General features: G+C 42.4%; 1 protein-coding gene across 3 annotated transcripts; it reads left to right on the forward strand.

The window, feature by feature from the left end:
• Positions 1-981: 981 nt before the first annotated feature.
• Positions 982-117,915, forward strand: SERTAD2 (SERTA domain containing 2). 3 transcript variants are annotated; one of them, XM_007189743.3, is made up of 2 exons: positions 982-1,573; positions 113,307-117,915. In XM_007189743.3, exon 2 carries the CDS (start codon positions 113,311-113,313, stop codon positions 114,244-114,246), a length of 936 nt encoding a protein of 311 aa, XP_007189805.1. In that variant the 5' UTR covers positions 982-1,573; positions 113,307-113,310; the 3' UTR covers positions 114,247-117,915. The 3 variants fall into 3 exon arrangements, with proteins under 3 accessions (XP_007189805.1, XP_057414500.1, XP_007189804.1); XM_057558517.1 differs by lacking the exon at positions 982-1,573 and adding an exon at positions 1,702-2,144; XM_007189742.2 differs by lacking the exon at positions 982-1,573 and adding an exon at positions 96,030-96,356.
• The last annotated feature ends 26,264 nt before the right edge of the window (positions 117,916-144,179 follow it).

Consider the following 144,179-nt stretch of genomic DNA (forward strand, 5'->3'; position numbering starts at 1 on the left):
GCCAAGCCTCCGGTCTCTGGCGTCCAGCTCCCTCAGCTCCGAGAGCACAGCCCCACAGGACGTCACACCGAGCTGTCTCCAAGAGTGGGCACTGCACCGACCTGAGGCAAAGTTTTGATCTGATTCCTCCAAATCTGCCTGCCACTCGAGAGTGGGGTTTGGCCGCAGGGGCTCCCCGGCAGCACCAGGCAGAGGCTGAGCAGCAGCAGCAGCAGCAGCAGCAATAGCCTGCAGGCTGAGTAAGGAGCCAGCCTCCGCCGCCTCCTCCTCCTGCCGGCGCGGAGTCGGCAGCACAGCCAGTCCCTATCGCTGTCACGCCGCCAGCAGCGCGGCCCCTCCGCCGCCCCCCCACCCCCCAGCCCGCACAGCCCCAGCCCTCTCACTGTTATTTGCTTGACTGACCCGAAATGGGCAGGAGAGAGGACCTGGGTTGGCCCGCCCACTCCTTCCCCTCTGGCTCCCTGAGGCAGCTTCTCCTCCTCATTGGTCATACCCTTGCGTCCATCACCCCCACGCGGCCCCGGGATTGGCAGAAGGCGCACTTCGGAGCGAGGAGGGCAGAGTGACTCCGCCGGTCTCTGGCGCCTCATCTTTCCCTCCACCCCCCCTTTTCAACGTCCACCCACCTCTCCCCAGCCCCCACTCCACTCCCCCCCCACCTCCTCCAGTTCGCGGCAGTGTCCTTAGAAGACTCATTGGGCCAGGGGCGAAGCCAGCCGCCTATCGAGCCCCGCCGTCATTGGCCGACGCCCACGCCCGTCGGAGCGGCAGGCTTCGCCACTGGGTGGCTTCGCTCCGCTCCCCGCCCCCCCCCAACGCCTCGCCTTCTCAGTCGCCTCCTCCCCTCCCGGCTCTTCCAAGGCCCCCTTTCCCCTCCCGTCCCCGCCGCGTCTCCCCTGTCCAGCTGGGCGGGGACTGCTGTACGACTCTGTAAAGTCTGTGAGTCACTGCACAACCTATCAATCCAATTAAATGTCTTGAGCGAGCCGAGCAGGCGGTGCTGCCGCCGCCGCCGCTCGCCCAGCCGCGGCCGCCCCTTCTCGCAGCGCCCCTCTGATCCATGGCTGTCTGTACTTGTTACGGTGTAACCTCCTCCTCCGCCTCCTCCGCCTCCTCCTCAGGAGCCGCTGCAACTTCCCCTCAGCCAGCCTCCTCCTCTGCTTGGGGACTGCAAAGGCATGGGATAGACCTAGAGCCACTTCTGTCTCCCCTCCAGCCCTCGCTCAATCTCACCCCTTTAAATTAAAGTCTGTTCCTCGCTCCTCGTCGTTTTAGGGATTTATTTGTCAGTCTTTTATTTCCCCTGATTTTATTTTCCCTCCCTTGGGCAAGGGGGTCGCAGGGGCCGGTGGGTTTATTTTAGGGAAGGGGCTCTCCCCCCTCCCCCCGTTTCTCCTTGTCCCTTTGCGGCCGTGACTTGATTTTCCTGCCCCTCTCCGCTCCCACCCCTCGAACTCAGCGTCCTGCACTCGAGTGACGCAGCGACACCCTCCGCCCACAGCCCAGACGTCCCCTCCCTCGCTGCCACCCCGACCCGTCTCGGGGCTGGACCCGGTGCCGACTTCAGAGAAGGGTGAGTACCGTGTTGGGTTGGCGGAGGGGTGGGGGAGAATCTAGAAAAATGTTGTAGCCGGTCCACTCTGGGGAGGGCAGGGATCACGTTGTGGGCTGGAGGTTCCCGGTCAGGCGTGGATTTGAGGTGGCGACTGCCTCCCCCTCACTCCCTCTTCCCCCGCCCCTCGACTCCTTATTCACCAGCCTTGCTGTATTTCTAGGTATTGCCAGACTTCCACCATCGGGGCATTATAACGCTTATAAAATGAGCTGTAATGGCATGCTTTCTTAGTGAGTGGTCATAGTCAGCGATGTGATCTGATAGACTGTATGACCTGCAAAAAGTGCAAAACGGCTAATGGGTAGGTTTTCCTCCAAATCAAAGTTAAACTTTTATTCAATAAAGGCAAAGTAAAAGGTATTTCTAATTTGAATGTGTGGAGATAGACCAAGAGAAGACAGGTTGCCTTGTGGCATGGCTTACTATTTTTATTTTAAAATAGTTCTATAGGTTCCCTTTTGAAAAAAAACGTGAATTCAATATTAACGTAAAGGTTATGAAGTCGTTGAACCTGTTGGAGGAAAGCAAGGTAAGATGGAAATCCAGCTTGACACTTCATCTTTAGCTCACCTCTATTCTAGCAAGAAATTAAAACACAGAATTTTTTATTTCTCCGTCACTGGGCACAGTGGGGTGTGCTAAGGACAAAAAGGGCTTTTTTTTTCTTTTGATATCCCTCTTTTGTATACTTGATTGCTCTTGAACAAAATTTTAATTTGGTCTCTTGGTTGTTGGCTGTTCAAAAGTACACATACTTGGCCATATATGCTTTATGAGAATCTTGCCCTATGCATCTTTAATATTTAATTTGAGATAAAACTAAAAATTATGAGAAATAGGTACTCTGAATCACCTTCTGAGGTCGCTTTTGAGAATTCAGCCTATTTAAAATAGTATTCCTCTTTTTGAATCAAGTTCTGGTCTAGTTGTCCACAAGATTCAAATTAGGCCAAACCAAACATGTTTTGAAATATTAAAGTACAGGAAAGGCCTCTTAGTAGTTCATTCTCTCCTTCTCTTTCAGACTAACCAGAATAAGTTGTTGATAAATTTAATTGTAGAGAATAGACTGTTCCTGTACTGAAATCTGCCAAGTTTCTACAGAAAGATTTCTTTTTAAAGAGGAGAAATGTGTTTATGATCAGCCCAAAGTAGTAAAGTTGACTCAAATGTAAGTGCTGTCATAAGGAAATGCTTATCATAAGCCCCAAAACCTTGCAGAGTGTTTCAGGAAGACTTATACAAAGTCTTTTTGAATTGTTTAATAAATTTCATCATGTGGTCTTTTTCTTGAGTGTAAGACTGAATTATTGAGAGGCCTCAGAGCAGAGGGGAGCCATGCTGCCTGAGTTTGAATCTAGCCACTATCCCTGTATGGCTGACTGACCTTAGGCAGGTTTCAAACCTGGCCTGTGAGGGTTTTCTCCTGTAAATGGGAGGGATGACTTTTCCTCTAAGGGTTGCCTTAAGGATAATTGAGAGGGCACAAGGCACAGAGTACTTGCTGTTAGCTGCCCCATCATCATCGTCACCATCATCATCATCCACGGAGAGTATGTGTGGTGTAGTGGTTAAGGGGACCTCCACAACCAGACTGTAGGTTCAAGTGCCAGCATTTCCTCTTGCTATCCTTGTGATCTTGGCCGAGGTAACCTCAGATTCCCCATCTATAAAGCAGGGATAATAGAAAAATGTACTTCATAGGGTTACTGTGAGGTCAGAATGAGTTTGACTAGTATTTGGTACATCTTTTCAAGTTTAATTCTGTTTTGTTCCTGGTATGTCTTGAAACAATGGGTGACTATATTTTTTAGAACTATACTTTTTGTAAAGATAAAGAATTATTTCTGTCAATGAAATAAGCGGAGTTCTTATCCATATGCATGATGATTTATGGGATTTATACTTTTCAATAAAGTTTATATGAGTTTTTATGAAAGTGAGTTATTGGATGAGTTGAGTTGATCACTCTTTCATTTAAACTTGCATAACCAAATATATATACCACTATTATAATGATAACCTATCACATACTTGCTGTTATATGTGATTTTCTCCTCTACTAAACAGAAAGCTCTTTGAGGGTAAGAATAGTGTTTCATTCATAATTTAATCCCAGGTGCCCAGCAGAGTACCTGGTACATAGATAGGCTTAATGAATGCTGTAGAATGAATTAAACAATGTTATTCTCAATTTGTTTATGAGTAGTTGAATGACATTGTAAGTGATATTATGGAGCATACTATTACTTGTGGTGTTGAGTTGAATTTTTATGTTCTCAATTACTATTTTTGGAAATAGAGAGGGAATTATAACATGTTTTATTAGGAAAATATTTTTCATTTTGAAGATTGAACTTAAAATATTCTGAAAAGTACATATCAAATATCTTCTTTTAATACCTGACATGGCCATTTTTTTACGGAAAGACTTTCTGACTCCCAGACTTCCTGTAACTAAGTTGGATGTTATTATAATTAATACAAATTATACAAATTAGATTTTGAATGTCCCAAATGATAATGTGATGTTATTATCGGCTTCAGAATTAATAATAATAAAGAGAATTTATCAAACCAACACTGCGGAAATAAAACGATATCATTTCCTTAAGGACCTAAGCTTTATTTCTCTTTCCATTCAAGAGTGAAATTCTTTCTCTTGAGCAGTCTTAATAAATAATTAGCTTTTCAAATAAGCGTAGTAAATAGTGTAATAGGAATCATAAAGAAGGTATATGTAATTAGTAAATAAAGCACTTTAACTTCACCACACACTTAATAGGCATTACACAATTGGGTAATTTATCTTTTTAAATAAGCAAAATTGATCGTGCCTGTGCCACCCGCTTCATTTTTAGAATCATTCTGCTTTACTTGTCAATAAAACCAGTTTAATTACTGTGCCCTCTGAAATTATAAAAATGCAAGAAATATCTTTCATGAAAGAGATATCCTCAGTAACAAAATCTGAAAACTAATCTACTCAGAAGTGTTACAGAGTTCCATAACATTGTTAAAACTTTTCAAATATGTGAACTATCTAGTACAATGTGGGTAATTTTATATATATAATCCTTTGTCTAACCAAATCATCAGTTATCCAATTTAGTTGAATATATTGTATTTTCACTGGCTAAAACAATTAATTTTTAAAAAGTCGCCCTTTTTTGTTCATACACTTTTAAAGCAGCTAATCTAAAATGAAACTTTAAAAAATTAATTTATAGGCACTTAGAAACTACACTTAAGTGTCTGGTCTGTAAGATGGAAGGTCTGAGTTTTTGCTTAACACATTTCAGCATGACATTATTTCTGTAGCTCATATCTCTTTCATTTAACATTTTTCGTTTTGGTGAAGACATTTGAGTATTTATTGGTATTTTACAGATGTAGATAATGTCTTCAACTTTTAAAAAAGTGAAGTTTCTGATGAAGAATTGTCTGGAAGGAAGAGGAAGAGGAATAGAAATAACCTTTAGGGCCTGTGATTTCTATCCTTGTCTTTTAACATTAGGAAAATGGATAATAATATACTCTGTCAGTGATCAAAAGGAGAGGAAAATTATTTTTGTGTTATCTATTGACATAAACTTAGAATTAAAGTCCCTGGAGTTCTAGACTGAACCATGCTACCGACTGGCACATGACCTTGAGCATTACACTTAACCTCCAGGACTCTCCCTGTTCTTATCCTTTTTTTTTTTTTCCATCGTTATTAGATTATAATTGCTTTACAATGTTGTGTTAGTGTCTGCTGTACAACAAAATGAATCAGCTGTATGTAACCTATATCCCCTCCCTCTTGGGCCTCCCTCCCACCCTCCCCATCCCACCCCTGTGGTCCTCACAAAGCACCAAGCTGATCTCCCTGTGCTATATAGCAGCTTCCCACTAGCTATCTGTTTTACACACGGTAATGTATATATGTCAATGCTACTCTCTCAATTCGTCCCACCCTCCCCTTCCCCCTACGCCCCCGCCGTGTCCACAAGTCTGTTCTCTATGTACTGCCCTGCCACTAGGTTCATCACTACCATTTTTCTAGATGCCATATATATGTATTAGCATACAGTATTTGTTTTTCTCTTTCTGACTTACTTCACTCTGTATGACAGACTCTAGATACATCCACATCACTACAGATGACTCAATTTCGTTCCTTTTTATGGCTGAGTAGTGTTCTTATCCTTTCAGTGGGAAGAGGGAAGGCAGTTACCCTGCCCTCACTCACAGAGGACATTGTAGGGGTAAGTTGTAAGTGCTTTTTTTTTTTTTTTTCACTTTATTTATTTATTTTTTATTTTTTTGACTGTGTTGGGTCTTCGCTTCTGTGCAAGGGCTTCCTCCAGTTGCGGCAAGCGGGGGTCACTCTTCATCGCGGTGCGTGGGCCTCTCACTGTCGCGGCCTCTCTTGTTGGGAGCACAGGCTCCAGACGCGCAGGCTCAGTAGTTGTGGCTCACGGGCCCAGTTGCTCCGCAGCATGTGGGATCTTCCCAGACCAGGGCTCGAACCCGCGTCCCCTGCATTGGCAGGCGGATTCTCAACCACTGCGCCACCAGGGAAGCCCTGTAAGTGCTTTTTAAAAGCATTGGAGAAGGACAGGGTGCAAGCAAATACAAAGTAAACATTTGCATTTAGAAATGGACATTTGTTTGTCATTAAAAAATTGTGACTTTAGATCTTTTGTCTGAAGGGCATTTTTCCTTTTAACTTTATATTTGTAGAGACTTCTTACTGGTATGTTCACAAGAAAGTATAAGGTACCTAAAGAGCCAAGAAACTTTGAAAGGGATTTTAAATGTTAACATTGAGTTTTGGTATATCCTGGATTATAGCAGATGTTGATATTATAAGAACAAACTTTATGTATCTAGGAGATAATACATTTTATTAACTTAAAGCTTGTAAAACTTTCACGTGTGTTGCAGGAAAAAATGTTTAGATGTATCAGTTTCGTCAGCAGTATATTCAAAGAGAAAAATTAGATTATTTACTTTTAAATTTCAAAAGGCTTACTTGGCTAGAGGACCCCTCCTTACCCTCAGTTATTTTTGTACCTTGAATACAGTGAAATGTGCACATTTCAGAATATAGTGGCTTGAAGGATTTTATTTACTCCAGCGAATCTTTTATTTAGGAAGGTGAGTGAAGACAGGTATGTAAAGGCTGTATTTTAAGAAACTAGTTTTTTTTTCCTCTTGTCCCTAAAAATGAGTTCTGAGTCTTTAAAAGTCAAAAAGCCCAGAGTTAGCACATTATGTCAGTTTCTTTGAATTCAGCTTTCCCTCTCTCTGGTTTTTAACAGAAGAGTTGTCACAACCTTTTGATATTATCACTTTTTAAAGTGGAAATGAAATTCTAGTGTACTCAGAGTAAGACCTATTAAAACAAGTGGGACATACAAAGAAATATTTTTTGTTCCAACTAATATTAAGTATAGTGAACAGTCATCCTCAAATGCAGGGTTGCTAAGCAGAAAGCAACTTTTAAAAGTGTATTGTCCTTTTGTCCTTATTGTTCAACATCCAATTGATGAAAACTCAGAACGATCAGATTTCTTTTCTACTTTTGAATGTAAGTCCACACTGATGTTTATAAAGTTTTGTGTGATGTTACGTACAACTCTGTAGTATTGAATGTTTACTTTTAACATATTAAATAAAATGACCAAAACAGTCCACCTTTTATTTAAATTTTATCTGATTTTCACAACCTTCTTCCCTTTATTCTACCATTGTTTTTCAGTTTTCTTAATATTACCACTTGAATTTGTATTTCTTTTAATGTGGCATCTTTCTCATTTTGCTCTTCTTTTCACATTGGTCTTTTTCCTTGATTATGACAGGTTTTTTTCTTTGCCTCTCTTTTGCGTTTGCCTCTGTTTAAGGCATGAAATAGGGGTTTTCATCTATTTCAGTCTGCTTTTATGAGATTGGGGCAAAGGCCTTCCATATAGAAAATTTGCTTTGCCTTATTTCAGAAGATGAGCTCTCTGATCATCTTATCTACACAAAACTTAAGGGGCCATTTTGTAAACCTAAAACCAAGTTTTAACTCATGTGAGGTGGTAAAAAGGGACGATAACGATGTGTTTATTATTTACTGCTTTTCTATTAATCTCTTATTTTGGGGGGTTAACCACAGAATTTTTTCTGTCCACATTACCTTGAAACAGCTCAAACATCCAGGCTTTGTGTTGCTCGGCGCCCAGTGCTGGGCGAGCCCTGGCGGCAGTCTGAACTATGACCATGGCCACCTGACCACGTGGGGGGCGAGTGGGCCTGAGAACAGCACATTAGACATGAAGAGCAGGTCCTTTGTTTTGTTTTTAACTCCGTAAAACCAGACAGAACCTCAGACTCTGTCCACTGTGAGGTTTTCCAGGGTTCGCCATTGTTGAATGACTAATGTTCCTGGTGAAGTAACCATTAGCTTTATTGTCTTCCAGTGGCCTCAGCTCAAATGAAATGTATCCCTTTGAGTTAATTTTGTTTTGATTTTAAGGCTTCTTTTCACTGAGAAGATCAAAGGGTATGAAAATGAATATGTATTTTTAAACAAAAAAGATTTACATAAAAATCCTTTGAGTAAAAAGATTTTCTAAGGACTCAAATCCATTGATTTGGAGAGAATGTTTAGTAGTTTCTTTCTTATTTTTTTAACATCTTTATTGGAGTATAATTGCTTTACAATGGTGTGTTAGTTTCTGCTTTATAACAAAGTGAATCAGTTATATGTTTAATAGTTTCTTAAAATACTTGACATTATTCAGACATTGGTAGTAGAAAACCTTTCAATTTGATTAAATGAAATGAATCCCCTTTTTGATTTACAAAACAAGCAGTCCATTGTTACTTTTTATTTAAACAATTCAAATATAGGGTTAGATAAACTTCATTTTGGAGTTGATTAAATAAGAGACTTTCCAGAAATTGTACTTTGTAAAATCTATGCCTCCTGGAAGAAGCTTGGTCTTTCTTTTTTTCTTTTGTAAACCTATATCCCATTCCTGACTTCATTCATTTATTCATTTCATTCAACAGATTTATTGAGCACTTACTATGTGCCAGCTACTCTTACGAGGCATATACATTATAGCAGTGAAGAAAAGAAACAAATATTATTGTCCTTGTAGAAATTACATTCTAAACTATTCTGATGTGTTTAGAGCTTGTTATCTACTATTTTGAGTAGTGATAACTAAACACTGTGTAATAATGGTTTGAAAAAAAAGTCAAGATTTCTTCATATGGATTTTATACCTTTTAAGTTGGTACAAAAGTCTAAAACTGAATCCTGACACAAAACTGCATTCAAATGGACAATTTCTATTTGAGTTTGAGTTGAAATATTAAAAACCCTATAATGTTGTCGATGTTCCCACCAGAAATCATGAAATCATCCTCGTTTATGAACCCTGGGAAACCTTACATTGGACATGGTCTGAAATTTCTCCTAGCTTTTCTCCTAGCTTTTCTTTACACCTTTGAAGTTGTTTTCTCACTTTGCTTTGTTTTCTTTGTGACAGAGCCTGAAAAAAATGTGTATCACTGAAAATTGCACAATGGAAATGTAGTCATCTCAGCTATATGGCACAATTAACAAGAAAATCTTAAGTTTCCTTTGTCTAGTGTATATAAAGAACTAATCTTTTGTTTCTGTGATTGTAAAAACTATGTAATTTCCTAAACAAATAAAACTCTTAGTGTACATTTCCACCTCAAATATTTAAGAAGATATATGTGTTTTTGCGGTACAAATAGTACGAGTATGATATAATAGAATGATTTTCATTAATTATTTTATTTTTGTTCATAAATATTTAACACATGTCCCAAGTGCTTGGGGGTATCAGAGACTAATAGACATGGCACCTGTCCATAATGGTTTTCACAGTCCAGTTGGGGAGACAAAAGATCCCCACATGAAAATTGTCTCTTGTGTTGGGCAATATGAGATTTAACTTGATGGAAAGTCTGGTGTAGGCCACTACAGTAAGCAAGGTCAAATGGACTTGCCTTCTGGAAGTCCTGAATGGCCTTCATGGGAATCCATCCTTCCTTTTATTGTTTTTGTTTTTAATCCTTTTAAGTTTGGGAAAGATGGCCATCTTTGTGCCTTAGGCACCTAAGGGTAGAACAGTCCCTTTTCTAGCTACTGCAACTGCTCAGCAAGAAGGAAAGGAAATGGAGTACACACCCTAGCCATTTATTATCAATACATTCGCTAGCTATCCCCGAGGGAAGCAGGGACTCTGAACCAAAAATAGAATACAAATGCCCCAACTTACCGTGGTTCAACTTCCAATGGTTCAACTTTACCATGGTGTGAAAGTTCTATACATTCAGTAGAAAATGGAGCTGGAATTTTGAGTTTGGATCTTTTCCTGGGCTGACAGTATGCTACACGATCCTCTCGTGATGATAGTCACGAGGTAAATAACTAATACACTTACAACTATTCTGTACTCGCACAACCATTCTGTTTTTCACTTTCAGTACAATATTCAATAACTTACATGAGATATTCAATACTTTAGTATAAAGTAGCCTTTGTGTTAGATAATTTTGCCTGATTGTAGGCTAATGGAAGTGTTCTGAGCGTGTTTAAGGTAGGCTAGGCTAAGCTATGATGTTTGGTAGGTTAGGTGTATTAAATGCATTTTTGACTTACAGTATTTTCAGTTTACATGGGTTTATCAGGATGTAACCCTGTTGTAAGTTGAGGAAGATCTGTATATGGGCACACAATGGATATGGTTTGGGTTCTTGAGAACAAAAAGTTTTCCAGAGATTTGGGAAGGCTGGTACATCAATGAGGGCCCTGTACACAAGGGGAGTTCCCTGAAAAATGGAAGAAACACTGAAAGGGGAGGAAAGAAGTGGAGATGGAGACTTTTGATAGTTACTGAAGACACACTCTTTTTCCCTGGAGCAGTTTTGCCTGGAGCAGTCCTGCCTGTGAGATGGGCATGCCCTGGGCCTAATATGCCAAACTTAGGAAGTCTATATATTGCTGTAATATGTAGGTACGATCTTTCTAAATTGTTTTGCTTTTCAGTTAGCTGAGATTCCTGATGTGTGTGTGTTTAAATTCTAAAATATAATGCCATGTGACTATGGCTTTTGTTTTCCATTTTCCTGCACGTTTAAAAATATTAAGAATTTCTTTGTTTTTTGAGTATATTTGTTTATTTGGACCTAAATCTAAGGTAGAATAACACAATATATGCTTGTCTGTTAGATTTAAATTAGGGGGAAAAATCTAAAGCCTTAATGTTTATTTTAGCTGTTGATGAAAGTATTTGGACACTTGTATGGAGACAGTTTTTTTTTTTAATTGTTTCTTTTCCAAGAAACTGTATCTGTGCTAGAACCATCACATATCTATTTGATTTAAAGGCCACCTGGGATAGTTATGTTCATTATCTTGATTGCTGATGATTTCAAGGGTATATAGATATGTCATGACTTATCAAATTATATATTTTAAATATATGCATTTATTGGATATCAATGAAACTTTAAGAAAAAGCCACCTAGGTTGTAAGGTATATTTTTCAAGATAAAATCTCTATTGTAAGATTATATTTTTAAAGTTTGTCATTTATTTTTTATTTCTTTTTAAATTTTATCTACTGTTTATTTACCTCTATCCCATACCCCGATCACATAGATTTTAAGAAAGACAAATGGAACTGCAGAGACTCATGTGCCAGCTGAAGTTTAGATATAGGACCTTAGAGAGCTTTCTACTGTATGTAATGCTCACTAGAGTATTTTTAAGTAATTTGCACAAATTTGAATTTGGAGAATTGGAGTTGTGTATTTTTCAAGGAATTCTTCTTTCCTTATAGTTTAACGGATTGTGACTCATCTTTGGCGTGGAGTAAAGAGCATGATTTTAGTAGGACTTTTTTTTTTAAAGAGATTAAATGGCTTAATGCTTCTCCTTAAATATTGTTCCTTTTTTTAAATTGCATTTTTATAAATTAAATTTTGGCATGTTGGACCATAGAGTCTATGGATAGATTTGTTTAGGGAATAACCGAGGCTGCTCCATTCTTCTTGCCCTCGTGGTCTTGAGCACAGCACAGAAGGCTTCGTTATCGATCTGTTAGAGTCCTGGTCTCATTTTAATTGAGTATTCCTTATGTCACCCAATGTGTGTTTCAGAGAAATTTCTACATTGTTGGAATTAATGCTTATGTTAACTTTAAAACGGCAATTGTGTGTGTGTGTGTGTGTGTGTGTGTGTGGCCGCGCTACATAGCTTGCAGTATCTTAATTCCCTGACCAGGGATCAAACCCCCCGCCCCCTGCAGTGGAAGCGTGGAGTCTTAACCACTGGACCGCAGGGAAGTCCCTAAAACGGCAATCTTTTATGAATAAAAAACATTCCAGAAAAAAATTTGAGTTGTGTTTTTGGGATTGGGGCTGTCAGGGTATTAATGAGTTTTGCCTTGCAAGCTCAGGCTCCTTCTACCATACAAGAGGGCCACATTACAATCACCCATCTCCAGGCCACAACCCAGGGAGAGGCCCTGGTTTCAGTATTTTTGAAAGTCCTCAACTTATTCCAATGTACAGCCACACTGTGCTCTGCAGGGCTGTATCTCACACCATATTCCCCCACACCCAAACTTTCTGTTGTAAAACTTTTCAACTATGTAGAAACCTTGAAAGAATAATTCAGTAAAGACCCATATGTCCTCCACCTAGATTCAGTAATTATTAACTTTTTGCTTTATTTTGCTTTATGACTCTCTGTCTCCCTTTCTTTATATGTATAATTTTTTGTACCTGTGAAAGTAAGTTTTAGATATCATGACTCTTTACCATTAAATATTTCAATATGCATCTCCTAAGAATAAGGATATCTTCCTACATAACCACAGTACCATTATCACACCTAAGAATATTAATAATAACTTGGAATGCTTTTCAAGAGCTCAATTCCATTTATTAAAGATGTATGAATTCACATTCTGCTAAAAGTTAAATGCATATGAAGTGAGAAGTTCTGCAGAATATGGAATTCTGGGAATTTTTGCTAAAGATATGTTTCTTATCTGTGTTTGCAAGTAAGGCCACTACTTCAAACATTTTTATAAGGTAAATGCCTTTTCTTATGTATGCCGAGGTAAGATCCTTTCTAGATCTAACGTCGCATGATTGTATCATGAGAAAAAGAATTTATCAAAGTTCATGCCACAGTGTGGTTTAGTGGAAAAAGCCCCATTTTGAGCCAGAACGATGTTGGTTCAAATTCTTGCTCTGCCACTTACTGCAGGTGACCTCGGAGAAGTTGAATTCATGTATCAGGATGCTTTTAGAAACCACCCTCAAGCTTGCTGGAATCATCAGGAAATTTATTATTTCACAACAAATCCAGAGCTACGGCGGGCTCCAGGGTTGGTCAGTTCTGTAGCTCAGGTTCTTAGCGTCTTTTGGCTTTCAGCTGGATTCCTTGCTGGCTCCCACGTCTGTTTTGGCTCCTTCCTCAAGCTGGTTCACATGCTTATGTTATGGCATTCAGAAGAAGTCAGAAACCTCCACAGGTGTGGACTGTCCGTCTTTCTGTCTGATTGGGCATCTCTGCCCACATCTGGACCAGAGGGCTGGGGTTCTCTTAGGGAGAGGAAGGGAGGAATGGATGTCGGGTGTACCACTAACAGTGTTCATTACTCCTCTCCAAGTCTCCGTTTCCTCGCTATAGAATAGGAACAGTGATATCTACCTCTATGATTATTAATTGGTATACAACAGGTAAAGCAACAATACACAGCTGATTTTAATAAATGCTAATTCCTATTTTTTTCTTGTCTCTTTTTTATCTTACGGAAAATTCTCTCTTCCTTTGACACTGCTACACTCCATTCTAGTAAGTATATGTAAGTGATTCTCTCAACTGGTCTTTTACCTGTCCTCTAACCTCAGTATCTAGGGCATAGCATTTTTTTTTAAATAAATTTATTCATTTTATTTATTTATTTTTGGCTGCACCGGGTCCTCACCACTGCGCGTGGGCCCTCTCCAGCCGCGGTGAGCAGGGGCCGCTGCTCGCCGTGGCACGCGGGCCTCTCACTGTGGTGGCCTTTCCCACTGCGGAGCGCGGGCTCCAGGCACGTGGTCCTCAGCAGTTGGGGTGCCCAGGCCCAGCAGTCGTGGCGCATGGACTCAGTAGTTGTGGCACACGGGCCCAGCGGCTCTGCGGCATGTGGGATCATCCCGGACCAGGGCTCGAACCCATGTCCCCTGTATTGGCAGGCGGACTCTGAACCACTGCGCCACCAGGGAAGCTCTAGGGCATAGCATTTTATGTGAATTTTGCACTTTGGTCAGGTACCTTCCATTAATCTATCTTGGCCCTTCTTATTTTTTCTTATGTATTTCAACTTTATATTATTCCAAAGCCAGGGAAGGGAAACTGTCAACAGTGTGCATGTATTCATCAAGAGACAGATCAAATGGGAACAGAAATCTCTTTAATTTCGCTATTCGTAAAACAACAGAGTTGAAATAGACTTTTTTCCTTTATTTAAAAGAAATGCACCATGACCTGTGGAAAAGTCAGCAAAATAAAGCACTGTATTTGAAATACAGTACCTTATTTGTCCAGGATAGACCGGGTCTTTGATATTTTGGGAATATCTAGGCTTATCATGGTAGGTTAGCCAGGTTTATCAAGGCAGTTTAGCCACTCTAGTTTCTCTAGAACGCACTTTCTAAATAGAATTGTGTCTGATTTACAAGTCAGTCTTTTCTGGATTGTTTGATCTTGAGCCCTCTCTCACCCACTGTGAGAAAGTAGTCTTTTAAAGATGCGTTTTCCAGTATGTGTGCACACTGGTGGGTCTTTGTTCACGCATGCCCTTCTCAAAGTATGTAGAGAAGGATTGTCATATTTTCCCCCATTGGAATTTCTAAAGCACTCCTGAATCACCTGCGAAGCCTGCAACATTGTCACAAGCCAATCACGTGGGAAGATCTTCACCTTTTTAAAAAATTTTCTTCCTAAATGATGGGATCACTCTTGAAGGAGAGCTACTGATTCTTCTTGACCCCTCAAGTAGACTATTTGATTCCTGCCAACCTCCATGGAAAGAACAGAAGAAGGGTGAAAGTCTTGTGTCTCTCTTGACTTGGAAGATGCTAAGTCTTGGGTTGTCCCTAAATTTTCAGTTACAGTTTTTTTACTTTGTCTTTCATTTTTAGGTTTAGTGTTGATGAGGTACCTATTGCTCTAGTAAGCTCTGTGAATACTGAAAATACTCAGATTTTGAATGGTTCCATCCATAATTCAAAGCGTCTGCTGGCATGAATTGTTTCGAGCCAGAGGGATACTTTTTAAAAGAACTATTTAAGGGCTTCCCTGGTGGTGCAGTGGTTAAGAATCCGCCTGCCAATGCAGAAGACACGGGTAGCTACTGAAGCCCGTGCGCCTAGAGCCTGTGCTCCCCAACAAGAGAAGCCACCACAATGAGAAGCCCGCGCACCGCAACGAAGAGTAGCCCCCGCTCGCCACAACTAGAGAAAGCCTGCACGCAGCAATGAAGACCCAACGCAGCCAAAAATAAAATAAATAAATTTAAAATAAAAAACTATTTAAGTATGTTTTGATGTTTCTTATACATCTCAAATGAAAGTTCTGTAAACTTTAAATTACGAAGCAGCACAATGAAAGCAGAATTCTGAAATAAATTGTATTTTATTAAAGAAACTAGAGAAGGGACACTGTGGCTATAATTTTAGTTAAAAGTGCTAGAATTTGGGGGGGAAAAAGTTAGAACTTTGTATTGCATTTCCTCAAAGTGCTGTTGGTTACTTTTAAAAAGGGAGACATAAGACTGTAACTTGTGAAGCTTGGTTTTGTTTGGGCAAATTTTAAATTTTAGTACCTTGCAGAAAAGTTTAGTGGACAAGATTCCCTTTGCTGTGTAACAAATGTGTTGCCTTGGGAGCTTCTCATGGGCGGGGTCTAAAGTTGTGTGGAATGGATTCTAAGGGCAAACTGCTTTTGTCCCAGGTCATTTATTGTTTTCATTTTCTGTAAGAAGTTCTTATTTTGGCTGAAAAATTGCAGCATGACCAACAAAAAATTGTTGATCAGCTAAGAAAAGTATATTTACAGTAGCTTTGAAAAACCTATTTGGAAAAGAGATTATACTTAAAGATTATTATTTCTGAAAGACCCATATACCATGGAGAAATGTTCCGGCCATGAATCCATTTTGCTGTATTAACCATTCGTGCCATTCAGTCTGTGCATCTTTAATATATGCTATATATTTGAGCATGAGGCATTTGGGGACACTTACTGGTCAACTTTGAGTTTTGAGAAATTTTTTTTTTAAGTTGCAGCCGGACAAAAACAAACGGTAGTTTGAGGGTATTATTGGAATTGTATTATGGTTGAAAATTTTGATTGTTAGGAAATTTGTCTGTAATTAGCCATAAATTTAGTTTTATTGTGGACCAAGTCATGGACTCTGCTGGAGATGCAGAGTCCTAACTTAGTGTGAAAACGTTCTGGTACAGGGGCCCTCCTGTCTTCTCAGCACCGTTGTCATGTTCCACTTCAACCCATTTCACATGTTGTGGCTAATGTAGTGACTGCTGAGTGGTAAGTGCACTAGATCAACAGGGGTCGTAAGTTTTTGGTTTTGTTTTTTGCAGTACTTATGCATCATAAGAACAACATGGTGAAAACTGAAGCGTTTTCTATTTGGGTTAATTTAGGATCACCAATAGAGATATAAAGCATTTGACCTTTTTTTTTTTTTTCTGTTTTGCTCTCACCTGATTACTGGATGGGGAGATGGGCAAAGAATCGATGTTGAGGGGAGGTGATGGAAGAGAGGTGCTTGTTGCTACCACTTTTTGTCCATCTGTGTAATCTACTAATCATTTCATATGGTCTCTGGCAACTGTTCTGGTGACAAGTTTTACTTCTTTTGGAGAAACTGTGATTTTTATTTTTGAGTAATTGTATGAATAAGAAAATGGGTTTTTAGGGCTTCCCTGGTGGCGCAGTGGTTAAGAATCCACCTGCCAATGCAGGGGACATGGGTTCGAGCTCTGGTCCAGGAAGATCCCACATGCTGTGGCGCAACTAAGCTCGTGCGCCACAACCACTGAGCCTGTGCTCTAGGGCCCACAAGCCACAACTACTGAGCCCGCGTGCCACAACTACTGAAGCCCACGCACCTAGAGCCCGTGCTCCGCAACAAGAGAAGCCACCACAATGCGAAGCCAGCTCACTGCAATGAAGAGTAGCCCCCGCTCGCCACAGCTAGAGAAAGCCTGCGCACAGCAATAAAGACCCAATGCAGTCAAAAATAAATAAATAAATAAATTAATTAATTAATTAAAAAAAAAAAGAAAATGGGTTTTTAAAAACAGATTTCCTATTTCCTAAAATAAAGTGGGAAAGGACTGCTGTGAGGCTGAGAAATCTGGAGGCCAGGAGACAAACAGTGGGTGCTCAAAAAATGCAGCTCTGCGCCCTTGGGGAAAGAAATAAAATGTGGAAGCCTTTTCTTTTGTTCTTCTGCTTCATCTTATATTAGCCATTTGTATGCTTATAAACATTTTTGGTGTGAGAATTCCTGTTTTGAAAGCTTTCAAGTTGTTTTTCGGTCCAAGTTGTTGGCATTCTACCTGGCAGTATCCGTACTTCTTATTTGAGGAATACAAAAGGAGATGCACTTTAGACTACTTATCCTTTAACTTTTGAATACTGGATGCGCAGGTATTAGTGCAAATTCAGTATGCCATTATGTGATGAGGAAAAAAAAAAAGACATGTTTATGACTAGGAAACAGTTCTTGGCAAAGAGAAGTTCTGTTCAGTTACTGAAATAGAGCTGAGTTTTCTTTTATTATGTATGTCTTTGAAGTTGAAATGATTCAGTAGTCATCTGTGAGCACTAGAGTAGTGAGTTCTTGGGAACGTTTGTACTCCCAAGGAGGCAGTTTGTGAAGCAAATGTATAGCGAGTAAGTATATTGTGACTTTTCTGACTAGCGTGCTATAGAGCAGGTGATGTTTTTGGTATCCTGGAGCACAGCAGTTAACACGAGGTGTCAAGTGGAAACTCAGGCACTTGGTCAATCCAGTTATCAGTTTCTACTCTTCATATGCTCTCATTTTCTTGGTGTGTATTTGTAATTGCTTTAAAGTGATCCTGTCAATTTGACAACCAGAAAGGGTGACAGAAATAAAGTCCAAATAGTTGATTTTAGAATTTTAAGTAAGTTGTAATAGGGGAACATATTAAGTGTGAGGATGACCATCAATTTGATTTTTCTTACTGTTCCTCTTGCTTATCTCCTTGACTGACAAGTTGACCGCTTCTCTTTATGTAAAGTTTTATTTCTTTTAAATTAAAAATAAAAGTTCATGAACTTTGTACTGACTCAGGATGTGTGATGCTGTGTTTTAATCACTGCTCTGTTCAGTCAGTAAAATTCCTATACTTTTAAAACATCCCTGACTGTCAGGTTAGCACTGCTACTACGTGCCGCCATTTTGTTATCATTGTTTTGCATCATCATTGACTTGTGTGATCAGGTGTCTTTCACCACATGAAGGAATGAAACTGGCAACAGTCATTTTATAACGGTGTATGTTAATGTATAATGTTTAATCTACTCCACATCTTTCTGCAAGGTTTTCTGGCATCCTTTTTTAGCATTCATGTTAAAGGAGGCGCCCAGGATGGCCCTTCAGGTTTTCTGATGTGTTTAAGAATATGCGGTCAATGTTACTTGCTGGAACCAGCCCTGGAAAAGTTGAACTAGTGCCATATATTTCTTGCTACTGTTATGTCTAACTATAAAATGAAGGAAGTGCTAATAACACTTCCTACTTGTTTAGCACGTTTTCCTCCCCAGCTCTCCAAGGAGTTGGCCAATATCAGGCAAGATTCCCAGCCCATGTTTCTATTATTTTATAATTCTTGTAACAGTGTTGCATAAGGCTTCCACTCAGTATCTTTTTTTCTTAGGTTCTCCTAAAATTTGGAAAGTAATACTTGCTAGTATCATCCCCATTTCTCAGATACTAAGAACAAGGCATATCTTGGCTAAGTATTTGACCTAGGATTATACTATAATCAGCCGCAGTGCCGAAAACAGAACACGGGATTCTTCCTCGACTTCATTTTATTCCTGAGCAATAGTTTCTCTCCTTTACAGATAAATGTACTTACAACAGGACCAAAGAAAATACATTTCCGGGTTCCAAAAATATTTCCCACATCTCTTCTTCAGTGTTCCAGTGTTAGGATTTATATTAGATTTATTGTCTGAAGTAAAGTTTCAGTGCTGGTTATAAACACGATCTGTTCCCATATTATTCCTGATTTGACTACTATCCCAGAAGGTGATGGATAGCTGAAGAAAGAGTATAATGAATGTATCCCATATTTTCTTTTTGCCCTTCTAAATTTGACTTAATATAAGGTTGCTTTCTGCCAGGAAATTTCATGAATGGGCATATGTTAATAAGCCAGACTTTTTTTTCTTTTATAGTAATAAACTTAACAAAATAGCTCCCCAAAGTGGATTCAGTTAGAGTGTGTTAAACTTGAGCGAGTACTTCCTGAACTTACAGGGGGAAGCAACGCCAGCCACTCTGAAAATGAAGTTGTTCCTATAAAACTTAGTTACTGCAGTCTGAATATATTTTGTGCTTTGATGTAGATCTTCAATAATTCTTTTTGTTAGTGAATGTTTGTATAACTTGAGGAGGAGTCTGTAAAAACTAGAAGAATTGATCGTTCTGCTTTAAAAATACTTAAAAAAAACTGAGGATAAAGTTTCTGAGAGTGGCAGGTTTTGTTTTTTTTTTTTTCCTTCAGAGTAACAGAAGTGAAAGCTGCATTTTGATCAGTTTTGCTCAGCCTTCTTAGTGACAACTTCAGGCGCAAAGCGTGTGCTGGTGTGCACACACAAAGCAGTCTTCTTGTTTTGGTGCCCCGCACGTGAACCACTGCATGTCCACACATGCCTCACATAAAGAGTCCATTCTTGCTCACACGCAGCCAAGGAGGCTGGCCGCTGCAGTCTTCTGCTCAGGGGAAATTGGCAGCCTTTCTTCTCCTGTAAACAACAGCCTGACGTCACCCCATGCAGCAGTGATAGCGGACCCACTTTAGAGATTCTCAACTGGCAGATCTGCTGAAGGCCTGTCACTGGCTTTGATCATCTTCACTCACACTTGAATAAATGCAGTAGGGGGAAATTCGTTAATGTCAGGAATACTGGTGTAGCCCTTTAAAATGGTTTGTGAAGTACTTGACCTTGAATTTTCACATATAATCCTAATGAGAAACCTGTGTGACCAGCAGGAGAATTGTAGTTATTTCTATTTTAGAAATGAGGTAACTCGGAGAGATTAACCAAGATGGCGGAGTAGAAGGACGTGCTCTCACTCCCTCTTGCGAGAGCACCAGAATCACAACTGGCTGCTGGACAATCATTGACAGGAAGACCCTGGACTTCACCAAGGAGGACACCCCACGTCCAAGGAAAGAGGAGAAGCCACAGTGAGACGGTAGGAGGGGCGCAATCAGAGTAAAATCAAATCCCATAACTGCTGGGTGGGTGACTCACAGACTGGCGAACACTTATACCACAGAAGTCCACCCACTGGAGTGAAGGTTCTGAGCCCCACCTCAGGCTTCCCAACCTGGGGGTCCGGCAAAGGGAGGAGGAATTCCTAGAGAATCAGACTTTGAAGTCTAGTGGGAATTGATTGCAGGACTGTGACAGGACTGGGGGAAACAGAGACCCCACTCTTGGAGGGCACACACAAAGTAATGTGTGCATCGGGACCCAGGGGAAGGAGCAGTGACCCTGGGGGAGACTGAACCAGACGTACCTGCTGGTGTTGGGGGGGTCTCCTGCAGAGGTGAGTGGTGGCTCTGTTTCACCGTGGGGATAAGGACACTGGCAGCAGAGGTCCTGGGAAGTTCTCCTTGGCGTGAGCCCTCCCAGAGTCTGCCATTAACCCCACCAAAGAGCACGGGTAGGCTCCAGTGTTGGGTTGCCTCAGGCAAAACAACCAACAGGGAGGGAACCCAGCCCCACCCATCAACAGTCAAGTGGATTAAGGTTTTACTGAGCTCTGACCACCACAGCAACAGTCAGCTCTACCCACCACCAGAGCCTCCCATCAAGCCTCTTAGATAGCCTCAACCACCAGAGGGCAGACAACAGAAGCAAGAAAAACTACAATCCTGCAGCCTGTGGACCAAAAACCACAGTTACAGAAAGACAGAGAAGATGAAAAGGCAGAGGGCTATGTACCAGATGAAGGAACAAGAAAAAACCCCAGAAAAACAACTAAATGAAGTGGAGATAGGCAACCTTCCAGAAAAAGAATTCAGAATAATGATGGTGAAGATGATCCAGGACCTCGGAATAAGAATGGAGGCAAAGATTGAGAAGATGCAAGAAATGATTAACAAAGACCTAGAAGAATTAAAGAACAAACAAACAGAGATGACCAATACAATAACTGAAATGAAAACTACACTAGAAGGAATCAATAGCAGAATAACTGAGGCAGAAGAACGGATAAGTGACCTGGAAGACAGAATGGTGGAATTCACTGCTGCGGAACAGACTAAAGAAAAAAGAATAAAAAGAAATGAAGACAGCCTAAGAGACCTCTGGGACAACATTAAACGCAACAACATTCGCATTATAGGGGTCCCAGAAGGAGAAGAGAGAGAGAAAGGACCAGAGAAAATATTTGAAGAGATTATAATCGAAAACTTCCCTAACATGGGAAAGGAAATAGCCACCCAAGTCCAGGAAGCGCAGAGAGTCCCATACAGAATAAACCCAAGGAGAAACACGCCGAGACACATAGTAATCAAAGTGGCAAAAATTAAAGACAAAGAAAAATTATTGAAAGCAGCAAGGGAAAAACGACAAATAACATACAAGGGAACCCCCATAAGGTTAACAGCTGATTTCTCAGCAGAAACTCTGCAAGCCAGAAGGGAGTGGCATGAAATACTTAAAGTGATGAAAGGGAAGAACCTACAACCAAGATTACTCTACCCAGCAAGGATCTCATTTAGATTTGATGGAGAAATCAAAAGCTTTACAGACAAGCAAAAGCTAAGAGAATTCAGCACCACCAAACCAGCTCTACAACAAATGCTAAAGGAACTTCTCTAAGTGGGAAACACAAGAGAAGAAAAGGACCTACAAAAACAAACCCAAAACAATTAAGAAAATGGTCATAGGAACATACATATCGATAATTACCTTAAACGTGAATGGATTAAATGCCCCAACCAAAAGACATAGACTGGCTGAATGGATACAAAAACAAGACCCATATATATGCTGTCTACAAGAGACCCACTTCAGACCTAGGGACACATACAGACTGAAAGTGAGGGGATGGAAAAAGATATTCCATGCAAATGGAAATCAAAAGAAATGAGGTAACTCAAGTCCAGAGAATTAAAAAGTTAGCCAGTGGTGGAATGACTGAAATTCAGGCCTCCTAAACACTGTTTTGTCTCTTTTTACTATGTTAAATAACTTCTTTAGTAATTGTTAATTGTTCTGTTACTTCCTCTCCCATCTAAAATGTGTGGGATGATGATTTATGAGTTTTTTCCCAGTCAAGACATCTGTGCGTTAAAATCAGATACAGTCTTGTTGCATTCGGAAACTCCCAGACAATACATTAACCCACTTCCTTGCCTCGGAGAGAGCCTTTTGAAAAATCTAGCATAAGTCTACACTCACCAGCCTAATTGGAAAGATTTATTAACAAGATCCTGTTCTTCATTTGGCCTCTGAAAGCTACATAAAATCGAGAGGATGGAAAATCGTAATTCTTTTGTGTTGTTAACAGGAAGAGACAAAGCTAACATGAAGGGGCTGTTCTATTAGTTAGAAATCAGAATTTTATTGGGAAGGAGGGGAGAGTTGAGCTACTGGTTAAAATATAACTTATTTGTTGTATAAGTAGTTGTCTTTCTCACATACCCACTTCTAGTTTATTTTCAGGCAGTTACAAAAAGTGAAAAAGAACAATGACCTTTCATGATTTATAGTTGTGTATGTGGTTTGGGAATACTTCAGGTTGTAGATAACTCTTGGTTTTCTCTTTTTGACTCTGAGTCGGTTTTTCAGTGTGACGTTGAAGAATAGGTAGAAGGGTGTTTAGGTGTGTGTGGACTACACACAGTAAATTAGTCGGACCTTAACTTCTCTGCTGAATGCCGCAACTTGAGCCAGCTCCCCTGATTTTGAAGTGTATGTTTAGAGAATGCAAATTAATGTTGATTTTAGCTTACCCCTGACAAAAAAATGTATTATGTTTTAATACATAATCCTATGTATTAAAAAGGCAAATATAATTTAAAAAAAAGAAACTGCTTTCTAAAACTGCACTTTGGTATACAGTAGGCACTCAAAAAGGAATTTTAAATGAAACTGTGATAATCAGAAATTAACTATGTTAGCAACCTCAATAAGCTAGCATCTATTATAGTAGTTGACTAAAGGTATACCCAAGGAAAAAAAGTGCGTTTGGGGTGGAAGAAACATATTTTATTGCATAACTTAAAATGAACCAAAAGAGCTGTTTATTTTGCTTTTTATTTCACTGAATGGAAAAAAAGTAGCTTTGCCTTTAAAAGACAGTACTGCTGGTTTTAAAAATTATAGCAGGTTGAAGGAATAGAAGGGTATTACATCAAATCTACTTTAACAAAGAAAACAAGTCACTGCCTTCTCACCATCTTTTGCTTTCTGTCTGTGGCAAAGAATAAGGAGCAAGTAACAGCTGCCAGTCAGAGCCCCTCATTTCTGTTGGGCAGTGAAGTCTCAAAGTCTGGGTGTGCTGGGGGAGTGGAGTGGCCAGTGCAGTGAGCCGCCCCAGCAGTGGGGGCAGTGCCACCGGTGCAGTGTGCGCACCAGTGCGGGGCTTCCCCAGCGCTGCCCTTGGGGGAAGCCCATGCCCACTTGTTACAGGAAAGGCTGCAGGGGGTCTCCCCAACCCAGCTTTAAGTTAAAAAACTGATGCTTCAAGTGTCCCAGTCTGTCACTTAACAGCGTGGAGTTTCTCATCACTGCAAGCGGCTGTTTGTAATTGTAAGCACATAGTAGTAAGGGCAGAGGACAGATGTTAGATAAGTGAAGTCAGTGGGAGAGCAGTGGGAGAGCCCAGCTGGCCTTAGATTTTAACTTTTAAGTAATTATCTGGCTATGTGTTCCACAGTGGGTAAAATATGAGCAGAAAACAAGGTGGAATTTGAATTTTAGCCTTCCATAAAAGCATTAGCTTTTTATTTTAGCATTTCAGAGTTGGAAAATACCATTTTGGCAGATTTGGTACGAATGATGATACCACCTGGATTTGTATGGTGCCTTGCAGTTCATAATCACTCTCATGAGCATTATTTTATTTAACACCTGCAGCTGTAACCACCTCGTGAGGTACTGCCCTTCGCCTTTATAAGTGAGAAAACACAGTTCTGAGAGGTTATGACTGGTCGAAGGGCACCCAGCTAGTAGGCAGTACTAGGGCTTCGACTGGAATCCCTGTCCTTTGACTCCAGCGTTCCTGTCACCGAGCCGGGAACAAGCACCTTGATAACACCCAGCTTCATGGTCTTCCCACCTCTCGCTCTCGCATCTGCGCAGAAAACCACAGGCAGCAAATCGAGCTTAGTGACCGGTTCCTGTTGCTCCCAGTAAACTGTATCATCAAAGGGCAGCTTCTTGATTGACTTTGAAGTTAATAATCCAATAAAAAAAGAGAAGACTTGTTATTTCTTACGCAGAATTAGAAGAGTAGTGCACAATGAACCATAGGGACCATTTGGTTTTAATACACATTGTTTTACCCAGAGTAAAGCCCTTCATAAGGAAAGTGAAACTCCAGTTAATTGCAGAGGACTAGAGCCCATTTCCCCAGCCTCAGACCAGGTGGCGTTTTCTTTTAAAAAGGACACCTCCTTAAACAGAGGCTAGAGTCCTCATCCCAGGAGCTAATTTGACTTGAGCTTCCAGCAGAAGCAGTTACCCTTTGCGAAGCCTTGTGCTGGAACCAGGCTTGTGGGAGTTTAGGATCTAGTGGGGGAGACTTACTCCAGGGTGAAATGCCCCAGTGCTAAGTGTTCAGTCATTTAAGAGACTAAGAAGGTCACGGATAGATTCATGGATAACTCAGATTTGGTCTCAGTCTTCTGGAAAACATTTATGAAAAAGCCCTTTCTTATATGACCTTCTATTTGTAAGAAAAATGACAACTGTGGCCACTTGGGAGTGTTTCAGAAGAACGAACGCTGCCTATCCCTAAGAAGCTGAAGTATGAAGATTAAAAGCAAATCAAATTTTGATTGTTAGCCCTGGATTTCTCTTTAGGCATTGTCCCTAGAAGTTTTGACTGAGAAAATCGTGTATCACTTGTGCCTTGTTATAAAAGCTCTGCTAATACCTTTTAACTCCTTGGCATACATTTTCAAAGAACTGATGGTGAGCGAGAGCTTGGAGAGCCTTTTTGAACCTCCTGGTAATTTGGGCAGTCTCCAAGTCAGGCTGAGTTGATAGGGGATGCAGAATTGATCAGAATAATTACAAGTTCCATTATATAAAACTTGGCCAACAAAAATGCTCAGGGAATGCCTTTATAGGACCTAACTTGCACCAGAATTAAACTTGTCTTTCTCAGTAGTTACTTCCAAAGCTGAACAAACTTCATTGTGTAAACGGGTCAGTTTGTGCAGTATTCTGCATGACATGTTCAGGTATACACAAAGGCAGTTGGATTATAAATTTCAAGGCCAAACTAGCTTCCAGTAAAGCAGATATATGAGGAAGCTATATTATATTATATTCTTAGAGGAAGAGAAAATTCTCTTTAATTTAAAAGCTGCGTTCAATTTCCCAGTCTCTTGGCTTGGATCGTGCTCACCTCTGTCTGCTCCAGGTTTGGCTCCTCCGTTTATTCTCTCACGTTCCTGCCTCTAGGTCCTTGAATCACACTCGGCAGTACTTGCTTATAATCAGGTGGTCCTGTCCTCACTCCGTTCTCCAGGGCCTAAGAAGTGGATAGAATGATTTGGGGTTAGCTTTAAAAAAATAACCAGATACCCCATTGATTACAGTCTGTGTAGTACCTTTCTACCATGATGTGTCTCACTGGCTTCAAATCAGGCCAAAGACAGAGGTAAAATACTGTAAATGGTACATATGTAAACTTTGCTGAAGAGGCTGTGAGGGTCCTACCTTCACTTACCATGTTTACCCAAAAGTGTCCCTCATTTCATTTTGGTAGTGAAGACCAAAGTTGAATTTCATTAAAAATCTATGTATATTTATAGCTTTTTGTGGGTTTTGCCAGTTTTCCCTCTTAGGTGATAAATGGTGGTGGTGAAGGGGAGTTCCATAAATTTTAGGGCAAGAACCCAACTCATTATTCATTCAATTCATTATTCATTATTTAAATTTTCAGTTCATCACTTCAGCCCCCAAGACTTTAGGAGAAAAACAGGCATTGCCTGTCTATTTGTTTGACGGAAAGTGTCAGAAACCTATCAAACTAACTTAGAAAATGGAGACTTACCGACTTATAGAATTTAAGAAAGGCCTGGGCCACCAGACTGTGGGAGGAGCAGTACCGTAGTCGGCTTGAACGTGGCCAGGACTCTCTCCGTCTTTCATCTCTGTCTCTTTCTGCATTTTTGTTTCATTCCTTCTCATGGCTGGCAACATGGCCACCAACAGTTTTTATTATAGCTTCTGTCACTGAAAAGTTCTCTGAATGCCAAGTTAAGAAAAAATCATAGGCAAGAAACTCAGATCAGTGTGTGTCATGTGTCCATCCCTGGGTCATTCAGCAGGGTTAGGGAGATGGGGGTCATGTAGAAACATGGCGACACGTGTGTGTTTACCCATAGGACTAAAAGTGAGTAGGTGGGTATTGCCCAGGATAAGACATGCTTGTTGGGAAGAAAATTCCCCAGCATGTATGCTCACTACAACATGTCAGACCAGTGCCTTTCAAATGTTTTGACAGAAAACCATAGTAAAAAATACGTTTTACATTTAAGCACACACACACACACACACACACACACACACACATTTAATTGAAAAAAAAAATTGTGAAACAGTATTTACCCTCACTATGTACAAGGCATTCTGATACTTTCTATTACATTCTATTGTGGTTCATTTTAAAGAAATATTGATTATAATTTACCTAGCTGATTTCATGACATTAAGATCGGTAGTTTGAAAAATACTATGCTAGATGTTAAAAGTAGCAGGTAGACAACTTCACATGCAAACAGATACTTGCACGTGGATATTTATTCAGTCTTGTTGAATAATTTATGTTCTAGAAAGATGCTGGGGTCTCATAGGGTGACAAATATGTGACATGAATGCCTTTCCAGTTTCCATGGTGGATGATATGATTGTGCTTTTCCTACCGAGGAATATTGTGGAGGCTTTCCCAGCCCTTTGTAAAGTAAAGTAAGCAAGACAAGTGCCATATGCAATCAGCTGCACTCCACTCTGTTATGGACTTACCTCTTGCTGAGAAATACTGAAATCCTCTGGACCTAGAAAATTTCCCGAAGTGCTTTCACTTCTCTCTTAAAACAAAACATCAGCACCACTTTCTTGAAAACTTTGTTGTGGCAGCATGAAGGACAGCTTTCCTGATCATTGTAATACTGTAAAAGGATGGATGAAATCTTTGCTTATCCAAGAGTCAGCTGAAGAACTAAGGCCTCTTGTTTTTTATTTTCTACTGAAACATTTGAATCCCCAGCCTTCTACCTTTTAAGTTGAATTGAGAAGTTCAGATGGAAACTTAACAGCAGTAGAGCAGAGTGACTCCTGAACGAGACATACGAAAATGCAGAGAAGAGTAGTAGAATTCCTTCCTGCAAAAGCCCATGGAGATCCTAAATAACAACTGATTAGCATATAGTGCCATGAATCTTACTGTGAAATGCACAGCCATAAAATGTTTAGAAGAATATATTGGAGAATATAGAATTAGGAATACAGAGAGATTTCACAGAACAAGATACAAAAAGTACTGACCATCAAGGAAAAGATTGATAAATTTGACTACTGTTGATGAACTTTTAGTCATTAAAAAGATTGGAAAAAGTAGATTGAGAAAAGTATTTAGAACACATATAATAGACAAAGGACTGATATTCAAAATATATAAAGAACTGTTGATGGGAGTGTAAACTGGTATAACCATGTTAGGAAAAAGTTTGGCAGTATCTAGTAAAGCTGAAGATAAGATACCCTGTGATTCAGCAGTTTCACTCCTACTAGATTTATAACCTAGAGCAATAGTTCCTCAAACCTTTTGATCTCACTGTACAGTTTTGAAAATTATTGAGGACCTCAAAGAACTTTTGTTTATATGGATTATATCTGTTGATAGCTACCATATTAGAAAATAAAGAAAAATTTAAAATATTTATGTATTCATAAAAAAACCATTATGTGTTAACACAACTTATTTTTTATGAAAAATAACTAAATTTTTCCAAAGCAAAAAAAATTAGTGGGAAGACTGGCACTGTTTTACAGTTGTGCAGACCTATCTAATGTCTAGCTTAATAGAAGAGAGCTGGATTCTCCTATCTGCTTTTGCATTTATCTGTTGTGGTATGTTGTTTTGGTTGAAGTAGACAAAGAAAATGTAGCCTTCCACAGATACGTAGTTGGAAAAAAGAGGAATATTTTAATAACCTTTTCAAATAATTGTGGATATTCTTTTTTGTAAAATCTGAAACCATATCAATATACTTTAATTTACTTAAAATCTTTTAGTTTACCTTGCATGTTGTTGAGTAGATTTTTCACTCATGCCTGATTTTGTAACATCATACACTGATTGTTTGGAAAATATTGTTTCACTGAGTTATGCAGATATTTTCATTGTTGACACATTTCATTATACAATATTAAAATGTCACATTCTTTAACTTTACTACTGATACCATCAGAAAAGTGTTTAAGTATTGGGAAGCTGTCAAGCACGTAGTGGCAGATAGCAAGTTTTCCAAAATTCTAATTTTCACTTGAAAGCCCGAATTTTATCACTGGCACCAAAACTCTGTTGTTTTTCTCGAACTGATTGGCTCACTTGTCTGCTAGATACTCAAGTCTGAATAACCACAGTTTGTCTGACTGTCATTCCTTCAGTAAGAATGGTGTCCCATGAAGCAAGCAGCTACCGTCAGCTCAAAGGCAAACAATTGCCCAAGCCCTTTCTCCAGGCAACCTTCGTCCCTTGGTATGTGGCAGAAGTGCTTTATGTGTACTCTCCCATTTCGTCACACAGAGCATTAAAAAGACATGTACTTGAGGGTTGAGATTTAATTAAATTAATATTTTTTTCTGCTTTAGTGGGTGAAGGTCAGGAAAACGATGACTGCTAGTACCGTTTGGTGCTACTGCCTTTGTTCGTGTCATCCTGAATCCATCTAAGCGTTTCACTGTTTTTCAACGGTGAAAAATGCAAATAATATCTTAGAATTATTATGAAAATAGTTTTGACTTTGTGGACCCTCTGAAGGGGCCTGGAGATCCCCAGGGGTCCTAGAATCCCCTCGCTGTCCAGGAATTGGACCACACTTGAGAACTGTGCCCTAGAGAAAGCACAACTCTTGTGCACCAGGATACACAGGATCCATCAGGGATACATGAATGTGAGTGCGGGGGGTGGGGGGGGCATATGATCAAGGAGAGGTATATGGTGAGGAGGATGCTTCTGGGATGCTGACAGTGTTCTATTTCTTAGCCTGAGTGGGGGTGTTTGTTCTATGATATGTGTATCTATACATCTTTTATTTACAAGTCTGATTCTCTGACTTTCACTAGCATTGTTAGTGTTAGTCTCTGGTTTAGCAAAATAAAGGGTGTTGAGAAGGGAGGAACCACCCTCCAGTGCTCCCCTCTTTGTATTGTGTATGGGATGTATTTATCCAGCCTTTTCTGCATTTTGGGCTGTGGTTCTTTTGGTTATATTACAGTTGAGGTAGGAATTCAAGTACTTCTAGTGTGTTTTCCCCCTCATAGTTTCTGACGTGGCTAATGCAGTGAAAATTATGAGGAAGCTTTTTTTCTTTTAATTGAAAACTTTATATAGTGCTTAGTTATTTGAGACTTAGGAACCTTACCATAGAAGCTATTCCCATATTCTTATTTTCTGGAAGGGGAACAAAATTAAAAGTAACTCGAGTAAGGACACAAATGCAGAGTAAAACCATTTCTTCTTTTGCTGTTATTAAATCATAAAACTACGGTGACCATACATGAAATATGAAGTCGTAATAAGATTTTGGCATTACTGGATTATCTTACTTATGGTCATGCTTTGAGAACACTTTCACTTTAGTTGTCTAATTTTATCTCCATAACACTGAATTAAGCACAGCAAGTACTGATACTTCCATTTCATAGATAAGAAAACTGAGGCACAGAAAAGATCTGTGAATTAATTCAGTAGCAAAGCCAGGACTACTCTAGATTTCATGACTCCTAAGGAATTCAAGATAGTCATCAAAACCTGGGCATTTTTGTCTTTGCCTCGTTAGCCCTCCTAACAAGCCGAGCTCCTCCACTCTTGGTCAGGAACGTCAGTCAGTGCTCTGCATGTACGTCAGCACCACCTACCATGCTTCCTTATGCTCTGACACTTGGAATGAGAACATTTAGAAAACCACAGTTTTGTCTGTTAGAAACTGAGTCCATTGAGGTGTGTGTCCTGTGCTACTAATCACGGCCTTCAACCTGAACCCTCATGCCGTAAGTGAGAGGAGTGTTTATGCTCCTTTTGTTAGCTGTCAGGGTGACTGGAAGGTGGTGGAGCTGGACTGCAGATAAAACCAGTTCCCCTTCAGATGTACCTGATCTCCCAGCAGTGCTGTCTTCTTGCTCCTTGGCCGAGGTCCACACACGTGGGATTTGTGTGTGCAAGAGTGTATGCACTAACAGAAAAGAATGATCCCAGCTTGGCTGCAACAGACTAGGCAGAGAGCCTAGGCAAAGAGCTCCTGGGCTCTGGAGGATATGGGGAATGGCCCATAGAACCAACTCTGACTTAAATGGACATGTGAAGTCTTCCCGCAAGTGGCAGCAGAATCTCTGGCAACAGAGTGAGGCAATTAGAAAAAAATTAAGTCTCTTTTTATGGTTTGTCCAGGTTAATCTTTTTTCTTTTTTGAAAGTAATGTTTACGTTTGTTTAATGTTAGAGTCCCAGGATAAATAGATATTATATATAAATGGATATTATGGGCCCTGTATTTCACAACCAGGACCTACATTTAGTAAATATTTTTCTCATTAGCTCCTACCAGGATGTTATTTTTGAGATATAGGTCTTAATCGAGTCTTTCACAAGTGAAATATAACAGAAATCTTAGAAATGAATCTACTAACTGCATTTTTCCGGATGCATTTCAAATACGGTAGTCTAATTATAAGCAACCCCTACACACAAATGGCTGCTGCTCTTGCCCCACGGTTCCCCTTCTGACCAGGCCCAGGTGCGGCTGCCACGGAAGGCGCTGTCAGTGCTCAGAGGATCTGTGGGTCGGAGTGGAGGAAGGAGGGACAGTTAAAGAAACAGTGCCGGGGGAGCAGACCCCAGGAACAGAGCCTGTGCCGTCATACTGTGGCAGTTTCCTGTCCCCTTGTCCACAACCAGACTTCTTTGTTTTACTTATGCTCATCAAGTGCCATTGGACAGAGTAACAAGTGTGGATTAGCAGGAGTCTTCTTTTTTTTTAAATTAATTAATTACTCTATTTATTTTTGGCTACGTTGGGTCTTTTGCTGTGCGCGGGCTTTCTCTAGTTGCAGCGAGCGGGGGCTACTCTTTGTTGCATGGGCTTCTCACTGCGGTGGCTTCTCGTTGCCGAGGATGGGCTCTAGGCACGCGGGCTTCAGTAGTTGTGGCACATGGGCTCAGTAGTTGTGGCTCGCGGGCTCTAGAGTGCAGGTTCAATAGTTGTGGCACACGGGCTTAGTTGCTCTGCGACATGTGGGATCTTCCCGGACCAGGGCTCGAACCCGTGTCCCCTGCATTGGCAGGCGGATTCTTTTTTTTTCATTTTTTTAAAGTTATTTATTTATTTATTTTTTGGCAGGCGGATTCTTAACCGCTGCGCCACCAGTGAAGTCCAGCAGCAGTCTTCTTTAACCTATAGCAAGGAGAATAAGAGCATGAGTCTGGAGTCTGACACTGTAGACTTGAAATTGGCTGTTATCACCTCCCAGCTGTGTGACCTTTGAGCAGGTTGCTTTACCCCACCTAGTGAGTCTGTTTTGTCTTCTGTGAATGGGGATAATTGTACCTACCTCCCAGGGTTACTCTAGGATTATATTATGACCTGTATGCATATGGTATACATGACCCCATGCCTAAGCTGTATTGATAGTAAGCACTCAGTAGATGGTAGCTCTTTTCATATATGCAGACAATTAAAAGGTTCATTCATGATCCCTACAGTATAAATTATTTTTAAGACAAGGCTTTATTCCACATATCTATCTGAACTCTACTCCCCGGAGGAGCTGACTTTTTTGTTTTTTTTTAATGAAATAATTTTTAAATTTAATTCATCATTTTCAAGGTATATTTATTTTTCACACTGGACTTATAACCACACATCCACTAAATGTGGATCTTTTTTTTTTAATTTTTGAATTTTATTTAATTTATTTTTTTTATACAGCATGTCCTTATTAGTCATCCATTTTACACACATCAGTGTATACATGTCAATCCCAGTCTGCCAATTCATCACACCATCACCCCTACCTCCCACTGCTTTCCCCCCTTGGTGTCCCTACGTTTTTTCTCTACTTCTGTGTCTCAATTTCTGCCCTGCAAACCTGTTCATCTGTACCATTTTTCTAGGTTCCACATATATGTGTTAATATATGATATTTGTTTTTCTCTTTCTGACTTACTTCACTCTGTATGACAGTCTCTAGATCCATTCACATCTCTACAAATGACCCAATTTCGTTCCTTTTTATGGCTGAGTAATATTCCATTGTGGATATGTACCACATCTTCTTTATCCATTCGTCTGTCGATGGGCATTTAGGTTGCTTCCATGACCTGGCTAAATAGTGCTGCAGTGAACATTGGGGTGCATGTGTCTTTTTGAATTACGGTTTTCTCTGGATATATGCCCAGTAGTGGGATTGCTGGATCATATGGTAATTCTATTTTTATTTTTTTAAGGAACCTCCATACTGTTCTCCACAGTGGCTGTATCAATTTACATTCCCACCAACAGTGCAAGAGGGTTCCCTTTTCTCCACACCCTCTTCAGCATCTGTTGTTTGTAGATTTTCTGATGATGCCCATTCTAACTGGTGTGGGTTGATACCTCACTGTAGTTTTGATTTGCATTTCTCTAATAATTAGTGATGTTGAGCAGCTTTTCATGTGCCTCTTGGCCATCTGTATGTCTTCTTTGGAGAAATGTCTATTTAGGTCTTATGCCCATTTTTTGATTGGGTTGTTTGTTTTTTTAATATTGAGCTGCATGAGCTGTTTATTTATTTTGCAGATTAATCCTTTGTCCGTTGATTCATTTGCAAATATTTTCTCCTATTCTGAGGGTTGTCTTTTTGTCTTGTTTATGGTTTCCTTTGCTGCAAAAGCTTTGAAGTTTCATTAGGTCCCATTTGTTTATTTTTGTTTTTATTTCTATTACTCCAAGAGGTGGATCAAAAAAGATCTTGCTGTGATTTATGTCAAAGAGTGTTCTTCCCATGTTTTCCTCTAAGAGTTTTATAGTGTCCTGTCTTACATTTAGGTCTCTAATCCATTTTGAGTTTATTTTTGTGTATGGTGTTAGGGAGTGTTCTAATTTCATTCTTTTACATGTAGCTGTCCGGAGCTGACATTTTGAGAGGGGTAGGACAGTAGGGCACTGTTAGCGTGGAGATGCTAGGGAAAAGGGCAGGCCAAGGTGAGAAAGTCAGGAGATGTGGAACATCATAAGGCCCTGGGAAGTGGGGAAAGGAAGACTAAAAGGTGAGACTGGGTACATTGTTCCCCCAGAAAAGGGGTGAATTCTTCCTCTTCTTCCTTCCTATTGAACCTCATACACATTGCTGCTAGGACCCCAAACTCAGGCTGAGACTGTTAATACTGTATCTGCCCTCTGGCTGTACATTCAGTCACCTGCAGAGCTTATAAAAAAGGACCCATGCTTGGGCCCTGCCCCAGTCCCTCAAATCTGAATTTCTTAGGGGGTGAGACCCAGCAGCACCTCAGGTAACCAGTGTGCATCCAGCGTGGGGAAGCATTTTAGCTACGTATGGGTTAAGTATACTTGTGAAGGCTAGCCTGGAAACCTGCCCATTCCAAGTTCTAAACAAGTGGGAACATTCCACACACACAAACACGTGCACACATACATACACACCCACACACACAAATGTACATATGCAGTCTTAACTTCAGCAAAAAAACTTTGTCCTTCATTGATTCAACAATCATAAGGAGTGTAGAAGAGATGCTGTTGTCAATACTTTTAAGTGGAGAAATAAGCTTTATTCATGAATAACTATAAAAATTCCAAGATATCATGAATGCTGTAACAGAGGCCTAAATTAGGATGACAGTCCAGAGGAAGGACAGAGTATCTCATTAGTGCTAACAGGGACAATCTGGAGCATTGAGGATAAAAAGGGGAACAGCATTTCAGAGAGAGGGAATGTTGTGAGCAAAGACTTGGAGATGGAAAAGCCCAAGGTATATAGAGGAACAATAGGTGGACCAGCTGGGGAGAAAGTTGAAGCTTGTGCTAAGGAATTTGCCAAGTTAGTGCAGGTTTTGAAGAGGAGGGTGGTGTGGATGGAGCTGTCTGTAGGAAGCTGGATCTGATGGTGATGGTACCCTGAGGGGAGAGGACTGGAAGTGGATGTATTTTCAAAGACCTATAGAATTGAACACAGACATAGAGTTGAACAGTGAGCAGTAGGGGAGGGGTGACACGGAGAGAATGGGAAAGGGGAGGGGAGGGTCGGCAGCTGGAATGAGAGAGGAAACTCATTCTTTCACCTTGCCCTGCTGTTGCCCAACGTCTGTCTATTATTCTGCGAGATCTATGTCAGTCCATCTCTAACCACTCTTTGGATTTTACCTAGGGATACAAAGGCACAGAAAAAAGCTGGAAAAAAATTTTTTGAAAGCTACCCTTTTTTGCAGAGATGTTTTTTTTTTTTTAAATTGAATGTAGAATATTGGAGAAATTGTTTAAACTAAGGTGTTTCTGTTTCAACCTGCTCATAACTGCTGATTCTTCCCAAATTATTTCTAAAAACCTGGCAGTAGAAAGACTTTTCTGAAAAACCATCTGCAGCTCTCACTTCCCTGAATCCCATTCTCCCTTTGTCAGGCATTCTTTATCTAATGGCCCAGATAAAATGAACTCTTTGGGAGAATCTGAGTGCATTTCCACTTATGAGCACAGAGAAATACTTTATTTAGAAATAGGAAGGATTCTGTTGCAAGCCTGTTGCAAGGCTGCAGAGAGCTCCTATCCAAAAATTAAGGAAGGAGTGTGGGTGTGGGAGCACCTGCCCTGTATTTGCCTGGATTAGCCCTGGACTCAGAATCCTGAGAAGGGACAGTGATTTATGTTATTTCCAGTTAATATAAATATTAAGAATGAGAAGAAAGGCTATTGTTCTGCCTTAGAAATCAGATTAATTAGGCAAAACCATACATGAGAGAAGTTTTAATCAGTGAGATTGCGGGTGGGAGGTGGCTTCTCTTATGAAGTTTACTTCACTATAAAGAAACTGAAAAATTGATACAGATATAAAGACGATAAAAAGACAAAAGAATAATATGAGAAGTTTTTATTTTAAGAAAGACACCTAATCGCAAACATTGAACTACAGTTTTGACTTTTGACATTTTCCTTATTCCATGTATGTGTGCTTTATATATAGGTATATATAAATAATATCTATGCAATGATGTGGTCGGGAATATGTACTTAAAATATAACAATCATTTTCTTGTATTTCTGTAGCATTTTTATCATTGAAATTTACTTAGTATTATAAATATTCTATTATGTTTATAAATCATAATTTATCAAGCAGTTCTCTAATGCTGGATCATTAGATTGTTTCTTGTTTTTAGGTACTAGAGAAACACTGTGTTGTGTAGCTCCTTTTTGCTCTTATTCAATTATTTCCCTACAATCAGAGTCCTAAGAGTAGATTTATTTAGTCAAAGAGTATATCTTGATGGTGCTTGTCTCAGTTCCTTTCTGAAAATGAGTACTTTCTATATCTGCTTAACACTCTAATGATAATAAACCTAGAAACTATAAAACCTTCTTTATTACCACAATTTTGATTTCAGTTTTTAAATCTCAAATTGAAAAAAACTATTATTCCTTTAAATTTAGCATCTCGGGCTTCCCTGGTGGCGCAGTGGTTGAGAATCTGCCTGCTAATGCAGGGGACACGGGTTCGAGCCCTGGTCTGGGAAGATCCCACATGCCACGGAGCAACTGGGCCCGTGAGCCACAGCTACTGAGCCTGCGCGTCTGGAGCCTGTGCCCCCAACGGGAGGGGCCGCGATAGTGAAAGGCCCGCGCACCGCGATGAAGAGCGGTCCCCGCACCGCGATGAAGAGTGGCCCCCACTTGCCGTAACCAGAGAAAGCCCTCGCACGAACCGAAGACCCAACACAGCCAAAAATAAATAAATAAATAAATAAAGTAGCTATAAATTTAGCATCTCATAAATACATTTACATCTGTAATATAAATTAAAAACAAATGCAGTTCATGAATTTATAATTATCTAAATAAGCTATATCCTTTATTATATAAAATAAATCCCACATACTATCTTCTCTTTCCTTCAGTATTTCCAGAAAGTTTATATCACTGGTTTTTTAAAACTATAAATCCCTATAAAATCCTAATTTTTCTTTTTTTCATAATATGCTAGGTCAGTTCAATCATATTTATACACCTAGTAGGTACCAGAGTTTGCTTTAAAAAAATCGATGTTTGTGTATGCACACGTTTCTTTTGTTAATTTTAAAAAAGAAAAACCCAATTTTTGAGTTATTAGATATCAGTCTGGAATATTAAAATATCTTTCTCTGCAAGCTGCAAGTCATCTGCGTTCAGGTAGGTCTTTTTCCAAGGACTTGTTTTCTGTGTGCTGATATATAGCTGTGTTAAGACTAAAATAAGCTTTGTGGCTTAGAATAGTCTCCTTGCCAGTCGGTCCCTGCCACACTTTTTTTTTCCCCTTCAGTCCATCCTATTCATTACTCCTGGATTAATTTTCCTAAAACACTGCTTACTGAAAAACCTCACTGGAAAACCTTAATTGACTCCCCATTTCTAGATGAATTGAGTATAAACTTTTCACCTTGGCATTTAAGACCCATGACAAAACGTGCCTTTGCAGGTTCATGAGAACCACTGGCCAGATTAGTGTGCTGCCGCGGTTCCCCACCCAAGATTTACCTCATCAGAAACTTCTAGGAGTGGGACTTTCCGAAATCTCTCTCTCTTTTCAAAGCCCCCCAGTTGAATGAAGCACCACTGGGCAGGGGGGGATGCACTCTGGCACCAGCAAAGGGCAGACACAGGCTTACATCGTGGCTCTGCCACTTAGCAGCCCAGGGATTTCCAGCATGGGTGCCGGCCTCTACACCTAGGCTTTCTTCTTTTTTTTCTGTAAAGTGGGGTCAAATAGTATTTTGTGAGAATAATCACAATTATGCATACCACGATTGGTATAGAGTAAGTACTAAAGAAATACTGGCCACTACTGTTTTATAGTGACAGTAGTAGTAATAAAAATCGTAAGCTTTGTGTTCAGGCAGATGTGGGCTCAACTTACAACTCTGTTCTTCCTCTCTCTAGATCTTATCCAAATTACCTAATTCTCTGACCCTCAGTTTCCTCATCTACAAATACGGCTAATAATGCCTCCCTTATTTAATATGAGATATAAAATATCAGCACATTGCTACATAGTAGGCACAAAATGATAGCAAATGTTTTATTATATGCCAGTTACTGTTCTAAGCTCTTTATGTTTTGTTTGTTTGTTTGTTTTTAGCATACCTCAGTTTTTATTTTCAAAACAGGGACACATATTCTTGAAGAAACTTAACAATCATGAATCAACTGAACCATTTGACAAGAAGTTCACAAGCCAATGTGAAGAAAGGGAGAGAGTATGAGAGCATGTAAGCTCTTTATGTTTTAACTACTCTTCCTATGAACCTTATGAGGTGATACCAGTATTGTCATTATTTCACAGATGAAGAAACTAAGACACAGAGAAGTTAAGTAATTTGCTCAAGGTCACACAGCTAGGAAGCTATGGATTTGGACTCACTCCCCTGACTCCAGAGCCCACTCTCACCCACTATGCAGTGTTTCTTCTCATTATTATATTGCATTGTTATTGACTTATTTTATTTTTCCTCCACCCCCTCCTCTATCTACACTAGCTCCCTTAGGACGGTGAGTAATTTTTCTTTATATCCCCTACAGCACCTAGCAAGTACCTCATCTGTAGAAGATATTTAACAAACATGTGTTCAATTGAGCATAATAAACATTTCTCACATCTGGTCACAAGTAAACTGCTCTTGGTTTTAGGCGGTTGTCTTCTGGCAGACCGTCTTCCAGCCACAAGTCAGAGGACTCTAATTTGTCCACTTAGCTGCTTTCCCAGCTTCTTCCCTCTTCAAAAGTTTGTGTTCTGAGGAGGGGAGGATGTGTCATGGGTCATGGGATTTTGGTAGGGACTCTCCGGAAGGACTAGGCACCTGGAAGGCAGCCTCGTCAGGGTGCTGGGAGGTAAGAGGCCAGGCTCGAAACAGCTATCTCAGGGGAAGGCAGGTTCAGCTGCCCCCCATGACTCCCCTCCCCGGAGACTGCGCCAAGGGAGAAGCTCCCTCCTGCAGTTAACCCTACACCTCATCGGTTTCTGAGAGATGTTGCATTCATTTCCCCAAAGTATGACCCTGTTTTCACTTGCTGTTTCAAAGGGGACATTTCTGAGGTGACTGTCTCCTCTGACCTCTTTCCCATTGTATGACATAATGAGAGTATCAATTACGTTCTCTTTTCATGCTGCTACACTTACTTCTATGGATCTCACACTTACTCCTTAGGACCCTTTTTTTTCGCTTTCTCCAAAGGAGAAGTTTAGGTGTACATCTTCCTTTATTTTGTTACGTTTATTCTGATTGGAGATTTAATCAGAATTGCTATTTCTTGAGTAATCTGAAATCCTGTATTACAGTTGTGATTGTTTTTCTTTGATATTAAAATTTTATCAGGATCTTTGATTTCTGTTTTTCATAACACCTCCTGTTGTATTTTTCTTATTACAAAATCAGTAAGTATTCATTGTAGAAAACTGTAAAAGTGCAGAAAAGAATAAGTTAAAACATACAAATGATGTTGCATTCTGGTATTGAGTGATATTTACTTTTAACAGTTTGGCACATGTTCTTCATAAAATTAGCATGTGGCTCTACATACTATATCTTAATTTTCTTTTATTGTATGATTTAGAAGTATCATTCTTTGACTTGTTTAGGAAAATAATGGCAATGAATGAAAGGCAGACTTTGTGTACATTGCTGACAATCAGCATTAGGCATTTTTTACTAATGCATTTCTTGGGATCTAGGCAGCCTTTTGTCCGAGCTCCATTTGGAAGTCTGTCTCCGTAGTACGAGTGGCTAACAGAAAATGAGCTCGATAGGGAATTTTGAGTTGGTTCCCTCTGTGGATCGCAGGCACCGGCCTTCACCCTGCCGTTTGAGCCCCATTACTGAAAACAAAGCTGGCTTTGGACTGTGCACTACTGTATGTGGTACTCGATTCTGTATGCCTTGGTTTTCCACGTGCCTTGCCAAATTGGTTTCCTGACCATGACCTTGTAGTTCAGCATTTCCCTTTCCCTCCACCCGTTTCCTGCCTTTACTTTTGATCATCAGGATTCTTTTTCACATGAATCCCACGGTAGTAATGTAGTAGTCAGACCCACAGTCAGGAGACCCCACCCCTTGGTCTCCTGAAATTCTTTCTGGAAAAGTACATTTTCCAGGTCTATACTCAATAATTGTAATATCAAAGTACCACACAATTTTTTTTTTTTTTTTTTTTTTTTTTTTTTTTTAAGGATTTTCTTATTTATTTATTTATTTATTTATTTATTTTTGGCTGTGTTGGGTCTTCGGTTCGTGCGAGGGCTTTCTCCAGTTGCGGCAAGCGGGGGCCACTCTTCATCGCGGTGCGGGGACCGCTCTTCATCGCGGTGCGCGGGCCTTTCTCTATCGCGGCCCCTCCCGTCGCGGGGCACAGGCTCCAGACGCGCAGGCTCAGCAATTGTGGCTCACGGGCCCAGCTGCTCCGTGGCATGTGGGATCTTCCCAGACCAGGGCTCGAACCCGTGTCCCCTGCATTAGCAGGCAGATTCTCAACCACTGCGCCACCAGGGAAGCCCACCACACAATTTTTAAAATGTCTTTTTTTTTGTTTTTAGTAGCAAATTTTGGAATAGACAAACCTTTTTTTTTCTTCATCAACCCTGACATTGACATTGCTCTTAAGGAGCATTTTCAACTCTTACCTGTATGCACGTGTTGACTTCTACAGCTTGTTCAGTCCTCATGTCTTCCCACTGCTCCAGTCCTGTATTTCTGTATGCTTTTATTAGGACATCTCCAGTTAAGTATAACATTGTCACTTTAAGATCAACCTGTCTCATTTGGACCTCATTATCTTGCATACAAACCTGCTTCAACTACCTTTTTTCTTTCCTGTGGAACCTAATATTCATTTGCTCTCCCAGAGTACTAACTATTAGAACTAGCAAGAGAAAACAATAAGGTGGCCAGATGCAAAGTGAAGTACACAGAATTGAGTAGCTCTCCTATACATCATCAATGATCACGATGAAATAAGGTAAATATAATGATGAAAAAACATATATATTTGAAAATATAATGAAATAAAGTCCCAATCACCATAGCAATTAAAACTATAAAATACCTTAGGAACAATTTGTTTTAAATAATTTTTTTTATAGATTTATTTATTTTTGGCTGCGTTGGGTCTTTGTTGCTGCGCGCGGGCCTTCTCTAGTTGCAGCGAGCTGGGGCTACTCCTTGTTGCGGTGCATGTGCTTCTCATTGCAGTGGCTTCTCTTGTCGTGGAGCATGGGCTCTAGGTGCGTGGGCTTCAGTAGTTGTGGCACACGGGCTCAATGGTTGTGGCTCGCAGGCTCTAGGCTCAGTAGTTGTGGCGCGCGGGCTTAGTTGCTCTGCAGCATGTGGGATCCTCCTGGACCAGGGCTCGAACCTATGTCCCCTGCATTGACAGGCGGATTCCCAACCACTGTGCCACCAGGGAAGTCCCTAGGAACAGTTTTTAATAATAATTCTGTAAGACTTTAAAATTTTTCTTTTGCTGAAGGACTAAATATGTAGAGAAACATATTCCTAGGTGAGAAGATGCCAGTTCTCCCCAAGGCGATCTATAGATTCAGTGCAGTTACAACCAAAGTCCTAATGGAATTTTTAATAGAATTTGATAAGCTAATTCCAGCGTTTCTCAAAATTTGAATAAAGAATGAAAAGCATAATCCTACCAGATACAGACATCTACCTCAAATCTAGAGTAATTAAAACATTATGACCATAATTCAAAAAGAGTCATGTACCACAATGTTCATTGCAGCTCTGTTTACAATAGCCAGGACGTGGAAGCAACCTAAGTGTCCATCGACAGATGAATGGATAAAGAAGATGTGGCACATATATACAATGGAATATTACTCAGCCATAAAAAGAAACGAAATTGAGTTATTTGTAGTGAGGTGGATGGACGTAGAGTCTGTCATACAGAGTGAAGGAAGTCAGAAAGAGAAATACAAATACCGTATGCTAACACATATATGGAATCTAAAAAAAAAAAAGGTTATGAAGAACCTAGGGGCAGGACAGAAATAAAGACGCAGACGTAGAGAATGGACTTGAGGACACGGGGAGGGGGAAGGGTAAGCTGGGACGAAGTGAGAGAGTGGCATGGACACATATACACTACCAAATGTAAAATAGATAGCTAGTGGGAAGCAGCTGCATAGCACAGGGAGATCAGCTCAGTGCCTTGTGGCCACCTAGAGGGGTGGGGTAGGGAGGACGGGAGGGAGACGCAAGAGGGAGGAGATATGGGGATATATGTATATGTATAGCTGATTCACTTTGTTATAAAGCAGAAACTAACACACCATTTTAAAGCAATTATACCCCAATAAAGATGTTAAAAAAAAAAACTTTATGGCATTGGCATAGGAAAAGATCAACAGATCAATAGAACAGAATAGAATCCAGAAAAAAGACATAGAACCAAACTGAGTATATGATAAATACAGCTTTTATAATCAAAGGGAAGAGGATGGACTGTTCAGTAAATTAGAGAGAGAGAACAAAGAACACAGCAGAGGCCCTCAGATGAGAGACATGTATGGTGCATCTTTTCCAGCAAGAGATGCCCTTTACTGGAGAGGAGTAACAGGGGCAGTAGAGAGAAATGATGTTAAGGAGGTAAGCAAGGGTCCTCATATATCCTTCTAAAGAATTTAGACCTTTTATTCAAGTACCTTATTCATCCCCAGATTACTACAAATTTTCTCATATATTCTACGTTCTTTTATGGTTTATTTTATTACATTTAGATCTTTATCTCAAATTTATACCCATTCATTACATGAGGTAAGGATACCATTTTCATTTTTCCTAACTAAATAGCCAGTTATCCCAGTTCCATTAATTGAATCTTCTTCCAGTGTTTTAAGTGCTGCTTTAAATGTCATCATATATAAAATTATTTTTCTGGGTTTGTTTCTGAACTCTATTTCAGCCCATAAATCTGTTTGTCTATTCCCTTGCTTATATAAAATGCACCACCTTGAATAGTCTTAAGCAGCAGAATGACATGATCAGATTTGTAAAGAGGTCACGCTGGCCAGTTAGGATTCTGTTCCAGTAAAATTCAAGCAAGAGATAGTCTCAGCCTGAACTGAACTGAAACAGTTGGGGTGGAATGGGCAGAACTTGGTACTTGCTGGAATGTGGTAGGTTTACAAAGAGGAGGAGGTAAGGAAGATGCCCAGGTTTCTTGCTTGGGAAACTGGATGGATAATGATGATGCCTTTCACCAAGAAAAAGAAAGAGCAGCAGGTTTGAGGAGAGGCATGAGAAGAGGGTGAGTTCAGTTTTGGACATGTTGTATTTAAAAAACCCATAAGACTTCTCAGAGAGGAAGTAGAGTTAGGCATTTGAATTTTTAAATCTGAATCTCATGAAAGATCTGGGTGGAGAAATACTTGTGAGGCAGATAGCCCACAATTGATGTTTGGGAGTAGATGAGAGTGTACAGGGAGAGTATATAAGAGAGCAAATGAGGACACATCCTCAGGAATAGCTTGAGGGAGAGAATCCTCCAAAGAGACAGATTGAGTGGCCAGAGAAGTAGGAGGAGATTGACAGTGAAGTGTTTTGGAAGCCAGGGGAAAAGAGCATTTAAAAAGGAGAGAACGGTTAGTAGTGTACAGTACTGCAAAGAGATCAGGAAAGCTAAGTTCTGAAAGGTTTCCGTGGACTTAGTAACAAGGAGCCCCTTGCTGACTATGACAAGTACCGATTGAATGGAGTGGTAGTGTGGAAGCTTGTTGTAGTGAGTTGAGCGGCAAATGGGAAGGAGAAAAGGTGAATGTAGACAACTGGTTAAGAATTTTGACTGCAAAGAGGAGAGAAGTGGTGGTACCTAAGAGACTATGAAGCTGAATAGTTTTCTGAGTTCCTTTTTTGAAAATGGGCAAGACTTCATCTAAGTGAAGATGCTTACTTAGATGCTGATGAGAAGGATCCAGAAGAGGGAAAAGGAAATAATTGATAAGTCCTGGTCTCCAGGGTGCCTGAGAACAAGAGACCCGGAGGGGTTGGAGTGCAGAGAAAGAGTGCATATGTAGGTGACTTTGTCAGATCAGGGTCAAGTTAAGAGATTGTGAAGGCTTCTATTTTCTCTGTGAAGTAGGAGCAAGCTTTTCTGCTATGAATAAGGAGAGATGTGGTGGAATGACAGGTTTGAGAAAAATGCAGAAAGTTTGAAACAGCTACTATGTGGAATGGAGAGCAAGGCAACTAAAACTGTAGGATTTTGGCCACGTGGAGTCTGAATTCAGAGGGACGGTTTCTGTGTGAGGCGAGGGTCTGGAGCTGAGGCTTGAGTTCAAGATTAGATATGGAGATTTGAGATTTGGGATTGTTAGAAACTTTAAATTAAGGGTTGAGAGGAAAAGGGACAGTTGGCAGAGCAAATGCAATCAGAGAAAGAGACTCCAGACAAGGATATTGAAGAACATTAGGAGCAAGTAGAAATACCCAGTGAGTATGATATTGTGGCAACCAAGAGTTTCAAATAGAAGGGGTGAGTTAATGAATGGAGTCAATGCTGTAGATGTGTGGTTCTTAACCCTGTAGAATCACCTGGGGAGCTTTAAGCAAGTACCCAGCCCTCTGCCAACCCCAGACCAATTAAATTGGAATCTGTGGGTGGGGCTCTGGCATCAGTATTTTCTTTGTACTTCTGATTTGTAGCCAGGTTGAGAATCACTGCTATAGAGAGAGTATATGATGAGGACTGAGACGTGACTGGACTTGGCAACCAAGTCATCAGTGGCTTTTGAGAGAGCAGTTTCAGTAAAATGACGAGACTAAATTCCAAATTGTAGCAGGAGGGGCTGGATGAGGATACAGAGTTTTGTGGTAAAAGTAAAGTAAATGGAGGGAATTGATGCTGCATGGCCTCCATCTTCTTATAAAGTAAGTGTTGTTGTCAGCTACTAACTATGAGTGGGGTGTGGATCTATTTGAGATTTTGTGCAGAGTAGGGAAAAAAACTGAACAGATGCTCTGAGGAATATAAGAGACTGCAAAGCCACAGTAATGGCCTAGATGAGCGTGAATTGCATTCTGTAATTATCTGGCCTCTATTACTCACGGTTATTGAAGTAACACATGCAGCAAAAATTGCATTTGGTCAAAATGGGTCTTGTAAATCCCTTAGGAAGGTGCACAGTGGGGACTGACATTCCATCTCCCCAGAGAGCCAGTTTTCCCTAGGATCAGTGGAATAATCACTGTTTCTTCCACTGAGCACCAGATGAAATAGTTGACTTGTATATAACTAACGGTATATAAAAAAAATGTCTCTTTACTCTAAAACCACCCTCAGCTTAATTAAATATTCTCATTAAGGAGAAGTCCTTGGGTCATTAAGGAGGAGTAACTTAAGGGACTTCCCTGTCGTCCAGTGGTAAAGAATCCGCCTTCCAATGCAGGGGACGCAGGTTTGATCCCTGGTCGGGGAACTAAGATCCCACGTGCTGTGGGGAAACTAAACCCGTGTGCCACAACTACTGAGCTTGCATGCCTCAACGAGAGAGCCTGCATGCCGCAAACTACAGAGCCCACGTGCCCTGGAGCCTGCGCGCCACAACTAGAGAGAAGCCCGCGCCACAATGAAAGATCCTGCGTGCTGCAACTAAGACCCGATGCAGCCAAAATAAAATAAAATAAAATAAATATTTTAAAAAAGTAGAAAAGAAACATAAAAATTTAAAAATAAAACAGGAAAATTAAAAAAAAAGAAAAGAAAAAAAAAAGAAAAGAAAAGAAAAGGAGGAGTACTTAAGTACTAAAAGGGACTAAAGGTACAAAACAATTAGCTTTCCATCTCTGTCCTGGGCATACAATGAGTAGAATAGGTGGAATTGCCTATACTACCTAAATTGTTATTTTCCAGTTTTCTTTTTTTAATTGAGCACATATAGTTGATTTTGTATAAATTAAATATGATGATGCAACTCACATCACTATTTTTACTTCTCGCTTGTCCAAAATCATCTTGAGGGAGTATAATACAGTGGTTAAGAACGTGGACCCTGGTTCAGACCATGTCAAACCATGGGTTCAAACCATGTCACTGTCACTCACAACGTGTGTGACTTTGGTCATGTTGCTTAATCTTTCTTCTCAGATTTCTCATTCATAAAGTCAGCATGAAAATAATATCTACCTCATAGGTTTATTGTGAGGACTGATAAGTAAGTCGATCCATGGAAAGCACCCAGTACTGTTAGAAATTATTATTGTGAGTCATAATAACAATGGCGTATGCTGATTCATAAGTGTGATTTGGACTACAACTTACATCACAAGGTCAGACTTTTACTAGACCTTAGACTGTGGCCCAGGAGATGATCTTTGCCTTTCAAGTCAAGGACCAGGTGAAAAAGCTGCTGGCAAAGTTCAGATGTCTACTACCAAGAAAGGGGGCTGTATTTATGACTTTTAAATAATCAGACCTGCTACAAACGGGTCTCTCTCAAATCTCACAGTTAAAGAAATACAGGGCTTCCCTGGTGGCGCAGTGGTTGAGAATCTGCCTGCCAATGCAGGGGACACGGGTTCGAGCCCTGGTCTGGGAAGATCCCACATGCCACGGAGCGACTAGGCCCGTGAGCCACAATTACTGAGCCTGCGCATCTGGAGTCTGTGCTCCGCAACAAGAGAGGCCACGATAATAAGAGGCCCGCGCACCGCAATGAAGAGTGGCCCCCACTTGCCGCAACTAGAGAAAGCCCTCGCACAGAAATGAAGATCCAACACAGCCATAAGTAAATAAATAAATAAATAAAATTAAAAAAAAAAAAAAAAGAAATACAGATCTTCCTCGACTTACAATGGGGTTACATCCTGATAAACCCATTGTAAGTTGAAAATATCGGAAGTCAAATTTGCATTTAATACGCCTAACCTACCAAACATCATAGCTTAGCCTAGCCTGCCTTATATGTGCTCAGAGCACTTCCATTAGCCTACCATTGGGCAGAATCATCTAACACAAAGCCCCTTTTATAATGAAGTGTTGAGTATGTCCTGTAATTTATTGAATACTGTACTGAAATACACAAAATGGTTACAGGGTCCTGGGGTGGTTGTAACTGTATTGGTTGTTTCCCCTTGTGATCACGTGGCTGTCTGGGAGCTGCGGCTACCCCTGCCCAGCATCACGAGAGAGCATTGTGCAGCATATCATTAGCCCAGGAAAAGGTGCAAATTCAAAATTCGAAGTCCAGTTTTCTACTGAATGTATATTACTTTCGCACCATCATAAGATTGATGAACCATTAATTCGTTAAGCTGAACCATTAGAAGTCAGAGACGGTCTGTACGCTGATGAACACACAAAATCTTGGTCTTTGCACTAAGATAAGTGGCAACTATGTTGGGATGGAGTAGATTTCTAGAAATGTAAATTTTATAGATCATCTCTGTCAAAACCAACAGTGCTATGTGTTAAAAGGCAGACTCTTTTACATGAAATAATATGATGAGTTGGCCAAATTTTAGCCTTATGATTTTTTGCAAAGTTGGAGAAACATTTATTTTAAAAGAGCATCCCTGTTGAAAAGAGACAATGAAATGAAGTCTGATGATGTGTTAATGAAATTAAAGAATGGCTAAAAGTGGAATGATAAAGAAGTAAAAAGAAAGAAGCATCATTTTGATAGAATGGAGGGGCGAAATGTACATCTAAGATTAGAGCATTTCTTAGTACTAGGTTTTTCCTGTAGTTGGATTTTGCAATGATCCCTTTCAAATTTGTGGTAATTACTGGCATAAAACTCCTCATTACCACTTCTTTGAAGTATATGTGTCATGTTTGCAGAGATTTTTTTTTCAGAATAAGACCTGCAACTCATAAACATAACCACTTTCAGAAATCGTTTATTTGAAAAAAATAATACCATATTTTGGCTTAAAATAAATAACTAGATTAAGCCTCTGAGCTCTTTTAAACAATTGTAATACTATATAACCTTATAAATAACATTTAGTTAATGCAGAGTGTTAAAGCACCTCAAAGAATTTAATTATTCACCACTTTTTAAAAAAGAACCATAATAAGTTGAATTATAAATGCCTTAGAACTTAAATTTACCTTGGATAGTTCCATGGCTACCCCACAATATTAGAGTACTAGAATCATTTATGCCTCAGTCATATAATAGCTATTATTTACTGAGCATTCTCTGTGTCAGGAACTGCTCTAAGTGCTTTATATGTTATAAGTGCTCAGTTAATCCTTACAGCTTTAAAACAGGTCTCATTTTGCCCAAGTTTCACAGCTAGTATGTGGCAAAGCCGAGACTTGTACTCATACTATCCACCTCTGGGACCTTAACCACTATGCTAGACTGCCTATATTTGAATAAACAAATTCTGAGAGGGAGTTTAACATGCTTGAATTCCCCATGTATCTTCATTTTTAAAGAAGTGGAGAGAGTTCACAATATTAACTTGAATTTATTGTACAAGTTATGGTACCTGTAGAGAGCTTTCTGTTTCAAAGGGGGAATTCTTGAGAATTTAAGTACTTCAGAATATTACAGAAACAAAAATATTATTAAAAAAAGACTTTCAGATACGCTGGTTGTACTGTTTACTGTACTAGACTGACAGTTTGTATTACATTACCTCTTCCTGGTATCAATCTTGCCTTCCATATTACATGCCAGGCATTTGCCTTAACTACTTTTAAAATTGATTATATGTCTGAGGAGTTGGAGATAAGTAGTGGGTGAATATCTTTGAATTTGCAGCAAAATAAGAGACATTCTGGTGGTGCTGAACAAAGGAATTCCATTGCATTTTGGACGTGTTTTCTAGTGTAGGTTTTCTGACTGGTCAGAACTGATGGAGTGCCATCTGGACAACTGATGGCCTTGTTTCCTTCCCTCATAGTTCCTCAGTTTCCTTGCTTTTTGTGTTAATTCAGAAGAGCATCATTTACAAGATAAAACAAATTCTTTTCTTGGGATGCTTTACCTGGGTAACTGCTCTAGCCTCTGTCTTTCCCTTGGATTTTACACCTCTAGAATGAAAAGGGGGGATTTTATTCCCTATGAGGCTAGTTTGGTATATTTTTAAGTTTACATTGCCATAATGAAAAAATTAAGATTCTCTCATGTCTTATCTGACTACATATTAAATTTAATTCCTTTGGAAATTATACTAATTCTGTATATGTACATGTATATGTTGTTTTTATTATTTTGTATGTTTATAAAGAGAATAGATGTTTGTTCAAGCGATCCAAACCGTAAAAATATAACCACCCCCCAATCCCTCTACTCAGAATCCACTGACATCATTTTTTTAAAATAAATTTGTTTATTTATTTATTTGTTTGTTTATTTATTTATTTATTTTTGGCTGCGTTGGGTCTTTGTCGCTGTGCGTGGGCTTTCTCTAGTTGCGGCGAGCGGGGGCTACTCTTCCGTTGCGGTGTGCAGGCTTCTCATTGTGGTGGCTTCTCTTGTTGCGGAGCACGGGCTGTAGGCGCGTGGGCTTAGTAATTGTGGCTCACGGGCTCTAGAGTGCAGGCTTAGTAGTTGTGGCTCACGGGCTTAGTTGCTCCACGGCATGCGGGATCTTCCTGGACCAGGGCTTGAACCCAAGTCCCCTGCATTGGCAGGTGGATTCTTAGCCACTGTGCCACCGGGGAAGCCCCACTGACATCATTTTAATGAACAAGCTTTTAATCCCTCCCCCAGGAAATAAATAGAAATAAATAACTTTATTAGATAAAGCCATACTATAGATGCTGTTTTGCTTTTTGTTATTTTCAGTCATGGAACTCTTTCCATGTCAATATAGATTATATTTTTAAATAGCAGCATAGTATTCCAATGTGAATGGATATGTAATAATTTATTCAGTAAACCACCATTGCCAGACATTTGTATTGTTTTTCTTTTGTTCTCTTGGAAGCAATGTACTCCTGGGAACATCACTTATACTTACATCTTTGCACACTTTTGCATTTTTCTCAATAAGATAAATTCGTAGGTATGGGTTTGCTGAGTCTAGCAGCACATTAAAACATTTGATAATATTGCCGATTTGCTCTCCAATGTTTGTGCCGGTGTGTGCTCCTACTAACAGGGCAATGAGAAGGTCTGTTTTGTTATACCCATTTGCTTCTTTCCTAACTGATTCATTTATTTAATAAAATCTGAGTGCTTACTACATGCCAAGGTATACTAAAGTTTCAATAATAAACAATACAGGGGCTTCCCTGGTGCCGCAGTGGTTAAGAATCCACCTGCCAGTGCAGGGGACAAGGGTTCAAGCCCTGGTCCGAGAAGTTCCCACATGCCGCGGAGCAACTAAGCCCGTGCACCACAACTACTGAGCCTGCGCGCCACAACTACTGAGCCTGCGTGCCTAGAGCCCATGCCCCGCAACAAGAAAAGTCAACGCAATGAGAAGCCCACGCACCGCAACGAAGAGTAGCCCCCGCTTGCCGCAACTAGAGAAAGCACGCACGCAGCAAGGAAGACCCAACGCAGCCAAAAATAAATAAATAAAATTTTAAAAAAATTTAAAAAGTAAAAAAACAATACAGAAACGGTACAGGGTTTGTTTGGGGATACTAGCATCTGTTTTTTTTTTTTTTTTTTTTTTTAAAGGATTTTCTTATTTATTTATTTATTTATTTATTTATTATTTTTGTCTGTATTGGGTCTTCGGTTCGTGCGAGGGCTTTCTCCAGTTGCGGCAAGCGGGGGCCACTCTTCATCGCGGTGCGGGGACCGCTCTTCATCGCGGTGCGCGGGCCTTTCTCTATCGCGGCCCCTCCCGTTGCGGGGCACAGGCTCCAGACGCGCAGGCTCAGCAATTGTGGCTCACGGGCCCAGCTGCTCCGCGGCATGTGGGATCCTCCCAGACCAGGGCTCGAACCCGTGTCCCCTGCATTAGCAGGCAGACTCCCAACCACTGCGCCACCAGGGAAGCCCTAGCATCTGTTTTGTTTTTGCTTTTTTTTAATCTTCATTTCTTTTCTTCTCATTAATTTGAATATTTAAAATAAATATTGACTAGTATTCTTTCTTTGTGAATTGCATATTTACAAACTTATTTTTTCTGTAAATTTTTCTTATTTTATTACTATTTTTAGATTGTTATGTAGTCAGATCTATCTTTCTAGGCAGGCCTTCTCTACCCTAAGGTCATAAAATTGTTTGCTCATTGGACTAGCTAGGGTTCTTGGTTGCAAAAACAGAAACTGACTCTGTTTTACTTAAGCCAAAAATGGTATCAGGTGCTCACGGAATTGCCAGGAAAGCTGGAAACAAGGAGTCAAGAGGAGGTGGGTGGCCTGCAGCAGAGTAAGGCCACATGACAAGGATAGATTGGTAAGACCAACCTTCTCATCCTGAACCTGCTACTGCTAAAATAATAGCGTCAGGAATATGTAATCTTTTCTTACTTTTCTTCATTCCTCATTCCCCCCCACCTCCCGCCTGTGGTGGCTTCATTCGTAGGTATATTGTCCCCAGTGGTAGTAAAGACAGCCAGAAGTGACAGTCTTACCTTTTTAACATCCTTAGCAGAAAGAGGGCACTTCTTTTTTTTTTTTTAATAGATTTTATTTATTTATTTATTTATTTATGGCTGCATTGGGTCTTCGTTGCTGTACGCAGGCTTTCTCTAGTTGCAGCAAGTGGGAGCTACTCTAACTTACGGTGCGCGGGCTTCTCATTACGGTGGCTTCTCTTGTTGCGGAGCACAGGCTCTAGGCGCGCAGGCTTCAGTCGTTGTGGCATGCGGGCTTCAGTCGTGGCTCGCGGGCTCTAGAGCGCAGGCTCAGTAGTTGTGGCGTATGGGCTTAGTTGCTCCACGGTGTATGGGATCTTCCTGGACCAGGGCTTGAACCCGTGTCCCCTGCGTTGGCAGGCGGATTCTTAACCACTGTGCCACCAGGGAAGCCCAAGGGCACTTCTTTACCAGTTGTTTGTGCAGAAGTCTTGGCATTGAATCTCATTGGCCTGTCTTGGGACACATATGTATCTGTGAACCAGTCACTGTGGCAAGAGGGGTGGAATGTTTTGATTGGCCAGGCATAGGTCAGGTGCCTGTCCCTGGTACTGATAGTAGAATCAGCTGGATTGAGAAAAAAGAGAGGGGTGGTTCGCAAAGAAAAGCGGGGTGCTGTTACGGAAAAAGAGGAACAGATGCAACAAAGCAAACAGATGTCCTCCGTAATCATGGTATTTGACATTTTCAATAATACTGCATTCTGCATTCTTTCAGTAGAGCAAAATTCCACTTGGTAACTTATTGTTTCAGAAAATTAAAATGTTTTTTATTAAATTAGTTATTTCTCATTGTACATCAGTCACTAGGAAGAGGAAATATTAAAATCCTAATAAGGAAAGTAACGTGTATCCTTCATTTTTGAGTCAATTATATTGAATAAAAGACAGCTGTATAGGGCTTCCCTGGTGGCACAGTGGTTAAGAATCCGCCTGCCAATGCAGGGGACATGGGTTCGAGCCCTGGTCCAGGAAGATCCCATACGCTGCAGAGCAACTAAGCCCGTGTACCACAACTATTGAGCCTGCGCTCTAGAGCCCACGAGCCACAACTACTGAGCCCGCATACCACAACTACTGAAGCCCACACGCCTAGAGCCCGTGCTCGGCAACAAGAGAAGCCACCGCAATGAGAAGCCCGCACACCGCAACGAAGAGTAGCCCCCACTTGCCACAACTAGAGAAAGCCCACGCACAGCAACGAAGACCCAACACAGCCAAAAATAAATAAATAAAATAAATAAATTTATTAAAAAGAAAAAGACAGCTGTACAGAGGAGTAAAGAATTGCTCCTTTTTTATTGTATACATAGAACATGGATTCTTAAAGATGCAAGATTCATACATGGTGGAGATGTACATTTTAATAAAAATCCATGTTACTGAAATCTGATATAGTGTTATAAATATGTTTAGAGGTCCAGATAGTAGCATATACAAGGAAAGCCAAAAATATAAAACAGAAAAGAAAAATACATATACAGTACCCTCAATCACATTGCATGAAAAGTCACTGCTGTGTGTTACAAGACATTTTTGCAGTCATTCAAAACTGTTTCCCCATTTGAGTCAGTACTTGCTTAATGTATTGTCTCCCATGAGTGCCAGTAACAAACAGAAAAATATCAAAAAACAGTGAAGGGTAGTGAAGCAAAGAAGGGTTTTGGAGTCAGCCGAACTTGAGTTTCAATCTCATCTTAAATGATGTGACTTTAAGCGTGCCTCCCCATCTGAAAAATGATGTAAGATGTATCTCATGAATTTAAAGATTAAATGACACAGTTTATATAACAAGAGTAACTATTACCATTATTATTGCAATTTAGAATTATTTTGTAGGGAAAAGGTAACATTCTTTTGGAAAATCCATTGTGTCAGTTAGCAAATTCAGAGACAGTTGTGTATATGAAAGAAATATGATGCATTTCCACATGTGTACTGGGGTTTTCTTTTGATACCTACAGTTTAGGTATAGTTGTGGTAAGCCTTTGGGGTGAAAAGATCGGTTTGTCAAAGGTAGGCTGTGATGTGCCTACTTGGCTTTTTCTAGTGTTCCGAGATCTGTGGGAAACGTCCTGTGCATTTTCAGGTCTAGGGACCAACAGCAGCAGCTCCAAGTGCCTGGTTACTGCACTGTGGTCCAGCGCCCTCGGAATTGAATGAGTTGTCTGTGGAGTTAGCCCAGTCTGGCCCAGCAGCATTTGAAGTCCGGGCCATATTTTAATTTGATTAACACTTTCACTTAATGATGACCTTGTTGTTTCGGCACTTTGCAATTGAATGATTTATGCAAAGCCTTTATCCTTTATTTGCTGTCTTAACTACAGAGTTTAGCATCAAATAATTTCATGACGGACCACATTTGGCATGCCTAGTTATTCAGGGAATTTTCAAAGAACTGTAGTGGGACTTTTTAGTCACACATCCTCTCTGTTCTTAGTCATCCACTCCTTTTATGGTAGTCATTAGCAAATATCTCCCAACCACTTCTATAATGGTTAGCAGTGTAAGCTCTCTGTAGTGTTGGCTGTTTTGAGCTCTGTGTACTTAATTATGAGACAGTCAGCATATACTTGTGAAAACATAAACTAAATGTTGGTATATTCTCCACATGGTTTCTTTTTACAGAACAACAGTTGTTAATACACACATTAAACTGTTTCAAAATCATTAATTGAAAGATTTTTGTCATATATACTTTTTTGGGTATTATCTTTTCTCTCCTTCAGTTGTACCACTTATTAAAGTGTGATTAATTATTTTTAGAATTAAGGAAAAAGAGAACTGAAAATCAGGGTGATTAGAAGTTTTGTTTTAATGACTAGGAAAACAGACATTTTGATGTTCCAGGCAATCAGAAGCACCTTTTACATTTAACTACTTGACCCTAATGGCCTGGTCAAATTCCAGTGTTGCACAATTGCGTTCTACCTTCCCTAATACCTAGTAAATCTAATTGTTTGGCTGCTACCTATTTCCTTAACTTTAAAAACTGTTTATAGGCTGTGTTCTTATTGTAAGAGTACACCAGAAGGTGAACTTGGCACCTTTTCTAAAAATTTGATAATTTTCACTCCAACTCCTTCTTCTAACCCTTCTACTTTCTCCCCAAACTCACAGACACATTTCTCCAAACATACTCAATAATGTTCTTTTTCGTACATCCAAAAGACATTGGACGTGTGGTCTGAAAACAGCACCAAGGATAATTAATTAAGGTGAGAAAAGGAGATAATGGGTAGGACCTTGCTCCTGATCTCCATAACGTGTTACAAAGTGCTCTTCTAGATGTCTTGCAGGCCCCTGATTCAGCATACCCTGAGTCAAACTTGTTATCTCTCCCCAGCCTCTAGCTTACCCTCTTAAATTCTGTCTCCTATTATGGCATCTGTCTCCATCCTTTTATCATCTTAACTGCACCCCAGCTCTTCCTCACACTCCATGTCCAATGCCCTCAGCTCTTGGCGGTGTGGGCGTGGCCCGAAGCCCCAGTCCCCAGTGAACTCATCCAGCAACCAGCAGGGGCATCCCTTCATGTATATTTGCTCTACACATATTTTCTTTGTGTGCATGATTTGAAAAAGTTTGGAAAGTATTGCTCTACAGGATAAAATATGCACTCCCATAAAGACTGTGCCAAAGATGACCCCAACTGACTTCTGGCTTCAGCTCCTCTCATTCCCCACAAGTGCATTTTATGTTATAATCTCATCAAACAAGTCTCAGTACTCTAAATACACTTAGCTGTTTCATTCCCCTGTCAAAATTGGCTCATTTTGTGGTTGCTTTTCCCTGTTTCTGCCAGGTGAAATTGTGTTCATCCTTTAAGCACAACCCAAATGTTATCTCTTCCTTGGCCCCACTAGGCAGAATTAATAGTGCTTCTTTCTGTGACTCCAGAGCTTATGCTTTTAACCACTGGCTGTGGTGAGCCAATAAATCTCTATTGCTTGGAGTTAGACTACCTGAGTTCAGATCCCAGCTGCATAGCAGCTGAGTGACCTTGGGTTATTACATAAACCTTCAAGTACTTGGTTTTCTTCTTTGTAAAGGTACATAATAATAATCTGTAACTCATGGAGTTGCTATGAGGATTAAGTGATAGAAAAAGCTATTTAGTGCTCAGTAAATGTTTTCTTACAATGATTATTTGAACTCCTGACATATTATTGCATTGCTTCTTGTTGTGTGCCCTTTGCTGGGTTTAAACTCCTTGGAGGAAAGGGGAGGTACGTCTTACTCACTTCTGTCCAACATCTGCGCTAACGCTTGGCACTATGAGTAGTAGCAGTGGTGCTGGTGGTAGTAAGGGCTCTATCGATCTTCCTTTGTGTCAGGCACTATTCTAAGAAGTTTTGACAGTATCTCCTTCAGAGGGTTGTTGAGAAGGTCAAATGCCCTCATAACAACCCTATGAGGGAAATACTATTGTATCTGTTTAACTGATGAGGAAACTGAGGAACAGAGAATTTAAGCACCTTGTCTAAGGTTACAAAGCTAGTAAGAATAACAACCAGAATTTGGACTCAGGCAACCTGGTTACAGATCCTCTGCTCTTAACCATTATACTAGGCTCCCTAAGAGTAGGTGCTTAATACATATCTGTTGAAACAAGTAAATGAATGAGATTCCAATAAACAGGCATGTGGGACAGAGTGGCTAGGAGATGGTCTTATTCAATGAGATATGGGTAAAAAGCCAAAAAAATTATCAAGAGATAGACTAAATGAATAAAAGAAAGCATTGGTAAATAATGGTAACACAAGGGGATAATCAGTATTAGTGACCATGGATAGCTGGTCCTTTGCAGATACATAACTATTCAACAGGCAGATCAACTTGATCCTTTCTAGGCTTGTTTTTAAGTTGTTAGATGGGTCTAGAGCCGGGTTTCTCAACCTTTGCACTACTGACATTTTGGGCCATAGAATTCATGGTTGTAGGGGGGCTGTTCTGTGGATTGCAGGGTGCCTAGTGGCATTCCTGGCTGTTACCTGTTAGATGCCAGTAGCATCTCCCATCTTTAAGATGCTGAAGGAAAAAGGAGCCAATATAAAATTATGTACAAGGTGAAAAATCCTTCAGAAGTGAAGACAAAATAAAGACCTTTTAAACCAACAAAAGGTAACTGAATTTATGGCCAGCAGACCTGCACACCAAGAAATGTAATGGAAAAATTTTCAGGCTGAATGAAAAAGATCCCAGATGGAAACTTAGATGTTCATAAAAGAATAAAGAGCAGTGAAAGTGGTAAATGTGTGGGTAAAGAGGAAAGACATTTCTCCATTAACATTAAAAAAAAACCTCTTTAAGTGACAATTGACTATTTAAAACAAATAGATTGTATTTTGGGGCTTATAACTTACGTAGATGTAAAATGAATGACATCAATAGTACCAAGAATAGTTCTTACAATGTATGTGAAGTTGTATAATATTAGTTGAAGGTATAATGTGTAAAGTTTAAAATGCATATTGCAAATGCTAATAAAGAAATTAAGTGAAGAGGAATAGCTAATACACAAATGGAAGAGATAAAATGAAATACCAAAAAATAGCCAGCCCAAAAGAAGAGAGGAAAAGAGGAAAAATGTAACAAAGAACAAATGACATAAATAGAAAACAAATAATGAGATGCTAGACTTAGAGCCCACCTATTTCAGTAATTACATTAAGTGTAAATGGTAAACAATCCAATGTAAAGGAGTCAGACTGGATTAAAAGACTCAACTCTGTATATGCTATCTACAAACAAGGCCCAACTATATGCCATATACAATTATATATTATCTATACACTTAGAATATAAAGACAGAGATTCAAAGTAAAAGAATAGAGAAAAATAAACTATACAAACACTAATTAAAAGAAAACTGTAGTGGTTGTATCATCAGACAGGTAGACTTAAGACTAAGAAATAGTACTAGGGATAAAATCATTTCATAAAGATTGTAGTAGTTTTAAAATGTGTCCTCAAATTGTTTAACCCTCCTTTCTTTAAGAAGTGGAGCCTAATTCTTCTCCCTTTGAATGGGGGTTGGACTTTGTGACTCATGAATAGAATATGGTGGAAGCAGTAAAAGACAGTATGGCTTTCAGCTTGGTTGCACTCTATTTAATCACTCGCTGTGGGAAGTCAGCTGCCACATCATGAAGAGAAGTCCATATGGTTGGTTGGCCTCCAACCAAGAGCTACGTGAGGAATCATCTTGAAAGCAGATCCTACAGCTGCAGTCAAGCCTTCAGGTGACTGCAGCCCCAGCTAACATCTTAGCTGCCGCCTCCTAAGGGACCCTGAGCCAGAACCACCCAGCTAAGCTGCCTCTGGATTTCTGATCCTCAGAACCTGTATGAGAATCAAAAATAAATGTTTGTTGTTTTAAGCTGCTGTTTTAAAGTAATTTGTTACACAGTAATAGAGCTAATAGAATGATAAAAGGGGTTGACTTATCAAGGAGATATTCAGATCTTAATCTGTATGTACTTAATAATAGAGCTTCAAAATATATAATGTAAAACCTGTCAGAACTAAAAGCAGAAATAGGCAAATCCATAATAATTTCCTTCAGCTGGAGATTTCAACACTCCAAGCTTATTTTTTGTTTTATTTTTTTATTTGTTTGTTTTTGGATGCGTTGGATCTTCATTGCTGTGCACGGGCTTTCTCTAGTTGCGAGCAAGGTCTACTCTTCATTGCAGTGCACGGGCTTCTCATTGCAGTGGCTTCTCTTGTTGTGGGTCACGGGCTCTAGGCGCGTGGGCTTCAGTAGTTGTGGCGCACAGATTAGTTGCTCCGCAGCATGTGGGATCTTCCCGGACCGGGGCTCGAGCCTGTGTCCCCTGCATTGGCAGGCAGATTCTTAGCCACTGCACCACCAGGGAAGCCCTCAACACTCCACACTTATTAATTGATAGAATAAATACACACGCACACAAAATCAGAGAGGAATTGGAAAACTTGAAAAGCACCATCAACCAACCTAACTTAATTGATTTTTATAGAATACTCCACCTAGGAGTAGCAGAATGCACATTCTTTTCAAGTGCACATAGAACATTCACCAAGATAGACTATGTTCATGGCTATAAAAAAAAAGTCTCGGGCTTCCCTGGTGGCGCAGTGGTTGAGAATCTGCCTGCCAATGCAGGGGACACGGGTTCGAGCCCTGGTCTGGGAAGATCCCACATGCCGCGGAGCAGCTGGGCCCGTGAGCCACAACTACTGAGCGTGCGCATATGGAGCCTGTGCTCCGCAACAAGAGAGGCCGCGATAGTGAGAGGCCACGCACTGCGATGAAGAGTGGCCCTCACTTGCCGCAACTAGAGAAAGCCCTCGCACAGAAACGAAGACCCAACACAGCCAAAAAAAAAAAGTCTCAGTAAATTTTAAAAGACTGAAATCATGGAGAATATGTTCTCTGACCACAATGGAATCAAACTAGAAATCAATAACAGAAATATATCTGGGAAATCTCCCAAATATTTGGAAATTAAACTTCACACTTTAAAAATAACACATGGCTTAAAGAAGAAATCAGAAGGGAAAACAGAAAATATTTTGAACTGAATGAAAATGAAATCACAACATATCAAAATTTGTGAGATGCAGTTAAAGCAGTGCTTGAGGGAAATTTATAGTTTTAAATGCTTATGCTAGAAAAGAAGAAAGGTGCAAAATCATTGACTTAACATTTCTACCTGGATAAAGTAGAAAAAGAGCAAATTAGACCCAAAGTAAGTAGAAGGAAAGTAATAACAAAGAGAAATCAATCAACAAAACAGAAAAAGGGCAAAGACTATTAAAAATCTATGAAACAAAAATTGGTTCTTTGCAAAGAACAATTAAATTTATTATTAAATATATTATGAGTGATTCCTTTTTGCAGTCTTAAAACATGATATAGTACACTGTTAAAATGAATTTTTAAAAACTAAAAAGCTGTCTCCTTAATTGTTTTTTATTTGAGATACATGGCCTTTTTTTGAGATCTCTAGGTATTGAGCTATAATAAAACATATTTGTCAGTTACAAGTTTAGTTATGATTGATTGTATTTATTTCAGAAAGATTTCTTTGAAAGATAATTAGTTATACTCAGGGAGAAATAGTATTTTGGGGGGAACCTCCACAATTTCTTTGTTAAATTCTGTATTTTGTTTTCAGTTTTGAACAAAAAAGTATATAAAGCAGGTGATGAAAAGTTTGAGTAATAATATAAGTTCCAGGAAAATTCAGTTAAAGATATTGAAAAACACACATCGGGTGTTTGTAGATTTCATTTGTCAGAAACATGCTTTCACAGTACACGTTTACTGTGCGTGTTATTCAGTACTATAGATTAACCAATACCTGCCAAAAGAAATAAAAGTGTACACAGACTAAACCACCAGCATGGCAAATGATGTACAATTTTGAACAGTTGACTGCTTCAGTTATCAAACCCATTCATACATAATCTGTACCACTATTTGCAGTGTTACTCAGTGACAGAATTTTGCTGAAACAAAAGATGAAGCAAGGTAAAAATGTATAAGGACTAATTTTGTCCTTAGTGAAAGTGATCTTAAATATTCAATTTTATCCAAATTGTAAGATAATAAACCACTTTACTGTTCAGCAAATACTAAATACAAGCCCAAAGAAAAAATAAAATCAAGTAAAATTCTCTTAATCACTAGGATATTTGGTAAATTTATATTCTTTCTTGATTATTCATTATCTGATAGTTTTATTCATGGATTATACAGCTTTTCTCTTTTGCTTATAAAATCTTAGAATCAAGTGACATAATCCAGCTCCCTCCTTCGGTTTCATTTTGCTCTTCATCTTTTGAAACACCTCACTGATTATGAGCCTCCCAGATACAGGAAGAAATACTTAAAACCAAACCAGTCAGTTCTGCTACATTCTAATAGTGTTTTTAAAAAGTTTCTTCATGTGGGGTGGGGGTGGAGGAAGGATACACAATGATAAAACAACCAAGACTGGGATTTCAGGATCGTAGGTGGAATTCAATTTCAAACTCTAATTTTTAGCTTCATTTAATCATCTCAGTTTGTAATATGCTGTCCACCTGCTTCTCAAGAATAGTTTCTTTCTGTTTTTGAGAATCTTCCTTCTAAAGTATGAATTTTCACCCCAGGCAAAAGATTTATAGTTAACAGACTGATAGGGCAGACTCAAGGAAAACTTTATAAGGATTCCTTTTCTGAGGGAATTTTGATGGTTTGATTAGATAGGGTACAATGCTCAGAATTAGAAGGAGACTTTTGACTGGCCCAGAGAAGAGCCAGTTTTAAGGACAGGAGTATCATTCTTCCTGCCTGTTGTACAGTTTCAGCTACCAGGAATTCTTTAAATGCTGTGAATCCCAGGGGTTAAGTGTGACAGAGTAATAGTTGTACCCATTATTGTTGAGAATTGTTTGCACTCATGTTTCCTATATGCATGTCCTCCTACATTTTTTGAGATTGCTGTATTTGACAGCTGTACATCAGTGGTGGGTTTTTTTGTTGTTTTTTTTCCTTAAATATTTAGGCACAGTATCTGTCATTTAATAAATACCTGTGAAATTATTTTCTCTTTCCTTTCTATTTCTATTGTTAACTTTAACTCAAGACCTCAAAATTTCTTAACACAATCATTTTGATCATCTTGCAATTGGTCTCATTTGTCTTGTGCTGTATCTCTCCTACATTTGCCATACTTCTTTTTTTTTTTTTAAATTTTTTTTAATGCTATTCTTGTCTACTTACATTCTTTTTTTATGTATGTATGTATGTATGTATGGCTTTGTTGGGTCTTCGTTTCTGTGCGAGGGCTTTCTCTAGTTGCAGCAAGTGGGGGCCACTCTTCATCGCGGTGCGCGGGCCTGTCACTATCACGGCCTCTCTTGTTGCGGAGCACAGGCTCCAGACGCGCAGGCTCAGGAATTGTGACTCATGGGCCTAGTTGCTCCGTGGCATGTGGGATCTTCCCAGACCAGGGCTCGAACCCGTGTCCCCTGCATTGGCAGGCAGATTCTCAACCACTGCGCCACCAGGGAAGCCCCCAGTGGTGATTTTATAGTTCAAAATAAATAGTAGAATGTGCTATAGCTGTAACTTTGTATTTTCTATAATTTTCTCTCTTTTTTACTCCCTAATAGGAGGGTTTGTTTTTGTTCGTGTGGAGCTGTATTTTTTTTTTTTAAAAGGTGGGAAATAAACACCAAGCAACTTTGAATTCTAAGATTTATTTATTGAGTACGAAGTCTAAATCCATCATAGATTACAAAAGAGAGATAAAATGAATGTGACCATCCGCACTCAGTTTTTCTTTTTGATTTGTTTTAATGAGTGTTTCCTTGTTCTGAGTTCAAATTCTCCACTTATGCTTTCACTCTTTCTTATTATTCTTAGGTGTCGCCTCCTGGGTGAGGCAGTTCTTGATTATTTCTTCTCAAAACTTCTTCTGTACATTAAACAAAAGCAAAAACAAAGAAGGCATGCCCTTCCTAGAACCTAGCTTTTCTTACCAAGGTGTATTTGGCAGATAGTGTTTTTTAAAAATGAGTATTGTGAAATCTGTAAATTTTCCAGTAAGATGATGGCTTTCTATCATAGCGGCCACTCATTATTTGTTAAATTAAATGAATTCTTATGCATACATTTAATGCAGAATTGAGAAATACCAGATCGTAGAAGTCCCCAGAAAAGGATCAATTAATCCCAGGAGACTAAAGACAAAGATTGCATGTTCCATTGGTTTTGTAATTCTGCAGAGTCTGACAAAAGTGAACCCTTAGTTATTGGGTCACATTGCATAAGAAGACGAGTGTGAGTTCTAGTCATTCAGCCACGTTGTCTACCACCTGGAATAAGCCAGGCATGGTGCTGGTCTTGGGATGTGGTGACAAACAAGGTAAAGAAGGTGGCACTTACCTTCCAGGTTCCCTGAGGAGGTGGTAGACTGAAAAGGAATCTAGGAATTTTAGGCAGTTGTCTGACAGAGAACAAGCTTTGGAAAAATGCCTGCAGGTTAACATTGAAAGATGGGACTTTAGCCTTTGAAAAAGGTGCTTGTTTCTGTAAAAGTCCTTTCTTTCTACTTTCTTTCCATCCTGCTCTCTTAAAACACCAAGTGCAAAAAGCACTTGGTATACAACTCTATGAATATACTAAAAGCCATTGAATTAGACATTTTGTATGGATGGGTTGTATGATATGTGAATTCTATCTCAATAAAACTGTTAAAAAAGTTATCTGCTGTATTTGAGTTTTTTAAAAACTGAATCTGGAGAAAAAGTTGGTTACTGTCTGTGCAAGAGACAGTTTACTTAGGAAGTTGGAATTACCAAGAAATGAATATTTATGTTACCAATACTTAAAACATTTCCAAATCTGAACATTTAGAAGTTTGCTTGTTATTATTGATATCTCTCATGAATTTTATAATTTTTTATAAGTGTCACAATTAGAATTCAATCCTAAATTATGTTATAATCAAGGTACTCTTTTATTTTGGTAGAAAAGAGTAAGAAATCATTATGGCTATGTAATATGGATCATTGCTGTGATATTAAATCATTAGTCCTAAAAGATTTAATAAAGTTAATTATTTGGTCATCTTCAAAGACTGATTTGCTAGTGTTCAAATTGTATAGCTATGAACAAAGTTATTTTCATACTCTGGATAATGTATTTCTTTCATTTTCACATAAGCACTACCTACAAATTTCTGGTATGTATAAAAGCAGCAAAACCATGAAACGAAATTTATGTGTGACGTTTTGAAATTATGATCTCTTATCATTGATATTTATATTTTGGAACAGCTCTGTTTGTTACCAGTTGCTGCATAACAAATTACCGCCAAACTTAACAGCTTAAAACAACACACATTTATCATCTTAGTTTCTGTGAGTAAAGAATCTGGTTTCAGCTTGGTTGAGTGCCTCTGCCTCAGGGTTTCTCAGCGTCAGGCAGGGCTGCCGCTTCATTCGAAGACTTGATGGACAGAGGATCTACTTCTAAGCTCACTCAAATGGTTGTGGGCAGGACTCAGCTCCTCACAGGCTGTTGGGATGGAGGCCTTAGTCCCTCATGGGTTGCTGGAAGGAGTTCCTTGATTCGTGGGCCTTCGTCTAGAGTAGCTCACGGCATGGCATCTGGCTTCCATCAGAATAGTCGAGCAAGAGGGTGAGCAAGATGGAAGCCACAGTCTTTTTGTAAACCTAATCTTGAAAGCCACATCCCATCACGTTTGCTGTATCATCTGTTAGCAGTGAATCACTAGCTCAGTCTATACTCAGGAGAAGGGAATTTCACAAGAACATGAATACCAGGAAGCAGGAATCGGGGCGGGGGGTGGGGCACGCGTTAGAGGCTGCCTACCACAACATTCCTCTCAGAAGGGTCTACATAATATGTATTATGGCTTAGAATTCATTTTTTGCTAAGAATATTATGGCATCTCTTGAAATATTAGTGATGCTCAAAGGTGTAATGGATAAAGGACTGGGGAACAGTACACTAGAACTGTTATCATATCACTTTCTATCTTATTGCTCCACTATGCCTGGAGCATTAACCTTTGTCCAGGATGGCTCCACACTCACTAAAACAGCCATTGGAAAGGGGAAATAGAGTGAGGGGGATGATGGGTACAGCCCAGAAGTAGCAGCTCTCATTTCAGCTCATATCCCATTTGCCAGAACATAGTCACATGGCCACACCCAGCTACAAAAGAGGCTAGGAAACTTAGTCTTTGGTTGGGCAGTCATGGGCTCAACTAAAAATTATGCTATTATAATTTTTATAAGAATAAAAATCCCTGAAGAAAGGGAGAATATTTGGGAGAAGCCTCTGGCCAAAGCTTTCAACAGCATTCAAAGGGCTATCACCTGGCCATGCACTAATGCATTTTACTCTGAGGTGAGTAAATGTCCTCTTTCAGAGCCTATTACTCTTAATTCAGACAGAATTCTTATTAGCTTAGTTATGGGACTTCTCAAACCACTGCAGATTAGGAGGAAATATAGTGAGAAGCAGGCAAAAATTGAGAGTAGAATGTCCAGTAACAAATATGGACATACAAAAGGCTGAGGCAAAGACTAAGCTGGCGGTTCAGAGAGATTTCATAGAGGGGCAGCCAGTCCTCGGAACTTTAGTAGCCTGAGGCAGTGCTCATTTAACATCACCACCGACTAAAATACTTAGATTTAGTTGTGATGATCCAGAGTCTTCCATTGTTTTTCAAAGAAGAAAAAACATTTTGGCACTCTGAAAGAGGTAAGCTTCATCAATTATCTGGAAAATTCATTTATGTAGAACATTCTGTAAAAATGATCCTGGCAAATAAAGGAGAGGCCCTTCTACTCACCATACTCCTCATCTTATCTAATTACCACCACATTATTTGTATAGGAAAATTCTTTCTGAGTTACATTTCTGGTATCTAGAATTGTATATTGTCTCAAAGTGGTTGACATTAGTGATTTCTTTGTTTTTAAAGAAAGTATATGTATTAGCCAATCGCCATATATTTCAAATTGTAAACATAAAGCAATTACTCCCCATCCCCACTATCCTGTAAAGAGTGCAGAACTTTCTGGTTACACATAGAGTATTATTGTAAGTGTAGGATTGTTAAAGAGTTCTCCAGTTCTCATATTTTTAAAGCCAATTGGCATCATAGCTACTATTGCCATTCTGATACATTAGCCTTGAATGTTCTTTCCCATTTCTCAATCTGGCAAACTCTTACTCATTTAAGACCCAGGTCCATTACAAAATAAAATGTATTACACATGAAAAGCATGATCCATAAAAGGAATAACCGACAAATTAGACCATCAAAATTTACAAGTTTGCTCTATGAAAAGCCCATGTTAAAAGGATGCAAAGACAAGCCACAGACTTTGAGAAAATACTTGCAAACAATGTATCTGACAAAGGACTAGTATCTAGACTTTATAAAGAACTCTCAAAGCTCAAGAGTAAAAATAACAAACAATCCAATTAAAAATTAGGCAAAACACATGAAGAGACACATTTTTCAGATGTTCAACATCATTAGATTAGGGAAATGCCAACTAAATCAGTGAGATATGTATACACCTATTGGAATGGCTAAAATAAAAAATAGTGACAACACCAAATGCTGGTGAGGATGCCAAGAAACTGGGTCACCGATCCATTGCTGGTAAGAATGTAAATGTTGCAGGCACTTTGGAAAATAGCTTGGCAGATTCTTTTAAAAAGAAACATGTCACTGTCACACGACCCAGCAATTACACACCTGGGCATTTATCCCAGAAAAATGAAAACTTAAGTTCATACAAAAACACAAACACAAATGTTTGTAGCAGCTTTATTCGTAGCAGCACCAAGCTGGAAACAACTCAGATCCATCGATAAGTAAATGGCTAAACTCACTATGGTATGTTCAGCACTACTCAGCAACAAAAAGGAACCAAGTAATGATGCATACTGCAACCTGGATGGACTATGCTGAGTGAAGAAAGCCAATCCCAAAAGGTTGCATACCATATGATTCCATGTCTATAGAAATGGAGAACAGATTAGTGATTTCCAGGGGTTAAGGAAGGTGGGGAGGAGTATGAGGGAAGTGGGTGTGGCTATAAAAAGGCAACACAAGGGATCTGTGTGGTGATGGAAGAGTTCTATATCTTGACTATATCAATGTCGATACCCTGTGCTGTGGTTTCGTAAGATGTTACCTTTGGGGGAAACTGAGTAAAGGGTACACAGTATCTCTCCATATTGGTTTTTACAAATACATGTGAAAATACAATTATCTCAAAAGTTTAACTGAAAAATTATGAAGTCCTCAGAATTCCATTGGACTGTGAGCTCCATGAGGGAAGGAATATCTGTATTTCACCAGCATCTAGTACAGTGCCTGCCTCATGAAAGATGCTTTGAAAATGTTTTATGGGTACCCTTAAGGGAGAGAGGCTGAACACATGAATGTAATTATATTAAGCACCCATAACTGACAGCACACCCCCAAATGAAGGGTATTTCTCTGCTGAACTATTCATTTAAAAACTATTGAGCGTCTACCTTACCTCATCTTCTAAGTGCTGGAAATACAACAGGGAACAAAATTGAGGAGTGGGGAAGGAATCCCTGCTTTCATGGAGCTTACAGTTTAACTGGGGCAGAAGACAGTAAACAGAATACAGAAATTATGTACGTTAGGAAGTGGTAAGTGCTAAGAAAAAAGCAGTTTTAAGCAACGTTTAGGGGCTGAGGATATGGAAACGACTGCAGAAGTGAGTGGGTTGCAATTTGTAATTTTAACCAGGGTTTAAAGACCAAGAGACAGTGTCATTTGAGCAAAGTCTTGAAAGAAGTAAGGGGAAAACCATGCAGGTATATGGAGGAGCAGACAGTGCAAAGGCTCGGAGGTAGAAAGGTGTCTAACATGTTCAGGACTAGCAAGGAAGTGAAACCAGTGTTGGAGGAACAAGAATGAGAGAGGGAGAGTAGTTTGGCGATGAAGTTAGAGAGACAGCAAGAGTGCAGGACATGTAGAGCCGTGTAGGGTGCTGCAAAGTCTTTGGGTCCTACTTTGAATGAAATGGGGAAGCATTGGAGGGTTTTGAGTGGAGGAGTGACATGACCTGACTTAACAGCTGTTGTGTTGAGAATGAACGGTAGCAGAACAAGGTAAAAGCAAGGAAGAGAACTTCAGAAGCTACTTCAGTACTCCAGGCAGGAAGCTACGGTGATTTGGCTGGGGGTAGTAGCAGTGGAGTCCTGAGAAATAATCCATTTGTGTTTAGATTTTGAAGGCAGAGACAACAGGATTTGCTGCCAGGTTAAATGTGCATGAGGAAACTGATGACCTCTGTACATTAAAGAAGAATTTTAGTCATTAAACTAATCTATGGTTCACTTCAAGGACAAAATTAGGTTTTAGAAGATTTGTTTTAAAAAGCTAGTTTTGGTTCCTCAAAAAGTTAAGAATTACCATATGATCCAGCAATTCCACTTCTAGGTATATACCCCAAAGAATTGAAAGCAGGAACTCAAACAAACACTTGTATGCCAATGTTCATGAGCAGCATTATTCAGAGTAACCTAAAGGTAGAAGCAGCCCAAATGTCCATCAACAGACGAATGGATAAACAAAATGTGTTATACACATACCATAGGATGTTATTCATCCTTAGAAAGAAATGAAATTCGAATACATGCTACAACATAGGTGGACCTGGGAAACATACTAAGTGAAATAAGCCAGACACAAAAGAACAAATATTGTATGACTCCACTTATATAAGGTACCTAAAATAGTCAAATTCATGTAGATAGAATGTAGAATAGAGGTTATCAGAAGATGAGGGCAGGAAGGAATGGAGAGTTATTGTTTAATGGGTACCGAGTTTCTGTCTGGGATGATGAAAAAATTCTGGCAAAGGATAGTGGTGATGGTTGTACAGCAATATGAATATACTTAATGCCACTGAATTATACACTTTAAAAAGGTTGGAGTGGTAAATGTAAATACCACAATAAAAAGAAAGTATAGGATGCAGATAAAACACTGTCTAAAGGGAAACTGATTATATATATAGGTGAATAAAATCAATGAATGAGGAAAAAAAAAAAAGGCTATTTTTTAACTTATTTCTTCCGATCTAAGAACTAAGCTTGCTTTAAGCATCGTCTGTGACTTGACTTTCTTTTGAGATCCTTTAGTACATGTTTGTTACAGTCCTTTCTTAATGGCTCAAGCCTTAGCCATTGCAGTTAAAGAAACTAGTGTCCCCTTAGAAAGGTCATTATCATCAGAAGGGCAGGGGAAGGGTCAATTGCTACAGAGTGATCTAACTAATTACAATTTTTGGAAAAAGATTTCGTCTAAAAGAAATATAGATATATATGTATATGTGTGTGTGTGTGTATATATATATCCCCCTCATACAGTAAAACCTTTTTCTTTCTCTCACATAATGGTTCTTGAAAACAATGTTCCTTGAATGCACATGTAAATAATTTTCCTGCTAAAACCAGCATTTTTGATAATTTAGCAGAGGTGATACGGAGAAAACCTTGAGTACGGGAAGGTTTTGTGGCACAGCATATTTAATAACCGTGACAGCTCAAGAATTTTAAGCAGACTCGCCTCCCTGTCTGGGATCTGTCGGCACCAGTGTGTCTCTCCTGGCAAGCCCTTAAATGTACTATTTCAAGCCAAAACTGCACTAATGATGGTCTACCAAATTTTAACAGGATATTTTTAAGACTTGATATACTCATGATTAAAAAGAAAAAAAAAAAAACTTTCCCCTATTTCTTTCAAAAGCTGCCACTCTAAAATATGTGGCAAATTAAAAAAAATAAAAAAAACAGTCTGAAATTGCTTTACAGCCTTGATGAAACAAAGACTGGTGTGTTGGTGTGGCTGCAGGGAGCTCTGCGCTGCTTTTGTATGATTTCAGAGGTGAATTTAGATGGCTGGAAGATAGATGGGTGCCAGATGCAGTTTGACATAGATTCAGGCAGCTGCTCCTGGGCTAGGTTTCATTAGCTGGTAAGTGCGCCAGCAGAAGCAGCAGAGCGAGGCCCCAAATGCCAAAATGACAGTGAGAAGAGTGGAACAGTACAATATTCACTAAGTGATTTTAATCTCGGAGATTAAATGTCACCCAATCAGTTTCCAGGTTTTAAAAACCAACTCGTATGAAGCCATTAGAGGGCCCAAGTCTTTGTCCACCGGGGTAAAAAGTTTTACTTAAAATTTTTTTTTTTTTCTTAGTTTTAAAACAGACACAAAGTGTTGTAAACCCATTTTGGTAATATTCCAAAATTAATTTTGGTAAAATCATGTCAACCTCTTCAACACACACACCGCAGTAAAAGAAATGTATTCATTTTTGCAACCAGGCAAATATTCCTCAATCATGGACCCAATGTTGGTTTGTTATCTATCTTTCTTAAAATGAAAGTCTTGGAAGAACTTCCTAGGCCAGTTCCAGCTTAGGGGCCCTCCCCCACCACTGCCACACCCATTCTTCTTCAAAGAAAGACCAAGATCTCAAAACAGAGAGCGTATATTAATTTGCTTTTGAGACGTTATGATATGTATAGCTAGTGGTGAATATGTACCCAACCACATAATTAATTGTGAATTAAAACCATTTTTTTTCCTATTAAGAACTTCTGCTCTTACTACTTGTGGGGTCATAAGTGATTATGAAACTGACTCCAGAACTCCCCATGCTTGATTTCAACTCACATGTTTTCTCGGCTGAGAAAAGGAACCTTTATTTAGTATATTAAACTTACTAAACTTATCTTTGCTTTCCTGTAAAGAGTGTTATGATCTAATACATCAGTGATGCAACCATTTTATGTGGGGTAATTTTTAAAATTAAATTAACATGAAATAAATAATTGATTGGACATGTACATATTTGAAAACTGTAAATCTAACCAGTCTCTGCTTTTCTTATTTAGTCTTAGGAAGCTAATGCATCACTTATAATAGCCCTGAGGCATTACGGTGTATTTCTTTTTTTTTTTTCCTCCAAACGCATGTGCACTCAGCTCTCTTAATAACAATGGGAGTTGTGTATGTGCTCAGCAGAGAATAGCTTCCATTGTGTTTTAGTATTTTTAGTATTTTGCTTATTAATAGTGTTGTAATACTACTCTTTTTTTAGTCTACAGCATGGTTAAAAATTTAGAAATATGCTCTGATTGAGTCAAACTCTGTATGTTCAGGAGCAATTATATTAATTAATGGCTATATGATACCCTTCCAAGTTTTAATATATTCTGGACTTGAATATGTTGCATACATGTTCTCTGAAAGTTTAATTTCCTTGGGACAATGCTCCCATCTGTGAACTTACATTTGAATTTAAGGGAATCATATCTTAAGTGACATGGCTTTAGTTCATCTAAATCCTTGGGAGTTGTTTCATAGTAATCTAAGCTCCACCTTTCACCCCCTTCCCTCTTTTTTCCCTCCCTTCCTCTTTTGGTCTAGCACTGACAACTTGACTACGTTGACCTAAATATCGAGACCTCTTTTAGTTTCACTGTACATGCTACTCACGAGGGCTGTGCTTGCAAATCTCTTTGATAAGGGGTGAATCTTGGGTTCATGAAAAGTCTGTTTGGTTCAGCACATTCAGTTTTGGTGAACCTAACTAGACTCAGATTGCATTTCTCATGGATAGCCCTTAAAAGCCTACCTAACCTTTCTGAATCTCCTCTGGGAGGAGAAAATGAGGCAGCATGTGTAACACATTTAGCAGAGTACTTGGCACAAGGACTCATTCTATAGTTCTATATTCTGTTTCTTTCCTTTACCTTTTGCAGATATTCCCTGGAAAATTTCTCACTTAACCTTGTGAGAAAAGTTAATATGTATAGAAAACATGTGGAGATCCTCAGAGAAAAATGCTATGTGAATAAGTCCAAGATGTTATTGGGGTTATTACTGTTAATTACCAACCAGTACAAAGCCGTTTTAATTGTTAATAATCATTTGACATTTTAATTTATTTTCCCCCAATGAAGTCATAAATTTAAGCCACAGTCTCTTACCACTTATGGCAAATTCTATTAATTATCTATGCTATAGCTATTCCCCTGTTCCCTCATTTTGGTTTTGTTTGCTTGTTTTTGTGGTAAAATATATAAAAGCTAGCATTTAACATCTCAGCCATTTTTAAGTGTACAGGTCAGTGGTATTAAATACATTCGTATTGTGTGCAACCATCACCACCATCCATCCCCATAACTCTTTCCATCTTGTAAAACTGAAACTCTGTACTCATTAAATAATAGCTTTCCATTCTCCCCTAGCTCCAGCCCCTGGCAGCCACCATTATACTTTGTTTTTATGATTTTGGCTGTGTGTTTTTTTTTTTTTTAATTTGGCTGTGTCGGGTCTTAGTTGCAGTATATGGGATCATCGTTGTAGCATGCAGGATCTTTTGTTGTGGCACGGGCGTCTCTCAAGTTGTGTCACATGGGCTCAGTAGTTGTGGTGCACAGGCTCTCTAGTTGTGGCACGTGGCTCTAGAGTGCGTGGGCTTAGTAGTTGCGGCGTGCAGGCCTAGTTGCCCCGTGGCATGTGGGATCTTAGTTCCCTGACCAGGGATCGAACTCACGTTCCCTGCATTGGAAGGTGGATTCTTCACCACTGGACCTCCAGAGAAGTCCCGATTTTAGCTATTTTAAGTACTTCATATGAATGGAAGCATATAGTATTTGTCTTTTTGCAGTTGGTTCATTTCAGTAAGCATAATGTGATCATCCATGGGTGAGGTTTGTCCAGTTGTAGCATATTGCAGAATTTCCTCCCTTTTTAAGGTTGAATAATATTCCATTGTATGTATAGACCACATTTTGCTTATCCATTCATCTGTTGATGGACACTTGGTTGTTTCCACATTTTAGCTATTGTGAAAAATGCTGCTATGAACATGGGTGTACAGATACCTCTTTGAGACCTTGACTTTCAATTCTTTGGGTATATACCCGGAAGTGGAACCGTTGGATCATAAGGTAGTTATATTTAAAAATTTTCAGAAACCACCATACTGTTTTCCACAGTGGCTATACTATTTTATGTTCCCACCAGCAGGGCACAGGATTCTAACTTCTCCACATCCTTGCTGGCGCTTGTTGCTTTCTGGGTTTTGTTTGTTTGTCTGTTTTTTGATAGTAGCCATCCAGATGGGTGTAAGATGGTATCTCCTTGCAGTTTTGATTTGGATTGCCCTAATGATTAGTGAAGCTGAGCATTTTTTCATGTGCCTATTGGCCATTCATATATCTTCTTTGGAGTAATGTCTGTTCAAGTCCTTTACCCATTTTTGAATTGGGTTGTTTGTTTTTGTTGTTGAGTTTTAGAAGTTCTCTATGTGTTCTGGATATTAATCCCTCGTCAGATATATGATTTACAAATATTTTGTCTCATTCTGTGAATTGCCTTTTTACTCTCTTGATAGTGTCTTTTGATGCACAATATTTTAAAATTTTCATAAAGTCCAATTTGTCTTTTATTTATTTGCCTGTACTTTTGGTGTTATATCCAAGAAATCAATGCCAGATCCAATGTTGTGAAGCTTTTGTCCTATGTTTTCATCTAAGATTTTTATTGTTTTGGCTCTTACTTTTAGGTTCTTGATTCATCTTGAATTAATTTTTGTATGTGGTGTTAGATAAGAGTTCAACTTCACCCTTTTGCATATGGATATCCAGTTTTCCCAGCACCATTTGTTGAAAGATTGAATGGTCTTGCCACCCTTGTCAAAAATCATTTGACTCTGTATGTGAATGTTTATTTCTGAGCTCTCTATTCTATGCCATTGGCCTATATGCCTGTCTCTATGCCAATACTACACTGTTTTGATTATTGTAGCTTTGTAGTAAAATTTGAAATTAGGAGGTGCAAGTTCCTCCAGTTTTGTTCTTTCTCAAGATCACTTTGGCTATTCAGCATCTCTTAAGATTCCATATGAATTTTAGGATGATTTTTCTGTATCTGCAGAAAACATCATTGGGGTTTTGATAGGGATTTCATTGAATCTGTAGGTTACTTTGGGTAGTATTGACATTTTAACAATATTAAGTCTTTCAATCCATGAACATGGGATGTATTTCCATTTATTTATGCCTTCTTTAATTTCTTTCAGCAATGTTTTGTAGTTTCCATTGTGCAAGTCTTTTTCACCTCCTTGATTAAGTTAATTCCTAAGTATTTTATTCTTGTTGATACTACTATAAATGGAATTGTTTTTGTAATTTCTTTTTCAGATTGTTCATTGTTTGTTTATAGAAATGCAACCAGTTTAGAGTAATTATTGATAAGGGAGGGACTTCTGTCATTGTGGTATTTGTTTTCTATATGACTTACAGATTTTGTCCCTCATACCCTGTATTACTGTCTTCTTTTGTGTTGAGTTGATTTTTTTTTATAGTGAAATGTTTAAATTCCCTTCTCATTTCTTTTTGTGCATTTTCTATAGCTATTTTCTCTGTGGTTACCATGGGGATTACATTTAACATCCTGAAGTTATAACATTCTAATTTGAATTTATAGCAACCTAGCTTCAATAACATACAAAAACTCTGCTCCTTTATAGCTCTTTCCCAACCCCTTTCAGTTATTGATGTCACAAAATTATACCTTTATACATTGTGCGCCCCAAACATGAACTAATAATTCTTTTAAATGCACCAGTCTCTTAAATTGTAGAGAAAACAAGATTTGGAGTTACAAACCAAAGTTACAGTAATACTAGCTTTTACACTAATAATTGGGTTTTTTTTCCTTAAATCTATTAGTCTCTTAAATCATGTAGAAAACCAAAAGTTCAATTAAAAACCATTTTTACAATAACACTAGCTTTTATATTTGCCCATGTGTTCACCTGGATTGAGATCTTTATTTCTCCATATGACTTTGAGTTACTGTCTCGTGTTCTTCCATTTCACCTTGCAGGGCCCCCTTGATCAGTTGTTCCAAGACAGTCCTAGTCATCATGAACTCCCTCAGCTTTTGTTTATCCAGGAAGGTCTTAATTTCTCCTCACTTTTGAAGGACAGTTTTGCCAGATATAGGATTCCTGGTTGACAGTTTTTTTTTTTTTCCTTTTAGCACTTTGAATATATCAGCCCACTGTCTTCTGACCTCCAAAGTTTCTGATGAGAAATGTGCTGATAATCTTATTGAGGATCCCTTGTATGTAATGATTTGCTTATCTCTTGCTGCCTTCAAGACTCTTTGTCTTTGTCTTTTGAAAGTTTTATTATAATAAGTAGGTCTCTTTGAGTTCATCTTACCTGGAGTTTCTTGAGCTTCTTGGATGTTTATATCCATGGCTTTCATCAAAGTGGGAAATTTTCAGCATTATTTCATCAAATATTCTCTCTTACCTTTTCTCTGTCTCTTCTTCTGTGACTCCCACGATGCACATGTTGGTCCACTTGATGGTGCTCCACAGGTCCCTTAGGTTCTGTTCACTTTTCTTCAATGTTTTTTTTCTTTCTGTTCTCAGATTTGATCATTTCCATTGTCCCGTCTTCAAGTTTGCTGATTCTTCCTTCTACACAAATCTGCCTTTGAATCTTTCTAGTGAGTTTTTTATTTAAGTTATATTACTTTTCGGCTCTAGAAGTTCTTTCTGGTTTCCTTTTTAGGTTTTCTTTCTCATTATTGAAATTTCCATTTTGTTCACACATCATTTTCTTGACTTTCTCCACATCTTCCTTTAGTTCTTTGAACATTTAAAAAACACTGTTTTAAAGTCTTTGTCTAGTATATCTCCATTAGGTCTTTTTCAAGGACAGTTTCTGTTGATTATTTTTTTCCTTTGAATGGGTCATATTTTTCCATTTCATTGAATGCCTTGTGATTTTTTTGTCAAACACTGGACATTTGAATCCAATAATGTGATGACTCTGGAAATCAGATTCTCCCTCTTCCTCAAGGTTTCCTTTATTTTTCTTTTTTTTTAAATTTATTTATTTATTTTTATTTATGGCTGTGTTGGGTCTTCGTTTCTGTGCGAGGGCTTTCTCTAGTTGTGGCAAGCGGGGGCCACTCTTCATCGCGGTGCACGGGCCTCTCACTGTCGCGGCCTCTCCCGTTGCGGAGCACAGGCTCCAGACGCGCAGGCTCAGTAATTGTGGCTCACGGGCTCAGTTGCTCCGCGGCATGTGGGATCTTCCCAGACCAGGGCTCGAACCTGTGTCCCCTGCATTGGCAGGCAGATTCTCAACCACTGCACCACCAGGGAAGCCCCTCCTGTATTTTTCTTTATCATTTTTGTTTTTTAGAATATGGTAGGCTGTCTCTGTGCCAAGATCAGCCTGAGGTATAAATTTAAGGTCTTCTCAGGTCTTTTCTGAGCCTTTCTCTGGGCGTACACGGTTATGTTCTTATTTTCCCTGTATATTACAGTTTTTTAATGTCCTAGTCTTTAATGTCTAGGGTAAGTGAAAAATGAAGGTGGGGAGGGGTAGGTTCTGGCCCTTTAAATCCCCTGGAAAGTCACTTCAGGGGGAGAGGCTTGTGACAATGTGGTGGGGATGGGGAGGAGCAGGTGCAGCAACAATGGTTGCCACCTCTTTGTCTGCACTAATGTCATCAGAAGCAACAATAAGAGCGCAGACCCCTAATATTCAGAGGACAGGGTTCTTTTTGCTCCCCTAGCTCTTGTAAGCTGCTTGCAAGCTGCTCCAGGAGCATGTGCATAGCTGGGGGTAGGAGGGTGGCTAGCTGCTACTGTGCTAAGAGCTGTAATTGACTGAAAGTAACCAGAATTTACTGCAATTTACCATATAAGTCTTTCCCTGGAACTTGCAAGCCTTCAACAGACTTCTCAGTCCCAAAATAGTTACATCATTCAGATTCTGCCAGCCCATTTGTTGTCTAGGTGGAAAGATAGATTCCTGGTCCTTCCTACTCTACCATCTTCCCAGAATCCTCTCCTCCTCATTCTGTTTTAAGAGAACTCTGAATTTATTTGGGGTAGCTCTGTGCTAAGCTCAAATACTTGATGTTCTGACACCCTTTTAGATGAGATGGCTACGTTCTGCTCTGTTCTGGTCCGTGAGATGTGGGTAGAGGTCCCTGGGGAGAACATGCCTTGAATAAAAAGACAAAGCCTCATGAAGACAAGACTTTTGACTTTATTCTTACATAGAATGTAGATGAAATAGCTGGTGGATAGCAGCCTTCTTATGACCCTCAGCACCATGAGGACGGTGGAACAGGTACCTTTGAGCCATATGTCCAGTCCTGAGCTGCCCAACCCGAGACTTCTAATTTCATGAGAACAAAGAATAAACTCTAAGTCATTTCACACTGTTAGCATTTCTTTACTTACAGCCAAGTGTAAGTCCTAATATACCATTTAAGCCCATAATCCATGAAACAGAATAGAAGCGTGGCCAATGGAGATATTTGTGTCTGTGATGAGCACCAGCATTTTTCAGAGCAACTCAAGAGATTGAGATTTGAGATCTGAGTTTCAGTTGCATAGAGGTATAATGGGTATTAAAGAAAGATGGGTACCTCTACTCCTAATGAGACTTAAAGCTTTCTACATTTTTTGTGTACATTCTCCATTTCTTTGGGTTCACTTGCCAAGCATTAATGGCATTTTTTTTAGGTGGAAAAAGAAAGTATTATAGCCTAGTAATAGCAATGAAAGTAGGAAGAGACATGCTGGTTGCTTCTGTTACTTATATTTTAAAGCCATTGAAGAAAGTAGCTGATCTTTCTTAGTCTTTATTATGCTTTGTTATATACACATCTTCCCATCAGAATATAATTAAAGCAACGTGACAAGGAGGAGGAAATTACAAATAATTAACAATCCAGAGATCTTACATTCTCCCAGTTCTTTTCTTAAACTTTGCCTGGGACCTGACACAGTGGACAGTCAGTAAATGTTTGTTAGACAAAGAAAAAAAAAGGTGGGGTTGGTTTTAGATTGAATTGCAGGGACCGAGGTGCATTTTGAATGCTAGTCAGATGATGAGATTTATTCAATAAAAATGTCTTTTTCCTGTACTCCAGTCTTACCTAATGCCTGAAGTGAGTGGAACTCCATCTAATCTCCAGTGTGTATCCCAAACCTGTACATAAGATTCACCATACTTGGCAGCGATACTGGGGAGGAACAAGGGAGCTCTCCTTGCAACACCAGTGATTGCTGGCCCAGTATTGAATTTAATGAGCATTAACTAAGTAATTATTAATAACAAAAAGAGCTACCTTTCTTTATCATTTTCAGAGGCTGTGCTAACATCTTTACATACATAATCTCACTTAACCCCCATGATAACACCATGCCTCAGGTCCTGATTCGGTCTCCTTTTTACAGTTGAGAAAACTGAGGCTTAAGCAAGTTGCCTAAGGTCAGATCGCCAGCACATGGTCAAGCTGGAACTTGAAACCCTGTCTGTCTCAGGACTATTTGACTCCAAAGTTAGTGTTCTTAGGCATGTCAGAAAATCTTGACTATAGTTTGCTTAATTATATGTTAAATAATCTCAAAATACTCTGTATTTTGTACTATGGTTTCTCTGCAAAGAGCCAAAAGGTAATGGTATAAAAGTGGCCTAACTCATAGTGAAGACTTTTTTACTGTTATTGTGGAAAAGATGACTTCTCACAAAGGGTGCTTTACATAATCTTTTTCTATTTACTTCAATTTCACAGCATGCGCTCTCCTTCAAGTGGGAGGGTGGGTTGGAGGTAGATGAATATGCTTTGCTGGAGTTACAGCAACGCTTGGTGCGGGCAGAAGAGCGTGAATGTACATTACGCAGAGTTCAGCTTCACATCCGATGGGTATATCACTGAGCTGCATGACTGTGGCCGCCTGAGGTATCATGGTATTTTAAGCTCCGTGTGTGTCATCAACATATGTGGGTTGAAATTGCGTGGAAGCATAGTAGTCCACAAGAAATATAAACAAAAGTAAAATACACCTTTGGAATAACTGCAGCATTTCATATAGCAACGAAATATTTGTGAAATCTGTACATTTTGAGCTGTTTGTTTTTAGAGCTAATGATTTCATTTATTAACTTAGACCGTCTTAGTATTTTCTATTTACTTTAACGTTTAAGATTCAGTCATAAAATCTCACTCTGAACTAAAGCTGTTTATAGAAACTTAGCCAGTGTGTGGGCATATTGAAAAGAAAAAGATAAGATGTATTTTTAAAAGATATGTTAAAAATTTGCTGCTTTATAAATAGGTAGGTAGATAAATAAATGGATAGATAGATCACCATGCTTAAAGTTCCCATCTGAATCTATTTTCAGGAGTGTGCTTTGGCAGAGAGTCTTCATTAGATGGTTAAGTGTAGTGGTATTTGCAGTAATGTAAATTTGAAAATAAAAACTGGATCTGGAATCTAGGCTTTGCTGCTTGGTCATTGTGGCATCCTGAGGAAGTTTTCTTTGAACCTCAGTTCCTCAAGTGTAAAATAGAATAGTAGTAGCTGGGGCTACTTGGGGCTTTAGGATGTGGGGAGCAACTAAGATGGTGATGTCAATGTGCTTTATCATGTGTATAAATAAGTAATTATACAGATTCAGAGGTGCGGTATTGTTATTGTATACTCCACAGCCAGCAGATGGACCAATCTAACACCATCCTTCATCCAGGCAGGTGACAACGTCTATTTTAGTCTCTCGGACAACACAGATTTATTGAGCTCTTATGCTGTGTGAGGACTTCCTTCACATCAGCAGAGCTTATGTTTAGATTTACAGCAGCTATGGTTTATGCAGTGGCATATTTTTATATAGCATACAGGCATTCTATACATGTACATTTTTTATACAGATGTTTGAAGTTTCTCTTTAAGTACCCAAATTTGTTTAATGTAAGCTTGTTCAATAAAAATCTTTCCCTGTATCATTTCCCTATACTGCTGTTTTATTATTACATTTTTCCCACAGAAAACATTGAGCATAATGGTACCTTTTCTTCATGATTCAGGATCATTTAGATTGCTTAGGTATTCTTTTGGAATACAGAGCCCTTTAGGGCAGGGCTAGTGAGGGGCATAGTGCTATTTGCCTCTAAATGATCTCCCACACTAAACTTTTTGAGCTCTTGTATCAACATTTTTTAATCCCCCCAACCCTGATTTCTAATTGTTAGCTGCCTTTTTCTTTTTCTTTTTTTTTTGTGCTAGTATCAATTTGCTTCTTTTTAAATCCATTCTCCCCTCTAATTCCCATTTACAGTCTATGGTTTGGGGGAACAAATAAATAAAATCATCTTAAGATTAAATAGACACTCAGGAAGTACATGATAATGCATGAGGTTGGTGCATGGGCTTTGTGATTTCTTCTTTTTTTTCTTGAGGATTTATTTCTGCTTGCTTTGTTGGTTCTGAGTAACTGGAGTCTCTCTGAATGAATTGTTTTGCCCAACACCACCATTTACAGTCTGCATCAGTTTCCTCTAATAATCACCAGTGGTACTTATCTAGCTCGTTACCAATTATAAAATTCTTCAAGGGACTTCCCTGGTGGTCCAGTGGTTAAGACTCCGCACTGCAGGGGGCGCACGGGTTCGATCCCTGGTTGGGGGAACTAAGATCCCACATGCCACGCGGCCAAAAGAAAAAAAAATTCTTCAACATCCCTTCAACGTGATCATGAGAGATAGGCAGGGTGTGTGTGTGTGTGTGTGTGTGTGTGTGTGTGTGTGTGTATTTTTTTTTTTTTTAATATTTTACAGATGAGAAAACTACGGCATAGTTGGAGGTTATTTTAGCCGGGGGTTGTAGCTGAATGTCCTAGGGAGGCTCGTTCACCCAGACTTGCATTTCCCTTTACCTGGATATCCCATTTCCATAGGTCTGGGCAGGACCCAGGTTATATTTTGGAAAAAGATCCCAAATAATTCTAACATGCATAGCTTTCCCCAACCCTTTTCCCCATCTTCCACACCCTTCCACCACCTCTGCTCCCATTCAGAACCACTGGCTCAAGTTTTTATGACCAGTAAGTGATTTATTTAGATGCTTTCACATGCAGGTCAACAAATAGTGGCTTAAATTTATGATTTTTAATGGCCCTGTAGTCAACTGATGTGGTGGTCAGAATAGTGCCCTCTTTCCCCACCTACGTTACTTTACATGGTAAAAGAGACTTTGCAAATGTTTCTAAATTAAGGATCTTGAGATCCTTGTTGTTCAGGTTATCCTGGATTATTTGGCTGCGCTCCATATAATTACAAGGGTCCTTATTAGACAGAGGCAAGAAGGTCAAAGGCAGAAGAAGGAGATGGGACGACAGAAGCAGAGGTTGGAATGGTATATTTTGAAGATGGAAGAAGAGGCCACAAACCAAGGGGTGCAGGTAGCCTCTAGAAGCTGGAAAAGACAGGAAAACAGATTCTGCCTTGAAGCCTCCAGAGGGGATGCAGAGCTGTCAACACTGCAATTTTAGACTTCTGAACCTCCAGAACTGTAAGAGAATAAATTTGAGTCATTTTAAGCCACTAAGTTTATGGTAATAGGAAATAGCAGCAATGGGAAACCAGTACAACTGGGAAATATAAAATACAGATTCTTAAGCCCTCCCACAAATATACTGTTTTAGCAGAGCTGGGCGGGGTCTAAGGATGTGGGGTTAAACCATTCCCTTGGTGATTGAGTGGCCTGTGTCCTCGGACCTCACCTGTGGTTACAAACAGACTCATAAGGCCATCTGTTGTTTCCCTCGGAAGTCTGGTGGTGAGTAGCCCTAGAGCCAGTTGTTCTCATCGGCTCAGTGATGTCCTCGAAGACCCAGGCTCCACCTTGACTTCTACCCCGTCACCCTCAGTCCTTACCCTTCTAACATGCACACAGGATAGCTACCATAGCTCCAGGGACCACATCCTCACACAGCCATGAGGGAGAAAGAGCTCTTCCTGCATGCTTGTGTGTCCCTCATTTTTTAATCAGAGAGGAAAAATTCTTTCCCAGGGCTCCCAGCAGACTTTCCCCTTCTACCCAATTAGCTGGAACTGCATCACCCATCAAGGGAGGCCAGATGGCAGGAAACCTCGAGTACTGTCTCAAAACGCTCTCCCCTTCTCCTCCTCCTGGGAAACTTTCGCATCCCTCAAACATCACTTACCTCTCATCTAGCTGGTGCCTCCCCGCTCCAAAGATGATCCTTTAGTGCCAGTTCTCTTGGTATGGATACCTTTTGAAATCACCTCATGTGCCACCAGTGGGCACCCTTCACTTTGGAAAAAAAAGCATTTTCTTAATCTTTATAACACTGTGGAGTGGGTAATATTTCCCCTTTTTTACAGTTAAGAATCAGAGATTGAGAAACATGCCCAAGGTTCACAAGTGAAAAGCTCATAAGTGGCAGATCTGCCTTAACTGTAAAGCTCAGGCTCTTAACCATTACACTGACCCAGACGGTGATTCTCTGTCGTGTAGTGTTAGTAGCACATTTTCAAATATTAGAGTTTTGGGCACACTTGAAGAGATTAAAAACTCAAAGCAACACTAAACAAGTCAATCATTACAACATAGTCACCACCACCGGAGGGTTTTAAGAGAGGAGTGACGTGACCTGACTTTTGTTTTAAAAGGATCACTGGCCACTATCTTGAGATACACGGTTAGGGGCCAAGAGTACTGCAGTAATTGCTTCCCATCTGACTTAAGGTCAAAGTCAAAGTCATTGCATTGGCATATAAGGCCATCTACACCCTGCCCCTCCTCCCTGTACCTTCTCTCCTCCCACTGCCCCCCCCCACTCCTCCCCTCTGTCTTGATGTCTTTGAACCCTTAGGCACATGCCCGACTCCAGCCCTGCTCACATTTTCTGTTCCCTCTGCTAGGAAAACTGTGCTTGGCTTGAGTCTTCACCTCCTTCAGATCTTTACTCAAATGTCATCCTCTCTGCAAGGCTTTTCTAAACCACTTCTTCAAAATTGCCCCCACCCCACACATACACACCCAAGCACACATTCCCCATCCTTCTTCCCTGTTTTACTTTTCCCTAGAGCACCTAATTTCTAATATGCCATATAATTTACTAATTTATCTTATTTTCTCTCTTTCCCCTCACTGGAATGTAAGAGCCGTGAGAACAGGGATTTTGGTGTGTTTCGTTTGCTGCCACATTCCCAACTCCTAGAACCTAGGACACAGTGGGCATTCAATAAATATTTGTTGAATGAATATATTCTTTATACACAGCTCTGATTAGTTCTATGGGGTAAATTCCTAGAAATGAAATGACCACAGTACAAGATATGGACATTTTAAAAGGTTCTTGATACAGATGTCCAAACCCTGCCTTCCCAAGGTTGAAATCATTGACACTCCCATCAGTGGCTATGACCGAGCCTGTCCACTGTGCCCTCACATTGTTATCAGTTTTAACACACCTGTAGCCAGCTTGGTGTGTAGCAGTTATATTTCTAATTCGTACTGCTTTGATTAGGTGCATTTGTCTTTGTTTTTTCATGCATGTCTTCCTTTGGTGATCATCAGCTTTTGTCCTTTGCCCGTTTTGCTAATTTAATTTCGGTGTTTCCTATTGTAGTATTGGTTTTTCTAATTGATTCATAAAATTAGGTTAGGTTAGGTTGCTAAGTCTTTGTTATCTGGTTTGCAGATATTTTTCCAAGTTTGTCATTTTTCCTTTAATTTTGCTTATGGTGTTTCTTGATGTATAGTTTTTTAATCCATTTTAATTTTATAGTTCTTTTTTTGCTTTGTGTTTGGAAAAATCTTGTCTCCTTCTAAGATCAATTATTCATCTGTAATTGTTTTAGTTCTCTTACATTTTAAAAAATATATTTTATTATTTAGTTAATCTCTTGTGTTTTTTCATATCGTCACACAATACGAGAATCTAACATCCATTTTTCCCCTTAAATCGTAAACTATTGCACTGACAACGCTATCTTTAGAATATACTAAATCTTTATACTAAGGTCTGTTTCAAGTTTGTCAACGTACATACATTTATATTTTTCTTTTGCCAGAACCCAACTCTGTTAATTATTACAGCTTTTTAATACCTTCTTAAATTTTATTTTATTTTTTCATTTGTTGGTTATTCTTAATAAATTTTAGGATCATTCTGTCAAGTTCAGGAATAGATGTGGAACTAACGTCCTAAAATAAAAATCATATTGTGCGTCTCCCCCACGGGAAGTCTTTTTTTTTTTTTTTCGGCTGCGCCATGTGGCATGTGGGATCTTAGTCCCCGACAAGGGATCAAACCCGTGCCCCCTGCAGTGGAAGCGTGGAGTCTTAACCACTGGACCCCCAGGGAAGTCTCCGGAAAATCTTTTAATGACTCCTCACCACCTTCAGAACATAAAGGCCAGACACTTTAATGTGGTATCCAAGGTCTTCCTAGACGTGCCCAGTCAGACTCTCTGGGCCTGTTTATTGTTATTCCCTGCTTGCGATTTACGCTTCAGATCCGCACCCACATCCTCTGCTTTTTCTCACCTCCCCATCTCTGCAGCTCCATCTGCCTTTAATGACCTTGACTCACTCCCATTTACCCTAAAATCCATCACTACCTCCCTGTTTTCACACTGGCCAGGCTCTGTGGCCACTCATGTGTGTCTGTTGTCACCCTGCGCATGTCTCTGTTGCCACGTAACCCACTGTGTCACAATGATGAGTTAGTCTACCCTGTGAACTCAGTGGGAGCATCTCTTGTTCATTTTGTATTTCTTGTACCTAGCATGCTACCTGTAACAGAGTAGGTGGTGTAGATGGATTAGAGGAGAATATCTAGGACTGAAAGTCAGGAGATGGATTGTTGCAATAATCAAAGTGAAAGATATGAGGGCCTTGACTAGGGCAGTGGTGGTAAAAATGGAGAGAAGGGGACATATTTGAAAAATATTTAAGAGAGAAAATTGACAGGATTTTGTCTCATTAAATATGAGAGAAGATACTTTGAATCTTAAATTTCCTACTTAGACATCAGGGGTACCTTGTTGGTACCTTAACCATATTTAGGCATTCAGGAGGAGGAGCAGATTTAAGGAGGATAAAATTAGGACAATTTTAGATGTGCTGTGAGTTGGAGATGCCTTTATGATACCCAGTGGAGATGTCTAATAGGCAATGGGATAGAAATAGGCTAATTATATACTTTTATTGTTCAACCCAGGACCATTTTGAGATTGAAGCAGGGTGTTATTACTAATTATGCCAGGACAAGCATAAACTAGGAATGACCCTGACAAATGATAATATGTATGGTCTCTCATATATATAAAGGTCAGATGTGAACCTCAAAGAGAAAGGTCTGGAATGTGATTATTGATTTATGAATCTTTAGCATACAGATCCCCTGAGAGTGGGTGAGGTTGCCCAGGGAGAACTTACAGGATGAGAAAAGAGAAGAGGGAGCAAAACAAAACCATAGGGAATACAAACATTTAGATAGTGATTATCAACTGGTAAAATCTTTTCAAAACACCCATGTCTCCAAATTTTCCTGAAGATTCTGATATCCTAACTAACCATCCCCATTCCCCACTCACCTTTGTAATTTTCTCTGGTCCCAAATTGCAATGGGGGGTGATTTTTTTTTTTAAGTGCAGAACTGTAGGTTTATAGGGTGGTCAGAAGAAGAGGAGCCAGCCAAGGAAACTGCAAGTGGACGGAGAGATAGGAACCAGGAGACTGACTATAGTTCAGCTAGAGTTTCTGAAAGAAATGGTTGGAGGTGGTCATTAATGTCAAATGCTGTATAGAGAGAGGCTCAGTCATAAGAGGAACTCAGAAATGTCCATTGGCTTGGCACTTAGGGGGCACTGGTGCTCTTTTCTGGGGGTGATCAATATAGTTTTTCTGCAGAAGCCAGAGGAAGTAGGTGGGACTAAAGCTGTGAAGGGTAAAGTCAGAAGTAGCCACCAACATTCCTGCAACATTGAAGCAGGGGAGGATTGTTTCTTGTTTTATAAGTGAAGAGAGAGAACACTGAGTCTGTAATTTATTGACTGCAGGAAGGAGCCAGTAGAGAGGGCAAGGCTGAGTGTATAGGAGAGGAAGAAATACCAGTCTGCAGTCGTATTTAAGCTGTTTTACTCAGCCCCATTTTCTTGTCTGGAGTACCTATGCTGTACTATAGTTGAATGCCACCATTCTGTCCCAGTAGGAGTCACTGAGACTTTAAAAACCATCCTTCAGATGTCTTTCTATTTGGTTGGCTTGGGACCTAGATTTTTCTCCCTCTTTTTCACTGAAGATTCAAGATGGGAGCCTTTGAATAGAATATAAATGTATCTTCTAGATGCATTGATTTGCTGAAATGTCACTAGCAAAGTGTTGATAACCCATCACTAGATTTATGGGTTGATATGATTATGTCTTCGTTGATAGATTTAGAAACATACACTGCAGATGAACATATTCCTTTGGGACATATATATGTGTGTTTACGTGGTATTCTATGTATTAGAAGGAAAAGTGAGTTTTACACTGAGAGTTGATTTTTTTTTTTCCCCTTGAGAAGCTCCATTAAGAAAAAAATGTTAAGTTTCAGAATAGAAACTGTTCCATTTTCTGATCTGCTACCTCATAGTAAGAAGTCAGTTGTAAGGTTAACTTTCTCGGAGAGAAGAAGGCAAGGACACCAGCGAAAGGAAAAGGAAGGTTTAATTGCTCTGCAAAGGCCCAAACATGCTCTGAAAAGTAAAGATTTCAGGCTTAATGTGCATGGAACAAAAGGCCGTTGTGAACTGTGTACAAGAGTTGGTGAGAGTTTGTATTCTGCCCCTTTTTTCTGTGGGAGTTATTTCCTGTTGTTGACTAGAGTTCTTTATTTAGAACCACCTAGCTTCAGAATGCCTGCTAGCAAGCAGAAAAGTGTGTATTTAAAACATAGGCTTATTTCAATACAATCTCTGAAAAAAAGTAACACTACCCATGCACTGAGACAGCATCACATTGCCGAAGGTCAAGAGAGTGTGTGGGCTTTATTCCTATAACCCCGTATCGAGGGACACAAATAAGAGGGAAGCAGAATGCATTTCGTGTAGCAGTAAGTGGTCACCTGAACACCAAGTGAAAGATAGTTCACGGGGAAAGTGTGTTTCCATTGTTTTTTTTTTTTTTTTTTTTTTTAAAGGTTTTTTTATTTTTTTTTTATTTTTTTTAAAGGATTTTTTTTTTCTTTTTTATTTATTTATTTATTTATTTATTTATTTATCTATTTTTGGCTGTGTTGGGTCTTCGGTTCGTGCGAGGGCTTTCTCCAGTTGCGGCAAGCGGGGGCCACTCTTCATCGCGGTGCGGGGACCGCTCTTCATCGCGGTGCGCGGGCCTTTCTCTATCGCGGCCCCTCCCGTCGCGGGGCACAGGCTCCAGACGCGCAGGCTCAGCAATTGTGGCTCACGGGCCCAGCTGCTCCGCGGCATGTGGGATCCTCCCAGACCAGGGCTCGAACCCGTGTCCCCTGCATTAGCAGGCAGACTCTCAACCACTGCGCCACCAGGGAAGCCCTCCATTGTTTTTTAAAACAAAAGGAAACAAGATTTCACTTTTTAGTGCTAAATGCATTATTTGGTATATTAAGGAAGTAACAGGAAGCCTTACATATTCTGTAAGGAAGGTTTTATCCTTTCTAGTATGATAGAAGTTAGCCTGGCAGGTGAGAAATATACCCCAAATACTGGCTTTAAACCAATCATTCTCTTATACCTGCCTTGTCAGCTGGGCTTCCTATTAAAAACTTTAGGTTACGCTAGCATCGTCATTGAATTTTGCAGTCTATTATTAAGAGACAGAGAAGACGGACAATATATCAAATGAGTAAAAGGAATTAAGTTATTACTGAAATAATGGGGGATAAATAAATGCATGAAATATAAATATTACCCAGTGCTTTATTAATAGATATTAGAAATTGTGGGAAAAAACCTTACGAAGTTCTACTTCATGGGAACCATATGGAAGAAAGGGAAAAAGTGTATTTTTTTAATGTGATGAAATCTAAAACAATAAATTTAAATTGTTTATTACAACATATTTGTTTGCTTTACATGTTTTTAAAAAGAAATTAAACTTTATAGTGTCTCTCCCTGATTCCAGTATTCTCCTCCATTTACGAAAGTCAACCACTTTCCTGAATGCTTTTGTCTGTAATTTTTTTTTTTAATATTAATTAATTAATTTATTTATTTTGGCTGTGTTGGGTCTTCATTTCTGTGCGAGGGCTTTCTCTAGTTGCGGCAAGCGGGGGCCACTCTTCATCGCGGTGCGCGGGCCTCTCACTATCGCGGCCTCTCTTGTTGCGGAGCGCAGGCTCCAGACGCGCAGGCTCAGTAACTGGCTCACGGGCCTAGTTGCTCCGCGGCATGTGGGATCTTCCCAGACCAGGGCTCGAACCCGTGTCCCCTGCATTGGCAGGCAGATTCTCAACCACTGCGCCACCAGGGAAGCCCTGTAATGTTTTTATTCTATAATTGCATACGTCTGTATTGGTAAACAATATATAGCATTGTTTTGCATGTATTAAAATATTTTATATAAATGATATTATACTGTACATACTTTACAGCTTGCTTTATTTTACTCAGCATTATGTTTTTGAGATTTAACCATGTTGATATTTGGTATCTTTAGTACTTCTTATCCACCATAGTTTTCAAGTATATCAATTTATTCTCATCTTAATGAACATTAAGATTGTTTCTGATTTTTAGCTATTACAAGCAAAGCTACAATAAACATTCTTCTATGTCTCCATGGGGAATAAAAACAAGAGTTTCTCTAGATTCTAGATTTAGCCCTTCTCATCCAGAATTCTTCCAGAGAATTAAACCCGAGTACCCTAAGGCATCTATTGTATGTAATGAATTATCTTCTGTCCTCTAAGTCTAGAATGGTTCACGTGTTGGGCTGGAGCTGGAGACTGATACCTGCTCCTAAGAGCGAGCGATTATGCCAGTCTTTCTAATTCTTCAGTTCAGTTGGGAGGCTTGAAATCAGCCATGGTGGGTTATTTACACCACAGAAATCAGCAAATTCTACAAATAAGGGCTTCTTTCCTTCTTTCCCCATTCCCCACCCACACACCAGCCAGTTGTTAAACATTTACCAGCACACCACTGATTTTTACCTTTATACCACCCTTGGGAGATCTGAGGAAATAGTCACTTGAATTCTTTTCTGTAGGGCTTATTTTCTCATGGAACCCTAACTGAGAAAGACTGCATGTATGTGGACAGGGTGTGTGCATCTCCAACTCCACTAGATAATGCCACATTATCTCCAAAATGGTCAATCTGATAGCTGCGAACTAACCTTTTATAATTTGCATTTTTCTTATTGCTGATGAGACTGAATATCTTTTCACGTATTTGTTGGATATTTGAGCTTCCTCTTTTACCCATTTTTCTATTGGGTTTATATGACTTTTTAAAAATTGATTCAGTTCTTTATTAATTCTGAATATTAATCTTTTGTTGATTATATGAATCACATATATCACTCAACAGTCTTTAGCTTGCCTTTATCTTGTTTATAGTATATTTTGTTTAATAGATGTTTAATTTTTAATATAATCAAAGTTATTGGTCTTTTTCTTTATAGTTTGTGCATTGGCTGTCTTGTTTCTTAATAATCAGAGTCTCGGCAGGAAACAGTATTCCACTCAAGTGATTCAACTAAAGAGACTTTAATGAAAAAGGACTTTTGACAGAGAGACAAAAGTTGAAGCATGGGAGACCAAGAATTGTAGGAAGGTGTTATTATCTTTAGGTCTAAAGGGGAAAAGGGAGGAAATGGTGTTGCTAGAATCTGTGAGAGTTGGCACCCTGGACAAGGGGCTGCCTGCAGAAGCTGTGGTCTTGGAGGGATGGGTGATGCCATAACAGGGGCCCAAAGCAGAAAGGAGCAGGGAAGAAATACCCCAGCCTCTCTCCCCTCTGACCCACTGGTCTCTTTCTGGTGCCTTCCTGTTGAAGAATCCAGCTGGAAGCTAGTTGGCAAAGAAGCTTAGTCCATAGGGGTCAACATTTCAAGGTACAGGGCAAAGCAGAGGCAAGTAGAGAATGAATCTTAGGAGACAGACAGTAATCACACATTCCTTATCCTGAGTCTATAAACATATTTTCCTATATTCTCTCCTAAAAGTTTTAATGTTTTGTTTCACATATTTTGATGTTAGTCCACCTGAAATGTATTTTTTCTAAAAATGTCAGGTACCTCATTTAATTTTATTTTTCCATGCAGGTAAACCGGGTGACCTTTAGTCATTTATTGAATAGCCTATTCTTTCCCACTGATCTGTAACCTCACCTCTGTCATATTTTATGCGTCCATATATGTGTGGGTCTGTTTCTGCACACTCGATTCTATTCTACTGATCTATATATCCCTTGCCAGCACCACTCTGTTTTAATTACTAGAGCTTTATAATAAGCCTTGATATCTGGTGGGACACATCCCCCATCTTGTTCTTTAAACTTACTACAGCTATCTTTTGCCCTTTGCTATTCCAGATGATTTCTGGATTTGCTCTTAAAGTTCCATGGGTGGGGGGAGGGGAGCATTGGGATTTAAGTTGAAATCATATTTAATTTATTGATGAGTTTTGGGGAGAATTGATATTTATATAGTATTAAGTATTCTTGTCCCTAAATGGTGTATCTCCCCATTAATTCTGTTCTTTTCATCTGATGAACTTTTGGAAAGGTTTCTATTTTCTCACTTTTCATTTTTGGCTATAATGTGAAAATAGTAATTCTGGAGTCTTCATCTTTATAGCTGTTTTTTTTTTCATCACTAAAACTAAGAGCATGTTGTCTAACAGTTCTAAAGTGATAACAAATCAGGATTGATTAAAAATGAATGTCTGATTCATTAAAATTCTTTTCAACCTTTATAATTTGGGCTTTGATATCTTAAAGGAAAGTAAAAGGAAATATAAATGGTGTTGAAATTACCAATACTACTCCCACAAAAGCTATTTATCAGCCGTCCCAGTATGGACTATGCTGCCCTCTGTGTAATGAGGCCAAATGAATCACTGTAGTCAAAGTCAGGGAATCTGGCACTTTTTAAATGAGTCTTTTAAATTTGATGTGACTCATATGTATGTTTTCTTTGAAAAGAATCATCTTTAGGGACAATTAAATACATGCATTGTTTGAGCAAACTCGAGTTTGTAGAGCATACATTTATTTGTAACAGAACAGAACGGCAGTGGGCGTCTATGCTATAGATGATATTCTCGTGGTATTTGCTGCCATCCACTCTCCTTTCTAAATTTGGTGTTACAGATTCAACTTCTGTTTTTAAAAAGGGAAGTTACATATAGCTCATTCACACTATTATTTTCTCCTTAAAAGCCAGTTTCTCTGATAATTGCCCATTTAAGGAGTTTCATATACCTCAAACAAGAGTTCTCTAAGAAAGCAGTTTTGAAACAAATATTACTCAGCAAGATAAAATCTTTTGTTCAATATTTAGAGCATGTTTAGGAAAACAATTGACTAGTTACACAAGTGTATCTAATACAGCATTGGTGTTTATCTGAGATGTTTGCCTTAGTTTCTTCCTACTTGACTTTCACTCTGCATTTCTGAAATTTTAAATATAGAAATTTTTTAATTTAAAAATACGTTATTTTCAATTTAAAGCAAGTACTATTGGACAGTTGGATAATTTTGAAAAAGTCTTGTTTATTCTGGCAACAAGTCTTTAAAGAACAGTTCTGCATTGGTGACTAAAAGAAAAGATAAAGTCTTACCTAAGTGTTCCGTCTCCTCCGAAAACCAATAAAAATTCACAGTGGCAAAGAGCTGATTCATTTTTTGTTGTATGCGCTGTTTCCATTTAAACTGTGTTCTCTGTCCACATGTTTATTTTTATTTTTTTTTTTTTTTTTTAATGAGGATCTTGAATCAGATGCGTATGTTTGATTGATTGATTGATTGATTGATTTTTGGCTGTGTTGGGTCTTCGTTTCTGTGCGAGGGCTTTCTCCAGTTGTGGCAAGCGGGGGCCACTCTTCATCGCGATGCACGGGCCTCTCACTATCGCGGCCTCTCTCGTTGCGGAGCACAGGCTCCAGACGCGCAGGCTCAGCAGTTGTGGCTCACGGGCCCAGCCGCTCTGCGGCATGTGGGATCTTCCCAGGCCAGGGCTCGAACCCGTGTCCCCTGCATTAGCAGGCAGATTCTCAACCACTGCGCCACCAGGGAAGCCCCCCACATGTTTATTTTTAATGATACTTCATAGCCTGAACTTAGAGGTATTTCCTGGGCATCTATACACATTAAAGCTTTGACTTTTTTTAACTCCTCAAAGTAGAATTTCTATAGCTGAGACTTCAAAAAGTGGTTTAAATACATTATTTACATTCCCGACATCACCATACTTCTCTTAAATGACCTCTTTACTCACAGGTGATTTAAAGGTACACAATCTTAGATCGTTTCTGCAATAGATATGAGAATGTATATCACAGAAAATAGGACGTGAAGTTGGTTTTATATTCTTCTAAACTCCTCCGTGAAGGCAGTCCCCATTGTAGTCACCTTTTCATAGACTCTGAGTTCTGGGAAGAGGCTACAGAAACCCTTGAGCCCTAGTGCCTCATTTTGTGGGGTGTGGATGCGGGCCCCATGATGTCAAGGCCCTGATTCAGCTTCACTGCTGACTGGCTGAGGAACTAGACCCGAGATCTTCTGACCAACCACCTGTGTTGTTTTCACCGGAACCAGTGCTTATCCTAAATCTGTGACATAGCAGATTAAGAAACTAAAAAGTCAATGATTAATCATAGCTAAGAGATTTATTTGTACAAGATCTTCAAACTCCTACTCCAGGACTCTTCCTCTCACCAAGCTGGTTCCCAGGGACAAGGATGGTCTGGAGGCTGCATGATTTCTAACATTCACTGAAGTTTTCTAGCGAAGCCCGGAGTGCTGAGTACCTTGAGAAGAGTGTGAACTGCTCAAGACGGGAGAATGGTTTATAGACAGGAAGTACAGGGTCAACCTGCAGAGGCCACCAGGAGAGTAGTGCCGTGTGGGGAACTGGGGACAAGGAGAGAGGTTTCTGAGACGCACCCACCAAGTCTTGGCGGAGTGGCATCTGGCAGGAAGGGAGCACTGGAGTTGTCACCAGGCAAGGGCTTCGCTTTCCAGCTGAGAGAGGATGAAAGCAAGAGCTGGAGTCTCTAAGGAGGGCCGCTCTGAAGTGGACCTCACCATTTATCTGAGGATTTTACCGGAAAATAGTGGCAAGTGAAGTAGGGAGGAAGCTCTTGCTCAGCAGATGCCATCTCCTCTAGAAATGGTTCGAAGGGACTAATCAAAAATGCCAGAAAAGGGGCTTCCCTGGTGGCACAGTGGTTGGGAATCTGCCTGCCAATGCAGGGGACACGGGTTCGAGCCCTGGTCTGGGAGGATCCCACATGCCGCAGAGCAACTGGGCCCGTGCGCCACAACTACTGAGCCTGGGCGTCTGGAGCCTGTGCTCCGCAACAAGAGAGGCCGCGATAGTGAGAGGCCCGTGCACCGCGATGAAGAGTGGCCCCCGCTTGCCGCAGCTGGGAGAAGCCCTCGCACAGAAACGAGGACCCAACACAGCCAAACATAAATAAATAAATAAAATAGGCTGCAGTTTCTTTAAAAAAAAAAAAAGCCAGAAAAAAGAAAATGGTTTTAAGAGCATTTTCTTCCAATATTATCATTAAGATTTTGTTCCAAATTAGGATTTAAATACTATCAGATTTTTAAGAGAGAAAAAGGCGTGTATTGCTAACAGAAAAATGACCCTCTCCCAGAACTTAAGGGGCAGTCATTGCAAAGCAGTCCAATAACAATGAGGGAAGCTTTGCAAGAGCAGCCCTTCACTGGAGTTGAAGCTCTCTTCCTGTGAAGCGTGACTTCAGGGAGAGGCAGGAAAAAACCTGACACAAGTAGGGCGAAGAGATGGAGAAGAATTTGCAGTAGTAGAGAAGTTAACTGGCTCCTTTGGTACCGTGAAGTTTTAACTTGCTAGTGGCTGAAAAGTACTGAACCTGTCCGTGCCATCTTTGTGAGAGTGTTTAGTTTAACAAATCATCGTATCCTGTATCAACTCTTTGATAATCAGTTAGGTGATGTGGGACTTCCAGACTTTATTTTGAAGATTTATTAATAGATTTCAGTGATCAGTGAATGGGAAGTCCACATTCAGTTAGGATCTCTGTATTTTCCATGAAAAGATTATTTAGCCCAGCTGGCTGTATATAATGTGTTTAATAACTGAAACGTTTATTGAGGGGGTAGGGGCATAAGACCAATATTTCCAAGGTATATAGATGGATGATTATTACCAGTATTTCATGTGGAACTTGAAAGATAAAATGTAATAAAGGAGAAAGAATGAGCTTGAAAACTGTCGTAAAGTCTTTCTCAGTTTATGTAGGCAGCTTGTCCTTGTGTCAATTCTTTGGTGCATGCTAATTAAGTGCTAAAAGTGGCCTTCAGTTAGTGCAGTAGTCTGGTTGTTTGCAAGATGTGAGGGCACAGAAACTTTCAAGAGAAGCAGTGAAGTGCAAACTAGTACCCAGAACTACAAAGCAATGTTGAGAAGTACCTCTCTGAAATTAAACTCATGAGTATTTTTAAAAATTACCATCACAGTTCTATACTTCCAAAAGCAATATTTCTTTTCTCCCTAAACAGATATGTTCCTGATAGTTAAATGTGGATGACTGGCCTAATTTCTTGTATGTGAAAGTGAGAGGGAGAAGCTCTAAACTCTAAATCCTGAGGGTAGGATTATTTTAAATGGACTTTTAAATGTTCCAGAGAGTGAAAGTGTGAAAACCACACTTATGTGTTCACTAAGCACTCCTTGTTCATTTGCTAGGAATAAACTATATATATATATATTTCATTTGCTAGGAATAAACTATATATATATATGTGTGTGTGTGTATATATGTATGTTATATATGTGTGTGTGTGTGTATATATATATATATATATATATATATATACACACATACTTTTTTTTTTTTTTTTAAATCATGCATACTGAAGGGAGTTGACTTCAAAAGCTCAAGGAGGGCCTTTCCTTAGCTTCATGGTGTTGGATCCCAGGACCAGGCAGAAATTGCTCTGCTGGCCTGTGGGGGACTTGGCCCCAGGGGAGGGGGCCATGAACCACCTGGTGTGGGACTACATCAGCAGCTGTTGAAGCTGCCACTTCGTCCTTTGACTTCTTGGTACAAGATGCCAGAATTTAGAAGTGGGGGAAGTGGGACTTATATATAACATGTGCACTGATAAGACATTTACCTTCAAAAGTGTGGAAAGGTGAAAACCATTTTCCCCCAGAACTTAGATTGCTTTCCTAAGAACTCAAACCTTTACTGAGCACACACAGAATACGTACTTTAGCAGAATCAAGCGTCCACTCTGAAGACTTAAAAATTGTCACTTTGATCTTAGTTCTTTTGGTAATTCATTTGCTAGAAAATACCCAAGCATCACAAAAATTGTGCAAGTCTAACTTGCTGCTCACTTCAATTCATGAATAACAGTTTCAATTTATTTTAAATTCAACAGAGCCTCTGGCCTCTGCTACAGAGATATCACAGGAGGAGATTACTGCAGCTTCTATTTCAATGGCTTCTCCTTAAACTGAGTGCTGAAAGTATAAGCTAGTGGGTTGTTAGAAAACTGTTGGTAGTGTCCTCTCTGAAAGGCAGAACTCTAGAAATGAAAAATATCTTGGCTTCATGGCAAAATGTTTGAATATTATGCCACCCAGGCACAAACTGAACAGGACTTGCTGAGGGCCCTGAGCACTACTTCCACGATGTGTAATTTGGAATGCCACTGTAATGAAACTTTCCAAAGATATCCACAAATAATTAGCTTTTGGCATTGGTTATGCTTAAAGAAAAATCTGTGTAAGCTTTTAATTATACTGAGGGGCCAGTAAAAACCTTTTTCATTCCCTTGAAAGATAAAACAAGAAACATTGTTCCGTCTACCAACATTTTAGCCAAGGTTTAATTTCAATAATATCATCGATTTGATTGATAACAAATCATTACTGAACAGTTCCAATAGGTCTAAACTTGTCTTGATGTTAACGACTTATAATCACCTTTATGTTAGGTCTTAAAGCTTTATTATCCTTAAATATAACTAGTATTAGTGGATCATTAAGCTCCAAAGAGATCTGAGACGATATTGATTGGGGTGGCAGCCAAAGTTTTAAGGTGCCTGAATTACTTTTTGTAACATCTTTACATTGAACGCGCACGTAATTTTTAAAATAATTATTAATTTTCCAGGGGAGCTCTCCTTTCCTAGGGCTTTTAAATTCGCATCATACACACAATCTCTCCCAACTAGTATAAATTTCCCTGCTAAATGTAAGTAGTTCAAGGCAGAAGCTTTCTTAAGGAGAGAGAAAAGGCTGTCAATGTGAAACTGCGCCTCGGTATCCCCTGCGTATCCAAGCCTGGCTTGCCCACCTGCGTGGGCTCTGCCAGGGTAGGCGGCCGGCTGCCGGGTCTGCACCACGGCCGCGGCCTGCCACGAAGGATGCAACTCGGTTCCGTCCTGTTCCGAAGGTACTCTTGACTTGGTGACCCATTTCAAGTGTTGGGCTGAGGCCACTGCACGCAAAGGGAATTTTCTGTCCCCAGCTCCAGCTGGAGCCCCCACCCATCCTGTCATTCGGACGTCTCTGCGGGCCACTCGTGCGTCCTGAGACTGGGGCATCGGAGAGGGTCTCAGCTGCGGGCGCGCCGCCCCCGCCCTCCCGGAACGCCTGTCTCGAAAGCCCCGCTGGCAGCGTGGACGCCGCGCCTTGGGGTCTGATTTTCTCTCCCCCCATTTCCCCCCGGGACCCTGCCTGCCCGGCTAACCGGCCCCAAGTTGCAGAATAGCTCAGATGCTTGTCATATTTGCGGTCGCGCGACTCAGCGGGCTGTGCGCGCGCGGCTCTCGCTGCCGCCTTTGTCACTAGCGGCTCCGTCATTTGCATGAGTGGTGTGAGGGGATTCTTGGTGGTTAGTTGTGGTCCCCTGGCCGGAGTGTCTCTTTTCTTCTCCCCTGCTCCTTAAGCCTTCCCTTAAGAGAAAATCAAGGGCGCGCCGGCTGGGAAGGGAGCCATGGGCGGCGCTGCCACCCGGCGTCTCGCGTGCTCCGCCTGCCCCTTCCTGCTCCTGGGGCGGCCGGGGCCCCGCTAGGCATTTATCGCGCCTCCCGGGACCTCCGGGGGAGGGGGTGGGACCCGGCAAGAGGCGGGGCCTGGTGGCCGAGGGGCGGGGCGGGCCGAGGGGCGGGGCCTGCTGAGCCCAGGGCCCGGAGCTCGCGGGAGGCTCGCTGGCCGCACGTCACTCCTGCACAGCGAGTGCTGGAGCACTAGCTGCCGCTAGCTCGGTCAGGGCGCCCCCTCCGCCCGCCTCCCGCTTCCTCCTCCGCTGCCTGCCGCCGCCGCCGCCTCCTCCTCCACCATTGTATAATGCTCCGAGCGCGCAGGCAGAGGACGGCGGAGTCTTAGCTTCGGTCTCGCCTCCAGCCCGCTCCTCGGAGCCACCCTCGGGCCCCCGGAGCGGGGGATTCCGCATGGAGCGGGAGTAGCTTGAGGAGTGGGCAGAAACCCCTCCTGATGTGTTAGTTCCCAGGTGGAGCTGCATGTGGTAAGTTCTCCCGGCGCCGGGTTGGAGGGGATTCTTGGATGCGCTGGGCTCCCGGTGGGTGGGGGCGGCGTTGGGACCTCGCCAGGGCCGGCTGAGCCGGGAGGGCGGAGGAGGGGCCCGGGCGGCCGCGGGGGTCGCGGGCGCCTCGGCGAGAGGGACCTGGGCTGGAGCAGGTACCGGGAGAAGCGCTCCCTCCGGCTGCTTCCCGGCCCCGCTCCCTTGGACCCCCGGGCCAGCGCCGGGGACCCCCAGCGTTCGCGGGCAGATCTGCTGGGGGAAGGGCAGGGGACGGGCAGTCACGGACCGGGGTCAGGAGGGGGTCGGGAGCTAACCAGAGCCCAGCGGCGGGGCGGAGGGAGCTTGGAGCTGTCGCTTTTACAGCTGGGATATGTGTGCGTGTTGTGGCGGTTGTGTTGTTGTGAACGTGCGAGACTTTTTTTTTTTTTTTAAGGCTCGTATTGCTGGCGCGAAGGCTGCTTCACTTTTGAGTTCTGTGGCCGGGTTTGCATCCAACTTGCTTTAGTGTGTTTCTGTTAGTTTCCCTGTGTTTTAGCTTAAAAACATACCTCTCCACCCTCTTTTCGCCCATGCCCAAGTGAATTGATTTTGAATGTGTATGTATGTTAAACTTGATGTCTCATTGGTTTTTAAGTTAGAAATCTACAAGTCATCTTGGTCGTGACCGCCTATGACTGAAAGGGAGGGGGCTGAGGGGAGCCAGCTGTCCCAAGCCCTGGACTTTGTACCATTAAGACAGGGTGCCGTCAGAGGGCCACTGCATCGAGAGAAAGATCATAAATTGTTTTTTTCCCCCCTTGGCCACGAGTTACCTTACTTTTAGCAGAAGTAATAGTAATAGATTGAGATAGGAGTAGAGTTCTGTGTTTATCCTTAAATTTCTCAAAAAGATTAGATACAATTTGTTTTAGAATAACTTTTTGCTTTCAAGCTGGTTAATTTCAGGATGTTTCAGGAGGTGGAAAGTAAGTTTTTACAGGCACTGAGTGGGGAAGGACATTCAGCAGGGCGAGACATCCAGCCTCAAACTATACCAGTTTTAATTGTAATCAAGTTGGGCAGCCTCATTTGGTCTTAAGGAAGACAGTATATGTTTTCAAGCTTTGTTCATGAAATATACTGTTTGATTTCCCAATATATGTTAAGAAATGTCCATAATGTGTGTAAAGAGCCTAGAAGTTGTAGTAGCCAATAGGATCCCTGAGGCCTTAAGTGTTCAAAGTAGCCTTTTATAATTAGGGACTAGTCTCTGACAAGAGTGAAGTGGGCTCTTGGCTCCACTCAACCCCTGGAGGACAGTCCACCTGATTGCCTCTGAGTTGTTTTGCTGATGGGGGGGGGGGGATAGTTGTTCAGCTACTCAGAAGGCGTGTCTCACCCCTAGAACTCCTCCCAGTCCTCCCCCTTTTTATAGCAGTCTATTCTGATTTGAGTGTAGTAGGGTGTGCTCTGAGGATGAAAATACCCATCCTAAGATCCCAGCTTCTGGCACGAGCAAGAAGAGCTTGTTCATGCATCTCCGCTTTCCTGTTCATTTTAGCAGTTTCTTCGTGGAAAAACAACAAAAACAGAGATAAATGTTAGAAATTTTCCTTTAGCTTTATTGATTTACTTAGAAATATCATATGTTAATGTAAAGTTGTCTATGTTGTTCATCAGGTTTGGAACCCTTTAAAATAATTTTTATTTCTTTCCTCTCCCCTAATTAAAATGTGCTTAACCATGTTGCTGTCAGGTGAGAAATCTTATGAAATGGATTTGACAGCCTTTCTTTTTTTTAAACATTCAGCTCTGTTCCTGGCGTTATTACAATAGGTGGGAGAGAAGACTCACATTTTAGAATACCAACCAAGTGTACGACACGAGTGTCCTAGGGAACAGTTTTATTGTCAGACGAGTGTCACAGCTTCTTAGGTAACAGCTGCTCCGGCCTGTTTCCCTTAAAAAAATTAGAAAGGGATATTAACTCAGATTTAGAAAACCTTTAGACTTCTATTTGCTGAATTGTCCCCTTGAAAGCTTTTTTATTTAATTGAGAAGCTGAAATATAAATTTTACCCAGTTGCCATGCACTGAATTATTAATAATGAGATAGTTAGTGTATATTTTGATATTTTAAAACTCACTCAAATTTGTGTAGCAGCTGATAGCTTTTGGCATATGCTATTTTAAACAGTGTTCCAATGACAGAATAAAAGTTACAACGCTACTTAGAAAGGCGCACACACACAAACCAGATAAAAAACATATAAGGAGAGGTTGACGATATATACATATATACAGACATACAAATACATAAAGATTTTTTTCTGTCAAAAATTAAACTGACAGAAAATAATAAATAAAAATAAAAGCATACTTCAAATTATCAGTAGCAAATTGTACTAAAAGTTTGCCCTTGGTCAAAATATTTTACACTTTAGCTATTAAGAAAGATAAAAGTTACAACAGAAACCCTTAGAGGTTTCTTTTGCTGTGGTTCCTTGTTAGAGGACACTAGTAAAAGCATGCAGCTTTATTTTATATTTTGTTTATATCAAAAAAAAACCAAGACGACTTTGTCAATATTACAACAGAGATTTTTAAAATGTATAGATAAATATGGTATTTAGGAGTGTGAACTTTAATTCACTTGTAGAATTTTTTTAGATTTTGTTGCTATAGAAATTTCATCCTTACCGTTACGGCCTATCCTATAGGAGATAGCTGTAGTTGCAGTAGTTTCTTGCCAAAGGAGAGAGGGAGAGGGGGCAGAGAGACAAGAGAGAGGCGTCTCTGATTGCTGAGTGCAAAGATCAGGTGTATGCTCAAGGCACCAGAGGGCAAGCTCCAATTTTAAGTGAAAATGGCCTCGAAATAAGGGTAACACCTACTTTCATAGGTCTTTCCATTAATCAACACTGACCAGCAGAACACGAACATCAAAAAATGCAGTGGCCACTGCATATGCACAGATCATATATTTTCCACTGACTGTTAATAATTATTCCTTAAACAATTGACCGAAACCCCCAAGCTAGGACTCCTGCTTAAGAAATGTGTGGATATTTAATTTAGTTTCAGTATTCTTGAAGGAAAGAGCAACTAACCAAAGTTAGCGTATCTTTTAAACGAAATTATTGTCTCCAGTGGCGAGTGCGGTTGGTGTTAAAGGCAAACTTGTGCCCTCCGTGCAGATGCTGGGAAACCCTGTGAGCAGTGCTGTCCCCTGGAGCGCCCGTCACTCATTGTGCGGAGCGGTGTCTTTCTCCATGAGCACTGTGTGGCAGTTCATTCTTTGTATGAATCTGTGAATGGCATATGTCAGGCCAATAAGACGACATTCCTATTCTGGGTAATAAATAGACGCCTTGTTTTTTTTTTTTTTCCTTGAAGATCATGAGACAAACAAAACATGCTTGGCTGTCTAAAAATTTTCTTTGAAATACAAATAAAAATTTCAAAATAAAAACATCGCAATATCTTTGAAAACATATGATTCCTAATAGGACAAAACAGATGCTTATCATTTAAACAAGCGCCACATACAGACAATGAAAACTCCCTTTTGGAAGGAAATTCTGCTGTCTTTGTGGTCTGAGGGCTCCTGAAGCTGGAAAGCCTCCTTCGTCTCCTCTCAAGATCTCCCGTCCCTCCTCTCTCAACTTAATTGGGAATCCCTGCCAGGATTCACTGAAGCAAACCCCACAATTTGATGTATCTATCTTAGCAACCTGGGAACACAGAAGCTGTATTCCGCACCAACTGCAGCTTTCAGTTCAGAATGGAGTCGGCATCTGCTCTCTTGTCTGGCCTCCTCTTACACTTGCACGCCGTGTGTCCAGAGCTGGCCCTGCCCCTGAGCAGGGACGGCAGAGGAGGGCTGAGTGTGCCCTGCTCGGCGCCGCCCCGTGTGGAGTGAGCAATGCGGATGCGCGGGGTGGGGGCTGGAGGGAGGAGAGTGGAGGACAGCTCTGGAGCCGACCGTGCAGCTGCTACAGCAGGTCTGACTAGTTTTAGGTGCCCAAAGGCAGCTTTGTTTCTCTAGTAACTCCAGGTAGCAGCAAACCTCAGCTCTTAAAACGAATTCATGTCTGAATTACTATCTTTCTGTCCCTTTGCAAAAACCTGTAGCTTTGCAGAGTTGCTATTTAATTCTAAGCTTTTTTTTCCTTTAAAAACCTTCATAGGTGGTTCACTGAAAGCAAGACGCTAAACCAGGCATTTTTGTGCTTCTAAGGAGTTTCATGTAGAATAGTGAAGGGGAAGGAATTCTGGCTCTTCAGGACACACACACACACACACACACACTCACTCACTCGTGTTTCTAGCTGTCTGTGTGAACCTGTTGAACAAAAGTAAAAAGTATTACTTGATCATGCCATGGTAAGAAAATTAAATAATGAAGCGTTACTTGCTGCAGATCAACCTTTAGCCCCTTGCTCTGCTCTCCTGGCTGACTGCTTATCATTCCACGCCAGCCGCAGCTCCCGGGCTTCAGGCAGGCCTGCTGGCGTACCCCACCCTGGTGTTTAGAAGTGTTGAGTTAAACTCAGGGAATCTGAAAGTCCCAAGGTCATCTCTGCACCAGAACAGGTTTGCATAAAATTCTAGCCACACCAGTGAGATAACGAGGTGGTGACTGTTTTAATCTGATCCTCCCTTAGTGGTTACCCATTTTACAATAATACACGATACAGATTTGCTTTTCAGATTTCTTTCCTTTTTTGAGGAGGGAATCTCCATGTATGTGTGTACTTCTCTGTCTTCTCTGCTGTCGTAGAAAACCCACCTGGCAGAGGAATTTGAGCACAGTGCGTGGTCTGTAGCTGATGAAGAAATTTTTGCGCTGCCTCTGTGCTTGTCACAAACCTGGTGATGGTCTTTTCTGAACAGTTTTTTAAACAGACTGCTTTTTAGAATATTTTTATTATGGCCAGAAATATAAAATAAAATAGATTTTACCTGGTGTTGGTTGTTAGCTGTCTAACAGTAAGTAGTTGGTTAACAAATTCAAAGCATGGATTCCTCCAGTGGCACCTGCCTTCTTGCTTCTGAAGCCCCTAAAGATAGGCAGGATGTTCAGGGGTGGCAGTGGGGTGGGTGGGAGGCAGGTCTCCTTCAAGGTCCTTGAAGATCATAGAAGTTGAAGTTCTGACAGGTAGTTTCCTTAGAAAATAAATATTTATTACATTCAGTGTGGTGCTCTGATTAATTTTATTGTATTTGACTAAATGACTGTGTAAATAAAGCTCTGTGGGTCATTAATTATCAATACCCAGAAGTCCTTGGGAAGAAATACCTGTTATCTCAAAATAGCCCCAAAGTAATTTTTTTTTTTTAAGATTTATTTTTTATTGATTGATTGATTGATTGATTGCTATGTTGGGTCTTCGTTTCTGTGCTAGGGCTTTCTCTAGTTGCGGCAAGCGGGGGCCACTCTTCATCGAGGTGCGCGGGCCTCTCACTATCGTGGCCTCTCTTGTTGCGGAGCACAGGCACCAGTCGCGCAGGCTCAGTAGTTGTGGCTCACGGGCCTAGTTGCTCCACAGCATGTGGGATCTTCCCAGACCAGGGCTCGAACCCGTGTCCCCTGCATTAGCAGGCAGATTCTCAACCACTGCGCCACCAGGGAAGCCCAAGTAATTATTTTTAAAAATGAATGGCTGCCATCTTTACTAAGTATCATTCACTGCCCTCAAGCATAGTTTGTATCCTCATTTCCGTCTTCTACTTTGTGAAGTATTCAAGTATATGATATAAAGTTTAAATTGTCTTTGTAAAAACCTTATCAGGAGCCTGCCTAATTCTTAGAATTAACTGAAGTAAACATTCTGAATATGTATGTTGCTTATATGAAACAGATATTTACATAGTAGAATAGTTATCTCCTCCCCTTTACGCATCTCTAAGTATATGTCTTTTATCATGTACCTAAAATTTTTATACCCATATGTCCTATTGTAAAAATGTGATCGTTTTCTTTTAAGGAACCCAGATTTAGACCATACAGTACAGTGTTTAGATTTACTCAGTGAGTAAATAAGTAAATAAAGAATATTTATCTGGTTTTCTTCTTTAGATTGCATGTGGAAGTTAAAAGATGAAATATGTTCTGTATTTGTGAGGAATATAAAGCATGTCTTCTTTTAAGTGATTTTTCAATTTGAAAACAAAGAAGATTAAAAACTAATAATAACCTGTAAGAAACACTTTCATAAAAACACTTCCCGATGTAGCATACTTAGTTTTTGTTAGTTTTATTCAGTGGCAAGTTAGTTGGCTAACAAAACCTAGACGGTAATCTTTTGTTTTAATTAAGATGCAATTTTATTTTTCACAGATTTGTTCTAGCAAATTATATCTACCTGTTTTAGTATGACTGTTTTATGTATCTGAAAGCGCTCTTTAAAACAACAACAACAAAAAACCAAAACACTGCCACATACTTTTGGCAAAGCATTTGTTTCTACCCTAAGCTTTTTCCCCCTGACCTTGTTTCTTAAGGGTCTCTAGTGTGAGGGGAAAAACAAGGTATCTTTGGGGAAAAGATGGTTCAGGAGGGTTGACACCAGAATCCCGTCCAAGCAATGATAAGTACTGGAGAAAGAAATATTTTCATTATGCATGGGAACGGGGGGTGGGGCGAGGCTGGCTAGCCTTTACTGGCACATCACCTTAAGGGAAAGAAATGAAAATCTAAGAATTCCTTCCCTTAATGATAACGAGGCTTTAGATTCAGCATGCTAAAGATGTGTTCCTGACACCAAACTAGTGTGGTAATAGCATCATAATTTTAATGACTACAATAATATTTCTAAATAGAACATTATAATAGTTCATGTTTGCCAAGTTTCATATGGAAGGATTGGTGGTAATAGTTCGTGTCTTATGAACACTATTATTGAACATACAATATCATAGAACTTCAACTTGTAATTGGAATAGGAAGAATTCCAGCAAGTTATACAATCAACTTGCTTCATTATCTCTTTAAGGTTACCTGAGTTACATTTTACGATTAAATGGCTCCTCCCCAATATTCTTTAAGAAGTTTTTCCCAAATAACTGCCTGAAGCCATTTCTGTTCAGTGTGGAGGTAATTTCCTGTTATTAAGAAGCAATAGGATTATTGAAGGCTTTTCTATCCTAGTAAAATTCCTACTGCTAACCTTGAGACTCTCTGTGTGGTTGGGAGATCACCTTAGGACGCCCCCACTGGAAATTCTGAACTGCTGGCTTCTCCCAGTCCACATCTTATCACTCAGGTTGTATGTTTGTTGTTGGGTGTTTGTTCTCACTTCAGGAGTCCTCCATGGATTTTTTTAACCATGGTTTTTGAAACATCAGTGTTACTTATATACAGACAACAACCTTTTTTACATGTAGTATTTCCAGATTCTGAACCATAGCATAAAATAATTTAGTTTGGTCTTTGCAGGGCTCTTGGCTTGCTTAGCAGTGTCCTATGGAGACCTGAATTTGGGAATAATCTTGGAAATGTGTATACTTTGAGTGATCTCTAGTTAGAAATTGCAGTGAATAACCAGACTTCAGGCGTGCCTGTTGCTCTGCTGCGCCCCCTCGTGGTTAGATGTGATATGCTCTTTCAAAGCTTAAGAGGAGTCTCCACTTGTACTGGGCGTGCTTGTTTACATAGAGCATTTATAGCTTTCTTCTATGTAAAATAACCTATCAAGTTAATATAATAGTTCTCGCTAAGGATGTAAATAGTTTATTGTGCTTATTTGATTTTTTAATTTGTAGAATTTTAAAAATATGTATTGGTGTTGTGTGTGTGTGTGTTTTACCTTTTTCTTATGGAAAATTCCCAACACACTCAAAAGTAAAGAGAAGAGTACAATGCATCCCTTGTGCTTATCACCCGGCTTCAACAGTTATCAACATTTTGTCAGTTTTGTTTCATCTTCACGGCCGTTTTCTTCTAGAACATTTTAAAGCAAATTCCAGGCATCGTATCATGTTATGTTTTTGTTAAACTTAAGTTTAGAAACTGTATAATTCGGCTCAATCTTTTACTTTAGGTGTGCAGTGCTTTTAGCCAGAATTGTTACATAAAATAAGAGAATTGTTGGCATTCTCAGTATCTTTGGAAGAGGTGACTGGTGTCCCTAGCTTCCTGAGTTAGGTTTAAAACCTAAAATTCCCAGCTGGCGGAGGAACCAGTAAGACAGGATATTAGAAACATTTTCTAGTACTTAACAGTTACATTCTAAGAAGCCCATGTTTCTTTCCAGATGTTTATTAACAAGGCCGTAATTTATTCCAAAGAAATATTCACTTGAAACACTCTCTCCCAGAATTTGCCTACTAAATGAAGTTAGTTGTCAACATTTTTAAACGTTCTTTTCTTTTTCCGAGAGAAAATATGATGTTTGACAAACCAGCAGCGTCAGAAACCGTCTTCAATCCAATAGAAGTGTGTAAAAATCCTGAGAGGGAAAGCTAGAGTTGCTTAAAATGTAGACTTGAGGAAGACATCCCCAAGCAGTAAAAGTTGTTTTAATTGACTTCGAGGTTGCCTTCCTGGCTTAATTTCTGTTTGTCTCCCAGGCTTTAAGACGCTGTCAAGAAAGCAAGGAGGATTGTTCGCGGCGGTCCGGGTCCAAGTGCAGAGCCTGATCGCGGCTACGCGGCCGTGCAGTGCCTGCGGCCGAGCCCGAGTCCCCCGCGCCGCCCGGAGAGCCCGGGGAGGCGCCGCGGCAAACAGTGGTGTCGGGTTACAGCTTCGGAGCCGCGCCGAGCGCGCCTAACTGGCTTGATCTAGTGACTGGCTTCATAATTACATTGCTGATTTGTTAGGGAAGGCTTTGTCTTACTTACCAATTAGCATGGATGTTACTGCAGGGACCTCATCCTGGATGAGCTTGGGTTTAAAAAAAAAAAAAAAGCTTCCCCGTTCCGGGCAGCTTTAGGTGTTCAGTTACTCACCCTTGTCTTCTGGGAGTCCTCACCCTGTCTGTAAACACGCAGAGGCTTTCTCCCTGTTGGAATTTTTTTGTTTGTTTATTTTATTTTATTTATCTTTGGCTGCGTTGGGTCTTCGTTGCTGTAGTTGCGGCGAGTGGAGGCTACTCTTGGTTGCGGTGCGTGTGCTTCTCATTGCGGTGGCTTCTCTTGTTGCGGAGCATGGGCTCTAGGAGCGCGGGCTTCAGTACTTGTGGCACACGGGCTTAGTTGCTCAGCGGCATGTGGGATCTTCACGGACCAGGGCTCGAACCCGTGTCCCCTGCATTGGCAGGCGGATTCTCAACCACTGCGCCAGCAGGGAAGCCCTCCCTTTTGGAATTTTGCCCGTGTTTCTGCCATTCCCTAAGGCCAGAGGCAATCACTTTGGGGTCTGCAGGAGTGCTGACCCACAGCGCCTCCTGGAGGCTCACCACCCCGGTTTTGGGGGAACTGCACCGGCCACAGCGCATGACACACCCCTGCTGGGAGATCCTTGCAGGCTGACCCCCCTTTCTGTCACCTCTCTCCCCGATCTGCCAGCACCACCACCTAGCATGTCCCTTCAGGGTGGCCTTTCTGTTCTCCTGGTGGGTTCTGTTGTTACTTGGGGGAGGAGGGGTGTTAAAAGCATAGGTGTTATCAGATTTCTGAGTCCTGGGTGTTTTTGGGGGGGGGGGTGTTTTTTAAGGTGTAATATTTTAACAGTGTGGAAAGTTGTCTAAGCAAACCTGGCTTCTCCCCGTAGAAGGGGGATGGGGCCTCTCCTTCCTTCCTGGGAGCTGCTGTGTGACTGTCTGACAGAAGAGCCTTTTCCCAGAGTTCACCCACAGCTGGTGGAAGGTGTCCTGGTTAGGAGCAGAGGCTCTCCATTTGGACCACCTCAGAAGCAGGATCCAGAGCGCATTGTAAGGCAGGTGTTTGGGGTGAGGAGAGGAGAGATGAGAAAGGTTCTGTTTCAGAAGTTGTCTCACCAGCATTTCTGGCCAGCCTCTCTTCTGCTCTTGGAAGACTGTCGCACACTCAGTACTTTTGCCAGGGGCACTCCTTTCTTCTTCCACTGCCCCCAAAAGAAACTGAAAGAATGTGTGTGTTTCCACTTACAGGACTTTGGGTTTGGTGGCTCAGGATGTCAGAGTGAGGAAATAGCCTCTGCTAGCCTGTTTGAAGACACTCGTCACATGTCTTGTCTTAGCTTCTTTTTTCTTCAAATTGGCTAGATCCATGAGGAAAAGTCATCATTCTGAATCATTGGCATTACCATAAATGCCTCGCTTTTATGATTTTTAGTGTCAGCATGGGCACTTCTGGACTGCTCAGCAAGCAGTAATCACACCAGTGGCCACACAGGATGGTGTAGTTCAGGAGATTGGGGACCCTCTGGATTAGGAGCCTTTCACTTGAGAGATGTTAACTTAGTGACACAGGCATAAGTGTGCAGACCAGTGACTCATCCCAAAGCAGGCACCAGGGTCTTCACCCTGGTGAGGACGTAGAACGAGACCAGTTCTCTGGGAGCCGAGGGCCCCACTAGTAAATACCCTTCCCCGATAGCAGACACCAGGGCTAAGTTCTGCCTCGTTAACTGACTGTTGAGACAGTATGTCACTTAATCATGAAGCCTGCTACACTCAGAAGCCGTGGATTTCTAGTTGTCACTTAACTATTCCAAAAGGAAATTGGAACAAGCTTTTGAAAATGTACACAAAGTACAAACCATCCGGCCTTGAGGTGTTTTGGAGTAATGTCTTTTGGGATCTCCCCTGTCTGCCCCACCTCTGTGTGTGGACCAGCGTCCCTCCGCCTGGATGGATGAGCTGAGCTGGGAGCCATTTCCACTCCCTCCCCGGCTGCTTGCCTCCGCTCTCAGCTGCCTCTTTGATCATGTGGTCGGTCATACCTTCCCCAATCATTTCCTCCCTTCAGAAATTGGAAATAAGCTATCAATTTTGACCTTCTTTTAAATGCCTTTTGTAGCATTAATTCCCTTGGATACTGAGTAGGATGAGGTGGAGGGTTTTCCTTCTATCTGGGGTGATCACTATTTGGGGGGATGAATTGAGTTAAAGCATAATGCAGTCTTTTGCATCTTTTTTTGACCCGCAGCGAGTCAGAAAGACAGCCCTAGTGGTGCGCAGAGGAGGGTTCCCAGTTTGGGCCTCTCACAAGCCCGAGCAGTGATGCTGCCCGCAGGGGCCACACAGCCCCCTCCGTGCACCTGTCAATCAGCGGCCACCAGGCTCTGGGCCTCTAGGAAGCACTGGTGGCCACAGAGGGCTGCAGGTTAAAGCAGTGGATTTTGTTGTTGTTAGTGGGGATGACAGAAGTGGTGGTTTGCAAAAGTAGATTTAATATTCTTAATTTAAAAATTATAACATTTATTTTGACAGTTCAAATAACATTAAAGGAGAGTGATTTAAAAATTTTTTCCAAGACATAGCTTTTAAACAATTGAAAAACATTGAGTTTAAAAGAAGTTTTGTGATTGCTTGTGGTTTTTTTTTAATGTTTGCATTTTTTTCCCATAATGCCTTAAAAAATATAAAAGCCATGAAATGCTCCCTTTTAACACATAGGTACTATTCCAGTTTCTCTTTGGACGTTGGGCATAAGGCCTCACTGCCATTCACTCTGTGATCACAGCAAGAAGAATCTAGGCCCCAGTGAGCAGGTGGGATCTGATATATCAATCTGAGAAGCTGAGCTTTATCATTAAAATTGAGCTGAAGACATCTTAATTCTGCATGTAGTCTTTCTTTTTTAATGTCAGTTGCCATCACAGAAACACTGCTCATTCTTTTTTTCCTTACCTGCTTAGGCACAAGTAGGGAAGCCCTTTAGACTCAAGTTTAATTGAGTAAAGATATTCTCAGGCTTACATATGAAATAGCCGGATGGGGAAAAAAGGAAGTCATAGTTCTCAAAATGAGGTCCGCAGACCAGCATCACCTGGAAACTTGATGGAAATGCACATCTTGGGCCTCCACACCAGACGGACTGAATGAGAATCTGGGATAGTGTGTGTGTGGGGGGGGGGGGCGGGCAGCATTCTGTGTTAACTAGCCCCCTCGGTGAGTCTGATGCTCACCCAAGTTTGAGAACTAAAGATCGAGAGAGGCATCCCTGCCCACCCGCTGTGCCTCGGGTACTGACAAATCTCCTTACCCAGGGCCTGCCCTGTACAGCTGTGCCCTCCGAGATTCGTTCAACCTTCCCCTGTGTCATACCCTCCCTCCCATGCCAAGTTTACAGTCAGAGCCAAAGACACACATCTCTGTCTTTGTTTTACAGTCCTTCTCTGGCTGTCCCTCAGTGTCTTTTCTCATTCTTTCCATTTACTATTTATCCAGTGACTATTTCTGGAGCATCTTCTGTGTATCAGGGACTGCCCTAACCTGAGGACACAGAGACGAACGGAACAGTCTGAAACCCTCAGAGGGCTTACCGTCTGGGGTGGGAAACCGACATTGAGAGACAATCCTGCCTTAAACAGAAACCTCAGATCCTATCCCCAGAAGTCCCCTGGTCACCTCAGTCTGTACTCATCTCTCAGACTCCTTGCTGTGAGAGTCATTCAGAATCTGGAATTGCAGACTCCCCAATAGGTAATATCTTCTCCTGTTTCTCTGGTTCTTTCTCTTCTGAGGAATCTCCCAGTGACATGTTACTTTTGATTATCTGTCCAAGCGGATTGTAGCTTTTGAGGGCAGAGTCCTTCCTAATGAAAGCGGCACAACTGAAAGCCAGGTTTAGTATCTGGAGATTTTTATTCACTATTAAACTTCCTGGAAAACTCCGGCAGAGAAGTGTTCATTTGTATTGCTACCCTTGAGTTTTGGTCTCTATTTTCAAAACTTAGATTGCTGCAGTTACTACTTGCCAAAATTTACGTTAAGCAAATCAGAATGCTAGGAGTTTGTTTCTAACAAGCTTACTGGGGAGGGAGGGTGTTTTATCTGGAACCTTATATTAAGAGCCAGTGAATATTCAATAGAAGAGTGGCTGTGGTTAGTTTTAGGCCCCTCTGGGTGGGCAGGAAAGGGAGGGAGCACCCACCTCACTCCCCCATGTGGGGATCTCTAACCAGCCCTGAAGCTCAGGGCCCCTTCTGGGCCTTTGACTGAAAGATTGGGTAGAAGACATGAGCTTTGGGCCTGGGTCTTCTCAAGCCAAGGGAGGAGGCAAAGTGGGGCGCCAAGCCTCGGGGTGGCCTGGAAAACCGACTTATCACAGGCCCCCTTTGGTGAACTACAGGCTACCACCCCGGTGTCCAGGTCCACCGCCAAGGGGCCTCTCGGGCAGGGACAGCAGACACCCCCTTCCCTCTTGTTAGCTTGAAGCCCCTAATGAGCTCCAGCCACTGCTCCATCCTCAGGCTGCAGCCAAGTGAGGCCTTTTAAAACCTCTCGTGCCTCTCCAATGGCTAGAAGAGCTATTGCTGTTGTCTTAGCGCACCGAGGAGAAGGCTTCAGGCAGCCTGGCCCTCGGGTTCTTGCAAAGCTTGTCTTTTCTTTGAATTGTGTCTGCTCCAAGGTGTGGCATTCACACAGCACCGAGTGAGGGTCCTTCTCACCGCCCTCCCACTTCCAGGAGCTGGAGGCCTCTTCTGAACGTGGGCCAGCGGGACTCTCAACAGTATGTTAAGCAAACTTTGGGAAAACTTTAATTTTTTACAAATTTTAAATTAAAAAAAATTTTTTTAACGTTAACGTTCTAAGTAGGAATGTGGATTAGATTTTACTATGTTGTTTTTCACTCCTTTCTGTAAAAATGTAGATAGACTTCAGATTACAAGTCAGGATTGTGTGCATTTTGCAATCTTACTGGGTGTGTAGAGCAGTCTTGCCTCATAAAATGAAATAGAAAAATGAAGGCAAACCTGCTTTGAGCCATACTCTATCATGAGTCCTTATTTACACATTTGAGAAACATCCAAGATTCGATTCGTCTTGCCTATTCCCGCTCACGGATTTTGCTTACACGGGCTCTCCTCTGTCCCCTTCCAGAGAGCATTACGAATGTCTTATCAGGCTTTCCTTAAATCATTAAGATTATCACACAGCTATGACCAGCTAGATCATTCTAATTGGAAATTAGGCGCTTCTCATGTTGAAATCTCTCTGAAAAGTATCTCCATAGATCTCCCTCAGCAATGGAAATTCTGCTAAATGCCTATAGTACCACGTGCTTTTTAAATATTTAAGTTCTGTGTGCTCGGTGATTATTTCTAGAGAAGTATGAGTTATTGAAAAAGTCCTGTTGTTTTTTCCTGGCAACAAGTCTTTAAAAGACAGCTCTGCATGAATGACTAAAAGAAAGGAAGAGTCTACGTTGTCTTTTCTAAGTGTTACTTCTCCAGAAAACCAGTAAAAATTTAAAGTGGCGACGAGCTTACTAATTTGTTTTGAGGTGTGTATTTGGTTTACATTTTGGGACAGTGCTTCTCAGACTTTTTGTGATGAAGGACCATCTTGTTTGTGTTCTCCTCCTTATAGACTGATACTTTAGTAAAACATGATAAAAATAATTACTAGAAAAATGAAATAAGAGTACAAAGATGTAAAAATAGAAGCCTCGTTTTAAAAAATTGTATTTACAGAGATATAATTACTCTGTAAATCTGCTATAAAAGTTTCTAAACAATACAGTATCTCTACTTACCTCATCATGAACTAGTAACAGTTTACAGACTGGTTCCATCTATGGACCACACTTTGAGAAAGACTGTTTTAGAGTGTGTGTGTGTGTGTGTGTGTGTGTGTGTGTGCACTTGTGTACTCTGGCACACGTTTGGATGTATTGGGTACTTTCAAATTATAGCATATAATGTAGATTATATAACAGCTTTATATGATAATTAAATGCATTTGGTGAGCTCTTTGGTAAAAATGGAGTTTTTCTAGAAGTGACATTAAATGCTTGAATTGTAAACAAATACAAATGGCATATATGTGAATACAGTTATCTGTTTCAAAACACAGTTGTCCGGTAATACTTCTAATGCATAAAGTAGAAAGTGTTTTGTAATGTGAAATGAAGTCACCTCCTCTCTGATTCACACTCAAGTTTACATGGGCACATATACTTCAGATAGGAAATGTTCTGTGCAAAGTGTATATACAAATGAGACTTTTAGCACTGAACAGTAGGAAATGTTTCTGTCATGTGAAGCATTAGATAAGGGAGTTGTTACTATCATACCTTCCTTGCCTCAGAGAACAGTTAATTATGGGACTGGTCTTTGGTCCTAGTGATAGACAGCCATTTTCTTAATGTTTACAAAGTGAGGGAAAGTGTTTCCTGCAAGCAACTCCACATTCTTTATGAGTGTTAACAAATTCTCAAGCTGATTCTGACTTGATGGCTTGCAGCTGTCTTCATCCTTCTCTCCTGGAGACTGAGGCACATGAAGGCGGTCACCCGGAGTGGGACTTGTGCGCCAGGCTCTGTGTCCACCTGCATGTCTGTCTGCCTGGAAGGGCAGCGTGGCCTTCTTTCACAAAGCCTTGGGAGGAAGTTCTGAGAAGTTTTATTATGGTTAGCCTGATTCCTTTAGGATGAGACTCCTAATTGAAAATGATAATGGTGTGTCCGCAAAGATGTTCAGCCCCTTGAAGACCAGGCTTTATTCCTGTGCAGGACTACCCATTTTCTGGCAGAGTGCCCAAGACAGCGTAGATGCGGGATGAGTTAAAGGATTGAAGGAGGCCATTCAGTAAAAGGCAAGTCGCCTTTAGAAGAAAAACTGGATAACTACAAAGCACTTTCTTGTATGTGACAATACCAGAAAGAGTGAGTGGCCTTGAGGAGAGCATTAACACGTGCCTGTGGGTAAGTGGTGTAGAGGGGATAGGGAGCAAGCATGGGCCTGGCTTGATTAGAAGCATGTCTGCTGGTCTGAACAACGGCGTAAGGACAGCTTTCTTGATTCATTGGTTGGAAAGTGAGGTCTCTGAGTCAAAGGCTGGTGGACTTGTGATTGCTGTTTAGCTGGTAGAAGTTCTGAGACGAAGGACCACTCTCCTGAAGGCACAGACAGCTGAGGGTGTCTTCACTCAGGCCAGAGCACACAAGCAGACCTCCGAGGCTGTGCGTGTCAGGCGAGGTAGGCAGGAATTAAAATCCAACCCATTAAAAAAAAAAAAAAAAAAATCCAACCCATTCCCCAATGCTCAAGGTCTGAGATAGGAGGTCATTGTTTCTTTGAAATCCCGGCTGGAATCACAGTAGGTATTGTTTTAAGAAATGTGTTGAGTACCCAAACAGCAATGCTTATAATCAGAGCAAATTTCTTTTAAATTAGTCCAGTTGCACTCAGGCATGGCTGCATGCGATGAAATTGAGCCACGGGAAGACTCGGGCTGGGCAATCCACCTTCCTCCACTTGATTCTAGACGGAAAAGCAGTGGCAGCTCAATCACTGTGGTCATTTAACACAGTCCATGCCCTTCGCCACATGTCACCAAACAGGCAGAAAGGCTCTATGTGTGATGAGGAAGGAAACGGCGTTTTGAAAGCACACGCAGTTCTACCAAAACTGTACATGTACTGGGTTCTTTTCATCGTTCTAGGTGTGTTCAAGCTGTAATCTATGATACCTTTACCTGTTTAGGTCATAGTACTGTCAGTGTTTTCTTGGGCTTTAAAAATAGATCTGTTTGGGGGAGGGAAGTTGAACCTGCATGGTAACGCCATAGGCATGCGAACGCAAGCCCATGAGCACAAAGTCAAAATCACGGTTTCCATGGTAACGTTTAACTTGTCTGTGTTGTACACATTTCTCAAGAAATACATTCAACAGACTACCCAGTGATAAAAATTGCTCCACCGGCACACAAAGGTAGATTTCCCAATGATTCCTCTGTTGTAACCAACCCTGGGCAGGGAACTCAAGTCCCAGCCCTGACCTCTGAATCCGCGTCTTTTTTTACAGTGGAAATTCTTTTTTGTGGGATTGATTCCATCTCCTTCCTTTCTCCTTGGCAGATATATGTTGGGGAAAGGAGGAAAACGGAAGTTTGACGAGCATGAAGATGGGCTGGAAGGCAAAATCGTGTCCCCCTCCGACGGTCCGTCCAAGGTGTCTTACACCTTACAGCGCCAGACTATCTTCAACATTTCCCTTATGAAACTCTACAACCACAGGCCCCTCACAGAGCCCAGCTTGCAAAAGACCGTGCTCATCAACAACATGTTGAGGCGGATCCAGGAGGAGCTGAAGCAGGAGGGCAGCCTGAGGCCCGCGTTCCCCGCCTCCTCGCCGCCCGCCGACCCGCTGGGCTCCAGCTACCGGGAGGCGCCGCCTGCCTTCAGCCACCCCGCGCCCGCGCCCTGCGAGCTGGGCGGCGCTGCGCCCCTGGAGGCCTGCCTCACCCCCGCCTCACTGCTCGAGGACGACCAGGACACGTTTTGCACTTCCCCGGCCGCGCAGCCTGCGGCCCCCGCCAGACTCTCACCTCCTGCCCTCCCGCCGGAAAAGGACAGCTTCTCCTCCGCCCTGGACGAGATCGAGGAGCTCTGTCCCACATCTACCTCCACGGAGGCCGCGGAGGCCACCACCGACGACCCGAAAGGGGACTCCGGCGGGCCCGGCGCGCAGAGACCCGAGGGGCTCCAGGACGGCCGGCCCGACGACCCGAAACTGATGGACTCCCTGCCCGGCAACTTTGAGATCACCACGTCCACGGGCTTCCTGACAGACTTGACCCTGGACGACATCCTGTTTGCCGACATTGACACGTCCATGTACGACTTTGACCCCTGCACGTCCGCGTCGGGGACATCCTCAAAAATGTCCCCCGTGTCGGCCGACGACCTCCTCAAGACTCTGGCCCCCTACAGCAGCCAGCCCGTCGCCCCGAGCCAGCCTTTCAAGATGGACCTCACGGAGCTGGACCACATCATGGAGGTGCTGGTCGGGTCCTGAGCCTCGGGGCCCGTCGCCTGCACCCCGCACCCCGACAGCTCTCCGCACTGTGCATGTACCCTTGCTTGCCTTTTTCTGAGAAAAAGAACATTCTACAAAAGGATCACACTAGTTTTTGCTTTGAGCAGAGTTGGAGTGCCTTCATCCAAGTATGACCACTTTTAATATGCTTTTTTTGAGTGGTTCCTCAGAGACCTAGTCCCCGGGAATAGGAAAGAATACATTTGAAGACAATGTCGCTATGTGGAATGACAAAAATAAACAGTTCAAGTGAAGCACAAGGAATAAGTTGGAAAAGCTGTAAATTGCATGTGCATATTTGTCTATTTTTTCTATAAGTTTTATTGCAAGAGGTAAAAAAAGAAAATATATATATATATTATTTAGATAATCTCAGTACCTTTTCCGGCATTTTCGCCCTGTATAGGTTGACTTGGCAATTCAGCCTTTTTAGAGGCATTAACTACTCCTCGTAAGTGTTGCATTTACATGGCTGTTTAGAAACTGCTGCCCAAATTTATTTTATATTTTTGTACAGATTCCGCAGTTTATGATATTGTTTTTCTAAAAACAAATGCTGTTTATACATATGAGATAGCTATTTTGATAGGATTTGCTCACATAGTTCCTGCAAACTTCAGATGTACAAGTTGCACTTGTACTTTTATAGAGTTGTAATGTTTTATATGTGTTTGGTGCAAAGAGAAAATTGGATCAAATCAATCCGCAGTTGATGTCCCCAGATGTGCACACACACACACACACACACACACAGACACACACAGCGCTTTAAGAAGGGCCAGGAGATATCACACCCAGATTTCACAAGCACCGACCCCCTGGCATGAACACCCGCCAGCACTGTGACTTCCAAAGCCAGAGCCACGTCTGCTCATCAAACTTGCATTAAGCAGTTGGCGGGAGGTGGCCATGGAGCTCGGGGTTTAAGTGATGGTTCTCTTTAGCTCTCTCTCTGGAGGGGAAGGCTACCAAGTACTCATTGTATTTATGCCAAGTCTGCGCTTTTAATTGTTTTTATTTTTTTAAACAAAACCCCAGATCTTTCCCTTTTGGGCATAATTTTTATGAAGACCTGGAATTTTACACACGAACAAAATTTTATGAAAAGCAACCGACCTCTTCATGGAACTAAACCCTGTTGCGACGCTTAGGGCTCGTCAGGAAGGAACTCTCCCCCAGAAGGCATCCATCATGTCGCTCTGTTGTCTTTTCCTGCTTCCCTTCCTTAGAGCTTTCTTTCCCTCTGTTGCTAAGTGCTGAAAATGGCATCTTCACGATCACCACAGTGAGCCCAGCTCTCCTCGGCCCAGCCTAGGATGCACTCTTGTAACACGCATGGCTCCTGAACCTGGAGTTGGTCCCATTACGTCACGGCCTCCGATCTGGTTGCTTTCTTAAATCAACTGCTTTAACTACACTTTACAAGGCTGTTTTACCCAAATACACAGATAGGACTTTCTATGCATGTTCCCCTCCTCCCCCATTGCCATCCTCTCTCTGCCAGGAGAACTTGAGAACTAGCTTTTTATTCCTAGCGGTGTACATTTAATTTTAAAACGTTTGCAATGTATCATGCTTGTTGCCGAAATTATTAATGGCCTTTCCGTTTCAGTTTTTTCTTTCTTCCAATGGTACTTTAGCTGGTTACAACCTATATTGTTGAAATGCAGGTGGCTTCTTTAGGAATAACTTTTATATTTATTTAAGAATTTTTAAATTATGGGATTTGTGTTGTTGTTGTTGTCTTTGTTGTTGGTCATTTGTCAATATTCAGTCACCAATTCTGCTCACTTCTTGCCATGGATAAAATTGAGTCTTTCTGGCCAATTAAAAAAGACAGCTTTATAAAATGGCACTTTAAACAAGCCATAGATAGTTTTATTTTTATAATACACATGGCAAAGCAAATACATTTTGATGAAGGAACTGCTCATCTAAGCAAAAGATTCGTGTATGATATGATTAAATCTTTCTAAGTTCTGATTTACTCCCCACCCCCGCCAATTTGAATGTGTTTTTAAAGGCTAATTATCAACTCAGACGAGCAGTGAGAAACCGATCAAACTGCACTGTTCTCCAGCAAGCACCCTCCACCGGACACCTCTTACTACTGCAGATGTGTCATTCCCTTTGATAGGACCAGGGACCATGTAGTTAAGGTGAGGGTTGTTGTAGATGCTTCCGGTGTCACCGTGCCTGTCCGTTTGAAGGGCTTCCTTTTCCTGTAGAGAACAAGTCCGCCCAGACTTCATGCTTCTGCTAACTCAAGGACCTGGCAGACCCTCCACATGCCGCCCGCATACACATACGTGTACATGCACAATAGCGTTGATTATTCCGGACAATAACAGGGTAAGGCGGCTGATTTGCCATTGTTAAAAACTGATTGATAGTAACTTAGAACAACTGTACTTCGGTTGGATTAGCAAATCGTGTGTTTAAACAAATCCCATATGTTGGGCAGCAGTTCAAATAAGCACAGCGAAGTGTTGCCCACACGTGGTTCTCTGACTCTCCCGCATTTGTAAGGCTGGGCTTCAGGATCAAAAACAAAAACCCCCAACAGCAGCACGCAAATGCTTTTTAATTCTCTGGACACCCTCACCGTAAATTCTTGATATTCAAGGTCTAATGAGGAAGACGTGGGGAATTAGTGGCCCTTTTTCAAAAGAACAAAACCATCAAGTGTTCCAGTTATCTTTGTGTCTTATTTTTACAAAGTGATGTCCCGACAGGGAAGAACGTGAGCCTGTGTGTGATCTCCAAGTCCCAGTTTGAGTGTGGGACGTGCTTCCAGATGCCACCCGGCAGCAGTGCCTTCCCGTTTCTAAAGGACATCCTGTGGCATTCAAGAGTCAGGCAGGCAGTTTGAGGTGCCTTTACGAGAGAGACAGAGAGACATGCTGGGTGGGGCTGGGAGAGGACAATTATTGACAGTGATGTGCAATGAAGTGACAAGATGAGAGCAGAATAATAAGAGCTTTGAATTTGAAGTGATTTTTTTTTTTCATAAGTTATTTATTCCTTTTTTTCTGTGTAAATATATTTATTTTACTGTGGCGCTCTAACAACATCTGGATCGTAACATGTGCAGAATGTATGTAGGAATTTATTCTCCTGTAGGAATGTCAATCTGTATTAAAAGGGGGTCCGAGCCAGACCCCTGGGTCTTCTCATCGTATGCACAGTCGACGTTCATTTTTACTCTCTCCTCTAATATGGGTCGATTTGAAATATGCAAAAGGTATGGATGAGGAATGTTTTAATACCTCCAAATTTTTAAGAAAAATCAAGCATCAAAGGGTTGATATTTTTAAAAGTTTTTTTAGTCGCACTTTCTCTCTTTATGACAGAAGGAGCATCCACACCGACGCCCTCGCTCACACCAAAGGGTGAGAACTAGCCAGAGCCGCCTCCACCGGAGTGTCTTTCTCAATTGTGCTGTTTATTGCCATAGCCCCTTGGAGTGTCCCAGCTGCCCTGAGATCGATCAAGGAAATTTCTTAAATAAATAAACTCCAAAGAGCCAAAGTGTCAACTTACGGATCATTTTTAAAGCTTAAATTTATTAACCACCTTTGTGGTAAACAATGAATTATGAATCCGCAGGGCAGCCTTCTCAAATGACAGGTGCAAAAAAAAAAATAAGAGAGAGAGAGAGAGACTCTACTTTGTGCAGCGATTGTTATTCTCTGTATGAATTGTCTTAATTTCAAAATCTTGCTGTTACAAATTGGACCTTTATATGCTTTCTGAAAATAATTGAAAAGAGCATATTTAACCTGTTTCGGCTGGAAATGGTTAACTTCCAGTAACTGCCAATGGCAGTGAGGTGTGTGCGTCCTGCTTCTGTACAGTTGTTTTCAGGGCTTCTAAGAATGAGTCTAAATGGTTCTCGAAAATTAGCCAGGATCAAATGCTATTGCAAACAAAGCCAATAAAAATTTTGGACGTCTTTTGGGGATAACAAGTTTGGAAGGGAAGTTGGTCCATACGAGCAAACAACCAAGATTTGGAAAAGATGTACATAGTGACATGTTTGGTGCATGGTTTTTGAGGAGGGCTTTTGTCAAACAGGAGGTGTAACCTTTCCCCCACAGACCTGAGAGCTGTGCCTTTTCTATGCAATATTACTAGACGTTACATCGGAACCCAGATGGTTGTATTCACATGTAGGTTTGGGCTGTAATCTAAACAATTGGACAGATTAAATGTACATGGAAATGAGCAGTCTTACTTTTGTAGTTTTATATTATACAATAAACAGTTAAAAGATGAGAGAGCCGTGTTTGCAGTTTCCTTCCGCCCGGAGCACAACCAGCTCATGTGTCACCGCCTGCCCGCGTCAGGGAACCGGTCTGCTCGCGGCTTGTGCTGGAGTTGGTGCTGTCGCCCTCTCTCCCTGTCTCTCGGTTCTCCCCCTGCCTCTTGGGCCCTTCTCGAGCCTCCTCCCCCAACTCTCACTAAACATTGGGGTTTTTTTTTCCAGCTCTTTGCTGAGCCTCCACTCCTGCTTGCTTTCCCGAGGGTTCCTAATCCACTCAGGACTCTGGAAACGTATTTCCAGCTCCTACCTCTCTCCCGGGCTCTGGACTTGGTATCTGCCAAGCTTTGCCATCTCACGCTCAGTGGGTCTAAACCAGCCTCTTCCCCCCCACGGGGCTGGTCCTTCCCCTTTGGGCCTCTCTTTGGCCTCATCACCCTTCTCCCAGGTGTGATTCCGCCGCCTCCTTTCCGAACTTACTACAGCTTCCCCAGCTCAGACCCTCTTCCCCCCTCACCTCGTTATTGCATCTGCTTCCTATCTGCTCTTCACTGCCACCTGCTTGTTTCTCTAACATCCTTGTTGCCCCCCACTGGTATTCCACAGCACCGGAGGTTCACGAATTAGTTGCACATCCTCCAGCAGCCCGCCCCCCATTCCCACAGTCCGGCTCCCCACCCCTCCCACCATCTTCCACAGGGTCGTGGAGGAGATCCTGTGGCGTCTCCCTGACAGCGGGGCCGTCTCTGAGGGCATCGTGTGATCTAGCCTCACCTGCTCCAGGCAGTTCTGGGCCACGAGACTAGCTGGTGAGGGAATGGGGCTGGAAAATGAGGTTACTCGGGTGGGTCTCAATCCAATGACTAGTGTCCTTATAAAAAAAAAGGGGGGGGCTTCCCTGGTGGCGCAGTGGTTGAGAGTCTGCCTGCCAATGCAGGGGACACGGGTTCGAGCCCTGGTCTGGGAAGATCCCACATGCCGCGGAGCAGCTGGGCCCGTGAGCCACAATTACTGAGCCTGCGCGTCTGGACACTGTGCTCCGCAACAAGAGAGGCCGCGATAGTGAGAGGCCCGCGCACCGCGATGAAGAGTGGCCCCTGCTTGCCGCAACTAGAGCAAGCCCTCGCACAGAAACGAAGACCCAACACAGCCATAAATAAGTAAATAAAAATTAAAAAAAAAAAAAAAGGTTGGGGGTAGATTTTGACACATACAAGCACAGAGAACACCATGTGAAGATGAAGGCAGAGATCAGGGTAATATGTCTACGTGCCAAGGAACACCAGAGACTGCCGGCAAACCACCAGAAGCTGGGGGAGCAGCATGAACAGATTTCTTCCTCACAGCCCTCAGAAGGCACCAACCCTGCTGACACCTCTGTTTCCGACTTTTGGCCTCCAGAACAATCGATTTCTATAGCTTAAGTCGCTCTGTGGTACTTTGTTACGGCAGCCCTAGCAGACTAACACGGGGGAGAACAGGGTGAGCTCAGTCCAGACATCCCGATGGAGATGCTCATTAGGCCGCTAGAAATAAGAGGCTGTTACTCAGTGGAGAGGTTTGTCTCTGGAATATGAGCATCTGCTATTAATTACAGATAGAGCTTTGGCGACTCGTTCAATCTCTCTGTGCTTCTGAGGACGAGATAAAGTCATGGCTCCTAAATCTCTTTGAACATGTTGACGGTGCAATAAAAGCGCAAGCTGTGGATGTTATCTCTCCTCACATGCCTCCAACTGCACCTAGTGCATAGTAGGCACTCAAAACATTTGTTTAATTAAAAAAAAAAACCAAACAAACCCTGTGGTTCCTCCTTCTCTACAGCAGGAGAGAAGCACAGAGTGTGGTCTTCCTTGTTTGGGTCCCAGGCCCACTCCTGTCCGGCCCTCTGGACGCTCCCATTGCCAGCACACTGCATGCCCTTGCTTGTGCCCCCAGTTCTGCTTGTGGATATTCCACCCATCACTCCCAGGCCGAGCTCGAGTGTCTGTCCATGAAGCCTCCTCCTCTTCCGGAGGGCTCTGCCTCTGCAAAGGCACTTAGCAAGCCTTGCCATGTCTCTGGCTAGCTGTACAACTTTGTCTCCTGTGCTAACCCCTGCTGCTGCTCTTCTGAGAGCAGTTCAAAGAGATGTAGGAGCCATGACTTTATCTCGTGATGTTCATCTTTGTCAGAGGTCAGCAAACTTCGGCCCTTGGGCCAAATCCTGCCCACTGCCTGTTTGTGTGAATTTTATTGGAAAACGGCCGCATTCATTTATGTGTGTATTATCTATGGCTGCTGTCCTACTACAGTGACACAGAGACCATAAGGCCCTCAAAGTCTAAAATGTTTGCTCTTTGGCCTTTAACAGAAGCAGTTTACCAAACCTTGACCTTTGCAAACCATACAATGCTTAGAACAGGGTCTGACCATAGTTGAGACCAGGCCAGACTTGCTGTGCTCAGGGGCTTACACAGACTGGGACGTCTGGAGAGGGGTCTGGAAAGTGAGTACAGTACAGAGGTGAGGGCAGGGATCCCAAGGACAAAGAGTGCGAGGTGGGGATGCGAGGGTCAGAGAGGGCGGAGGAGCCAGAAAAGCCCCGCAAGGATGGACATCTTCAGAGCGCTTAACACCTAGGAAGGCAAAGGGCCCCGTTTTACAGATGTGAAAACTGAAACACAGAGGGGGGAAGTGATTCTTGTTTAAGGCAAGAGAGCATAGCATGGAGGTTCAGAGTTTGGCTCTGTAACTGGACCACCTGAGTTTGAATCCTGGCTCCATCATTGATAGCCTGTAACCTTGGGCAAGTTCCCAAACCTCTCTATGCCTCAGCTTTCTCATCTATTAGATGAGGGTAGTAATTGAGCTTATGTCATGCAATGATAGGGATTAAAGGAGTCCATACATGTAAAGCACTTACAACAGTTCTAGGGAATTAAAAAAAGAAGTCCACAAATGTTGGCTGTAGCTAACCTGAGAGTGGCAAGGCTAAAATCCAGGCCTCCACTTGGTGTGGGGTTTTAGGTTGGGCCATTAAGCAAACCTGGGCCATCTTAATGCTGAAGGCACGTTTTGTGGGACCACCACCATTTCCTAACACCAAGCCTGTGGTCATGATGCTCAGCTATGTATTTACTGAGGACACTGTGCTCCAAGCTTGTGTGGCAATCGGGGGTCCCAGAGTCCCTATTGTCTCCTCTGTCTTTGCTTTTAATGTATGTTTGCTCCTCCTGGAAAGGAATCTTAACTGAACGAGGAGAGTCAGGATTACCACTTCCCGAGCACTCACACGAGCCAGACACCACTAAGTACCATGTACGCGGACTCTGCCCGAGCCCTTTGAGGTTTATCTTACCACCTCTGCTTTACAGAGGAGGGAGTCCAGACTCAGAGAGGCTAAGCAACCGCCCAAAGGTCACACAGCTGGCACGTGGCAGAGCTGGGATTGCAGGCCAGGCCCCTCTGACCCTTATAACCCCTTCAGCACACTCTCCCGTCACCCATCCTCACTCCTGGTGTCATCGAGTCCACCTGCAGGCTGCCGGCTGGAGGCTGAGCAGGCGTCCCAATCCAAGCTTCACCTCTGTCACTTGCCTGACCTTGGACAAGCCACTTCACCCCTCTTCTTCCCCACGGGGGTATGGCTCCCTCCTGACACGCTGAGGCATTAGCCAGAGGGACAAGAGAGGAAGATGTCCCAGTGGGGCCAGCAGTGAACCAGGAGCTGGAACTGCTCTTACAGGGCTGAAGTCTCTGTGTGACCTTGGGTCGGCTACTTCCCTTCTCAGGGACTCAGTTGGCTGGGTGGCAAAGGAAGGAGGCACACGCATGCCACATGCTTCGGGCCATGGTTCTTCTTGGCTGCAAGCTGGAAGCATGGGGGCCTCCGCCAGCACCTCTGGGCACGGAGCCCTAGGCCTTGGGATCTTACAGAATCGCTCAGGTGGGAGGAGAGCTGCTGCTCTAAGTCCCCCAGTGCCAGCCTTCCCGGCTGCTGGTGTGCAAGACCGGGAAGGCACACACACCGTCCCTGGAGCTGGGAATCCCCTTGTGGCAGGCTGGCTGCCCCAGCCCCACAGCCCGCCCCTGCTTCCCTCCCTCCCTCCCTCCCTCCCCGCAGGCGGGGAAGCCAAGCTGCCAGCTGCTAGCAAGGCCTATTGTTCAGCAGTGACAAGAAATGGCTGCAGGGGCCCAGACCCAGGAAGGGCTGGAGACAGAAAGGGGGAGGGGCGGGCCGAGCTGGGGAAATGTCTTCGAGGGAGCTTGGCCCCGCTGCCTGGAGAAGCCGGAGCACAAACACCCCCAGCAGACTTTTTCACACTTGTCTTCCCGGGATGTTATCCCTGGAGGACGTGCGTGTCACTGTTTTTGTGTGTTAGTGTTACCGCGTCAGGCTGCCTCTAGAAAAGGATTTATGGTCACTTGTCTCCCAGCTGAGTGCTGAAAACAGTGCCAGGTGGCCAAGTGCTTTGAAAATGGTGTTGTTCGAAGTCAGTCCAATCCACGCGCTCATGGGAAATACCGCCTTCTTGGGCCTGGAGACATTCCAGGGATCCTGGACATTTGTGTATAGCTTAATGGTGTAGGAAGCATTTCACATACATTCGTGCTGTTTGATTCTCAGGACGACTCTGGAGGGGGTGGCGATGGAGGGAGGCTGAGCTTGCTTGGGGAAACTGAGGCACACAGAGGGGCAGGGCTGCAGACCCAGGCTCTGGACTCCTACATTTATTACCTTCTGGTGCTTCAGAGCTTAAAGAAACTGGCCAGAAACTTAGTTATGAAAAATAATGGTCAACAGCCAGCCATGGAGCTAGAAGTTACAACCCTTGGAGCTTTGTAACAGATTCATTGGGAACTGAAGTTATTCAGAGCTTCTGTTCTGTCCTTTCTAGTGCAATAGCAGGGCCCTGAGCTGGGGAGAGCTTAGGAAAAATGAGGTTGTAGGGCAGGACTGGTCGGAGAAGGAGGTGGGAGTTTAAGTTCAATAGGAAGTTGCTGGAGGGCCAGGAAGTGGCCTGATTCATGTTTAGAATGAATTTGAAATTTGAAATTAAAAACGTGAAACCATTCACATTAGCACTATATACTTAGGTATGAATCTAACAAAATATGTACAAAACTGATATGAGGAAAACTACAAAGCACTGATGAAACAAATCACAGAAGAGCTAAATAAATGGAGAGATATTCCATGTTCATGGAGAGGAAGAGTCAATATTGTTTAGAGGTCAGCTCTTCCCAACTTGACCTATAGATTCAACACAGTCCCAGTCAAAATCCCAGCAACTTAGTTTGTGGACATTGACAAACTGATCCTAGAGTTTACATAGAGAGGCAAAAGACCCAGAACAGCCAACACAATATTAAAGGAGAAAAACAAAGTTGGAGGACTAACTACCCAACTTCCAGACTTACTATAAAGCTACAGCAATCAAGACAGAAAGCACAGTATAGGAAAAAGAATAAACAAATACATAAACAGAATAGAATAGAGTGCCCAGAAGTAGACACACACAAATACAGTCAACTAATCTTTGACAAAGGAGCAAAGGCAATTCAGTGGAGACAGGATAGTATTTTCAACAAATGGTGCTGGAACAACTGGCCATTCACATACACACGCACACACACTAAAAGAATCTAGACAAAGGCCTTATACTCTTCATCAAAATTAACTCAAAAGAGATCGTAGACTTGCATGTAACATGCGAAACTGTTTAAAACTTCTACAAGATAACACAGGAGATAATCTAGGTGATCTTGGTTTTGGTGATGACTTTTTAGATAAAACACCAAGAGTATGACCCATGAAAATTATAAATTGGACCTTATTAAAACTTAACATCTCTGCTCTGCGAAAGACACTATTAGGAGAATGAAAAGAAGCCACAGACTGGGAGAAAATCTTAGCAAAACAAAGTAAACAGTCCAAGTCCAATTAAAAACGAGCAAAAGATCTGAACAGACACCTCACCAAAGAAGATATACAGATAACAAGTAAGCATATGAAAAGATGGTCAACATCATATGTAATTAGGGAATTGTAAATTAAAACAATAATGAGATACCACCACACACCCCAAAACACTGACAACACCAAATGTTGGTGAAGATGAGGAGCAACAGGAACTCTCATTCATTCTTGGTGAGAACGCAAAACGGTACACTTTGGAAGACAGTTTGGCAGTTTCTTACAAAGCTAAGAATACTCTTACCATATGATCCAGCAATCATGCTCATAGATATTTATCCAAACAAGTTGAAATATAATGTCCACACAAAAATTCGGCACACAAATATTTATAGCAGCTTGATTCATAACTGCCAGAAACTGGAAGCAACCAAGATGTCCTTCAATAGGTGAATGGATAAACAAATGCCGAAAAGCTCAGCCTCTCTGTACATCAGTGCCGAATCAACTCTCTGAGACAGAGTTTTGGGTGAAGCACCCCAAGCTCTGGTCTGCCTCAGGACCTTTGCATTTACTGTTCCCTTCCCCTCTATCTTTGTATTTCATTGAACCCTATGAAATGACTATTTTTGTAGATTAAAAAAAGGTTAAATATCAGGATTCCTAATATATCCTATTCCTTCTCATCCTCCAAATCTCAGCTCAGATGCCACCTCCTCAGAGTGGCGCTCCCTGACCATCCCACTCCCAAGTAGGCATATCACTCTGTTTTATTTTCTCGGTAGCATTTACTACCATGTGAGGTTATCTCATTTATTGTTTGCTCTCTTCTTCTTCTTCTTTTTCTTCTTCTTTTTTTCTCTCCTGTAGTATATAAACCTCCTGACAGTAGGGAACTTTTCTTGGTCAATAAGCTTCTCAGAGAACAGATGGTCTGGGGACCCCAGATAATTGTACCACCCTAGGGAGGGGGAAGCTACCCCACTGCCCCTGAAATTTGACTGATGTCATATTTCCAGCCAGCTCTCTGGTTGGGAACAGAGCCTGATTTACCTGACAGAACAATAGGGAAACATGATATTTTCCCCTTATGTGTTGAGGGCCAAGTTCAAAGCCTCCTCCGTTGGTATAGTGGAACAGCAACATGGGCTGGAGGCAGAGAGGACTGGGTGGGAACCAGCTTTGCCCCAGCTACCACCTCCTCCAGCCTGTCCCCCCATAACAATAGAATAGCTTTCCTTACACTTACTGTGTTCCCTCAGCTCCTACTCTGATGCACAACCTTTAGTGGCTCCCTATTGCCATGAGGAAATATGCAAACCCCTTTTCAGGCTTTCCGAGGCCCTGCTTTCTCGCATCCCACTGACTCTTCCAAAAGTCCCCTGCCTAGGACGCCCTCTTCCCCTCCCTACCTCCCAGGCCCTTCCCATCCTCTGGAGTTCAGGCACACCTCCTCTGGGAACTTTCCCTGACTGCCTGCGCTCACAGGCTCCTGTGGGCGCCCCCCCCCAACCCCCCGCCATTAGTTTGCTCAGCTCATGGGGTTTTGAGGATTGCTGGGGCCTGTTTCAGAGCTCGGGCTCCAGAAGAACAGGGACTGAGTCCAGGGAGTGTGAGCGCCAGCTGGCTGCTGAGTGTGACTTGTTGGAAGGGGAAGGAGGGGAGACTGAGGGGCCTCCCAGTGGGAGAGGACCTTTGTCTCCTCCTTGGTGGGTCCAGACCCCTAAGAGCACACCAGCTCAGGAAGCTGGGGCACAGCGCCCTGGAGAGGGGTCCATGCAGCCGTCCCTCGTTCCTCTCCCTCCCCCAGTGTGGAGCCAGCCGAGTTGACTCAAGTGGCAGGAAAAATGTCCCCCCACCCTTCCAAGCTGCTGCACATCTGTGCCCAGACAAAGCCAGCTATTAATCCTAGCTTTTGTGTGAGTGTTTGGGTGTTGAATTCCATTTGGATCTGCCAGCTTTTGGAAGGGGAGATTGGAGGGGATTTAGTGACAACAAAAGGAACCCACTGAGGGGAATGGGAGGGGGCCAGGGGAGCTAAGAAACCCAAGTGCATTCACTCTGAGCCTGGTGAGGGCTCCTGGGAGCCCAACTTCAGCCAGAGCCTAACAGGGCTCCCAAATTCCCAGGGTCTGAGTCACAAAAAGAGGCCACTCCCCAGGAGAAAAACACCAGCTTCACGGGCCTGCTGTCCACTCCAGATGCTGTCTGGGCCTCGGCCGCAGCCTGACAGGGCCTGTGCCCTGCCCTGGTACCGCCTCTTGCAGACTGGGGCAGCCCACTACCCAGGGAAGACCAGGATGGGGGGAGACAGGAAATAGGGAGCAGGCAGAAGGCTGAAGCACCAGGGACTGAGTCCAGATCAGGGAGAGCCTCAAAGTCACCAGGAGTCCCCAGCCAAGTCAACCACACAGCAATAAGGGCAGAGGGCCTGAGGCACTGGGCTGCCTAGTGGCCTGGATCTGGCTCTCCCGAGCAGTCCTTGGGCACCTGGTCCCAGCCAGACGCTCAACCTCCGGGGACTCCATTCCCCACAAACCCTAACTCTGGCTGAGGCATCAAACACTCAGAATAGCCCAGGACAGGGTCATGGTGTGTGTGTGTGTGTGTCTTAGAATGTCCAGTAATTCTGAGGGGGAAGACCTGCCGCCCCAGGCAGGTGTTATTTGACTAGTTTATGTAGCAGAAACTCTGCTCTCATTACTAGATTAATAAGCGGCCTGAGGTGTGAACTGAACCCCACCCCCCAATCTGCCCTTGCCCTTCCTGCTTTGTGAATTTCACTTTTTAAATGCGCTCCCCATCTGTGGCTGTTTGACCCCAAAGGCTCACCGAGCTGTGGAGCTGTTGGGTGACACAGTGAAGTACAAGTTGTTTTAACTCTATGTGGTGCGGAGACATACCCCGAGCTTCCTCCGCATTTCTCTACCTTATCTGAGATGTCTCGTAATATTCATTCATTCATTCATTCAGTAGTTGACTGAAGTATTGCTCTGCAGGCCAAGTTCTGCTTTAGCTGCTGGGCAGGAGATGCAAAATGTGGTTGCCTGCTACAACGAAGTTTCCAGGCTTAACGAACGATTTTCTAGTGGCTGTTAGCACATCCACAGATGTTTCAGTCTACCTTAATTAACTCTAGAAATAAAAGGGTGAACTTGAATCATTCGTTCATTCATTCCCTCACTCATTCAGGAGAGGTGAAGTCAGGCTGGCCCACCAGGTCCTCTGTACTAAAAACCCCAAATGTTCTCCCAACTCTTTCCTGGTCTTTGGGGAAGGGGATTTCACAGGTGCTCTAAAGGCTCTCTCCTCCCGGTACTGTTTCTGGTGGACCTGGTCTCCGGCAGCCCCCCTCCAGAGGCGAGTGGACAATAGGTGGGCCACTTGCTGCCTCCAGGACGATGGCCTCCTCTGGATCAGGGAGAGGGCGCAGCTCCTCCAACTCCGGGATGGAACCTTCTGGAAGCCAGAAAGCCACCCTGTTCCCAGTTTTGTCAGAGGGCACCTGCACTGTTGCTGAGGAGGCTCCCCGAGGCTGGGTGACAGACGCCGGCTGCTGCACTGACTGGGGAACCCCGGGCCCGGCGACACTGCGCTCTGCACTGGGTCACGTCCACAGGAGCGTCCCGCCAGGTTGACAGTGAGGGGCTTGGAGGCACAGAGATGGTCATGGGGGTTGAGAGGATCGGTGACTGGAGGTGGTTTTTAATCCCTTTGTCCTACATTGTAAGGGATGGGGGTTAGGGGCGGCAAGATGAGTCCACAGGCCTTGGGCGGCACTGACGCATCCGCACGTGGACTGAGATAAATGGGGTTACTACTGTGGGGGTAAGGTCAAGACGGGCACCAGTCTGCAGGCATCTAAGGACGGAGCGTGGAGAAGGGCTGGGGTCGGGAGACCTCACCAAGTGTGGCTCGCGGGTTATCGGTCCTGGCGCAGAGACTAGGCAGGCCCTTCTGCATTCTGTAGCTCTGGGGCTTGGCTTCTCTCTCCAGTTTCCCTCCCAAGATGGTCACAGGACCTCAATGAGGGTCACGACCATCAGAGGCTCCCTGTGTGTATCTGCCCACCCCTGGGGCAGGAAGGGTCTGGCTGCCCAAATCAGTAATGATCAAAAGTGCCATTTATTGAGTGCCACATGCCAGGTGACATGCTAAGCTCTTTACGTTGCACTAGCTCAGTGAAGACTTGTAACCACCCATGAGGTCAGCACTATTATTATTCCCATTTTATAGCTGTGCACACCGAGGCTTAGAGAAGTTAAGGGCTTGACCCAAGATCAAATTGCTAAATGGAAGTGGAGCCAGGACTTCAAAACCTGGGCTCTACTCTATTCTGATGGGGATCCCTAAGACCTCTGGATCTTCTACTTCCCCAGGGCCACCTCCCTCAGCCATTTCGCAGCCCAGCAATGTGGAAAAGGCCTGGAAGAGGAGGAAAAATCCAGTTTGAGCCTCTAGTTTGGCCTCTTGGTCAAAGGTGAGATGCAGTGAAGAAGATGAGTGGTCAGGAGATTATCTGGAGATTTTATTGCTCCAGGATGACCCCTCTCCTCTCAGAAGAAAACAGATTAGCAAATTTTGCTCTTGAAAGTAAAATTTTAAAATGAAAAGGTTTTTTTTCCTTTTAACAAAAGCAAAGCCAGAAAATACAGAGACACAAAAATAAAAATGTAAAATACCTTTCTATTACTCAGAGGTGATGACTGCTAAAACCTTGCATATATTTTTGTCAATATGCAAATATTTTGTCAGTATGCACTTTCTAAGTGCAGACACATATACACACATGCTTTTTCACACTGTATTTCTAACAGAGCAAAAATATTATTATTTGGAAACTGCTTATTTTTTTCACTCAGTAATTTATCTAAACATCTTCCTAAGTAGGGACATATTTATTCACCCACTATATCATATTCAACAGCTGTGTGGCATTCTATTCTACGGCTGTACCGTAATTCATTGAACTAATCTCCTAATGGTAAATATTTAGGAATTTCTACTTTGTTCCTGCTGTGATCAGCAGCTCGAGTTAAAATCTCAGTACATCCTTATGTAGAACCTTGAAGTGAAATTAATGAGTCAAAAGGTGTGTGTGTGTTGCCCAAGAGCCCTCAGGAAAGGTTGTAGCCATTTATTCTCATAAACTGAGACCCCCGCCCCTGCCCCACCCCAGTGCCCACGAGCGCACGCGCACACACACACACACACACACACTGTTGCTATTCCTGGAATATTCTTTCATTTAAAAAAAAGGTTGACAATTTGATACATGAAATACTATCTCATTATTGTTTTATTTAGCATTTCTTTCATTATTAATCGGGGTCAACAGTTTTCATGTGCCTATTAGCCACTTTTATTTCTTCTCTCAGTTGCCCGTCCATGTCCTTTGTCCATTTTTCTATTGGATAGTCTTCTTTTAAGCACAGTTTTCTTTAGGTGAGTAGTTCTCAACCCTGGCATATTAGAATCACCCGGAGGACTTCAAACAAAGAAAGAAAAAGGAGAGGGAGGGAGGAGTGAGGAGGGAAGAATGACAAGGGAAGGAAGGAAGGGAAAAGGCCCCATCCCAGAGTAAATATTTGGTGGAGCCTGGGTTTCAATATTTTTTAAAGTGTTCTCGTGCTTCTAATTTGCAGCCATGGCTGAGACCCTTGTTATAAATTAGAGTTCTCCCACTGTCTGGCTCCAAATGCTTTCATCGCAGAATCTATTTTCATTTCTTTGACACCCAGTTTTCTCTTGTGAAAAAATTTGGGCAGCAGAACTGGGAAGCAACACAGCACCCCGTCCCAAATTCTATAAATCCCATCGAGGAGGCTGGAGTTTCAGGAAAGAGGGTGAGGCAGACACTGTGGTCAGGCTCTCTGCCAGGTGGATTGGAAAAAATTAAAAATGCTCACTCAGGCAATTAGACTTTCCCTGAAGACAGCCTGAGCCCTAAATGGAGGGGACAAAGCTGGTATTCTTCACAACACGTTTGCTTCTCTACTGCACCCACCTTCAGATGCACAGCAATCTTGCCCTCTCTGGGGCTTCAAGGTGTAGAGTTAAAGTCTAATCTGAGGCATTTCATCTCCTTTCAGATGTCAGCAGGAGACAGGAGGAGTGCAGCCGAGGAATCAGGTCCTTCAGGAGGCAGCCATCCCCCTGGCGCCCCGGCCTGCCCTGGGGATGGGACGGATCCCCGGGCCGGTGCAGGGGCTGCCTCCACCACCTCTAGTCCTCTCAAGGGGGTTATGACATTCTCAAAACAAACTTGAGTACCGTTAAAACTCAAAGGCTCTGTCCCCTTCCCCCCACCATAGTGCAGGCCTCGCAGGTCCCACCTGGGGGACAGGATGGGATGAAAGGGTCTTTCTGGTGACTCAGGCAGGAAGGTCCCTGGAAACCCCCAGGCTGGCTTGGTGCCACTCCAGGTCGGGCACACGGAGCACAGCAAACGCGAGCCTTCCCGCCACCGCGGCCGCCGCTGGGCCCGAAGGTGGTAGAACACGTGCCTCTGCTTGAACCCTGGCCCACCTGGTGCCTGTGTGTGAACCCGAGCCTCTGTTTCTTCATCTGTAAAATGGAGTTGGATGTTGATGTTCAGGGCTGCCGAGAGGACTAAAAAAAGCGGTATGTGGCACATTGCAGTCCTCAGTACACGCCAGGCGCTCTCTGTGCCTGCCCCTCCACGCCCTTTCCCTACCCTCGCCTGTCAGAGCTGAGCGCTCCAGTCGAGCTCAGGAATCTCCATCCCCTTTTTCATCCCCACAGCCCCCACTTATTCCATTTCTTAGGGACACGGAAGGTGGCCCTGCCTACACGGTCTCTGGGCTCCCAGCGCTGAGCGGAGCTTACCCCAGAAGCTGCACCCCTCCGCCTGTGCCCAGGCCGCGCCCAACCTCCCTGCCTTCTCTCCTACCATCTCCTTGCGAACCCCACGCCTTTGCACTTTCCTACCCAGACTTAACTAAAACACGTACTGTAAACCTAATATTTATTGAGCACTTACTTTGTGCCAGGGACCAAGCTTCATCTCCATTACCTTATTAATTGTTCACAGGAAGGTTTTTGTTACCCCATTTTACAGATGAGGAAAGTCAGACTAGTTCTTCGTAAAATCACAGGGCATTAGGGAACAGAACTGGATTCTGATGCCACCATGCTGTGTTTGGTATCATATACACTGACTGCCTATGTGCCTGCCCCAAGGAGCTTAAATTCCAGTAGATGTTCTCTCTCCCTCCCCTCGGCTCCCACTGCATCTTGCTCTGCTCCCTCTGCACCATTTATCCCACCCTGCCTTGCATTGCTATTTTCTGGGTACCTCTCATCTCCTTTGACCATGAGTTCCCCCAGGGCAGAAAATGTGTCTTTGTATCTTCATCTTTGAGTCTGGCACAAAACTTAGAACACTGTAGGTTCTTAAATTATGTTTCTAATTCTAAAGTAATGTGTTCATTATAGAAAAAAAAATAAAAAAGGAAAACACAGAAAAAGTAAAGCAGAAAACAAATATCACCTATGATCCCACTACCCAGAGAAAACCATTGTTAATATTTAGGCATATTTCCTTCCAGTCTCTCTCTCTCTATATAGTATTTATAGATATATAGTTTTTATATTATATATATTTTTTACTTAGACAAATAATATATATTCTGCATAAAGTAGACATCTTACAATACCATTTTCTATGATGCTTTTTTTTAAAGTACTCTTTGCTTCTGACTTTTTTTTTTAATATTTATTTTATTAATTTATTTGGTTGCAGCAGGTCTTAGTTGTGTCAGGCGGGCTCCTTAGTTGTGACATGGGAACTTTTAGTTGAGGCATGAATGTGGGATCCATCTAGTTCCTTGACCAGGGATCGAACCCGGGCCCCCTGCTTTGGGAGCGCGGAGTTCTAACCTCTGCGCCACCAGAGAAGTCCCTATGATGCTTTTTTACCTTATAACATGAGCAATTCCCACATCATTAGAAATTCTTTGAAAATGCTGTTTTCTGATGGTTGTAGATTGTTCTCTCCTGTGACGGTGCCCCTCCTGTTTAAACCACTCCCATATTGTTGTGGTTCATTTAAGGCCTCTCTGATTATTCCCAGAGGAGAAATACCTGAAGTGGAATTGCTGAGACAAAGAGAAAGGATATTTCCAAGGCTCTTGACACATTACAGTTGGCTCTGAACAAAGCCCTGCTCTATCAAACCCTCTTCCATCCCCACCCACCCAGATGTACTCAGCTACCAGCTGGAAGGCCCAGTGCCCTAGGGCCCCCTCTCTCATTTCAACTTCCCCTACCTTTTCAAATGGTCAGAAGCAGGTGGGAGGGTCCTGGGAGATGGGACTTGAGAGACTTGGCCAACCGATGCCCAAATGTACCCCTCTCTGATCTGCACTCCATCATCAGAATTACTCCTTTGGGTTAAGGGCAGTGTGACTCAAAAAGTTGCTGTTTGTAAAATGGACTTCTAGTTGGAGACATTCCCACTAAGCCATGGCCACTAGGCAGATCTTCTTTGTCACTAGATTAACAGCCGAGACTTGGGCCTCAGGGATTGGGACATTACAAAGCTTTGCATGTTTTTAATTTTATTGAAGATATTATGTAAAAATATTAAAGATTAATCTGGGGAAAAAAGACAAAATATCATGCCTATATCTTTTCCCTTTTTCCACATTTTTGTAGGTCAGGGAAGTAGTCTCTATGAAAGGGAAATAACCTTTAGTGAACCTTTAGATCAGTATCTTCAAAAGTATCCCACACTTTCTTGGATAGATTTTCATTCAGCCTATAAATTCATCCATAAAGCAATGGCCATGGGTCTCTAGCACAGGGCTGGATATATGAGCCACCAGGTGCTGTGAGCCCCTCAGAGGCCATGGCCAACACAGCCAGAGTGCTTTTCCAGCTCCATTGTAAACAATTTGGGATTTAATCTAAAGAGATTCTAAGTGGGTCAATTCTTTGAGGTAATTTGTGTCAATTTCCAAGTCACTCCTGGTCATCGTCCAGGAAAGACAATTTTTATTAAAGAACCCCAGGGCTGCCTGTAAGAACAGCCTCCCCGCTCCCTCACCAGTCGACACTCAGCAGAGGCGGATGGCTGCGCAGAACAGCCCGCTAACTGAGGGAACCCGGGCAGGATCGTCGTCCTCAAGGAGCTCAGCCTGCGCTCCCACCGAGCTGGGCTGGGCGGTGTCCGTGCTCCAGAGCGGCGGTTCTCAAACTTCGCGAACGTGCGGGTCTCCGGCAGGGCCTGGGAACACAGCCTGCTGGGTCCAGAGACCAGGGCTGGCCCGAGAGTCTGCATTTTTCTGAGTTCAAGTTCCGGGGGGATGCCGAGGCTGCTGGTCCCAGGGTCACACTTCGAGGACGCTGGCCCGGGAGCTCGGAGAGAGGGAACCAGGGGCGCGCCCCAGGAGGGCGCCGGGCTCACACCCCGGGGCGGAGCGGCGCGGACGCCGGGCCCGGGGCCTCCCGAGAGGGAAGCGGCGGAGGCCGGAACCGCGGGCGGCGGCGCGGTGACTTGGTCCGGGTGACACGGGGGCGGCGGGCGCCTCGGCGGCGGCTGCGGTGGGAGGCCCCTCCGGCCACCCAGGGCGCGGCGGCCCGGCCTCCCTCCCCGACCCCGCGGCAGCTCCGGGGCGCACCGCGTGGCTTCCCGGGCCTCTGCGCCCACCGCCCGGAAGGGAGACAAAGGCACCACGGGGGACGGAACTGGAGCGTCCCTCCTGAATGTCCAGACTGTCTGGGCCCCTGCTTCTCAAACCCTTCCTCCTTCATGGCTGTCATTGGCGCTGGGCTCTCCTCCCTGCCCACGGGGTGGGGGGCGGGGGGAGGAGAGCGCGCTCCACATGCAGTCCCTACTCCCACTACCCGCCCCGCACCAGGGGCCGCCGTCTAGAGCCCCAGATTCCATCCCCAGAGCGGCTCCTCACAGCCATGTGGCCTTTACAGCGCACCTCAGCTCCCTGGCCTCAGTTTGTCCTCCTGTAAAGCAACTGGGTTGGAGGGGGGTGTTTCTGAACTTCCTATCCTATCCACCTTGACCTGTGAGTGGCAGGTGGTGGGATGGGGTCTGGTGCAGGAGAACAGGGTTGAAGCCGGGTAGGGGCTGTGAGGTGGTGGAGGAAAGGAAGAGGAGAAGCAGGAGGGGGCCTCCCAGGTACCTTTGCCAGCTCTGCCCACCCTCGGTCCTGGCCTCCAAACGCGGGCTGGCAGAGCCCCAACCCAGGGAAGGCGCCCATGGGAATCCCCTCGCTATCTGGGTGCCTGGTATGCGGTCACTGTTTGCCAGAGGATGAGGGAAGGGACAGAAAGGAACGTGCAGGCTGGACTGGAAAATCCAGCTGGGCAGGAGGAGCCCTGACTGTACCTCACACTGGAGGCTGAAGCCTTGCTCGGCCCTGTCTCCGCGGCACATGCCCTGCTGGACCCTGGGGAGCCCCGTCCAGGGGCACAGCTGCCACTGGGCTGAGAGCTCCTGAGCCAAAAGGCTAGTAGCTTTTAGCTTTGAGGCTGCACACATGTGCTCCCAAGACTGTGTGGAAATATTATTTTCAACTTAAATCCATCTTCCTACAGATTTACTCAATGAGTTCAAAGATGTTCAAAATTAAGAGCTCTTAATTTACAGGCTTGGCGGCAGCTTCCAACACATTAACCCGAAGGCCTCATATCCTCCTCAGCCCACCCCTGCTCCCCTCTGCAGGAAGGGAAGCGCCCACAAAATGTCCAGATGGTTCAGAGAAGTATGTAAGACAGTCTGTTTGCAAGTGGCAGAAATGCCTCTCCAAGTAGCTTAAAGATATATGTACCTATAAAATATATAAATATAGACAGTATTTTATATGTGTATTTGGCTCACAGAGTCTAAATAAAGGTTAAAAACTGGTAGGAAGGACAGGGATATCGTTGGGCCCTGAATGTGACAGGACTCTCTGATGGCAGCTCCCAAGCTTAACAACTTAAAGTCTCACTGCAAATTTTCTCCAAAAATCTTAGAGTGAGGGGATCCTTAGCAAACCTATTTGAGAAGGGTCTGCCAGAGGACCAGACCACTTCACTAGGCTCTGGGTCTGGGGAGAGGCTCCTTTAGACCTGAGCCTGCACGGGGCATGGGGAGCTTACTTCCTGGTAATGGCTCCAAAATACAAAGACCTCCACTGCCCAGGACTGATGAAGCCCACACAATTCTCAGGCTGGGATCCACCAGCCAGTTCTGCCAGAGAGCTGGGACCAGGAGGGTGAAGCCAGTCTCCCCAAAGGGGTGGCCACGTGAGAATTTGACCTGTTCAGCAGAAGTGGTCAAAGCCACTGTGTGCAGTGGTGCGGGTTGTGCACTGCAGCTCCAGAGGTGCTATTTGTGCTGTTGACTCCGTGAAGGTGCCCCCTGGAGTTGTGCAGCGCACAGTGCGTGTGGCTCTGGAGGCATTCCTGTTATTCAGGACAACCAGGTGATCTTCAGAAACAGATTAGAAACAGCTTCCCGAGGTACCTGCACACACATGGCCTCGTGGAAGCCATCCAGCCATGGTACAGTGACTTGATTTCTCTGTGGGTCATGCTGCATTCTCAAGGTGGGGTGCACTGGTCATTGCGGTAAACACAGATGGAAGCCCTGTGAACCACTGGGGCCTGCCTTGCAGCGGTAGGGAACGTCCCCAGAGTGGCCCAAACACTGGATTTGTAGTTAGAAGCCCCGGACCTCCATGAAAGAGGAGCCATGTGACCTTGGTCAAGTGTCATTCTATGTGGTAGCTTCCTAGGACTGAGTAACAAATGACCACAAACTGGGGGGCATGAAACAACAGAAATTTGTCCTCTCACAGTTCTGGAGGCCTCAAATCCAAATCAGGGAGTCAGCAGGGTTGGTTCCTTCTAGAGGCTCTGAGGGAAAAACAGTCCTATGCCTTTCTCCCGGCTTCTGCTGGTTGTTGGCGATCCACACGTTCCTTGGCTTGAAGACACATCACTGCAGTCTCCGTCTCCATCTTCACATCTCCTTCTCGCAGTGCGTCACTTCTCCCTTCCTCTTCTCCCTCTTTTTAAAAAACTAAATTAGGGAATTCCCTGGTGGTCCAGCGGTTAAGACCCTGTGCTTCTACTGCAGCGGGTGCGGGTTTGATCCCTGGTCGGGGACCCGCACGCAGCGCGGCCAAAAAGTAAAAAAAAAAAAAAAAAACAAGAAAACTGAATTTAATTTTTTATTGTGGTAAAATATGCATAGCATAAAATTTACCATTTTAACCACTTTTAAGCATATAGTTCAATGGCATTAAGTACGTTCACATCCTTTCCTCTTTTACAGAGACAGCTGTCATTGGGTATAGAGCCTACCCTGATCCAGGATGTCTCATTTTGAGCTCCTTAATTACATCTGCAAAGACTTTTTTTTTTTTCCCCAAATAAGATCATAGTCAAAAATTTTGGAGAGATGTCTCTTTTGAGGGGGCTGCCAGTCAACCTAGCCCCTATGGCCTCCAACCCTCACTTTCCTCATCTATGAAGTGGGAATCATCACACTTCCACCTCTACCTGGTTGGTTGTGGGCACTTAGGTGCCATCTGTGCTGAGGGGTCAGGGGCGGCAGGCCTGGCTTGTCTTGTAGTTGCCCTGCGTGTGGCCCTGATAAGCCCGGTCTCCATGTGGCCTGAGTTCTGGCACCACGGGGACTCCCCATGAGAGCGAGAGCTCTGCTGCAGAAGGGCAAACAGGCACCAGGTCAAGGCCCAAGGAGGAGGCCGGGGTGGGCACAGGCTGGACAAGCTGCCTCGTTAACCTCTCTCTACCCGTAGAAAGCACTCCTTGGACGACCCCTGTGACTTTGATGCAGAACGGGGAACGAGAGTGAGTGTTAACCTGGAGATCATCCCCACTTCCACAAGCCACCACTCCGGGCTGGGGCTCTAGAGGGGAGGCAGTGCGATGGGGCCGGACTGTTGGCCGCCACGAGCTCTCCCTCAGGAACATGCTTCTGAGCTGAGTGGCCTTCTAGATTCCCACTGCCCCTGCCCAGCGTGACCTCTCGCCCCTCTCAGTTCCCCTGATTCTTCCTTGGCTCTCAGCCTTCACAGCAGGAGGTGTGTGACACCCAGGGTGACCTTGGGCCACTTGCCCAACCTCAGTGTCATCACCTGCAGAATGGAGGTAACACAGGAGATCCTTCAGGGGGTGGCTGTGAGGCTCAAATGCGATAGCAGAGCTTGGGGGCGTTGCAGGGACACACGGACAGGCAACCAGCTCCTCCGGGTTTAGATCTGGTCTGCTGTGGGCTTTTGGGCAACTTATTTAACCTCTCTGGGCCTCAGTTTTATCATGTGTAAGATGAGATAAGAATAATAGTGCCTATTTCATAGGACTTTTGGGGGGATTAAACAAGCTAATACACGGAAAGCTCTTTGAATAGTGTCTGCCACTTACCACGTGCTAGGTAAGAGCCAGCCATTATTATAATTGTTGTTATAGGGTTTAACACCGTACTGTGCATATAGGAAGTCCTCAAGAAATAACTTAAAAAAAAAAACCCAAACCCAAACCAAAACACCCCAATCTGCCTTCTCCCTTTGGGCCTCATCTTCCCAATCAGCCTGAGCTCCTGGATGGGATGGGGAAGCAGCAGGAGTTTGACACAACTTGGTTGATTCATGTCTCCAAAAAGCTGCCAGGTGCCATCTCTGTGTTTTTCTTACCCTTTTGTTTTTTTGTTTTTTGTTTTGGTGGCTGTGAAAACTGATGGAAACTACGGACCCTCTCCCCAGAAAGGTGCTCAGAAGCAAACATCACAATGTGTTGCACAGACTTTCAGGGGATCCCTGACCCCCGCTGAGGACCAGGGCAAGAAGCCCCTCTCTAGGTGACACCCTCTCCCATGTCTCATTTGTTGGTTTTACTCCAACAAAACGAAAGCTGGTCCTCCTCCCTCACCCTTCAGTAGGCGGTACCCCAGCTTCTACCCCAGCTCCCAGCCACCTTCACCCCCGCCCCAGGCCCCCTGGCTCAGCGCCCATTCCAAGCCGCAAACCTTGGAGAGGAGTTGAATACAGCACCTGTTCGGCATTTGAGGGCTAAAAAAGAAAAAGAAAAAAACAGACTCAACTTTTAAAAAAATCAGACAGAAGGAATCATCCTCCAGGCCAAACACCGTACTTCATGGGGCTCTTATTCACTGAGTGGGACTAAATGATATTTACAGCCAAGAGGCCCTGGACTCACCTAGATGAGCCATCCAGGAGTTGCCCAAACGCTGGCAGCAGAGTGGAGAGGGCAGGGACGACCCAGACAACTGGCAGGGGGAGATTTTATTGTTGTTGTTCACAGATGATGGGATTTTTTTCCCCCCCGCTTAATGTTGTGTAATTTCGGAATTATAGTACATGTTCCTGGGAAAATGATAACTTCAAACAATTGTTTCCTTGAGGCCAATTATGTGCTTGGAATTGGGCTATTTGTTGTGGGTGGTGCCCATTCATTCATTCATTCATTCAAGGTTTATTAGGTGCCTTCTTTATATGAGAAGCTGTTCCGGACACCCAAGATACAGCCACGAACAAGGCAACAGAGTTTCCTGTCTTAATGAAGTTTATAGTCTTGGCAGGAGAGACAGATAACACAGAATAAACAATAAATAGATGTTGGGTGGTAATGTGTGCTGAGAAGAAAGTCAAAGCAGGTGGGGGCTGGAGAGGGCTGGACACTCTTTTAGTGAGTGTTCAGAGCAGAGGCCTGAAGGAGTGAGGTTTGGGGAGGGTCCCAGGAAGGAAGGAGGGCCATCCACCAGGTGGTCAGTCTTGTTTGGGTTGGGACAGCCCTGCAGGACTAATGACCCACAGGGCCAGTTCCCACAGCTGGGGGTTTCTGGATGATAAGTTTGCTGAAGGCCCCCAGTCCTCTGCTGGAACTTTTCCTGGGGCACATAGGTCCCTCCTGGCCGTGGCCTTGGGCCTCCCTGCCAAGCCAAAAGCACCCTCAGGGCTGTTTCTTCCTCATCCTTACCCCTCCCTATTGTACCTATGCTTTGCAGTGCCCAAAAACTGCTGAAATCTGGATGAAGTTGGCAATATTTCAAGACATTGACTTTTAGGAAGGTTATACTATTTGCTATAGACTGAATGTTTGTGTTCCCCTAAATTCATATGTTGAAATCCTAACACCCAGTGTGATGGTATGAGGAGGTGGGGCCTTTGGGATGTAATTAGGTCATGAGGGTGGAGTCCTAATGAATGGAATTAGTGCCTTTATAAGAGAGCCAGAGAGCTCCCTCACCCCTTCTGCCATGTGAGGACACAACAAGAAGACAGTTTTCTATGAACCAGGAATCAGGCTCTTACCAGAACCTAGCCAAGCTGCATCTTTGATCTCTTACTTCCCAGGCTCCAGAACTGTGAGAAGTAAATTTCTGTTGTTTGTAAGCAACCCAGTCTACAGTATTTTTGTTAAAACAACTTGAAGGGACTAAGACACTCTTAGAAGAAATATAGGGCATAGAGGGACAAAGCTAAATGACACCAGGAGGAAACAATCAGATAAATCCAGAATGTGGGACACTTTACAAGACAACTGGCTTGGTCTCTTCAAAAATATCAATGCAATGAAAAATAAAAGGATGGGAGAAGTGTTCTAGATTAAAAGGAACATACAACCAAATGGATGTGTACTCCATGAGCAGACCCTGCTTTGAACAGGTGAACTGTAAAAGATACTTTAGGGACCTTTGGGGGAATTTCAATAGACTGGGTTTCAAATGGTATGCAGAAATTATTGTTAATTTTCTTAGGTGTGATAACAATATTTGCAGTTAGGAGAATATTCCTTTATTTTGGACATGATGTTGGTGTGTGGAGATGACAGGTGATGATGTCCATAATTTATTCTGAAATTCTTCACAAAGTAAATAAGTAAGTAAATAAAACCTAAGCTTTCTAAGGTTCAGAATGGCTCAAGGGAAGAGAATGAGATGCCCCAGGGGACACGGCTCACCTTCCTGGGCTTGGCTGGGCCCCAAATGCTTGACAAACCCCAGGGTGTGCACTTCCTGTGGGTTTAGGAAGGAAATGTGCAGCAGCATCTGGCACATAGTAGGTGCTTAACCGAAGTTGAATGAATGAATGGATAGTCTTTGTGGGATTCATCTCCTAGGATGGGTTCTGGCTGATCACCGCTCCCCTCCCACGTTTACATCCACTGTCCTTCAAACTCATCACAAGACAATTAAAAACATGGGCAGACTGTCAAGGATCACCTTTGAGGGAAGTGCCTGGGAGGGTCCTCTGAGGTCTCCCTGGATGATTCCAAGCACCGCCACCATCACCTCTCCCCAAGCCCCTTCAGCACCTCCTGGAGGCCTCCTTGTGGAGCTCAGCTACTTCTGTAGCCCCACCGTTCAGGTCAGAAGTCAGTTGCTCAGAATCATTTAATCATGAACGGCTGGCCTGCTGGTCCCTAATTATGTCATCGAATCAGGTGCCACATGGTAAACAGCCCTGTTGCCCGTAAGGCTCCCAAGTCAGGTGAGACACATTGTAGGTACCCAATAAGAACTTGGTATCCTAAATGATAATAATAATAACAATAATAATTAATAAAAATAATAATATGTAACATTTATTCAGCACTTACTATTTCCAAGTGTCATGCTAACTGTATAACAAAAGTTCTTTCTTTTTTTTTTTTTTTTTTTTTTTAATTAATTAATTTATTTATTTATTTTTGGCTGTGTTGGGTCTTCGCCTCTGTGCGAGGGCCCTCCCCAGTTGCGGCAAGCGGGGACCACCCCCCACCGCGGTGCATGGGCCCCTCACTATCGCGGCCCCTCCTGCCGCGGAGCGCAGGCTCCAGACGCGCAGGCTCAGCAGCTGTGGCTCACGGGCCCATTTGCTCCGCGGCATGCGGGATCCTCCCAGACCAGGGCCCGAACCCGCGTCCCCCGCATTGACAGGCAGACTCTCAACCACTGCGCCATGAGGGAAGCCCCAAAAGTTCTTTCTTTAATTCTCCTAAGAAGCCTGTTCTGGTATTTTTTACTTTAATTCTGACCCCCATTTTGCAGACCGGTTCCTAGTTTCACAATTAGGAAGTGGCAGTGCCAGGATTCAAACTCCGGTTGCCTCACTCCTGCTTCTCCCCCAGGAACAATGTTTAGGCCGCATCTTCTGTGGTCCTCGAAGGCTCAGGATTCCTTAGTCGTGGGGCTGGTGAACGCTTGAGGACAGCTGGGAAAGCCATGAGCCCCCAGGGCCCAAGAGCTGCAACCCCTGTTATATTGTTTGTTCCCAACCAAGCTCCATGTTGAAATGATTATCCAGAATAATATCTCATGCCCCTTCTTTCACAGTCCTCAGAGGCAACCCACAGGATGGTTGAAAGTCAGACAGGTTGATGTGTCACCTTTTATGGAAGTGCCTGGGAGGACCCTTTCCCAGAGGCCAGCCTGCAGAGGTAAGTACCCTGGTTGCAGACACTCCCCTTCAGCCGGGAAAATGTTCAGGTCCCCTGGCTTTCTTGTCAGTCATTTGGGGAAGGGGTTCCTGGCGGGTCCCCACTAGCATCTGAGCTAGGTTAGACCATTTCTCATCTTTGCTCCTCTCTCAGGGCCGATTGCCCATCCATCTCCCCGTCAGCGGAGGTTGATATTAGATAAAGACCAGTTGTCACTGGTGGGCTCTGCCCCGATTTTCTTCCCCTGAATGCATCCTCTCAACAGGTGTCTGGTGACACAGGACCTGTGAGGTCCTGCCTGCCTCACAGATGTTAGGTTCCAGCCACAAAACCAAAAAAAAAACTGGGGTGGGAAAGAAGGATCCAGATTTCACTGAAAATGAGGCTTTTCAGGGTTGCTGACTAAGGAGTTTTCTTTCCAAACATCTGAAAGTGCAAACAGATTGTAAATTAAGAGGGAGTTACAAGATAGTAGCTGAAGGGAAACAACGCCTCCCTGCTCTCTGGTTGTGGCTGGTGTGGCACTGATGGGACCCAGGCAGCCAAGAGAGGTGATTAGCCCGGCAGGTGGGTGGGATGGGGCCAGGGTGCTGGGGACAGCGTTCAGGCCTCTTCCTTGAGCCAAGGGGGAGTAGCTTGTTCTGACAGGAGGTAGAACACTGGTCTGTGTCTTCTCTTGCACCAATGAATTAGTGATTGCCACCCAGATCAAAGTTCAGGCTCCCAAGGCAACTCAGCAAAAATAAAGTGAAACAAATTATAACCCATTCAAACCAAGCTTCTCATGACCAAAGCATGAAGCCAGGAGTTGGACGGCCCTTGAGTCACACTTCTCTGCTCCTTCTGAGTAAAAATACTGATTTCAGTGAAATGTCTTCATTCAGCTGAGGCTTGAATTTATAATGGGAGGAGAGCCCCTGGCATAGCTGTCTCTGGCAGTAATCCTGCTGGGTTTGGGGTGCTGGGGCCGTGATGGGGAGCCTGGGCCCAGAGCGGAAAAGTCAAGAGCATTTCCCCCTGCCATGACCACACCACCTCCAGACGCAACGCGGAAGCACTGCTTTAGAGAACAGAACAGAAAAAGAGGTGTGGAGAGTGGGAGGACTGTTGAAAACCCAGAGCTGGCTGGGCAGGTTTCAACATGGAGCATGCCTTCAGGTTCCCTTGTCGTGTCACTGAGTTCAGTAACTATCAGCGTGACACCCCCTTTCAGGGATATCAAGCTTTGTCTGACGACCCCTGAGTGTGGTCCTCTGAGCCCCTCTGAGTACACCCAGGCCTTGCTCAGAGGCTGACTGTCCAGCACCATCCACCGAGGGCCCCCTCTGGGGAAAGGTCGGGATTCTGGGTTTGGGAATCTCCTACAGAGCTGTGTGCTTTCCAAACGGGGCTTGCCTGGCGGTGTGAGCTGTGCCCCAGGGGCGGCCGAGATACCCCCATGTCCAGTCCCTACTTGCTGCTTACACAAGGCAGGAATCGAGGCCAAACCAAAACAAAACAGACAGCTTTGGGCAAAATGGAAACCCCACGGGGTTGGTGTTGGCATTGGGGGGTGGCTTCAGAGCTTGGAGAATCGAGTTGGTGATTAATGGCATAGGGTATCTTGGAAAAATTCAGACAGGACTTGAGGTAGGGCTCATAATATTTGCAGGCAAAGGCACACACAGCACAGGTTCTGGAAGGATCCCTCCATTTCACCGAGGGGTTCAGCGTTAACAGGTTCAGGAAGAAAACAAGGTGAAAGTCCGTCCACCTGCCAGGCCCTGTGCCAGAGACCACGGGCCCAACCGGAGCCAGACACGGTCCTACCCTCAAGAAGCTCACGGCCTGAGGGAGAAATGAGCAAACCGGTCCTCATGAAGCAAGGTCACAGGTGCCTTGACAGCCCTCATCACGCTGTGAAGCGTTCAGCCTCTGGCGTCAGACGGACCTGGCTTCTAGACTCTTCTGCTTCCTGGCTGAGTGATCTTGGGGAAGTTGCACAATGGTCCAGGTGTTGGTTTCCTCCGCAGCAAACTGGAGGTGAGTACAGTTCAGGTACCTCCTAGGGTTCCGGGGAGGGTGCAGAGAGTGAGTCAGTGCAAAGCACGTGCCTGGCCCACGGTGGTGCTCCTAATAATGCAGAGAAGCTCGTTTGATGATAATAATGTAAACCTAGTATTATCAGAGAAGCTTGCCAAGCACCCAGGGTGGCTGGAGACCAGTCGTCTGCTGTTCGGGGCGGGCCGGGGGGGGCGGTCCAGAGAGGCTCCCAGAGGGTGATGCCGCACGGTGAGGAAGAGCGACCCTGGGAGGGGGCGTTTGGGTCCCGGAGAGCAG

This window comes from Balaenoptera acutorostrata, chromosome 12 (genome assembly GCF_949987535.1).
Source record: "Balaenoptera acutorostrata chromosome 12, mBalAcu1.1, whole genome shotgun sequence".
Taxonomy (NCBI): Eukaryota; Metazoa; Chordata; class Mammalia; order Artiodactyla; family Balaenopteridae; genus Balaenoptera; species Balaenoptera acutorostrata.

Bases quoted from the DNA above. Each gene is read 5' to 3' on its own strand.
- SERTAD2 (XM_007189743.3), top strand. From the start codon at position 113,311: ATGTTGGGGAAAGGAGGAAAACGGAAGTTTGACGAGCATGAAGATGGG.